Source organism: Ursus americanus, chromosome 8, assembly GCF_024610735.1.
Source record: "Ursus americanus isolate L20-20 chromosome 8, mUrsAme1.1.p, whole genome shotgun sequence".
In the NCBI taxonomy this organism is placed as follows: Eukaryota; Metazoa; Chordata; class Mammalia; order Carnivora; family Ursidae; genus Ursus; species Ursus americanus.
In genome coordinates, this window is record NC_142134.1 from 14,341,439 (window position 1) to 14,483,629 (window position 142,191).

General features: G+C 40.8%; 4 protein-coding genes across 5 annotated transcripts; 2 read left to right on the plus strand and 2 right to left on the minus strand.

The window, feature by feature from the left end:
- Window positions 1-5,437: 5,437 nt before the first annotated feature.
- Window positions 5,438-7,729, plus strand: PYURF (PIGY upstream open reading frame). Its single transcript, XM_045791728.2, has 2 exons — window positions 5,438-5,748; window positions 7,588-7,729. The coding sequence occupies exons 1-2, from the start codon at window positions 5,546-5,548 to the stop codon at window positions 7,727-7,729; spliced, it is 345 nt and encodes a 114-aa protein (XP_045647684.1). The 5' UTR covers window positions 5,438-5,545.
- Window positions 7,730-7,823: 94 nt separating this feature from the next.
- Window positions 7,824-8,628, plus strand: PIGY (phosphatidylinositol glycan anchor biosynthesis class Y). Its single transcript, XM_045791742.2, has one exon. It carries the CDS (start codon window positions 7,824-7,826, stop codon window positions 8,037-8,039), a length of 216 nt encoding a protein of 71 aa, XP_045647698.2. The 3' UTR covers window positions 8,040-8,628.
- Window positions 8,629-16,253: 7,625 nt separating this feature from the next.
- HERC5 (HECT and RLD domain containing E3 ubiquitin protein ligase 5) lies at window positions 16,254-57,215 on the minus strand. Its single transcript, XM_045791695.2, has 23 exons — window positions 56,802-57,215; window positions 54,137-54,257; window positions 53,388-53,464; window positions 50,713-50,934; window positions 49,402-49,493; window positions 48,745-48,875; window positions 46,521-46,666; window positions 45,342-45,418; window positions 44,533-44,636; window positions 43,092-43,151; window positions 40,844-40,937; window positions 37,629-37,818; window positions 36,055-36,209; window positions 30,400-30,513; window positions 29,205-29,315; window positions 27,565-27,735; window positions 24,801-24,944; window positions 23,818-23,984; window positions 20,366-20,432; window positions 19,375-19,445; window positions 17,751-17,934; window positions 17,564-17,666; window positions 16,254-16,522 (listed from the first exon to the last, which is right to left on the minus strand). Exons 1-23 carry the CDS (start codon window positions 57,082-57,084, stop codon window positions 16,317-16,319), a joined length of 3,090 nt encoding a protein of 1,029 aa, XP_045647651.2. The 5' UTR covers window positions 57,085-57,215; the 3' UTR covers window positions 16,254-16,316.
- A 3,601-nt stretch (window positions 57,216-60,816) lies between these two features.
- Window positions 60,817-113,734, minus strand: HERC6 (HECT and RLD domain containing E3 ubiquitin protein ligase family member 6). 2 transcript variants are annotated; one of them, XM_087863999.1, is made up of 23 exons: window positions 113,389-113,734; window positions 111,145-111,304; window positions 109,010-109,086; window positions 105,490-105,717; window positions 104,079-104,173; window positions 102,711-102,838; window positions 101,301-101,437; window positions 100,133-100,200; window positions 90,474-90,595; window positions 89,848-89,907; window positions 87,202-87,295; window positions 82,097-82,286; window positions 79,207-79,349; window positions 76,196-76,306; window positions 75,773-75,880; window positions 72,446-72,604; window positions 69,463-69,606; window positions 67,773-67,939; window positions 65,648-65,714; window positions 64,520-64,590; window positions 63,030-63,216; window positions 62,843-62,945; window positions 60,817-61,425 (listed from the first exon to the last, which is right to left on the minus strand). In XM_087863999.1, the coding sequence occupies exons 1-23, from the start codon at window positions 113,585-113,587 to the stop codon at window positions 61,214-61,216; spliced, it is 3,030 nt and encodes a 1,009-aa protein (XP_087720125.1). In that variant the 5' UTR covers window positions 113,588-113,734; the 3' UTR covers window positions 60,817-61,213. The 2 variants fall into 2 exon arrangements, with proteins under 2 accessions (XP_087720125.1, XP_045647665.2); XM_045791709.2 differs by having other exon boundaries at window positions 104,079-104,176.
- Window positions 113,735-142,191: the final 28,457 nt, after the last annotated feature.

Sequence of the window (142,191 nt, forward strand, 5' to 3'; positions counted from 1 at the left end):
CTGGTTCTCCCTCTCCCTCTGCTGCTACTCCTGCTTGTGCTCTCTCTCTCTCTCTCAAGTAAATAAATAAAATCTTTTTTAAAAACCTACTATGTGCCAGTCACTGTGCTAGATGCAGGAATAAGAAATAAAACATACATGGTATGTGACCTAAAGGATCTTACAGATTGGTAGGGGAGACAGACATATAAATGAATAATTGCAGTGAAATAGTTATAGGTGTTGTGGGGGGGGGTATACCATTGTACATGGTGGATGAATTGGCTAATACTCAGGGTACAGGGAAAAGGAAGGAGTTAGAAAAATCTTCAAATCTTCATAAGAGAGGTACTGTTAAAACTGGGTCTTATAAATGAGTAAGTGCTTTAGATAGACAAATGGAGAAAAGGGCATTTGGGGCACGTGTCATGGCATGAGCAAAGGACATGGAGCTATAAAACAACCTAGAGTATTAGGACAGCAAATAATTCAGAATGGCTGAAGACAAGATGGGAAATGGCCAGAGTGAGAGAAGATGCTGGAGAGGCATAAGTTAGTTTTCTGAGGCCCTTATAAGCCATTGTGCCAAGAAACTTTGCATAATCCAATGAAAGTGGGGTTGGGAGTTCTTGGCCATTTGTCTGTGTCTATGAATATCTAACTTGTTAAACTATCACATACAAAGCAAGATACATAGAAGTAGGTCACTCCATTCCCACAAGACGGTTTGTGTTAATTATACCAAGGGAATGAAACAGAGAATGGAATGTTCTACCATTTTTATATCTTACATTATGACATGAGAAATATTTGCATTCTTTGTACTTTGTAATATCGCTGTATGAGATTGGAGGAGACTTGACTTTCAATGTGCCAAATGAGAAAGGTCAAGCTGTAAATGAATGTTATCACTGTCGATTATCTTTCAGTCACCCCAGGGAGAGAAATAGTGGCTCAATTAGGACCACAATGCTTGACCGTGGGTGCCCCTCTTTTTTGCTTGCCTCTCATAAATTAGGGTTACATGGGGTCAAAAATCCATGCTCCTATTTTTGAAAGAGTTCAGCAGCAAAGGAGAGAAACCATGCAATCAGAAGTTTCAAGAATGTGTGGAGGAAATAGACACTGGTTAGTTAAGATTATCTTGAGTAAAAATAAAACATCCTCGGTGAAAAAATATTTCAGATTGATATCTGTCTCAGCATCCTGAAGTTTGATTTACTCTGGTATAATAAACACATCGAAAGAGAATGAAAAGACAAGCCACAGACTGGGAAAAATATTTCAAAAGACACATCTGATAAAGGACAGCTTTTCAAAATGTTCAAAGAATCCTTAAAGCTCAACAGTAAGAAAACGAACAATCCAATTTTTAAAATGTGCAAAAGGTTTGAATAGACACCTCACCAGAGATAATACACAGATAGCAAATAAACATACAAAAAGATGCTCAGCTTCCTACACCATTAGGGACTTGCAAGTTAAAATAAGGAGATAACTACAGCACACCTACTAGAATGGTGAAAGTCCAAAAGGCGGACAACACCAAGTGTTGGCGAGGATGTAGAACAACAGGAATTGTTCATTGCTGCTGGAAATACTAAATAGTACGGTCACTTTGGAAGACAGTTGGGCAGTTTCTTATAAAACTAAATAAACTCTTACCATATGATCTGCAATCTCATTCCTTGGTATTTACCCAAATGAGTTAAAAACGTATGTCCACATAAAAACCTGCATATGAATGTTTATAGCAGCTTTTTTCATAGTTGCCAAAACTTGGAAGCAACCCAGATGTCATTCAATAGGTAAATGGATAAATAAACTATGGTGTATCCAGAAAATAAAATATTATTCAACAGTAAAAAGAAATGAGCTATCAAATGAGCTATAGCAAAACCTTAAATGCATATTGTTAAGTTAAAGAAGCCAATCTGAAAAGGCTACTACGTACTGTATGATTCCAACTATATGACATTCAGGAAAAGGCAAAACCATGGCAATGGTAAAAATTTCTGTGGTTTCCAAGGGTTGGGGGAGAGGAAGGGACAAGCAAGTAAGCACAGGGCATTTCTAGTGAAATGATTCTGTATGATACCATAATGGTGGATACATGTCATCACACATTTGTCCCATCCCATAGAACACCAATGGGATGGTGAATTGTGGGACTTCTCAGCCTCCATAACCATATGAGCTGATTCCTCATAATAAACACATATATATATTTTTTTATTTATTTATTTTTATAGATAAAAAATGGAAACTTCTTTGATGTTGAAACTTGCATTGCTTCACTATTGATATTTTGTGTGTTTATTAATCAACTGCATTTTCTTCTTTGTGAACTTCATATTTTTTGTCCATTTACCTATTAGATCCTTTATTTCAATGAACTCATTATAATTGTAATTTATTAATAAAATTTTTGTGTTTTTTGTTCCTAAAATAGATGTCATCAAATAAAGGCAACCACTGGCAAAATAAAAGCAAATCTTTGTAATCACAGAAAGTATAAGCAGGGGGGTGCCTGGGTGGCACGGCGGTTAAGCGTCTGCCTTCGGCTCAGGGCGTGATCCTGGAGTTATGGGATCGAGCCCCACATCAGGCTCTTCCACTATGAGCCTGTTTCTTCCTCTCCCACTCCCCCTGCTTGTGTTCCCTCTCTCGCTGGCTGTCTCTACCTCTGTCGAATAAATAAATAAAATCTTTAAAAAAATAAAAAATAAAAAAAAGAAAAGTATAAGCAGGAATAAATATTAGTTCAATACTGGATGATGCCATCTAGTGGAAAATTGATTTTAACTTCTTTCTCTGAATCAGAGATTCCCAAATTTATGAGACTTCATTAAAATATATATTCTAGCCTCTAATCTGCCCCCGGGATTTCTAACTCATTTCATGTGTACGATAGCTAAAGAGCATTGTGTCAGTATTATCCACATTGGAAACCATAAAAATTCCATGTCTGTTAAAATGAAGGTGCCCAGTGATACACTGTGCATTCACTTTTTAACCAGAATTTTCAGCAACTTCACCACAGTAAGTCATTTTGCAGCTGCTAGCATTTTTCGGTGTGCCATCTGGGCCAGCCCCTGTGCTAACTGCTTCACTTGTATTATTTTACTTAATCCTCCCAACAACTCTAGTAAAGCAGGGACTATTATTATACTATCTCACAGATGACAAGATCGGGGCAGAGAGTTTAAGTAACCTCCCCAAGGTCACACAGCTATACAGTAGTACCTGAGCCCAAGGCCCATCACATTATTACAACGTGCACAGGGCTCTGCGATGGGAAAGATCGTAGTCATGCCAATAGCAAAAAAAGGGACTAATGACTTTACAATTCTATATTGTCATCTACATTTAGCTTAGTACACCGCATGCAGAAATGAGTTCTATTCCTTAATCACTAAGGGCTACTTAAGGACACTTTGTAACTTAATATTTACATGGTTTGGACTAATATATCACACACTCAGATGTTTCCAACTATTGGTTGTTGATTTTTGGTTTTATAAATTTGAAGATGTTTTCAATGCTTTGCTATTACTCTGCATTACCCCAAATACTAACATAAATGAAAGTAAACTGACCTGCTTGGAACCTTCTAGGTGGAGGCAAACTGGAACTAATTTATTTATAACTGGTTAGAAAACCCAGGTGATAGGGATCGGTCAGCCAGGCAAGCCAAACTAAGGCTAATGAACCTGGGCTCAAGCATAGGTGTCTGCCTCTATCCCACAAGGGCCAAGCCTAGGCCTACCCAGCCTGGCCTGGGTCCACTCAGTGCTGGCAGAAGTCAAGCTCTGCTTCACCATAGCTCCCCGAAACATAGTTAAGATATACCTTTCTTATAGTCCACTCCTTCTGTAGGGCCCAAAGTATCAACTAGCTACAACTGAAAAACTAATTCCTGCTACTGCCTTCATAGGAAATAATGTGAAAGTAAACATAGGAACTTTACAATAGTCCCTCCTGAGGCTACATCCCTGAAAACTGCCTGATGCTAAAGTCTTCTGAGCATTAGTGAACAAAGAGCATCAAATAATGGACTGGCTTTTTAAAAACAGAGTAAACTATAAAAATTTCTCAATTTAGGGGCTCCTGGGCGGCTCAGTTGTTAAGCATCTGCCTTCAGCTCAGGTCATGATCCCGGCATTCTGGAATCGAGCCCCACATCGGGCTCCCTGCTCAGCGGGAAGCCTGCTTCTCCTTCTCCCACTCCCCCTGCTTGTGTTCCCTCTCTCGCTGCCTCTCTCTCTGTCAAATAAATAAATAAATAAAATCTTAAAAAAAAAATTCTCAATTTATTTTCACATTACTGAGTGGAAATCTGCAAATATAATCTTGTATCTGTATCGCTGTGTCCCTCACTCCCACCCCTATCTCCCAAGAGCTCAAAGTGTAAAATGATAAAGTCCAATGAAACAAAAAAGATTCAAGTCCATATTCAGCAAAACAAAGGGGAAAAAACTGATGACTAACAAAGAATCTTCTAGCATGCTGTACTGGAAAGAACAGACGAAATAAAAATAACAATAGAGAACACGAATTGAGCATTAATTTGTCCCAAGCACTTTTCTAAATGTCCTTTGCAGGCATGATCCCATCGTAATCCCCACAAGGAGGAGATTTCATGAGGTGAGTGCTTTTATCTTATTATACAGGTAGGAAACTGAGGGTGAAGTCATTTGCTGGAGTCACAAAGCTAGTAAACCATGGCCCGGAAGCCAAGCTGCCAGGCCCCAGAGCCCAAATCTACCACACACACTGTAACAAAGAGATCAGACCTGTGATCACTTCCTTAGAGCGCCAGAGGCAAACCTGGGGCGAAAAATCCATTAAATGGATTTCCCATTCAACTAATGGACATCTGCCTGGTCACACAGTTATTTAGAGACCTTGCCGTCTGCAGGTCATTTATAAACTGGTTGTGCCTTATTATGCAATTGAATTCACAGTAAGTCCCACAGGCTAAGAATCTGGACATATTGGACGTTAAGAGGCCTATGGCATTCTTTTCAGGTTCCAAAGTTTTAATAAGAAAGGGCGGGGTCGGGGGGGGGGGACAAACAAGGTTACCGGAGCTATGGTAAAGATTTACGTAAAACAAATCAATGCTTTTAACATACCCAATACGACAATGTGTTTGAAACCTCCTTTTGGAGATAACCACGTAGGTGCAAGTTTAACACTGTGACTTTGAGGTCCGGCCACTGGCTTCCTGGAATCCCTGCGATAAGCCCTGGTGAAAACTCAAAATACCCCAATTTAAGCATTGGTTTTGTTTGTAATCTGTAAACGCGGTGAACAGTCTCTAGAGCCCTCCGGCTGCAGGCCGCGCCCATAACTACCGAGCGGTGCCTCGTGAAAAGCAGTGGGTCAGGAGCGCCCTCGGAACCAAAGCGCTGGCTCCTGCCGGCCCGGAGGCCCGGGGACTGCGTTTCCGCAGCACCGCGGGCGGGGTCTGGCAGGCGGTGGCGCTGGCTGCGCGGGGATCGGCTGAAGCGGCCCGGGCGGGCCGAGGGCTCTGTGCGGTGCGGTTGGGGCCTGCCGGACCATGCTGAGCGGAGCGTGCGGCTGGCTCGCCTCAGCGCTGCGGGGTCCCCACGTACCGCCGTTCGCGGTCGCCCGGAGGTGCCTGCACGCGGCGGGGTCACGGCGGTCCGCGGACAAGAGCGAGAGGACCGGGGACCCGGCCCGCGCCTTCGACCCGGCGCTGCTCGAGTTCCTGGTGTGCCCGCTTTCCAAGAAGCCGCTCAGGTGAGATTCGCCGGCTGCGATGCGGCGTTCGCGCCCTCCCGGGGCGGGGAGGGGGCGGGTGGACCGCGCGGCCGCCCACGAGCCACTGGGGGGCCCTTCAGGTCAGTGCGGGTATTTTCCGCTGCCATTTTCTGGCTCCGGGCCGGCCAGCTACCACGCACCTCCCACTGCGGCGGGAAGGGCGGGAGGAGGCCGGAGGGGAGCCCCAGGTCTCCCAAAGCCGACCGCCCGGCCGCAGGGATGGGTCCGAGCGTTTCCCGGTTCACCACTGGCTACGCAATCGAATCGCCGGGAGACTTTTTTAATGCCGATTCCGGGACACCACCCCAGGCCGATGCAGTCGGCCGGTCTGGGGGCGGGACCAGAGCAACATGTTTTCTTAAAAGGACCCTAAGTGGTTCCGATGTACCTCCAGGTTTATGAACTGTTGGGAGTCGGGACTGGTCCAAGGCATTCAGATTTTTAAGCGAAGATGATGAAAAATAACTATTCTTGTGAAAATGTACAGCTGATGCCTGACGATCTTAAACGTTTACGCAATGTGTACTGCCCCCTTGGCTCTTAGTTCTGGACTAGCTGGGTTTTGTAAAGGCTTCCTTGAACCCAGAGTCCTTAGGAAAAACAGCTCTGGGAGGGAAAAATAAGAGGAAATCAGAGAGGGAGACAAACCATAAGAGACTCTTAATCATTAGAAACTAACTTGAAGGTTGCTGGAGGGGAGGGATGGGGTAACTGGGTGATGGGCATTGAGAGCACGTGATGTAATGAGCGCTGGGTGTTATATGCAACTGATGAATCACTAAACTACCTCAGAAACTAGTAATACATTTTATGTTAATTGAATTTAAACTTAAAAAAAAAAAATCTCTACAGTTCCAGGCTACTAAAATTGAACGTTGACAACACTAGTATTGCAAATTGAATATACTAAACACCAAAATGTTATCAGTGGTTATTTTTGGGTGGTAGATTGCTAGTCATTTTTTATTTTCAATAATTTTGCATTTCTCTTAACTAAATTATTTGCCATAGTGAATACAGTCACTTCGTTTTCTTACACCCACCATTTGGTGTACCTTTTAGTTAACTGTGTAACTAGCTCACTGCAGACCTGTTGTTTTCTAAAGTTTCTTCATTTCTGCTGTCTCGTCTTCCTCAGACTTTTAATTTGTATATCTTGATTTTTCAGTAGTTTTCTTCTAATGGTTCAGTTATGTTCTATTAAACATGCATTTTAAAGTGGGGAAGTTGAATTTTTCTCCAGTGGCTGTTTCAGTAGTGAATTAACTGGGATGGTTTTGAGGTTGCCCAGAGTAAGGAAGAAATATTTGGATGAAAAGGGGAGATTTTTTCCGACTGGCTTTAAAAAATACATATTAAGGGGCGCCTGGGTAGCGCAGTCGTTAAAGCGTCTGCCTTCGGCTCAGGGCGTGATTCCGGCGTACAGGGATCGAGTCCCACATCGGGCTCCTCCGCTATGAGCCTGCTTCTTCCTCTCCCACTCCCCCTGCTGTGTTCCCTCTCTCACTGGCTGTCTCTCTGTTAAATAAATAAATAAAATCTTTAAAAAAAAAAAAAAATACATATTAGGGTATAGCTTGAGAATAAAGTGAAAAAGAAAATATGGGAGAAACTGACTAAAATGGTAACAGAGTTGTTTTCTAAGAGAAATGTTTCAATTGAGTAATACTGCTTTTAGAATTAGAAGCAGTTTAATTCTGCTTTTTTGGAATTAACACTCTGTCAAGAATTGGATAAATGGTGGTGTTTATTGAGCACCGAGCTCTTCCAAGCATTTTGTTTTCCACAATTCATTTTGTTTTCCTTTTCCCCCCTCAGATATGAAGCATCAACAAATGAATTGATTAATGAAGAGCTGGGAATAGCCTATCCAATTATTGATGGGATTCCTAATATGATACCGCAGGCAGCTAGGATGATACATCAAAATAAGAAGCAAGAAGAAATGGAGCAGCACTAGATCATAATTACAAACAGCAACACACAACTAAATTTTCTTAATACCACTTACCTTTTTAAAAGCCAGAGTGGCAGGTAATTAGTGGGGGAGAACAATGTTTCTGTCTCTTCCTACGTTGACTGTCCTTATTCCGTTGGTCTCTCTAGCAGGACTGTTCTACTCAGCCTCTGTGGAAGAAAACTTCCCACAGGGCTGCACTAGCACAACCAGCCTGTGCTTTTACAGTCTGCTCCTGCCCATTACCGTACCAGTTTATGTGTTCTTCCACCTTTGGACCTGGATGGGTATCAAACTCTTCCGGCATAATTAATACAACCAGAGCCAAGATGATATTTAACGATACGTCGTGAGTGTCTATCTCTGAAAGCTCAACGATATGAAAATACTGGAAACCCACTTAAGTTGCAGGAAAGGTGCTTTGCCTTGCTTCTCTCAGAGGTTTAGGACTATGGGAGGCTTAAGCTGCAGAAGTTTCTTTTATTGTATTTTTTGTTCTGCCCTTGTTTTTTGAAAATTCTAATTTATAACTACTATATCAGAAGAAACACTTCAACAGAGTTTCTTGTTGGAAATTAACAGTCCCAACCATCACCTGATGACTTTCTTACCCCATTCATCTAAAAATTAATAATTAAAATTTTATATGTTTATTTTAGATTCAAAGTATTTGGCAGAGTCACATGTTAAGGATGACTGAAATAATTCCAGAGGAGTTATGCTGGAGTAGTTGTAGAGAAATGTATCTGAGCTAGTGTGCTAGAAAACTACAATAAAATGGAAATTTTGTGTACTTGCATACATTCTGAGTTTGTAAAATTACCTTTGTTTCTTTGACACCAAATGCTTACATTAGTAATAATAAAATAAGATGACACCTTTCCATTAAAAAAAGAAAGTTGTGTTTTGTTTTGTTTTGTTTTGTTTGGTCACAAAAGTGTGGTTCCAAAAGAGGGGAAATGTGAAAATATTCTAACTTTAAAGTGTAGAAAATGTTTAGATAGGCACTTAATACCCCACATAGAATACTATTCCAGGAAAATATGCATCTTTGGGGATAGACGTAGTGTTGAAGACTTGTAAAGAGCTTTTGTGTCCTATTGAGCTTAGAGCTATGTTTTGAATCACATTTTAGTTTATTTTCCTGCCTTAAGAGACCTGGTCAGTACTGCACTGGTTCAGTGTATTCTGTAGTACAAATCATGTTTTAAAAATCACTCTATGGTACTCAACATCAAAAAAAAAACAGGACCTGAATAGACATTTTTCCAAAGAAGCCTACAGGTAGCCAACAGACACATGAAAAGATGCTCAGCATCACTAATCATCAGGGAATGACAATCAAAACCACAACAAGATATCACCTTACACCTGTCAGAATGGCTAGAATAGACAAGAAATAAGGGTTGGTAAGGATGTGTAGGAAAAGGAACCCTTGTGCACCATTGGTGGGAATGTAGATTGGTGCAGCCACTGTGGGACAGTATAGAGGTTCCTGAAAAATTAAAAATAGAAATACTATATGATCCAGTAATTCCAGTACTGGGTATTTACCCAAAGAAAACAAACACTAATTTAAAAAATATATGTACCCCTATGTTTACTGCAAAATTATTTACAATACCAAGATATGGAAGCAATCCAAATTCAATGGATGAAGAAGATGTGGCATATATATGAGGCTGGAGGGAAGAGGGCTTGGGAGACAAGTTGATCAAAATAAAGCCATTTTGCTTTTAGTCTGACCCTTAACCTAAAAGGTCATAAAAAGAGTCACAAGATCCAACTCATGGAAGACCACAAGACTCCACTCTCAATGGCAGTAAAAGCCACATAGGCTGGACATTCTGAAAATTGTCCCCTGTGGGTAATCCCACAATCCTAAAACAAAGGAAAAACTAATTGCCTAATGTGAATGAGAAACCCAAAGTTAAGGTGTAAGCCCTTACCTACATGGTTAGCTAATTAAAACTTATAGGGGTGCCTGGGTGGCTCAGTCAGTTGAGTGGCCAGCTCTTGATTTCAGTTCAGGGTCCTGGCATCAAGCCTTGCCTTGGGCTTCTCGACTGGCAGGGAGTCTGCTCAAGGATTCTTTCTCTCCCTCCCCCTTTCTCTCTGCCCCTCCCCCTGCTTTATCAAATGAATCTTTTATCTTTTATAAATTTTTTTTTTATAAAACCCTTAGAGGCAAAGGGGGATCCTCTTCCTTTCCTGGGAAAGGCTGTTAACTTTGTCTATGAAGTAGCTCCTTTCTTCTATACTTAATCTTTGTCCCTTTCTCTAAATGGCTTGCTCTTGAATTCTTCCTTGCACAAAGGCAAAAAAACCCATGGTCCATGGTGTGGGGCCTAAGCCCCTCTTTCTTTCTTTCTTTTTTTTTTTTAAGATTTTATTTATTCATTTGACAGAGAGAGACAGCCAGCGAGAGAGGGAACACAGCAGGGGAGAGGCAAAGGAAGAAGCAGGCTCCCAGCAGAAGAGCCCGACATGGGGCTCGATCCCAGATCTCCAGGATCACGCCCTGAGCCGAAGGCAGACGCCCAACGACTGGGCCACCCAGGCGCCCCCTAAGCCCCTCTTTCTTGGGGCCTCAGCCTGTCTGGCATCACATATACAGTGGAATATTACTCATATGTAAAAAAGAATGAGATCTTGCCATTTGTGACAACATGTGGGTGGAACTTGAGGGTATTAATGCTAAATGAAATATGTCAGACAAAGACAAATACCATATGATTTCACTTACATGTGGAATCTAAAAATCAAAAAGCAGAAATAGATGGAAATACAGAGAACAAACTGATGGTTGCCAGAGGGGAGGGGTAGGGGAACGGGCAAAAAGGTGAAGGGGAGTGAGAGGTACAGACTTCCAGTTACGGAATAAGTTATGGAAGTAAAAGGTCCATAGGGAAATGGCCAATGGTATCATAATAGCATTATACAGTGATAGATGGTAGCTACACTTGTGATGAGCTTAGCACTATGTAGAGAGTTGCCCAATCACTGTGTACAGCTGAAACCAATGTAACATTGTGTGCCAACTACAATTAAATAAAAAAAATCATCACATGGCAACATACAAATAACCTGGATGATTATAGAAGTTCCTATCATTTCCTGAAAGGGAGTTATTGCTGTTTAAAAATATTTTTTATTTATTTATTTTAGAGAGAGAGTGAGTGAGCAGGGGAAGGGCAGAGGGAGAGAGAATCTCAAGCAGAGTACCTGCTGAGTATGGAATCCAATGTCGGGATCGGGCTCCATCTCACCACCCCGAGACCGTGACCTGAGCCAAAACCAAGAGTCGGACGCTCAACCAAATGAGCCACCCAGGCTGCCCCTAAAGATTTTAGTTTATTAAGTAATCTATACACCCAACATGGGCCTCAAACTCACAACCCTGGGGTCAGAAGTCGCATGCTCCACCAACTGAGCCAGCCAGGTGCCCCTTGTTCTTTTTAATTTACCCTGAATCTCACTGTGGTCAGTGTAAATGAAATGATTTTGCTGATAAAACAAGCACTATACGCTAAAAAGTCAATTTCAACTTCTGCAAGCTAAGCATTTTATCATTTTTGAGGAAACTGATAAGCACACCCTGGGGGAGTTCAGCATTAACTCTATCCTTTCACAAATAGAATTTATTTGACAATCACTTGTGTACTGCAAACGGTACACTAGCTCCAGTTCTAAGCATACTACATATAATCTTTCTAACCTAAGAGGTCAGGTGGGCAATATTCCCCATTTTAAAGATGGGGAAACAAGCCCAGAGGGGTTGAAGGGATTTACCCAGGGCAACAGAGATAAGCGAACCGAAGCTGAAACTGTCTGCCACTGTGGCTTCCGTCTGCCTTCTTACCACTTCAAGAAAACTCATCCTTTCTATTTATAAGAAATACAGAATTAGGAATCAAAATGCTCAGATTCAAATTCTTGCTCAAGCCTGATGCCTTTCTTCTTGTTTCCTAAAGCACCATCTATTTTATCTCTATTTTAGCACTTGAACTTGTACCATAATTGCCTGTTTTCTGTCTCCTGTCTAGACAGTAAACTCTTCAACATTTTTAATTTGATGCTTAGCACGGAGCGGGCACGTACTTCCTGAAAGACCGAAAGCATGGTTCTGACAAGCTTTATAACTTTAGGCAAGTTACTGGTCTCTGAGCTTCATCTATAGCGTTAGAAATCCTTCCCCTGCTGCTCTCATAAAGTTGTGAGGGCAGGCCAAACTTGACACGTGAAAGCCCTTTGTCAAACAACCCTAACTGGTGAACAAAACAACCAGAGTCCCTGGAAATTGTCCCAAGGACATACCGCCACATGAGGAAACAGCCAAGAAAATCTACAACTCAGTAAGTGCTGCACATTGCAGGGTGTGGCCTTTGAAACACCACCCACATCTTTCTTCCTGCTCTCGGTGGAGTGATCCACTCCAGGAGCGTGCCACCAAGACTGGGAGCTCTCTTCTCCCAACTCCTACCTGAAGGTGATGGCATCTTCCCGGGAGGTGCAGGCCACCCGCAGAGTAAAGGTAATTATGCAACTATAAAAGACAGTGTAAATGCATATTTCCTCTCGGCTTAACAGATTTGCAGAGCAATTTGTAGAAAACAATATGTATAAATTGTATTTTGGGGTCTCTATCATATTTGCCATTAGCAGCACAAAGGAAGTAGAGGGGAGCGAAGCCGACCTGGGGTAAAGAAATGACACCAGATGGTGACTTGAATTCATAGGAACTAATGAAAAGAACCAGAAAAGGTAAACAAGGTTAATGTAACTAATACTACAAATACATCCTTGTTCTCCTTTCTTCTCTGTTCCTTGAAGAGGCATTAAATTATATACAGTAATAATTATAACCAAGTATTGTTGAGTTTGTAACATGTAGACATAATACCCATGACAATAATGGCACAAAAGGATTAGAGCTACCTAGATGTAATGTTTCTATACTTCACTAGCACTTTTTTTTTTTTTAAAGATTTATTTGAGAGAGAGTGAGAGAGAGCACTTGCGCACATGCGCAAGCAGGGGGAAGGACAGGGAGAGAAATCCTCGAGCAGACTCCCCAATGAGTGTGGAGCCTGACGTGGGGCTCAATCCCAGGATCCTGAGATCATGACCTGAGCCGAAATCAAGAGTCAGATGCTTAACTGAGTCACCTGACTAGTGCCCCTCACTAGCACTCTTAAGATCTGCTAAGTCAATTATAATTCAATTTAAAAAATACAGTAGCAATAAATAAATAAATAAATAAATAAATAAATAAATAAATAAATAAATAAAAATAGAGGACAGATCCGCAGATTTTAAATATTTCTCAGGCCCTCTTACGCTGCTGGTGAGAATATAAAATGATGCAGCTTCTTTGGAAAACAGCTGGCAGTCCCTCAAAATGTTAAACACAGAGTTACCATACAACCCAGCAGTTTCACAATGTTCATAGCAGCATCATTCATAATAGCCAAAAAGTGGAAAACAACACAACCGTCCGTCAACTGATGAATGGATATGTAGAATGTGGCATAAATATAATGAAAATTATTCAGCAATAAATACGGAATGGAGTATTGATACATGCTACAACATGGATGGACTTTGAAAACATGCTAAATGAAAGAAGCTGGTTTTTAAAAATAGTGTATTGTTTGATCTCATTTACATGAAATGTCCACAATAGACAAATCTATAGAAACAAAGTAGATTAGTGAGTGCATATGGCTGAGGACATTGTGGAGTTACAGCTAATGGGCCCAATGTTCAGGGTGTTCTAAAATTGTGGCAATGGTTGCACACTTCTGTAAATATACTAAATCCATTCAGTTGTACACTTCACTTGGCTGAATTGTATCCTATGTGAATAATACATCAATAAAGCTGTTATGAAATTTAACAATAAACAAGTAGTATCTAAATGTCTAATTACGGGGACTCTCCTTCACTAGCTTCCCATAACATAGTTCATGCTACATACATCATGGCATTGACCCCACCACCTCCAGCTGTAAGCCCACCACAAGAAATGCTATCTTATTGGGGCGCCTGGGTGGCTCAGTCAGTTAAGCATCTGCCTTTGGCTCGGGTCATGATCCCAGGGTCCTGGGATGGAGCCCCGCACTGGGCTCTCTGCTCAGCAGAGAGCCTGCTTCTCTCTCTCTCCCTCTGCTGCTCCCCCTGCTTATGTGCACTCCTCTCTCTCTCTCTGTCAAATAAATAAATAAAATCTTAGGAAAAAAAATACTATCTCATTCTTACACTAACTGGGACTCTTCCCCACTCCTCAGAAATTAGCTGACTTCACAATGACGGGATCTCTTGCCTCCTTAAAACCTCTTAAGATTATCTTCCTTAGTGTCATCTGCATCACGGACAAGGATCGCCTTTACCCCTCTTGTGAATAAGATCCTTCCCTCAGCTTTCAAAGTGAGAATTTCCCACTCTGAACAAAAATAGACCTGCCATGACCTCTCTCCCTCTTTTCTTCCAATCTGCAGAGTAGGGTAAGGAAGCCTCTCTGAACTTGACTCCAGATCTGTAAGATGAAAATGATGATACCTACTTCCAGATTTGGTGGTTGTTTTAAGGGAGGTAGGAAATATGAAATTACCTAGCACCCTCAAAAGCCATAGTAAGATTCTCACTACTGACTATAGCTGTGGGAAGAAAGGCCTGTCTTCTTCTCCAAGTTTTTCCCTTACTGAAATGCTCCATTTGGAGGTGATTGCTATCTTCCACATTTGCCACTAGGTGGCACTTGTGGCTAAGTCATATGAGGAACCACTGGCACCTAAGCCCTTGGAAGGAACCAGAATGAGGACTGTACCCAGAAAAGATGGCACTTGTGAAATGCTGGGCTAGGAAGCCATATTCCACAAAGATTTATTAGCGTGGCACCTACTAGGCAGCCACAGTAGATTAAGTGAACCCTGAGAAACAAGAAGGAAGAACCCCGAGTTGGAGGCAGAACTGAAAAGAGAGGAGCTGAGGAAGGGTGGGGGGATAGGGGTGACGAGAAGGTTCCAGGCAGAAGAAAATGCATGAATGAAAACACAGGAGAGACTGCGGCCTGTTCAGGAAATTGAGATGGTTACAGATGACTAGAATGCAGTACACTATGTATGCGGGGCACTGGTGGGAGCGCGGGCTGCGGCTGCACAGGGGGCATGCCTAGAAGGATCTGATGACTATGTTAATGAAATAGGACTTTACTGCTTGATTTTCAAATCATTTTGATTTGTGCCACTTTATCACACTGTGGATCCTCTTCCCAGAAAAAAAGCACATGGAAAACTATAGGGGTTTGTAGGTTTGGGACCTGTCAGTGCCAAGTGCTCCCTGCTATTGCACTTACGCAGTAGCCACCAATCACATGTAGATATTGAGCCCTTGAAATTTGGGTAGTGACTGAGAACTGAATCTTCATTTTATTTAATTCTATTTATTTTTACGATTTTATTTCAGAGACAGATCATGCATAGGGGGAGGGGCAGTGGGAGAGGCAGACTCCCCGCTGAGTGGGGTGTCCAACTTGGGGCTCCATCCCAGGACCCTGAGATCATGACCTGAGCCGAAGTCAGATGCTTAACCTACTGAGCCACCCAGGCGCCCCTATTTAATTTTAATTAAACAGCCACATACTGGGCAGCACAACTCCAGGCTGCTTTTCCCACCACTGACAATTAAAATTAAGTTTTCTCTCTTCACAATTCTTTAAAGACCAAACCTTATAGCGTAAGTCTACGTTATTGAACAGTGCAGTGCGGAGAGGGGGGTGTTGTTTCCAGTCTCACAGAAAGTTCTGTGGGGCAGTGTTCATCTAGACACAAGAATTGTCAGGACCTGATTGACTGAATGTGTGGAGTAAAGAGGAAGAAGGGAAGTCCTGGTGGAACCACCCTAAGCTGTGAAATACAGGAAAAGCCATCATTTTCTTCTTAGACGTGCCGAGATTAAGGAGCCAAGGTATGCAGGGAGACAGACTAGATAGAAAAATGGCTGGGGCTGGAATCTACCAGCTCCTGTAGGTCACACAGCGGGAAGATTGGGCAGGAGCGGAGCTATGGAGCTGACGAGGGGGGTGGTGTGCAGAGTGAGAACACAGAACACCAGCACCGGAGGTCGGGGGAGTGTAAGAAACACAAGCAAAGGAAATGGCAACGAATCCAAGAAAAAGAAAGCCACAGGTCTACCAGTTCATGACAGTTCTGAGGAGAAAGGAGTCGACGGTTTCAAATGCCATACAGAAGATTTAAGACAGAAATGGGCAGTTTCCATGCACATTTCCAACAAGAAAGGCATTTGTGACTTTCATTAGAACAGAGGGAGTAGGAGAAGCACCACTTTAGCCAAGACGTTTATGAGAGAAAAAGAAAATTCGGCCCTCTTCAATGCACTGTGTTTTGGGGTCACCTTGTTTTTAACAGCCCCGTCTAGATCATTATCAAAGCATCTCACATGCAAAACCACATTCTAAAAGAGCAGGTAAACACAATGAATAGTCAGCAGGACATTTACATTAATTTTTGAGTTCTTAATTTTATTTTTGAAAATATTTCCGAAGAGCGGTAAAGAACGTGAGGCCGGGTCAGCCAAAGCCTCTGCTGTTGTTGATGGCTACTTGAAGTGCTTCTTCCACCCTTTCCATTGTAGAATATTTGGGAAGGTAGAGGACACTAATACACGTCTGTGCTCTTATGGGATCTTTTTCATTCACATTTTCAGGACAGCAAAATGTTATTTTCATGTTCTTTAAACCTTTTACTTGAATTCTGTCAGTTCCTGTAAGAAACACTAAAAAGAAGAATAAAATTGAGTGATCTTCTCCCCAGAGACCAAGACTTACAGAGGAAAAAACATGTGTTTATTCAAAAACATTTACTGAGGGCCCCGAGGAGAGTGTGCACCAGACGGCATCAGGGACTGACACATTGTCCCTCAAGCAGCTTACAGTCTGGGTGGAAAGATTACATTTTTGTGCAGAAAAAGACAACTAGCAAGGGAAAAACAAAAGGGTGTATGACAGCCAGATAAGGCGCCACGGAATTACGTGCTTCCGAGTGAAAATGCTGTGTGGGGTTCACAGCAGGGAGAGAGAATCAGGCTGGGATGACTGGGGAGACTTTGGAGAGCTCAGAATTAAGCTGGACCTTTAAGAAAGGGAAGGTTTAGAGTGGCAACGTGGAGGAGGGTGAGGGTTTGAGGCAGGACAAGGAGCTTCAGAGAAAGCCTGGAGATGGGAGAGCAGAAGGTGAGCTCAAGAATGTACAGATGAGGGAACTGTTTGGCTGAAATAATTTCCTGTTAAGCTAAGACTGGAAAGTCAGGCTGGGCTTCTGGAGAGGTCCGAGTATCTTCCAACGTACGTGTTATCCACAAAAAGGAGAAGATAAGTGTTTCTCAAAAGTAAGTATGGAAATTTTGCAAGAAAATGAGAGAGACAGTCATTACGCAAAGTTGCAGGTAAACAACAGAATAAGCATGAAACTGAGATCAAAATGTGGAAAGGGAAGTACGAAGGACCGGAGACAATGACACTGTAAAATATGGCTAATCCCACAGTGCCCGAGTCACAAATACAGGAAGCAGACTAAACATCTAACTTGGATGAAGAACTGAGGGGACATCTGAAAGCAACAGGCAGGGCTGAAATCACAGGAAAGACCTACATTAACATTTGTTAGGTCCGCACAGCCTGGCATAGAGAACATCCAAACGGACCTGGAGTGGCTCTTACACTAGGATTTGTGGCAAATGGTGCCTATGACAAACAAGGTTTTCTTATCCCATAAAAAATACGTAAGATTCTAGATCTACTCCTGATAGAATACCTACCAAGGAACTTTTTCTTTTCCTCCAAAGTCAATTTGTGTAAAGCCTTCCAAAACATCACTATGGTGGGATGCGAATTATCATATCCTTCTTCATAATGTGCATTCTAGAGAAAAAAAAATACCCAAAAAAATATATTCAGAAAAAAAAAAAAGAAATTCAAATTCAAACTTCAGGCCTTTTGATATACCTTCTCAAATGTTTCCCAGTCATAATCTGTATTTCCAATAATCACATCCTTTAGTTCTTCCGGATGGAAAAATTCAATAATATCCTTGTCACAAACTTTGTAAAATCCTCTTTGGAATTCTTCATAAAGTGCCTTCACAGAGATGTTGAAGATGTAATTGACACACTTAGAAACATAGTCTCTCCTTTAATGAAACAAAAAATGATTTCAGCTTACTGCAGTACCCTGAAGGAAACTGGCAGCGGGGTGGGGAAGGTGGGAGAAGACCAAAAATAAAATGAAAACTAGAACACCTAACAACTCAGTGCTTCCCATGTGCATATGGCTATTTTGCATATATTATCTAATTTAGCCTTCATACAACTCCCAGGGCAGATTCTTACAACATTTTAGTAAAGAAACAGAAGTTTCTTGGTGAAGTTAATGTAATTCCTCAAGGTCATACAGTTAAGAGAAAGTACACAGATTAGAACAGAGAAAGTCTGGAAGAGTAAAACCTGACCTGCTGAGAGTGTTCTGGGGAATAAGCTTGGGAGATGGGGAAGGTTTCCTATTTTACTTTATGGTCTACCATACTGTCTGAATGTATGACAATAATTAATATTAGTCTCTGTGGCTAAGCACAAATACAGAAGGGATCTCTACTATGAGCTATGATGGGGTAGCTTCCCCCAAATACTCCCAGAGAGAAGAACTAGAAAAAGCCAGATAATCTACAAAAGCACTTCTAGCTCCAGGCTTCCAAATCTGAGTTAGATGCAAGAGGCCTCGGAACTACTAAGAGCTTAGAGAAGGGAAGCCCTGTGAAAGTGAGCCTGGAATTTTACTTGCAGTTTTTCCCCTTTGGGCCATTTGCCGATTCAGGGAAAGCGCCCAGGCTAAAAGTAATTGTTAAGAGGCAGAGAACTTCATTATGTCTATCAGAAATATTATAGATAAATTGGAGTATTCGTAAAATATACTAGTTAGAGCTGGAAATGTTCTATTTCTTGATCTGTATACTTATTTGTGTACTTTTCTGTATGTCAGACTTCAATACAAAGTTCTTTTTAAAAAAATAAAGATTAAAAGATGAAAGAAAAATAGCTGGCCTACAGCAGAATCCTCACTTGGTGGTGTCTCTCTGCCACTCTGACCAACTATCAATGGAATGTTCTCTCATCCCAAACTGTGGCTTTAAAATGGCATCCTATAAGGGGCTGAGAACTCAAGACACCACAGTAACATGTAATAATATTAACAAATACTAAGTGCCTGCCACAGACCCGGCACACTGGAGACTATTCTAGGTACCAGATGCACCATGATGAAGTAAAGAAGCAGATAAATCCTAAAGGTACATAATGTGTGATATAAACAGAAAAGGTAAAACAGGGTAAGGGGATAGAGAGGGAAGTTGGTGGTATAAACCTAGACAGGAGATCAGGGAAGGCCTCTCTGAGAAAGCTATTTCCTTCTCGACCCGAATATAAACTCCAGGAGACACACACATACACACGATATACACCAACTCTCTGCCTTATTTAAAAAAATGATTAATTGGTAAGAACTGTAAGACATTTTTAGAGCCCAGTGAAATAAACAGTATATAAACAAAACAAATATTTCACTTCTCTGTACCTACTTGTTCGTCTGGTCAACAATGATGCAACTTCCATTAGGAATTAAGTCAATATCATTTTTGTCCCAATGCACCTGTAATCACAAATAAATTCAGATAGTATCTCCAACATAATCTGAAACAACCTATTATCAACAAAAACACTTTGAAGCATACCTCTTTTCTCAAGACTTTGTAAAAGTACACGTTTTAGTGATAAAAACTAGCAAATAATGTGCAGATAAAATATCACCTTATCATGCAGAACGAAAAATGCATTTTTACAAAACTTGATTTATTTTATCATACTGAAAAAAATTTGGCAAACTGCACATCTCAGTAGTCACTTCATACAGTATAGACCTAGTATGGTAGATTTGCAAAAATGGCCACAAATTCTTCCCAGCCTGGTATTCAAGGCCCTTTGCAGTATGACTTTGCAATAGCTGCCTGCCCCCCCACCCCCACCCCCAATCAGGAGGAGGAATCCCGTTCTTCAGCCCTGGAATCTGGGTGTGACCATGTGAGGTACTCTGGCCAATGGGATCTGCCGAAAGTGAAAGCTCAAGCAGCAGCTTACGTGCTGAGGCCTGCCATCTCTCCCCACTCTTTGTAATCCTGAGACCATCCTATGAAGACACCTCAACTAGCCCACTGCAGCATAAGAGACCCCTAGGACAGAAAAACTGTTCCAGCCCACGCTATAAACCAGCCAATGACTGGGTATATGAGCGAGCCCAGTGTAAACCATCCAGCCCAGCCAAGTCGACCCAGTCCAGAAAGTCAATGAATTGTGTTTGTTTTAAGCCACTAAGTTTAGGCGTTCTTTGTTAACACAGTAAAATCTACCTCATATGCCCAGCTTAAAAAAAAAAAAAAAAAAAAGAGGAAAAAATACCCTTTCACGCTAATTTAGAAGTTTGTCCTTTTATTAAAGAGTAACGTGTCTAGATAAATATGTAAAGGATTAGTCACATTAAAACTGATCCGTAATCTGGTTCTTATCATTACTCACATTAAAATAGATATAAAATACTTCTCCAAAGTCATCGCCTTCATCATCCAGAAGCGTTTGCAAACTCCTAAGGAACAAATAATTGTATTTTTTTTAAAAGTCAATAATCATGATCACTAGATACATCATCTAAAATAAATGTCAGACGCGCGACTATTCTGAAGATGGGAGGTCAGGTCGTTAGTTAACAATGCCCATTTCTCTGTGTACGGATAGCCAGTCCTCAACTATAAGCGTGACGTTTATGAGTATTTGCAATTCTGCCACCTCTCTTCCCTTCATCCTACCTTCCCTTACCCAGTGATTGTAGGTTTCTACAGAAAAGGACTGATAATGCATTTACTGATACTGAAACTCATTCAAATTGGTGTTACCTTTATTTAAGCTTTTGAACTGTACCTACAGAACAAATAATCTCCTTTTAAGTATCAGGTATCACTTAGGAAATCTAAGGAATGAGAAGGTCAAGGGACCTTCTCTGTATCTACTGTCCCAATATCGTCAAGCTTAAGACAGATGTGAAATTCAACTACCTTCACTGTTTCAAGGCATCTGTGAGAATATAGGTTATACAGCACGGAGAGCAGCCAGTCTTTTTATATCTCCATCCTTCAGTCCTATGGTACTTCAGACATATTTTTTAAAGTCGTATGTCTCATGGTATTTGCTCATTCTCTCATGTATTCATTCAACGAATATCTAGTAAGCTCCCAGTGTGGCAGGCATTAAGAGATGTAAAGTTGAGACATTACTGTCAGTGAACCCTGAGACTTGTAGATAAGATATGCTGATGGAAGCCTCACCACAGTACGGTGAGCTATGTGCAGAAACTCTGTGAGCGTACAAGTACTGCCTTGGTTAACTCTTTCTGAAGGGATGTGTCACTGGGGACGCCTCCGGAAGAAGGTGGAATCCAAACTGACTATTCCCCCACTGGATTTTTTTTATTACAGAACTGTGATAAACAGACCATATTTTATTCATTGTAGGTTTTTGTGGGGGTGGGTGGGCGGGGAGGAGAGGGAGAGTGATGGGAACTCAGCTGACAAAACCGGATACACGATAATACTTGGTTCATGATACTCTTGTCATTATTTGTCCATGTATGGCTTATGTGCTTATTTATGGCTGTTTTTATGAAGAATACTTAGGAACCTTCCTCTTAAAACATTGCTAATATCTTATACCTACCTGTATGGATACCTCCCCTAGCCCATTTTTCTACCACCCCCAAAATATGTCACAAACACCAGTTTGAGGGGTTGTTTCCCTTTTGTTAAGGTAGCTCATGAAGAACAGATCAATTCTTTAATCTCACTGCAGTCAGACTATCAGTCTTTCCTTTAATGTTGGTACTTCTGATGTCTTGCTTAAGAATGCAAAGGTGAGAAGAATATTTGTCTGTATTTTCAGCATTTTTAATATTTAAGTCCTTCATCCACATGAAGTTGATTTTTATACATGGCATAAGCTATCAGCTTTCATTCTTTCCCCATATACATGAACTGACAGGATTCCTGTTCCCACTAATCCAGTATGCTACCTCTAGCAAGTTCCATAGGTGCCTGGATCAGCGTCTGAACTCTCACTTTTATTCCATTGAAAACCTGCACCCATACTGCACTGTTCTAAATTAATACAGCTTTCTAAAAATTCTTAAGACCTAAAAGTGTGAGGAACACTGATAGAGATTTAATGATCTTTACATTTACTAAGTTGATGTGTATTAAGGCTTCTGAGGCACAAGCATTATTTATTTAGGTCATTTTCATTGTTTTAGTAAAAAATAATAAATTTGTCTCCTCTCCAAATCCTGTGCTTTTGATACTTATCTTATTAGTATAATTAGTAATAATGATTAATAGTTGGATGGTGGAGCCACACCGTGTTCAATTCATGGTTCTATAACTATGGGGTCTGAGACAAGTTACCCAAATTGTCTGTGTTTATTTCCTCACCTGTGAAATGGGGATAATAATAATAGGATCAGAGCACCTGGGTGGTTCAGTCCATTAAGCATCTGACTCTTGATTTCAGCTCAGGTCATGATCTCAGGGTCATGAGACTGAGCTCTGCAGGAACCTGCTTGAGATTCTCTCCCTCTCCCTCTGCCCCCCCCCGCCCCAAACTCACGTGTTCTTTCAAAATAAAATAAAATAAAATAAAAATCTACATAGGATTTCACTGCATAAATAGACCAAAAATAAGTAATTCCCTTATTAAAGAACATTTAGGTATTCCATACATTATGAACTATGTAATACAAGATACATTAATATGGAAAAATCCCCGCATGGTTGTGTTATTTCTGAAACCAAATGTCTAGAGGCAGAACTGCTAGGCCAAAGGAGCAAATACATTTTTGATTCAGGTAAGTACTACCACACTGTTCTCTGAAAAGGAATCGCCAATTCCTATGTCCACTACTAATCCCTGAAATCAGAGCAAACCTTTTCCCAAACCCCGGTGAACACTATATAGCATGGGTATTTACAACCACTGTCAATCTGAAGCACAGAGGAGCCTCTGATTTTCATGCATTCCACGAGCACTGGGGAGATGAAGCCACTCTGTTACTTCTCTTGTGCGCTGCCTTCTCGTATACTTTGTCAATTTTTCTTTTGGATGTGCAGGAACACCTTACACAGCAGGAATATCACCCCTTTCTAGTACCAATATTCTTTGTGAGGTGGTGGCTTGGCTTTTTAACTTAGAAGTAAGTTTTCACTTTAAAGGTGAGGATATGAAACGAGATTTAGAATAAACACCACTTGCAGATTTCACACCAGGGTATAACCTGGGCTCTGCCCATGACTGTTTCTACACAAATAAAGTTCAAAGATTAATGCAAGTATTAACGACCAACCATAGGGAAAATCAATTTCTCTTAATTTGAAAAAGTTAAATTATTATCCAATAATTCTTCCCAAAATTATAATTAACTTCAAGTACCTAGAATGTTCCTATTGAACATGAAAATACTATGGGGGGGGGCTGTTACTGCAGGTTTGGTTCCAGACTACAATAGAACAATTATCCCAACAGAGACAACTCAAAAGAATTCCTTGGTTTCCCCATGCATATAAAAGTTATGTTCACACCACACTGTGGTAAGTGTGCAACAGCAGTATGTCTAAAAACATGTGCAGAGCTTAATTTAAAAATACTTTAATGCTCACCATCCCCTGAGCTCTCAGCGAGTTGTAATCGCTGATCACAGATCACCGTAACAAACAGAATAGTAATGGAAAAATTTGGAATACTGTGAGAATTACCAAAATGTGACACAGAGAAACAAAGTGAGCAAATGCTGTTGGAAAGATGGCTTGCTTGACACAGGCTGCCACAAACCTTCACTATTAATCTGTGAAGCAAAAGGTAATGAAACAAGTTATGCCTGTATCTAAATATATATTATATAGAGTTCCAGAAAAAGAACTATGTTTACTTACTTTCCCAAAACAGGACTAAGTTCTTTTAAGTCTTCCAGTGATGGAGTCTGGTTCAAAAGTTTCTTAAACAGGGCCAGTGGGAAAGGGATGTTGGCAACATTGAAATTGAATAGGGAAAGTCCACAAAGAACCCCAAAGAAGAAATATCTCTTCTTCTCAAATTTAGGCTGGAAAGAGAAAAAAAACTTGATGTGTTTTAATCTTTACAAGTAAAATGGAGTATTTGTATTAGGTAATCTTTTCTCCCTTTCACAAAGTCAAATCACAAATTAAAATAAAAAAGGTTGCAGGGCCCCTGGGTGGCTCAGTCAGTTAAGTGTCTGACTCTTGATTTTGCTCAGGTCATGATCTCAGGATCGTGAGATGGAGGCTCGTGAGATGGAGCCCGAGTCAGGCTCCACGCTCGGTGGAGGGTCTGCTTGAGATTCTCCATCCCCCCTCCCACTCTCCCTCCCCTCACTGGCGCACTGTCTCTCTCTCAATAAACAAATAAAATCTTGAAAGAAATAAGCTTGCAGTAATAATACTGAGGGTTTATGTGCAGTCATTGAGTCAGTTTAAATCTGCCACAGGGACACTAATAGAACCACATTAGGCTCAGCAAATCCTCATAAACCGAAGTCTCCAATTTCTTTTCACAGCCTTTCAAATGAAAATTTGAAAACGAATTTTCAAATTCATCAGGAAAAATAGAACTGAACCAAAAAAAAAAGGGTACCTGGGAAAGGAAGGGTTCCTTTTTATCCATACATTCTATAAATGGTCAACATACAGTGCTTAAATTTTCCTGTGTGGACAGAAATGGGAACGCAGGGAAAGGGGACTCCATTTTAAAGAAACTAATCAACTGAAGGTTATTTCCATAATTTTATGTATCAATAAGTCCTCTCCTAAAATGAAACTGTCTAGACAACCTAATTTCCAGTGGTATGTGACATGCCTTTTCTGTCATGACAACCAGAAACAAAGAGGAGAGGACTCACCCTGACGGGAAACCACATGTAGGAAGCCTCCTCAGGATACATGAACATCCCATATTCTGGCCGGGTCATCTCCTCAAACAGACAGTGGAAAAACTCTACCTTGACTCCTCCAGAGTCATGTCCAATTTCTCCACTAAATGAAACCTGAAGAAACAGAGCAAATAATATCTCACTTCCAGGGCTCTGTATTGTTATGTATTAATAAGGCTCATTTAATTATCTTAAAAGCAAACATTATTTGTGGACTCAAATATTTGGTAAGCACTATGGTAAGCATCTTACTCGTATTACCATATTTAATCTTCACATTAGTTCTATGAGGTGATGAACTTCAAGAATTTAAATATGAACTTCCCCACGGTCACACACAGCTAAGGGGTGCAGCCTAGATTTAATCCTATGTCTGTCTGTCAAGTCTCAGAGCCTGATGTCTTCAGCTACTAAGCTGACTTCAATTGGCATCATTATTATATAATAAGGAATGTTAAGTAAAATGAAAATAAACATAAAGAAATAAAAAATAGGTGGATTTTCAAAGGGTGAAAAACCAGAGCACAGATAAGTCATCTATTGGCGTGACTGTTTACTCCTTGCGAAGGTACCCGCTGACACCAACCCCCTCTTAGGATGGTTCTACCATAACCCATCTCTGCTCCTTCAAATACTTGCTCATTCCTGTCTTTTCTTCTTGGACTCCCCCACTTCGGTGTACAAATGTGTTAAGGTGTCCCTTATTCTTAAAAGAAGAAAAAAATCTCAACACCACTGTCTCCAATACAGGCAACACTGGCTTCTACTCGAGGTTGCCAAATACTGCAGAATCAGGTACACCAGCCTCCCAACCTATTTCCCTACTTACATGCTCTCTTCAAGAGGACCAAGAACCTGTGAACCCCCAATTCTGCCAAGGACTTGTTCTCATGTCTCCTCCCCTTGATTTCATGACCTCATTTTATACTTCTGATCACCTCTTCTTTCTTCACACTCTTTTCTCCCTTGTTTTCTCTTCTGAAGCATTAATTAGGTTTTCGTCTCTCTTCTTTTTCCTGCTGCTTTAATACCAGAAATTCCTACAGTTCTGTGCCGGCACTTCCATCCTTTCTCCTTTCCCTGGATGCTCGATTTCTCTTTAAACTTTACTTACCACCTGCAGGCATTTAACCTTCCCATCCACTCCACCTTCTCTCTGACACACACTCCTGTCCGAAGGCCTGCTCAACATTTCCGTCTGGATAGTCCGCTGGCACTTCCCCAAAAACTCCTTTTACTGGTTTAATTAGATGAATGCCTCTTCTATTTTCTACAGATTCAAGTTTCAACTCTCAATTATTCAAAATCTTTGTAAGACCAGGTGTCAGGGCACCTGGGTGGCTCAGTCGGGTAAGCGTCCAACTCTTGGATTTGGCTCAGGTCATGACCTCAGGGTCCTGGGATCGAGCCCCGTGTTGGGCTCCCTGCTCAGTGTGGAGTCTGCTTGAGATTCTTTCTCCCTCTCCCTTCCCCTCTGCCCTTTCTCTCTCTAAATAAATAAATATCCAAAAAAAAAAAAAGACCAGGTGTCAAATCGTACTCTGCTCCTTCCTATGGGCAAGCTCCTTCATCTCACAGAGCCTCCGTTTTCTCACGAGATTATCAGAAAGATTAAACAGAATAACACTCGCAAAATGCCTCACACAGTCTGGAAAATGCCGGCTGCTCATCAAATGTTACCTAAATGTTTAAAAGGGACGAATGAAATGTCAGAGTGGAACTAAAATAACTCAGTGGACTGGCTGGCCACCACAGGTAAGATTCACATCGTGAGTTTGTTAGATTTTTTAAAATTTTCTATGTGCAAAAAATATGTGGAAATACCACCTCTAACTGCAAACCCCAGCGCAACACACTTTTAAAACAGTGTCTTGAACTTCAGTCAAGTCATTCTTTAATCCGTGTAGGGTAAATGGGAACTCGGGTCTATCAAAAACACTCTAATAAATACCATCAAGGAAAATCTTTGTGTGATTAAGCAGAAAGTCTGGAGCCTAAGAGTTGGGTCCAAATCCTGGCTCTGATACTTGTTGTTGTATTGCCCTTGGATAAGTCACCTCATAGTTGTGTACTTCAGTTTCCCCATCAGCTAAATGAAGGAAAAACAGAACCTTACATGCAGTGTCACTGAAAGGGTTACACAAATACTTGTGAAGCATTCGATATTCTTGGCACAAGGAAAACGTTCACCAGATTTACTAGATATTATTATTATTATGTGTCAAATATCTACTAGTAAGACAAGTTATATAATAACTAAACCAGAGATCATTTATGTTCAGACCATGGGGATTTCGACAGTAATACCCTCAAAAAACTATAGAGTCAATAAAGAGGAAGTTCTCTTTTCCACAAAGCAATTTGGGCTCCTGCATGAGAGCAGAAACAAATCCCCAAATCCCCTCTGTGTCAACCTCATGAACCCTTCCCAGGGGGTGACTGGCCAGGCTCGGTCAGGCCTCAGGAAAGACTGGACCTCTTAAGGCTAGTTCTGGACTTTCCACCTGTCCAGGCTGGGGGAGGACAATCCTTTCACCCACTGCTCCTCAGCCCGAGAGCACCAAGTACCCGCAGCCGTTCCCGGCAATTCACAGCTAAGTGGGGAATCAGGGAAACTCCAAAACAGACAAGCTCTGCGGCAAAGGGAGATTCCTTCTTCTCTGGAAGACCCACTGTTACATCCTTTTATGTTTTCCTTCTCTCAGCAGCAAAAATATTGAGAATTATACTTTACCATTAACTCCCTCCTCAGATCTTCATTCTCAAACTGACTTAGGTGACTCAAAACATCCTCAATCAAGTGAGTCCTTCTGACTGACAGATTGAAAGTGGGCAGCAAAGCTAATTCGGACCCTCCTTGTTCCACAATTCCAGCCAACCGCATACAAGCTCTAAATTTTTTCTCCTAGAAAAACAGAAATGTTTCACTCATTTCACCATATGCTCCAAGTGGGAATTTATAAAGTGGAATAAATTGGTTCAATTTATTATGAGTGCTTGTCACAAACATTTATGAACAGAGCCTTATTTACATAAGCCACTGGAAAGAGGCTATACATTCAGCATTCACCCTCAGTGAGCCGAAGAAACATCTAAGGAATGAAAAGTTTTGTGGAGCCAACCAGTGTAAGCAGGAAGGTGACCAACTGTGGGCTCCGCTGGTCCACTTTATCCTGCAAACATGATTATTTATACCTCAGTTACCAAAGCTAATTACCATCATTAGGCTAAGAGAATGATCAGCAAACACTGAAGCAGTGTGCTGAACATAACCTCCTCATTTGGAAAAAAGTTCAGAAAGCAAGCATGCAGGCAACTTCAAGTATGAGAGACCTCTCTAAAGATATCCTGTTCTAGGAGGAAAACCCAACGAGAGACTTTAGGGCACAGATCATCTAAGAAGTTATATATGAGACAGAAAGACAGACAGACTCACATACACACAGATTGTCTACCTGACCAAATGGCAATTTGAGACCATTAAAGTCTAAGGCTCTCAGCATAATGAACAATAAAATACTGGGTCTATAAAGTTATTTCTGGAGGCCTGTTTAAAATTAGGAGAAAAGAGTTCTAAGAGTTGAAGGAAAATAAAGTTCTTGTTTCTTTTTTCCTTTCATTTTCCTTTGTTAAATATTTAATCAATGGTCATATTCATAAATCAATTTCCCATTTTGTTTTATAATGGTTAACTGTATTATGTAAAAGTATCCACTGTTATGACATATATTTGGATATTACTCATAGATATACATATCCAGATGCATATATAAAAGCGATAATAAGAGCTAACACTCTTGGGCACTTTCATTTCCAGAAGCATTTTCAACAGTCCAGTTTTAAGTTCAAAATCACTTTCTGGATATGACGACAAACAGAACCAATTCATCTGATAACAGTTCACTGAAAAGAGAATCCTTTTTATAAACCTTGATCATGGCACCATTAGACTACCAGCCATTTATGTGTGTCCACATTTCAAGAATCCTCTGTCAACTCTATTCCCACTGCTCTGTTTTTTAACCAGACTGGGCTCCTTAAATATTGGTTTGCTAATCCCAATCAAGCCCAAGTCTGCTATGCCTCTTCGAGTACCACACAGAAGACCTGTATAGAGGGCCCAACCTCAAGGTACAAGCCCTACAAACTCCATCAGCTGTCCATGCTGCTCTCTCCTCCACTACTGAGGCCCTAACACGCCTCAAGGGCAAGCCAATCCAGATTATGACAGTCTTGGCCACCTTCATTAGAGTTTAAGCTCCGTGAATGTTATAACCATTGGTTTCAATGGTATCAACCCCCAAAATATTGTAGATTTGAGAAGGTATTTATCATTCGATTTGTTAACGAAGACAAAGAAATAGGCATACATACCTGTATTTTTAGAAGTGAATCTGCATACAGTAGTTTGATTTTCGACAGAATATTAAAGATAAACGGAAAATGACTGAATATGACAGGATACTGAGTGTCTAATGAAGTGTCCTAAAAATGGAAATGACAAGAATTGTGACAAGTGGAAAGAACAGAGAAATCTTACACCTTAGCTCATAGCCTAAAATCCTTGATAGTTAAAGGTCTCAGTTCTTCCAGCCGACGCAATCCGAACTGCTGGTCAGTAGTACTTAGATACCTAAAATTCTAAGAACATGTTTTGGATGTATCAATGAAAGGTATGTAAACCTAGTATTTAAAAGAAAAAATTAAAGCTCGTATTTTTTAGTGCTCATTTAATTTAGCAATTATAAACTCCAGATGCTTTCCCAAAGAGTTTGCTCTGCCACAATGTATACTTCTGAAATGTCAATTAGTTCAGAAGCATTTAGTAAAGAGGGCTGAGCGCTGTAACATGGATAGCTGATGAGCTCATTCAAGGGTCGATGTGCTAGGACCAGAATTACAACCTTTACAGAGAAGGAAAAAAATCTCAGGTCAGCTGCTGAACTGGCAGCGACAGCCCTTTAGCTTTAATTTAAGAAAATAAAAAAAGGACACACCCAGAGCCACCCCCAAAGTTGCAGCCCCATTCTGCCTGCTCCTGTGAGTCCTGCTGCCCTGTATACCCACCCAAGAGAGCCCCACTTGCATCCATGTTGTCTCAGTACTACCAATCCTCTCGTTAGCGTGTGAACAGATTTCTACCCTTTTGTCTGGTGCGTTTTCATATTCTCATGGCACTCTCCACAAGCTGCTTGCCTGGTGGAGTCAAGTGATCTAAGGTAGTCACCACTTTTCTATTAGGGCTCTGGCTACAAAACCGCATTGGTTTTGAGGGGTCTGTATCACTTTTCCTATAAGCCCTGTTATTTCTACTGAGCAATTTTGCAGGGTGCGAGGCCATTTGGAAACCCATGCACGAAGTAATGGCACGAATACCTTTATTAACTCACCAATGATCAACTTCCCCCTTTGAACATACCATAACCGGGGCACCTGGCTGGCTTAGTCAGTGGAGCGTACAACACTTGATCTTGGGGGTTGTGAGTTGGAGCCCCACACTGGGTGTAGAGATTACTTTAAAAAAATAAAATCTTACAAAACAAATAAATAATAAACATGTCATACTTACGGAGTTAATGTTCCAAGCAGACCTTCTATAAGCATCCCCATAAAAATCAAGCCAGTGTGTAAGCTCGTTTATTTTGAAAATATTTTCAGGCAGTTGACACACAGCCTGGTTTACCTTTAATAAAATACGGCCCGTGAGAAAATGTTATATATAAAGACAATTCTGCTTTATGGCTATTAATTAGATTATCAGCATAAATAGCAAATTAAATACTCTTTCAATGACCAGAATAAAGGTCTATCCAATTCCTTTACTGGCAAAGCCCCAAATTTTCAGGAACATAGAATAGCTATGATTTAATAGCAGAAACTGATGATATGATGACAAACTCCTACTTACTTTTAATTCATAGAAAAGCTTTAAAGACTTTCAGGTCCAAAGAAAAATACAGTGCAAAATGAATCCAAAGTACTCTGGGGCCCAATACCTCCTGTCATATTCTTCAGAGCTTAAAAATACACCATTTACAGATGTCCCCCTCTCTGGTAAGGCATGTGTGGAACGTTTCCCCCCCAAACTGTGGGGGTGTTTTCCAGCCTTCCATCCCCCGATGACCAGGGTTACCATGGCATGCACACGGACACCGTGCAAAAGTGCTGTCAGTCAGCGAAGACACTGGTAACGACGCTGCATGCTTCAGACATGAGTGACCCTAAGTGCTTGACATGGATGGGCAGTCCTGGCCCGACTGACTCATTCTTAAGAGGTCCTCTAAAAGCCCCTCTTGGCTTCCATTCACCTGGAATATTCTTACTAACCCTGGCCCAGACCCCAAATGATCCAAATCTTCCAGTACCACCACCCAGAGCATCATGAAGCTGTTTCGACCCTGTGATACGGTCCTCTGGACCCTGCTGATCTCAGCCTTGCACATCCCCAGTTATGGAAAAAGTGGGTGTTTCATCCTTGCAGCCTCCTGTGGTCTCCCTTCTGAGGTTGGGGAGGGAGCTTGACAAATAATCTAATGCCACTCTTAGAGTGAAAGGATAAAACAGGATCCCTTCAGGACTTTTGTTGCTGCTTCAGTATTTCTCAGGTTCCTTTTTTTGTAAGTGGAAAAAGCTCATTAGAATATACTTTCCCCGAGCTCTTCAGTAAATCTCTCAATTTTTCAAAGCCCAAATTATTTTTTTAATTAATCTTTCTCTTTTGTATAAAACCTTTAAAAATAGCCAAAGATGGGCACTGCTTTTCAGCAGTATGGCAAAATTCTTTTTTTTAAAAACAGTATGGCAGATTAGGTATCTTGATTTGCTGAAAACAACCAGAAATACAGGATAAAGTGTAAACAAATATTTTTAATGCAACACCAATATTGTAAGTAGATATGAAATAATCACATCAAAAACGAGGTGAAGGTGGCATTTGCCTTGAGAGTATTTCCCAAACCTGGTGAACCTGAACTTCAGTTTGCAATGGCTGGGGTTTTGGGGAAGGAGACGAACCTTCTGTTCTGTTCAAATTATGGGTCTAATAACAGAACGCCACCTCACAAATCTGGGATCCGAAAGGGCTAAACCATCAGAGTGAGGGTAAACTAGAAATGAACAGCCCACCCCCGCACCTTGACCCCAAGCCCACTGCAGCTAGTTAAAATGGTGCCAAGGTGCAAGAAAAAATGTCACCTACAGAATCTGACATCACAAAAGCACTTTCCTGAAAATTCGCATGCCACATTCAGACCACAACCAGAGAACTAAAGAGCTTCAAGCAAAGAATTTAATTTAAAGTAGTACCTAACTGAGGTGGTGTCTCCGGGAACCTGGCAGAAGCAAATCCTCCCTAGAGAAACACAGCCCTCAAAGAATTCCAAAAGATAATGTTCCAAGGAAAATGTCACACACACACACACACACACACACACACACACGTCACAAAATATGGTAATGAAGGCACTATGAGGAAGATTCAGCAAAAGCAAGAGAGGGCAAAGCTGACCTGTAAATACTTCAGATACCAGAGGTATAATGCATATAGATTTAAATAAGCAAAAGGGAAGCCTGAATATAAAAGACAAAGATATCATAAATAATGACCAAGAAAAAGAAATTTCAAAGAAACAATGGGAAAGTGGAAAACATAATACTTGGAATAAAAACTCCAAGGGCAGTTTTATTAGCAGACAGAAATCACTAAGAGATTTCATGGACAGAAAGATATGGCTGAAGAAGTCGTTCAGAATGGGATGCAATCACACAGAGATGGAGAATATGACAGAAACCTGAAGAGACACGGAAGACAGGGTGAGAAAGTCACACATATAATTAACTGGAATTTCAACAGGAAAGGAGGGAGTCAATATTTGTGTGGATTTAAAATGTTTAACAATTTAGGAACTCCTTTACCTATATGGATTATTTTCAAAAACCCTACAGTAAACATTCTGTTTAATAGTGATATTCAAAAATTTCCTTTAAAATCACAAATAACTGAGGGTTGCTGGAGGGGACAGGGGTGGGAGGATGGGGTAACTGGGTGATGGGCATTAAGGAGGGCATGTGATGTAATGAGCACTGGGTGTTACAGAAGACTGATGAATCACTGAACTCTACCTCTGAAACTAATAATACACTATATGTTAACTGAATTTAAATAAAAATTAATTCATTAATTAAATTAAAAAAAATAAAATAACAAACAAGTGTCATCTGACTGGCTCAGTCTATGGAGCATGTGATTCTTGATCTTGCAGTTGAGAGTTCAAGCCCCACATTGGGTGCAGAGATTACTTCATAGTAAAATAACATCTTTAAAAATAAATAAATTGGAGTTCCTGGGTGGCTCAATTGGTTAAGCTTCTGCCTTTGGCTCAGGTCATGATCCCAGGGTCCTGGGATCAAGTCCCATGTCAGGCTCCCTGCTCAGCCTCTCCCTCTGCCACTCCCCCTGCTTGTGCTGTCAAATAAATAAATAAAAATCTAAAAGAAAGAAATAAAATCACAAATAAGATAAGGAACCTACTATCACCAACACTTTTTTTTTTAATAATGATTTTTTATTATATTATGTTAGTCACCATACAGTACATCCCCGGTTTTCGATGTAAGGCTCGATGATTCATTAGTTGTGTATAACACCCAGTGCACCATGCAATATGTATCACCAACACTTCTATTCAACATTGTAGAGGAAGGCTTAGCCAGTGCAACACGGAAAAGGAAAGTAATAAAATGTGTATGAATTAAAAAAAAAACCCAAACATTATTTTTTTAAAGATATGATTACCTGCCTAGAAAATGCAAAATAATGTACAGGTAAATTACTAGATATAATGTGAAAATTAATCAACACAGTCCTACAAATAAGAGATATAATTTTTAAAAGACACCATCTATAAAAATCTTTAAAAAGTTAAATGTGCTGGAATAGATTTAATTAAACATATCCTAGACTTCCATACTAAAATAACAAAATTTTATCTCAAGACTTTAAAGACTATCGAATAAATGGAAGAAACAGACACCATAAAGCCGCACAATAGTAAAGATGTCCGTTCTCCCCGAAGTGAAATACAGATTCAATGCAACTTCAAATTTCCAATAAGATTTTTTTTTTTTTGCATTGCCTATCAGGAGGGAAGGGAGAGAATTTCAATTAAGTGGTGCTAGGCAATTGTTTTCACATGGAAAATAATAAAAAATAAATTTCCAATTGGATTAAACACCGAATTGTAAAAGGTAAAGCTAAAATCAATACTCCCCTTAGACCTGGGTTAAGAGTAGCCTCTGCTCCAGGTCCAGGATTTATTTACACGTCCTTGCCCTGGCCTTCTCCAGCCAATCCTCTTCTCAAAAAAGTAAAAGTAAGGAGCCTGCAGGGCCAAGGGGACCTGAGCACATGTGCAGGCCTCTTCCCTGCGTGCTCCCTAGAGAGTGGACTGTATTGGAGGTGAGCACACCCCTAGGCTCTAGGGCTCCAGACACGGCTAAGGTGCGGCTGCTGTGGAGGCAGGGATGGAATACAGACACATATGGGCCGAGGTGTCCACATATGGGTGCATGACACCCCCAGCGTGGGACAAAACCAAGGTAGGAAAAAAGGCAGAAGACTTGGGAAGGCCTCTGTCTGAGTCTCCGCCTCTCAGTGCAGAGTCTGAGATTTCTAAATTAAACCTGGCCTCCCCTGTCATTAGGAAGGTTTATCTGCCAAGGTGGGTGGGTAGCGTGTATTTTACTTTAGAGTATATTGGTTCCACAGTTTATTAGCTAGATTTCTAACCTTTTGAATATTAGACATAGGCAGATGGGACTCTGTTTGTACTCTTCTTCGGGCCCCAGCTATCACCTGCTAGCGGACAATCTACACAGACCTCGGGCCGAAGCCTTGCTGGGACACAGGCCCGCCCATTCATTTTCGCACTGCCGCCAGGGGCTTTCACGCTCTGAGCTTATGCAGTGGTTGTGGCTCCAACGGAAACCCTGCTGCCTCCTGACTTAGGGTGAGAACTTAAAAACTTGAAGAAAAAACAAAGCTTAAAACAAGACCCAAAGAATAAGAACTATAAAGGATTAGATTGAGAACTTTATCCGTATTAAAACTAAGAATGTGGGCTCATCAAAACAAAACAAAATACCACAAAGTGAATAGACAAGCCACAAACTGGGATATGAGATCTGCAACACACACAACTGACAAAGGACTCATTTACAAAACAAAAAACGCCTATAATCAGTAAAAAAAAAAAAAAAAAGTCAAACGATACATTTACACTGAACAAAGGGCAGACAGACATTTTACAGAAAAGGAGACAAGTACTGCAGTTATAAATATGAAAACAGCTCTCACGCATTAGAACCAGGGAAACAGGGTGAAAATCATAATTTGGTATAATGTAATACTGAAAATATTTTCCATATTTTAAGTCAGACTTGGAGTAGCGGGTATTCTCGTCATCTGGAGAGGACTGAAATTAGTCCAACCATCGTGGAAGGTGGTTTATCACTACCAATGAAGATCCCACAGATACCCCACAACCTATCAACGCCGGAACTAGGTATGGAAACTAAAAGCCAATTCTTGACACATGAGGACCAAGAAATATGTACGAAAATATTTACAGCAGTGTGTTTTCTCAAGAACAGCTCCTCCCCAAAAGAATTACGAACAGCACATATACCCACATCACTACTGGAATGGATGATTAAGGTAAGATTCACGCTACGGACTACAACGTGGAAATGAAAGTGAATGAAATACAGTCATAAATACGAATCTGGATGAATCTATAAAACAAAATGTTACATAATAAGCATGTATTCCATTCATATATATTTCAAAACCAGCAAAATTAAATAACATGCTATCAAGAAAAATATATAATCCTAAAACAACAAAGGGAGTGATTAACCCCAAATCCAAGATCATGGCTATCTCCAGGTGAGGGGGTGTATCATACACAGGCATTTCTAAAGTACTAAAAATGGTTTCCTTGTCGACACGGGCAGTAGTTACACTACTGTTTCATTACTTTTCTTCAAACTGCACACAGATAAGTACATACACTCCTTGATATGCATGACTTAACCCACAGAAAACAAAAATTTAAAAATAGCAATATAAACGTTTCCTGAGTCTGCTAAAGATTCAGGCCAGTTGAAACCAAGGGATTTTTTTACTGCAAAATAAAAACCTATGCATGTCTGAAAGAACGCTTACCCTATGCAGCTTTTTCAGTATTTCTAGGAGAGCCTTAACGTGGTAGTTGTTCTCAGAGCTTTCAGTCCAGTAGTGTAGCTGAGCAGTGATGGCTCTTTTAAACATCTGGACCAGCCTGATGAATGCGGCGTCTTGCAGAGATGCCCAGTACTCCTCTGAGGGACACAAAGGTAAATAAGCATTGGCAAGTCATTTTTCTTGGATTCTTAAAGGTAAATGGCTAGAACACTGTCATATGTATCAGTTACAAAAACGCATTTGTAATAAACTTTTTAGTAAATACAACTGCAATGAACAAAGTTTACGAATTTAATGTCCTTGAGAAAAATCCCTTGACAGTAACAAAACCATGAACTTGATCTAATTAACTTGTGGGGGGGGGGGGAACCCGACAAGATGAGTCACATTTCCTTTTCCCCCAGATGAAATAGCATGCTGTTTTAAAAACCAGACTTAAGAATTAATCAGAATTGCACAACTTTATTTTCTCACTCCTAGCATGAGTTTTCACCTCTTAAAAAACACCTCTCAGGGCCCCTGGCTGACTCAGTTGGTAGAGCATGCAACTCCTAACCTCAGGGTTGTGAGTTCAAGCCCCACAGTGGGCATGGAGCCTACTTTAAAGAAAACACCCTGGGGGTGTCTGGCTGGATAGATATAGCACATGACTCTTATCTCATGAGTTCAAGCCCCATGTTGGTTCTAGAGCTTATTATAAAGAAAAAAAACAGGCACGCACCTCTCAGTATTGTAAAAAATCACAAATGCTTTACACCAGCTTTCCATCACTCACTTACCTAGATTTAATAAAACCTAAGAAAGAATGGACTTCCTTGGGATGAATACGCTGTTTGTCAAAAACCTCATTAAAATCTACTCAAGCCCCTAGACCTAACTTCCAGTGTCCTTGAAATACAGGCAAAGATGGAAATAATCAGACAAATTTAGGTGTAGGACGTTCAACAGGACAACTGACCTAGAATCTTAAAGAAAAAAAAAAAAGTGGTAAAAGACTTTTGGGACAAGTGCAGAAATTTGAATATGCCTAGATATTATGGAATTATGGTCTAATTTTATTAGGTGTGATACGGATGTTTTAATGTAGGATCCCATATTCGTAAGAGATGCACGCGGACATATTATGGGTGAAATGTCATGATGTTTCCAACTTACTTTCAAGTACTTGAGCAAAAATAAAGTGTCATCTGCACATAAAGAGAGGAGCGCACGTGGCAAGAGATGACCTGTTGCTGACTCTAAGGTAGGGGTGTATGGATAGTCACGTTCCATTCCTTCAACTTCTATGTATGAAATTTTTCATAATGAAAAGTTGGGGACAAAGGACCTCATGACCAAACCACACATGTACCATTACAAGGACTCTAAAAAGGTAGTAAAACAATCTATTTTGGATGACTATAATAATTACTACAGCATCTTTACAATATGCTAAAAATATGAATTAAAAAATATGAACATATTTACAATTATCTAAGTTTTGCTATAACTACCAAGCATGCGTTTCCACTGAGAGGATGGTTAAAGTATTTTCAGATGTAAATCATCAGTCTTACCCAGAACCCCTAAAGACTGGTCACTCATGGCACAAACAGCCTCTGCAAAGGGAACCACCAGACTCTCCCAGCTGCTATAATCATGCATCATGGGACATTCAGGGAGAAGGAAGAAAATCTCTAAAGCTTCTTGGTGTGGAGAATGAAATGGGAGATTTTTGAGCAGATTATCCTTGAGACATGTGGTTATCTGTGGTCAAAAAGGATCAGGGAAAAGACACTCAAAACACAGCAAGAACTGGTTGCAACTTGTAATAAAATAAAATCTAGAATCGGGAGTTTTGTTCCACCAAGAAACTGGAATAATCATTCAGTCCCCAAACCCATGTTTCCATCCAACCTCACGGAGCCTCCCAACTACCTAAGCTGCAGGTACGTGACAAGCGTTATCCCATTTAACTGCAATGAAGCATGAAGGAGGTGGAGAAAAAATTCTAAGAGTTATACTGGATGAACAAGGAATTCAGAACTAACAGGCAGCCCTCCCAAAAATAAATACATTCTACCCCCTCATTCCACTACCTCATTATCTTCAAAGGATGTGTAAGAACCCCAAAAAGCAACGTGAAATTGGTAACCCCACACAAACAAAAAGCAATAACCCCAGCAACAAAAACCAACGTGGTTTCCTCACAGGACCACCCGCCTCATCACAAACTCTGTCCACTACAAACTCAAGCTTTTAGTCCTTTCAATCTCCCTTTACCATTTCCCCAATTCAGAACACAAATGTTTGAGAAAAATTCAAATGCAATTCTGATTGTTTATGTTAGATGTGCCCAGATAACAGAAATAATTTATTTCAAAATCCACTGAGAAGTTATGCTTCTCTCAAAAGGAGAACTCATTTGTCAGATATTATGCTAAATTATTTGCATATGTTAATTAAGTCATTTAATCCTTGTAGTTCTTCGAGAACACAGATGGTATTAAAAACCCCATTTTAGGGATACCTGGGTGGCTCAGTTGGTTAAAGGTCTGCCTTCAGCTCCTGTCATGATCCGATCAAGTCGGCATCAGGTTCCTTACTCAGCAGGGAGCCTGCGTCTCCCTCTGCCTGCAGCTTCCCGCCCCCGCCCCACCCTTGTGCTTTCTCTCTCTGACAAATAAATAAATAAAATCTTTAAAAAAAAAAAAAAACCGTTTTATAGACAGGAACTCTGTATCTGCTCTAGGTCACAGAGCTAAGTGGGAACCTCTTCTGGAACTTTCTGACTCCAAAGCCCAAACTCTTAATCATTAAATTATGATGAGCTAAATGGTATCTCTAAAAGTACAAATTCTTTAATTGTCTACTATTTTTGTATCGAAACACTATGCCAGGCTCCTACTACATGGTTCAATCTTTGGAGTCACATACCTGACTACTCTAACACCTTTTGGTAACACACACCCCTCCTACCTCAGTGGCTCATCAGCTGCCACATCACCAAACCTCCCAACCTTCCGCAACCCTGCAGAACTACTGTGATCCTCTTGCGTCAGCCATCTTGTTCCACACACTTGTGCCTCAGTGTACTTTCCTGACTGCCAGGAATGCCCTTCCTGAGATAGGCACGTGATAAACGCCTACTTCCTCTGAGGACCTTGTTTCGAGTACTCTAAGTAGAGATGACCATCCACTGCCCTAGTGACAACTGAATTCATTCATCCGAAAATATTTATTATACATCTAACTAGGTTCTAAGTGAGGTATGAGGGAAGACAGTGGAGTGTAAAACACAGCCAGTCTTCCCACTAATACCTGCATGTTCATGTCTGTGTCCCTAAGCAAGCATTTTAAAGACAGGGAGCATGTCTCTTTCATGTTCACCAGGAATCCGCACCACAGTGCCCTACAGAGAGCAAGCATTCAAGTGTCTGCTGAGTAAGGAACGAACTGCAGAGGTCTGTCAATCTGTGTGACAGAAATCTCAAACTAGAAAGAAACGTTACAAGTCTTCTGATCCAACTATCTGCTCTGAAATAGGAAGACTATGATTATGTTGACTGTGTATCATACAGTATTGTTCTGGCACAACAAAGGTATAATTAGCTTTCGTGAAGAACTGGCCCAACCTCTTCCCTCCACAGATGCAGAAGTGGTGATCTTCCTACTAAATGCTTCAGAGCCTGATAAAGGTACGGAATTAAGGATCCATTTTATCTCAGACCCCTAATATAGGGCCACGGTTCTGCCAAGTGTAACAGAATTAAACTTTTCATCTTCCCTCAAGAGAAAGGAGTGTGTGTAAAGAGACCCTGCAGCTCAGATACAGAATGCTGGTTTTGAAGGATAGAACAGGAGAGCAGGTGAGGCAGGAGAGGAAGGAGGGAGAAATGACAGGGAGACAGAAAGAGAAAGAGAATGAGAGGTACAGAAACAGAGGCCAAGAGCAAATGAGAAGAAGGGGGGAGGACAGAAGAGAGAAGAGAGCAGAGGGGAGAGAACGGGAAGGGAAGGGAGAAGAGAGAGGAGAGGGGCCCAGAGAGAAAGAAGTGAAAGAGAGAGAGAGAAAAGGAACCAGGGTGAGACCAGGAAAGAGACTGAGAGAACAAAGAAAGTACTACCCCTAGATCAACCAATATAAGAGAACAGAGAAATAAATTAATAAAGGCTACATCAAGAAAGGCTGAACTAATAAAGGAAACAAGTTTGGAGCAACTGGCAAAGTGGGAAACCTAAAAACAATAGTAACAGTACTGAAACAAAGAAGCAACAATCCCCCAAGGAACATTCTAGAACCTATAGAAAGGAAGTGCAACAGAACAAAACACAGAAAAAAGAATCCAGGTAGTCCCCGGTAAGAGAGATGTTCACACCAAAAGTGTTCTCATTTCTACACTTATGTTTAAAATAATTGTAAAGAACATGCTGTTTCATATCCTAGTGTATCAATCTCAACCAATCCTTTAATCATCTTCCTTATAGCCGTGAGCTGACAAAATTCCCTCCAGCGAGCGTGTGCATCTATGTACAGGGGTGTGTCTGTATGTTTGCTGTTTGTGTGTACAGATGAACCTGGACTATTTGTCATCTATGTGACTACCAGAGCCACCATTTTGCCCCAAGGGGGCCAACTCCTGAATGCTGTCTGAATTTCACGTAATCTGGATGTGCTACGGGCTCTCAGAGACTCTCCTGAAACAAAGTATTTCTTCTCAAAGTCTGAATTCTTACAGAAGAATGCTTTAGTGTATTTTCTTTTTCTAAATAGGAATCTAAAGAATACCACCGTGTTAGCAATCCAGTCCTTCTGGGTTAACTCTTTAAAGGCATTTCTTGCTTTATTTAAGTCCAAGTGAATAAGCATCGTTTCTGCAGCTTTTCTATAGAAGGAAGATAAATTTAAAAGTAGATCTAAGTAAACGGAACAGGACACTTAAAAATTAAATTATCAGATTATTTATACAGATGAAGCATTTCTTATAAATCTTATTTCATTTCAATAAAATTACTTTTTCCCTCAACTTTACAATAAAGATAATTTGGCTAAATACAAATTCAATTGAAAATGTAATTGACCACTTATGATTATTTCTAAAAGGCTAAAAAATACCAAGACAATGTTAACAATATATATACTATCCAAGTTTAACTCAGATATTATTGTATCTTAAACATTTACTTAAAAAAAAAAGTCACACACAAAAAAGAGGTTTTTCCCCATTTCTGAAAAAAAAATGACAATTTCTCCCAGTTACATGAACTGAAAGTCAGGATCAAAAAAACGGGCTTCAGGGATGCGTGGGTGGCATAGTCAGTTAAGCAACTGACTCGATTTTGGCTCAGGTCATACATGATTTAGCCCACCTTGGGCTCCACACTAAGCATGGAACATGCTTAAGATTCTCTCTCCCGCTCCCTCTGCCCCCCCATCGCGTGCTCGATCTCCCTCTCTCAAATAAATAAATAAATAAATAAATCTTTCAAAAAGATGAAGGGGCTTCAGAGCAGTAAATTCTTAGGGTTGCAACAGAAAATTACTAATGAGGGGCGCCTGCGTGGCTCAGTCAGTTAAGCGTCTGCCTTTGGCTCAGGTCATGATCCCAGGGTCCTGGGATTGAGCCCCTGGTCTTGGGCTCCCTGCTCAGCGGGGAGCCTGCTTCTCCCTCTCCCCCTGCTCATGTCTTCTCTCTCTCTCAAATAAATAAATAAATAAAATCTTAAAAAAAAAAAAGAAAGAAAATCACTAATGAAGTGTTTAAGTATCTTCAGGTGAATTACATTTATTCTTAACATATTTATGTTCAATGTCTTAGAAATAGGACACATTCTTTGTAAAATAATGCAAATATTTAGTATCTCAAAATAGATAGCATTGTTAAGATAAATATTATATAAATATTTAGGAAAAGAGGTGCAACGTCATTCTTTCATATGTAAAAATTCAAAGAAATGTTAACACCTTGCAATAGGAAATGGTTAAATAAATTAATTCCCATGGAATACCATGCAGCCATTACAGTGACGTAAAAAAAACTACTGAATAATATAAACTGAATAAAATAGAAAATGGACAAATGCATAAAGTATAAAGTAATGTATAAAATAACATAATCACATTTTTAGTAAAACAATAAATTTGCACAAAAAAAGATATATACACGAAAGCTATTCCTCTTAAGTGATGGATTATGGGTGACTTTCATTTTTTTCAGTCACAGGTCTTTATTTTTGACATTTTCTACAGTGCGCATGTATTTGCTTTCATTAAAAAAAGTTAATTTATAGGGGTGCCTGGGTGGTTCAGTCAGTTAGGCATCCAACTCTTGATTTCTGCTGAAGTCATGATCTCAGGGTTGTGGGATCGAGTCCCATGTTGGGCTCCACACTCAGTGGAGATTCTCTCTCTCCCTTTCCCTCTTGCCTCCCACCCCGCACACATGTGCGCATGTGCTCTCTCTCTCGAGAACAAATAGAAATAAAAATTTTTTTAAAGTTAATTTTTAAAGAGACAGTGAACTATTTTACCCTCATGCCATTTTCTTACAGTCTTCCATTTTTTTATTGAAATACAATTGAGATATAACATATTAGTTTCAGGTGTGTACAACATAATGAATTGACATATGTATATATTGCAAAATAATTATCACATAAGGCTAACATCCATCACCACATATGGTTGCAAAATATTTTTTTTCCTTTTTTTATAAAGATTTTATTTATTCATTTGAGAGGGACTGAGAGAGAGCAAGAGCACAAGAGCAGGGAGAGGGAGAAGCAGACTCCCCGCTGAGCAGGGAGCCCAATGCAGGACTCCTTCGCAGGACGCTGGAATCATGACCTGAGCCAAAGGCAGACAATTAACCGACTGAGCCACCCAAGTACTCCCCAATTTTTTCAATAATGAATACGTTCAAGATCTACTCTCTTAGCAATTTTCAAATATACAATCCATTATTAACTACAGTCATTACGCTGTACACAGTATTTTTAACAGGATCTTAAACTTTATAAATATATTATATATAGATTACCTTTCCCTTAAAAAACTTCCAGTCAGACAAGCAGAAGATGAAAATATCTCTCTGATTTCCCTGTATTAGGAATAAGATGGTGGTTAAAACAAATCCTAGTGTATGCCTCCTTACAGCATGAGATATGATACATAAAACATCTCCTCAGCGTCCTTCGAACTCCTCTGTCTCTGATTTGTTTGCATTTTGCCTTGGGCATCGAAAAGTCTATTCCATTTTCCCAATCTCGAAATTTCAGTGGCAAGTACGAGTAATGAAAACGTATGTACTCAGAGAAACCACAGGGAAAGAGGGAAAGGATGGACGTAGGGTATTTCCTCGAATAAGTAAGACATTCCCAACCCACCCAAGCCCTATTTATTTCTGTTCCACTTAAGCGGAACAGAACAAAAATACCAGAAATTAAATGGGAGGATGGGGCTGAGGAGGGTAGGCTCAGTTCCATCTTGGAAATAATAGCACGAGTAGATTTTTTTAAATTATTGAAGTACAGTTGACGTAGAATGTCATCTCAGTTTCAGGAGTACGACACGGTGTTTTGACAATTCCACACATTACTCAGCGCTCAGCAAGGTAAGGACAGTCACCAGCACAGTTCTTGATCGTCTATGCAGGCTATGATGCAGCTGTTTTATACAACTACTTTTCAGAATTAGAAAACCACAGCTAAAAATATCTCTAAAAGGAAACGTTTGTAGAAGTATAATCTGTAAAGATGGTAGGAGTCGTATCATTTTGAGCAAGACTGCCCACACTGTTCAGTTGTGAAGAGGTCCACAGACAAGTGGTTCTTAGGTCAAAGAGGGCTGGGAAATGACATAGGGGTACCTCCTACTACGAACAGTCACAATATATGCAAACATATCGGAGATCCAGAGAAGTCCTCCAGTGAAGACAGCTGCCCTCGCGGAGCTTACATGTTAGCTGTGGTGTTTAATTTTAATGTGTCAACTTGGCTAGGCTATGGCACCCAAATATCTGGCCAAACACCAATACAGATATTGCCGTGAAGATATTTTTTAGAGGAGATTCACGTTCAAATCAACAGACTCTGAGTAAAGCAGGTCATCCTCCATAATGTGGGTGTGCCTCATCCAATCATCAAAGGCCTGAAGAGAAAAAGGTGGCAGGCATGGAGAATTCTGCCTCCAGAATGCCTTTGGACCCCAGCTGCAGTATTAACTCTTCCCTGGGTCTCCAGCCTGCTGGCCTGCATACCTACTTTCACCTGTCAGTTCCTACAACTGCATAAGCCAACTCCTTAAAAATAAATCTGTCTCCACCCACACACAAACACACACAATGGGTCGTTTCTCTGAAGATCTCTGCCTGAGGGACCATCGTGGACCACAAAACCTCCCGTCTCTGTATTGTGCAGAACCAGTCAGGGGAAAGGCTACTTTACAGAACTATATGAAGCAGAGAAACACAGGGGCTGTACCTTTTTGTGTTTTGCCACTGTTTAGTCCCCACATCGGCAATCCACCTCTTTACGGTCCCTTCGTTCAATGTAGGAATTTTCCTCCTCAGATTAACATAGGGATTCTGTACACAAACAAGCAAGTAAAACACAGCATTTAGACACCACAGAAACAAGTATCCAACTTTTAGGCACATTCTAAGGATACAGGGTAATACTAATTTTTAAATATGGATAATATAGCTGTGGGAAATCCTGAAGTAAGATTTTACCAGGAAATAATCTATCATTTGCCTGGTTGTCAACTTCTTGTCCAAGGGGCTTAAATCCAAGGTAAATTTTTCTGAGTGCTCAACACTCAGCACATCCTATAAATATAATCAGATTAAAGTGAACACCACACAGCCTCAAGGGAAGAACATTTGTGTAGGAATGGGAGGAACTTGGGTTTGCCTCAGCAAAGTATGGTGAGGAGGTTATGAAGTCACGATTCACAGGCCTATGAACCTCGGGTCTTTTTTAGTACTAGCCAGAAAAATCATTTTAGAATGTCAACCTGAAGGTTAGCTAGGATACCAACCGTGTACCACTGGCAGGGCAAAGGAAAGATCTAAGGAAATCTGATTTGACATTTACCAGAGAGAAATCTGCTGATTTCTGTGAGTCAATACTTACTGTGTAGTTTTGACAATAAAGGATCCATAATGTTTAGCTATTCCCTAAAGGTCAGTTTAGGAACTAGATGACTTTGGAATTCACCACACTGGGATCCTGAACCTTCAGTGTGCCTAAAATACCAAGTTATAAAACCTCTAGAGATCTACTTTTACCTTTTTTCCCATCCAGAGCAAAATGCTTTGATTCCCTCCAGCAATCATGACTAACTCCTTGTCTGAAGTACGGCTTTCTGAAAGGGAGACACAGAAAGTAAGAGGGCAGACAGTGACCGGCCCAAACATGCACACTCAATTTAAATCATTTCAGATTCTTCTTAAACTTCGTCCTTTTCTCTTTTTGATACACAAACACTCTACACATTTCCCACCCATGAAGCAGAAATATACATTTCCTTCAGAGTAAAGTCTAGTTGGCAAACACAGGTAATCTGCAAGGTTGACAGGTGACATCAGTTTGCCATACATAATTACTGTAAATGCTTATATATAAAATAGTCAAACCAGTATTCGATTAGTTCACTGATCCCTGGTTTAATTCAGCTCTCATTACCAAAAGCCATATTCTACAGCTCAAGATTTAACCAGTAACCACTGGCTGTAAAGAATGTAAGTACTTCAAAAGTCTAGATGGCTGGTAAGAAATATATGAACTGCTCAAAGAAATAATCCTACTGTTCATCTTCCCAGAAGAATTTAAGAGAATTCTGGTACCTTGGGTCACCACGAAGGTTTCAGAAGTAACCCAAGCACTCTGAGGCAGTTTCTATAGCAGCGTTTCGGAGCTCTGTGTGACTCAGGCCACAGTTCAAATCCAGCCAAACCACTACTGGCTAACCCTTCACCCTGCAAGTCTCTGTACCCTCAGGGAAAACGAGACTGAGAGCACACATCTCGCAGAACTGCTAAAGGACAGGTGAGATAATACATGTAAGGGGTTAGCACAGTTACAGTGCCTGGCATATGTCAGCTGCTCGTCATTCTCGGGGCTTTACATGATTGTGAGTCAGCTACCAGGTAAGAAAACCAATCGCCATGGAATTAATAGGTCTCCTGCAGCATATGCCTCTGAAGCCACAGAATCTACTTTATGTTCTATCATGTTAGGTCCACATTAATCTTAATGTGAAGGGGTAAGAGAAAACTAATGGTTATTTTGACTTCATTAATTACACTGAATATTTTAAGTTCTTTACAAGTAAAAAAAATGAAACCAATGTTTAGAAAAACTCCCTTCATAGTCATACATTTTTTTCCCTTGTCACATTACACACAGAAAAATCAGTTTCTTGACAGCAGTATTTATGCCAAATCCTGTGCTCCTACAAAATTTACCAAATTTGAGTTCTTCATTTGATGGCAATTTCATGGGAAGTGGTATCAGCTGATTATGTGTTCCACCGTTTCCCAGTTGTCCTTCTTTTCCAGAACCAAAAGAAAAGACTTTCCCCAAATCAGAAACATAGGCAAGTGTGTGCCGCCTATTAAATAAAAGCACATACGGTCAATTCTCAATTATCTACAAGGAAGACAGTATGCAGCAACATGGTAAACTGCTGAAATTAGGTTACCCAGTGAGTGAAACTAGTTAACCAACTCCCAGGGGATGAAATTAGCCATCTGGAAACTAAGATAACATTAATGTGTGGCTCAAATGATTTTGGAATCCCTCCATCCGCTCAAGGCCACGATGCTGGGCCTTGGCAAGAGGCATTCCCTCCGTCAGGAACAAGCAGCTCCCCTTGCTTGCTACTCCTTTTTCAAGCCTTGGCTTGAGAGTCGCCACCTCTTGGAAGCCATCTGAGTGCCCCCTCTCCCCATCCTAGAAGATTGGAATTAGATGATCCTTTCTGAGCTCCCTCTACTTCCCAAAGACCTTTACCATAATGCTTCCCTTACTAATTTGCTCCAGGGCCTCTCCCACTCTAGAATGTAAGAATTTGGCCTTTGTCCTCAGTTCCTGGGAGGTAACCTCTAAGCCCTTACAATTTCCCAGGTGATAGGAGAGTCTTTGTTATTCATGGCAAGATCCTGAGATCACCCATAACAGTTTACCCAGGTGCCTCAGGAAGGGCCCCTCTGGCTGCATGGAAGCCCAACCTACTGGGAGGGAGAGGTTGGAAGGCGAGGTTGGAAGTTGAGTGCACCGCCAGGGGCAATGATTCAGTCAATCATGACTAAGCAATGAAACCCCAATAACTCTGGACTTGGGTGAGCTTCCCTGGATGGCAATACTCTACACATTGTCCTGTATTGGGCTGGGAGGAGGTAATACCATTCTGTCCATGATTTCAAGGGGACTGGACAAGAGAAGCTCCTCGTTTGGACTCTTCCTGGACTCTGTCCTATACATCGCTTCCTTTGACTGGTTCTAATTTGTATACATTTTTTTAAATAAATGTGAATATGACTTTAACAGCTTTCAGTGAGTTCTGAGCATCTTTCCAGTGAATTCTCCTGTGTTGTTAGGGGAACTCCCCTGGTTTGTATTAAGGTATCTCTTACACGAGACTCCTCTTCTAATACGTAGCTACTTAAAGGAATGTGTGTTACGAAAAATCCAAAATGGTGATAATGTTCCCTTGAATGCAGAGAATCATGCCATCCCAATAATCTGGTCTACTTTCATAATATCCATTTACGTAATTTTACTCCAGGATCATAAAAGAATAGGTCTATAGACAAAGTACATATACGAGTTTTTTACACAAAAGATTTTGATAAACACATGAAGCCAATATTCAGACAGAACCTGAATTTACTTGTGTTTAATGAGAAAAATATTGCCCAAAAGAAGAGTAAGTGTATCTGATTGGAAAGATTTCTTAACCTCACCACAACCCAAAATCCCACTGGTGATAAAGTGGACTCAGTGATGTTCAAGGAATAACTAAGTAAGCCAAGGAGTTTGAGCAAGTTTTTCTACTTTCATTTAAAAAAGAAAAAAAAAAAAGCGTGACAGGCAAACTTATCAGAATATTCTAAACCACCACTGACTTTGTCTCATCTTCCACTTGGATCACTCTGAAAGAATTATAGTAACTTAGTATGTTGGCCTCTGAGAGGTTGTGAGAAAGTGATTACATCAATGAATAATTCTTTGTGATTCACATTTATTTTATCCCAAATAAATGACATATTTTTCTTAAAGATGAAAGTGTGCTTGAACAGTAAAAAAAAATATTTCGCTAAAGGGGCAACAGAAAATGAATAAATTTTCTCATTAAGGAAAAAAAAATCAAAGCAGAGCACCCCTGGCTTATTCAGTCTGAGACACATGTGGCTCTTGATCTTGGAGTTGTGAGTTCTAGCCCCACAATGGGTGTAGAGATTATCTGAATAAATATTTTTTTAAAAAATCAATGAAAATAAATACATACACTAAAATGAAGATTATTATCTAATAATGTAAATTAAGCATCTTCACCCACCCTTCAACCATGTGAAAATGTTTGATACTTTTATCTCAGTCAAAAAAACTGATGGAAGTTTTACTAAACTACCTATCTAAATTTATCATATGGATTTCATCAATTTTCATGGACACTTCACAACTTACCTTCCACATGCTATCTGGGTCACTCTATTCCCAGCGAGCTCAGTCACCAAACGGGGTCTTAACTCATTCTGTGTGGAATTGTGACCGAGTTGCCCATATTTTCCAGCTCCAAAAGTAAATACCAGCCCATCCTAAAGAAAGAAAACTTATCAGATTCTACAGAAATACAACAGTAAGTAATATTATTTAATAATTAATAAAATATTATTGAATTCAGTAATATTACTGAATAATTAATAAAAGGAATATTCACTGGTGAAAAGGCATTGGTGAATAATTAATAAAGGACTATCGGGGGGCCTGGGTGGCTCAGTTGGTTAAGTGTCTAACTCTTGATTTCGGCTCAGGTCATAATTTCAGGGTCATGAGATCAAGCCCCGCATTGGGTTCTATGCTCAATGGGGAGTCTGCTTCTCTCTCACTCTCTCTCCTGCCCCTCCCCCGGCTCATGTGCACATACTCTCTAAAATAAATAATCTTAAAAAAAAAAAAAGACTGTCAAAGCAAAGCCCGCAAATTATCAGGAGGAAAATCCTGCATGTAGGAAGTGACCCTTCTTCCCAGGGAAATACTAAGTACCCACACCAAGGTATTTTGTGCTTTCCCCACTACAAAGTTCTTCCAGAATTATCATCGGAGAGACAATGATACACGCACCGTTGTGAGCAGGGCAGTGTGAGAGCCACCACAAGCGAGAAATTCAACTTTCTGATCGTCCAGTGCTTCAATAAGGGAAGGAAAATCTTCACCTATGAGAGGAAAAGAACAGCTGATGATCAAAAGAGAACGTTGACTTGTGCGCTGGAATTCAGTGCTACTAGGAACATACCTGGACTGTCTCTCAGCTGGCAGCCACGGTTCGCAACACCTTCTGACAAGAAAGGCCTCTGTGTTGGTGTATTTATTTTGGCCTAAAACTGGGGGTGAGGCAGTGCTCAAAGGGCCACACATGGGAGAACTCATATGTGAAAGTGTCAAACCACTTCCCAGAACCCACTCTTCTCCTTTTAGCCTAACTTGATTAACTTTAATTGCAGCATATCTGGTAGTTCCAACTCCCAACTAAAATCACCCTTTTAATGAACATAAAGATTCTTTTTTTTTCTTTTAAATTCTCTACTACAGTATCCATGTCCCACACTACCTTTCCTTTCTTCTCATGATTTCCTTGTCAAAGCACTTAGAGGTTCAGCAAAAAGAGTTTAACTGCTCTTTATTCCTTTCCCTCCCTTGAATATTTTTCTAACATTGACTATGGTTTCTCCTGAGTGATTAGCAGTGGACCATGCTGGAGAAAGATGCAGTGTATGACCAGTAACCCAGGGGAAACAAGGGCGTTACCACAGCTGATAAAGCGGCAGTGTGCCACACCTGAAAACTCCAAGATGGTATTTGGGATCCTGAGAAAGTTTGCCATCTGCTTTGTGGAAGTAGTTCGATAACGGGAATTACAGTTTTTTCCCCATATCTGTGTGTACAGATACAAAGAATACCTTATAGACTAAGATTAGAATATGTGAGTTTCTAAAGACATCATTAGTATCCTTTAGTCTTAATATGGATATACTTATATTAACAGACACTTAAGTGCACAGGCTCTTCGGAGGTCATTTCATCCAAACGCATTACTTTATAGAAAAAGAAAATAAGGCCTAGAAAAGTTAGGTGATTCAGCAAGGCCCTGCCATTGATTAACTGCAGAGTGGGAAGCAGAACCCAGGTATTCCCATCAGTGCAATGCTCTTTCCCTTGGCCCACACAACCCTGACACATATCTCAATCACAGCAACACTCTCCACACTATGCACATCTCCTAGACTGCCTCCGCCCTGAAGACAGAGATAACCAGGAAGAACAGCACCAATGACAGTGAAACTCTGAACCATCTTTCACAGGGAGGCCTATGTTAAATTCATCTCTTACCTAACAAATACGTGTGATAATGCGAACTTGAAAATATTTCCATACCGTCAGTGTGGCCCAAGCCTAGTTGTCCCAAATCATTTCTTCCCCACGAGTAAACGTTTCCAGACATGGATAAGGCCATGCTGTGGGCTTTTCCCGCGGAAATCTGACCCAAGGGGACTCCTGAGAGGTGCTCCACAACCTGTGGTGTGGGGATTGAGGCAAACAGTCTTCCAACTCCAAGCTGGCCGTGTAAATTCTGTCCCCATGCAAAGAGCTCACCACCTTGACATAAACAAACAAAATGCTGCCTTATTAAGTTTAAAGTGCAGGAGACATTCCCTTAGAGCATTATGTATGTGACCCATACTATACTCTCAGCCTCTTACATTCAACTTCCTGTATGTCTGAGACAGAAAAACTAGAAATCTTCTCTTTAGCAAGAACAGTTATACTTCCTTACCTCCTGCCTCAAAGGGTACAGTTTGTGTCCTTGCTTCCCCGATCTTATCTTTCTAGAGGGTGATGTACCAGCAATAAATCCTGAACACCGCCCTTGGCCCCACATCACTAGATCGTAGGCTTCTTAATAGTCATGTCCCCTCCAAAAATACACATGTTGAAATCCTAAGCCTCAATGTGAAGGTATTAGGAGGTGGACCTTTGGGAGGTGATTAGGATTAGCTGAGATCATCAGGATGGAGCCCTCAAGAATGAGATTAGTGCCTTTATAAGAGAGATTCCAGAGAGTTCTCTTCCCCTCTCCGCCATGTAAGAAGATGGGCCCTCCACAGACACCAAATCTGACAGCACCCTGAATTGGACTTCCAGCCTCCAGAACTGGGAGAAAGAAATTTCTGCTGTTTAAGTCAGCCAATCTATGGGATTTTTGTTATAGCAGCCCAAACAAACACAAGTAGAATGAAGCTACCTGACCGTACTATAATCAAACTCAAGAAATGGGCCCACGAAAACCAGACACATTCTACATCTGGGAAAATAAAACCTAAAATTAATGTTTTCCTTCTGCCCACCCACTCTGTTCATGTGCCTGAAGATTCTAGATAATGTATACATTTGAAATTATAGCACAGTATCTTGAAAGAGTCTACATCTTCTTCTGTTAACTGAATACATGGAGGATATTTTTCAAGAAATGGTCTTAGGTGTTATCTAATGGAGTTGACAATATCAGAGTCTGAAAAAAACGTATCAGAGAATTAATGCTTACTGAGCACCTCTTTGCAAGATACTATGCAGATTCTGGTGGGAGGCAGAACCTTTCCCTCAAATGTAACTACCACGTGCCTACCAGCCACTAGGAATATAATGATGAAACGATCAGTTCTCTTTCTTGCTTCCCCAACTTTCGTTCTTCCTAGATTTTATGATTTACCAGTAATAAACTCTGAATATCTCTTTTGCCCCAGATCATTAGACTCTAGGCTTCTGGAAGACACAGTGTGTTTTACCTTTATAACCTGAACAGAGTAGATAATCATCATGAAGTGTGTGTTCATGAATGAAGTCAAACGACCAGGTCAATTTTTTCCAATGCAAGTACATACTCTCAAACTTCAACAGGGCCTTCAACGCAGGTGAAGTTCTGGATTATGTACTTCCCTTTTATCCCAGTTTCCCTTTATTTTATTTGTATGTCCTATGTATTAAAAAAATTTTTCTTCCTTGACCCTGAATTCCCATCTACCACCATCGTGTTATAATTATTCCTCCCTGGTCAAGTTTCTTTAGGAAATAATCTACATTCACTGCTTTCATTTCCCACCATTATGGTGTCTGATAAGAAGCAGGACATAATAAAGGCTGGGGAGGATCCCTGAATTCAAATGGTAATGTGGGAACACATCAAAGGCCTGCAAACTGGCCACAAGAGCAGACCCAAGGGATTCTAAGCTGTCAAGGGAGCTGAAAGAGTGCTAGGAAAAGTGAAGAAGGTTCTAGAAAAGCATAGCCTGGTCCTGTTTCCAGAATGATTCTGATTATTCAGAATATTTTCATTGTTTCTTATTTGAAAAATAAAAACATGGAACTGTTGAAATAAATCCCTAAGGTCCAGATGGAGCCCAGGGTGCCATGTCAGCAAACTGACTTACATGTTCTTTGAAACGTTCTGCTTGACCAGAAACAACATATATCCATCCAGTAATCCCCAAACATGAAGCTAACTCTGGGCTGTGTGCTTATTTCCTTGCTCCCTGATCTAAGTAAAGTTAGATATGCAATCCCAACCAACCATGCCCTACTTCTGCACTGTGACCTCTAACGTCTGTAAAACTTTCTCTTGCTCAAACTCCTCCCAGAAGAGTGCTCCACTGCTTGTGACGCACTGATTGTCTATCCTCAAACAAAGGGTATCAAATTCTTTACTAAACGGTTTTAGTCTTGTCATTTGACAGAGTATAATGTACGAACAGTAAATATGGGAACCTGAAGATTTTATACAACCAAAAATTTTCTTATTTTGTAGCAAGTGCCTTAGAGTGGCTGGCTGCTTAGTCGGTAGAGCATGTGACTCTTTATCGACTCTATCTCAGGGTCGGGAGTTCAAGCCCCATGTTGGGCCTAGAGCTTACGTTAAAGAAAAGAACAAGTACCCTGAATTATATCAAATTCAAAACCATTATTTTTGTCTGTTACAAGGTGAAGCATATACATTTTACTAGTTCTACAGATACATACATTTATTCCCTCTAAAAAACCATATTCCAGACAAGTACCTTTTGAGAGTGCAAGAGAATGATAATCTCCACATGCGATCTGAATTATACTTTTTTCTTGTAAAATGCATTGAAACCTGATGAAAGAAAATATATTTTATGTAAATCACCATAATGGAAGTCACAACATCAATGTTAAAATTATTAACTGTATTTAATTGGGATTGAAGCTCAAGGAAAAATTTAAATTTACTGCTTCATATTCAGTATATCTAAAATTACAAAAAATACTACGAGTGTTTTAACTGATGGTTTAAAAGGAAAATAATGTGCACTATATAACTGTAATCAAGATGATTGAAGTCTCTTTTGCAAACAATAATTGTATGATACAGAAATAATACAAGATGAAAATAAGCTCTAATTCACATGATGTACTAGGAAAAAGTCTCACAAATCATTCCATGATAATATATTTTTCTCCTATGTTGAAAACTTTTATCTCTGGTAATTAACTCACAGGATTATTATGAGGGGTAAATGAATTACTGAATGTGGAAGTCCAACTTGGGGTGAGGCAGACTAATGATCATTTCTTTTAAATGTCAAAGCAAGACACAATGTCTTTGGGACATAATTTGGTTGTAATTCACTGATGGAATTCACTGGTCATTTCAGAATTGTTTACTTAAGAGCCACTATGTAAAGCAAGGGGCAAGGATCATATAAAGTAACATTTTCCTACAAAAATTATGATTGCCTTTTGAGTAAATTTTAAATACTTTTTAATAAAAGAAAAAGTTCCCTACCTTGCATGTTCTATGCTATAGTTGTACTCAAATGGTTTTCCATCTGAGGATAGAATCAGCATGTGCTCTGCTCCTTGGTCCACGGAATGTATCTTCATTTTTTTTCCTAACTTAATGCACTCTGCAGAGCAAATCCAATGAGGAACTATCATCACTCTGGTTATAACCCACTGTTATTATTTCATTAAAATACACTTAAAACACCTGGAAAAAAATTTCAACTAGACAATGTTTGGCTTAACATGAACCTCTCTTTAAAGAAAAATTCAAGAAGAAAAGCAAATTAGCAATGACTACTGTTTTGACCACGGATTTTTTTCAACTTGGGAAAGCACTAATTCATACTTTGTTTTAAACTGAATATAGTTTGGGGGCACCTGGGTGGCTCAGTCGTTATGTGTCTCTCTTAATTTCAGCTCAGGTCATGATCTCAGGATTATGAAATGGAGGAGCGTAGAGACTGCTTACCTTTCTTTCCCTCCCCCCTCTAAAAAAAATAAAGTAAAACAAATTCAATATAGTTTTAAAATAACCAATTAAATATTTGCTTTTAGATTCCTGTTTAATAAATTGAGATAGAGAAACTAAATTTGAAGTGACAGAAATGAAAAAGTCTAGGGGCGCCTGGGTGGCTCAGTCGTTAAGCGTCTGCCTTTGGCTCAGGGCGTGATCCCAGCGTTCTGGGATCGAGCCCCACATCAGGCTCCTCTGCTGGGAGCCTGCTTCTTCCTCTCCCACTCCCCCTGCTTGTGTTCCCCCTCTCGCTGGCTGTCTCTCCCTCTCTGTCAAATAAATAAAATAAAATCTTAAAAAAAAAAATCTAAAAAAAAAAAAAAAGAAATGAAAAAGTGTAAGAAAATATAACAGTATCTGGATGACATAACTCATTTTAAAAGAAAATATATTGTGTATTTTGAGATATACTTTTTCCAAATACAAAACGAATAACAACAATAAAACTCTCCTAATTGCTCCATGTAGAAGCCAAGTTCTATATTTTTAAAAGGAAGAATTATGTTTGAGGAACTGTGTTCAGGAGGGATGCTGCTCAAAGAATTTTTATTGGCATTATTGCATATTTAGCCCTTCCTAAAAGTTAAGAGATTTAAAAATTGTCCCCAGTTACCATTTACTCTTATCTCATTTAATCTGTTCACAAACATTGGATGTGGGACTTTGTTTTACTTTTCGGTTCTAACCAAATAAGATTTATTCATATAAAAATCTTAAAGTACAAACCTTCATATCAGAAATGCTATGAGAACCAAAACAGTTTGGTAATAAAGAATAAATAGTTAAACAGACTAATATTTTTCAGAGGTCAGCATTTCCAATCATTTGGGAAAAAAAAAAAAGTTACTCAAGGGCCGGGTAGAAAAAAAAAAGGTTACTCAAAAAAGGTACTGGGACATCAGACGAGCCATTTGGAGAAACAAATAAATCTAGATTCCCCTACCTCCTTAAATCAAAATAATTTTCAAGTGCATCCAAAATTTTAACTTTAAAAATAAAAGCCTGGGTGTCTGGGTGGCTCAGCTGCTTAAGCCCCACCCACACTCTTGATTTAAACTCAGGTCTGGATCTCAGGGTCATGAGTTCAAACCCCCCCCCCCGCCCCCGCATTGGGCTCCACGAAGCCTACTTTAAAAAATAAGTAAAAGCTTAAAATTGCTATAAATATGAATAAATTAAAAAAAACTTGAATGTGGATAGCTTTGTAACACAAAATCTATAAGCCTTAACAGAAAAGACTGATGAAGGAGGCTATAAAATAACATCAGCTAAAGTTAAGTTGGGAAAAACATCACAACGTCTATACCGGACCAAGGCTATTCTTACGCCAATATTCAAATAACTTTCAAATAAATATGAAAAAGATTAACAACTCAATTTTTAAAAAGCCAATCTAAGATATGAAGAGGCAGTTCACCAAAAAGGGAATGCAAACGATCAATAGAAAAAAAGATGCTGGACTTCTTCCGAGTTAAAAGCGTAATGACCTGTAAAATACCATTTTCTTCACTCAACAACAGGCAAAATTTCCAAGATTAAGAATGTCGCCATTTGCTTTCCCCCACCTGTAAAATCGAACCACAGTTCCTGACCTCATCTACGGAGATGACCACCTCGGACAAGTGCAACTGAAAGCATTCTTGAAATCGTTTGCGTATGTAAGATATTATCGTTGAGAACAAGAGAACTATATTCTCCAAAGGCTCACAAAATCGGAGCTGGTGTGTTCTAGAAAGGAGTAAGTGAAAAGTAAACTTTAACAGAAACCAATGCTAAAGGCGGACTGGCTAAGAAGATGGGCCTGGACACGCGCTCCCTCTGCGCGGGCAACTAGCACAGTGCGCGACCCAGTTCTCGCCACCATCCTGCAAACTCCGCGCCAAATGGGAACGCGGATAAGGGGGAGCTCAGGCGCTCGCACGCGCGAAATTCAAAAGCCACTCGGCCCGGCGCGTTTCTGCAGCCACCGCAGGCCGCTGCAGCGTCGGGTCCCCTCCTGCGCGTCCCTTCTCGTTTAGAGAAGGACCGCCACACCGACCATTGGGCCGCTCCGCAGGCGCTGCACTTGGGGGCCCCGGCCCGCCCACCCCCACACCCCCACACCCCCAGCCCGAGACGGGAGGGCCGAGGGGACACTGCCCGCCGCACTCACTCGGCTTCTTGGCGCCGTCGCTCCCCGCCGTCAGCTGGTGGACTTCGACGCCGGCCCCGCCGCGCTCCAACACCACGAGGCGCCCGCGCGTGCAGCACATCTGACGCGTCGCCTCGATCCTCTGGGACAGCGCCCTACGGAGGCCCGCGGCGCTGGGGAAGAGCCAGAGCTGAGTATCCGGCGGCTCCGCGGCACGCCGCGGCGCTGCCGGTCGCGACGGGGGAACCGGCCCGGGCACCGGGCGCACTCCGCCCCGAGCTCTCCTTCGCGGCCTCTGCTCCATCGCCACTTTCCCGAGCTCCACGGCCGCGCCTCGGCTCTCCGGTCCTCGGAGGAGAGGGAGCCCCCGAAGGAGAGGGAGCCCCCGAGAAAACCGTCCACGGCGGAGCGGTGCGCAGCCGGAGCTAGCGGACAGCGCAGTGGCGTCGAGGAACCGCAGCCTCCCTACTCCGCCCCCGCTCAGACGCCAGGCTCGCAACGTGCTGTTTGGGGGCGGAGCCCGCAGTTCCGCTAGGAAACGAAACCGTTGTTCTTGTTAGGGGGCGGAATGGAAAAGGAAAGGGAAACTCGAGCGGGTCACGGAGGGCTTGGAAGACTGCCAGCGTAAACAGGGTGCTGACAGATGACGAGGTGGGTGGGCAGGGCTGAGGAGGTGTCCCCGGGCGAGCCGTGGCCACCTGAACGCCTGGACCTGGTGGCCTTGGAAGAAACACTGCAGTTCCACTAGGAGGAGCACTGACACAGGCGGACCTGCAGAATTTCCAGGAATTATTGTGGTAAGGAAAGCTGGTTTGTTCAGCGTTCGGTCTCGGGCTCCGCCGCAGGTCCGCGAGGAAACTGAAATCGAGAGCGACGCGGTCAGTCCCTCCGCCCACACCGCGGTGCCTGGCAAGCGCTGCTGTGCTTTCTGTCAGTACAGTTCGCCTTTTCGAGAATTCCTTACAAATGGAGTCCAACCTGTGCCGTCTTTGTGTCTGTTTTTTTCTCCGCGTAGCATAATGTTTTTGAGATTAATCCCGTGTCTCACCAGTAGTTGGTTAGTAGTTGTTGTTGAATGTTATTATGACGTATGGGTATAAAACGATTAGCTGTTCATCCATTCACCAATTCATGGACATTTCAGTTCTTAACAGTTCGGGGCTACAGTGAATAGAGGTGCTATGACTGTGAGCAAGTCTTGGGATGGATAACTGTTTTCATTTCTTGTGAGTAAATCACCTAAAAATGGAATTGCTGTATCATATGGTAAATAACATACGTGGCTATGATATAAGAAACTACCAGACCTTTCCAAAGTGCTATGCATTCTCCAGCAATTTATGGGAGTGCCAGTCCGTCTGTACCCTTGAGGACATTTGGTATTGTTAGTCTTTGTAATTATAGCAGTTGCACCACTGAATTGCCTTAGGGTCTTTGTCAAAACTCTGTTGCCTATGGGTAATTAGATTTATTTCTGGAATGGTTTTTACTGTGTCTCCTCGATCTATATATCTATTTTTACTCTAAGACCACACTGCCTTGATTACTGTAGATTATAATTAAATTTCAAAATAATTAGGTTCATTCAAAGGCTCCACGATTGTCCTTTCCTCGGTGTTGTTTTGGCTATTATATTTGTTTGTTTTGGCTATTTTAAGTCCTTCTCATTTACATATATATTTTAGGATAAGTTTATCAATATCTATAAAACAGACTGCAGGGATTTTGAGATTTCACTAAATTAAATCAGTTGGGGAAGATAATACTGATTCTTGGGTCCATGAGCATATCTCTACCCGTTAATTTCTTTTTTAAGATTGATTTATTTATTTGAGAGAGAGAGAATGTGCGTCCACTCACCCTGGTGGGGGGTGCGGTTGGCGGATAGAGAGTGTCAAGGAGGCTCCGGCTGAGCCCAGGGCCAGATGAGGGCCTCGGTCCCATGACGTGGACACCAGGACCAGAGCAGAAATCAAGAGTCCCAGGCTTAACCCAGGTACCCTTCCCCATTAATTTAAAGCTTCTTTAATGTCTTTCAGCAATATTTTCTAGTTTTCACTGTACAGTTTAACGTGTTTTGTTACATTTATCCTCAAATATTTATCTTTTGATATTATAAAATTTCAATTTATGATTATTATTAATACATATGCAGTTAATTTTTATATATTGACCTTGAATCCGGAGACTTTTCTATATTTACTTAACACTTCTAGTAGGTTTTGCTTTGGTTTAGTTTTGTTTTAGATCCCTTAGGATCCTCTGCAGATAACGATGTGGTCTATAAATAAGAGAGTTTTACGCCTTCCTTTCCAATCTTTAGGTCTTTTTTTTTTTTTTTTTTTTGCCCTCTTACACGGACTAGTACCTCTAGTACAATGTTGTACTAGAAGTGATGAGAGGCAACCTTGCCTTGTTACTAGTTTTAGTAGGAAAGCATTTAGTCTTTTACCATTAAGTAGAAGGTTAGCTTTTTGTAGGTTCTATTAGGTTGAGGAAGTTTCCTTCTAGTCCTGGTTTGCTAAGAATATCATACATGAGTGGCTATTGCAATTGTCAAATATTTTTTCTGCCTTTACTAAGGTAATTCTATGATTTTTCTTTGTCTTATTACAGTGAGATATAATAGATTTTTAAGTCCTTTTCTGGACTAAACTCCACTTGGCCACAAAGTATTATCCTTTTTATATTTTGTTGGGTATGTTTGATACGTTAAAATCTTGGAAAAGGTTTTTTGTGTTTTAGTTCATGAGAGATATTTGTAGTTTTCTTTTCCTGTAATATCTTTGTCTGGTTTTGACATTAGAGTAATGCCAACATCATACTTAACCGGGAAGTATGTTCCCTCTTCCTCTGTTTTCTTTGTTCCTTTTTTTTTTTTTTTTTTTTTTTTTAAGATTTTAAGTAATCTCTATACCCAACGTGGGGCTCAAACTCACAACCCCAAGTCAAGAGTTGCATGCTCTTCTGACTGAGCCAACCAGGCACCCCTCTTCCTCTGTTTTCTGGAAGAGTATGTAAAGAATTACTAGGCTAGGGTGCCTGGGTGGCTCAATCTGTTAGCGGCTGCCTTGCGCTCAGGTCATGACCCCAGCATCCTGGAATCGAGCCTACACAGGCTCCCTGCTCAGCAAGGACTCTGCTTCTCCGTCTCCCTCTGCCACTCTCCCTACTCATTCTCTCTCTCTCTCCTTGTCTCTCTCAAATAAATATATAAAATCTTTAAAAAAAAATTGCTATGCTCTCTTCCTTAAATGTTTAGAAGTTCATCCATTTGCATTAGAAAAATTTATGTTGGAGTTGAAAGGCCTGAAAAATACAACCTAAAAGTCAAGTGCCTAGGGATCCCTGAGATTTAGAGATTACCTTTTACCTTAAAATTCAGATAGAATACATCTGGGCCTCCGTTCCATTTATTATAGAAACCAGACGTGTCCAAAATAAATCTTAGGATTCACTGAGGCTTGTGCTCCTATGGACCCCCTCACATTCTAGTGTCTTTAGTGAATTCTCTATCTCTGTTCTGTCTATCCTCTGGTGATCCTGCCCTCTTTCCACATCACCACCCCGACATGAACTACACCCCATGGTCTTTCCTTTCCAAAAGTGCCACCGATATAAGGCTTCTCTGTATGGTTTGCCATAACAACAGGCATTTATAGAATAGCTTACAGTTTAAAATTTAATATAAGGTAGAACTGGTCTATAAAATTCATTGGCCACTTACAGCCATATTTCTCTCCCTTCTTTAATTCATTCCATAGCCATATTGCTAAGACATATTTCATGCTCTTCATTTTCTCCAACTACCAATAGACAGGAGTTCCTTGTTGGGCTCAGTGTTTAACCAAATGATGATATATGCATTTAGAATAATTCTAGGAACACAATATTGAGTATAAGTAATTACTCAAAGAATTAATGAACCCTTTAACATTTAGATTTTTCAAATAAATTACTCAGCAGTTGGCTAAAATCAAAATTCTAGAGACATTCTAGAATATAAAATATACATTTACATGCCTCAAAACCATGTTGAATTACTTTTATTTTTTCAAGCTTCAGCATATCTTTCACATTTGCAGACAATGTTTATTAGATATACAATATTTTTAAAAAGATCTGTTAGCTTTTAATATTCAGTTTATTTTTAAATGATAATTATTGTTCAGGAATAATTCAGTAAAAAGCAAACATTCTGATAACAAATTCAGGGATCAAGAAATGTTGATTCATTTTTAAAAATTACTTTTTTTTAATTACTCTTGATTCATCATTTTATTGTTTATCCCAACATTTGTCAACTAATTCTACCTAAAACCTATCAACCCCTTGTGCTACTTAGACCTAAGGAAGAACAGAAGAGTCGAAGGATGAGGGCCTGAAGCTCTGAGGCCTCACAGAAACTCTTGGGATCACTGTTGCTCTGTGACTTAGACAGAGACAAACCCTCTGTTGCTGTTGATGGCTACTTGAAGGGCTTCCTCCACTTTTTCCATTGTAGAATATTTAGGAAGGTCCAGAATATTGTAGCAGGTCAGTGCTCTAGGGTAATCTGTTTCACCGAAAGTTTCGGGACAGCGAAATAGGATTCCCATTTCTTCTTTGTCTCTTACATGCAGCCTGTCATTTCCCTTAAGAAAAACTAGAAAGGAATACATTTTGGTTAAGATATTTCATAGAAAGAGCAAAACATAAAATGAAAAGGAAGAAATGAATCACTTCATTCAATAAATATTACTGAGCACCCTTGTGTAGAGAGAACCACACAGAGCCATGTGAAACACAGAAAAATCATGAGATCTGGTCTTCGTCCTTGGTGAGTTCATGGTCTAACTGGGGAAAATCACATACATGAAAAGAGAAGAGCAAGATATGTGGACGTTTAATTTAGCTCAACTAGGAAGTTTGAGATGAAGAGGCTAACGAAGGCCCTGAGACTGATGCAGCACCTGGCTGGGGACGCCGGAATAGACTACAGGGGTCACATCTGGCAAGTTAGTTCTCCAGGAAAGGAGTTGGGTAAGCTTTCAAGGCAGAGGGGGAAAGCCAAGATAAAGCCAGAGGTAGGAAGATATAAGTAAACTCACTGAATGCACAGACAGTGGAATGAATGGGCTGAAGCAGAAGTTTCCCATTAAGAGAGAAGATTGGACAGGTAGTTTGGGCTTGTGGGGAAGCAGCTTAGGTTTGTGAAGTTGGAATTGTCCTCCAGTGTCCTCAGGAGGAACAAAAATAGCAAGAAGGCGTATATCTCCAGAATGACTGAAAAATGGGACGAGCGGTGGAGAGTAAGTCATTAAATCTGTCCTGGGGAAACCTTAGGGTTCCCACCAAGAGAAGGTCTTGTACCACAAGGCCACCGTTTAGTGGTTCAGAGCCTTGGCTTTGGATCAGCCTGTTGGGTTCAGAATCTGTTTCTCACACGCACCAGCTATCTGAATATAGGCAAGCTACTAAATGCATCAAGCCTCTTTCCCTCAGATCTGAAATGAGGAAAAAAATAAGTATCGTACCTCGAAACATGGCTATTAGGATAAAGGAAGGTAACAGATATGAAGTGGTCAGTACAATGCCCAACATAGAGTAAGCAAACCATAAAGGCTGTTAGTATTATCATCAGTGGCCATTGCTATTGGCATTATTTCTAAAATAGTATTAGAGAAATATACATGGTCCTAATTCCATAGGACTTAGATAAATAAAGATAGGAATGTGAGAGTAAAGGCTTGATTAGGAGGCAACTAGCAATATCTTTTTTATTATCATTTTTTTTTTAATGGGCAAGCAGACTTATATAGGAGAAAGAACATTGGTTTAGGAAGCCTGTCTTTGCTGTTAACCTGTGTGACCCACTATTAATAATGACTTCATGGTGGGGCACCTGACTGGCTCCGTGGAAAGAACGTGCTACTCTTGGTCTCGGGGTTGTGAGTTTAAGCCTTATGTTAGGTGTAGAGATTACTTAAATAAATAAACTGTAAAAAAGCATTTAATAATGACTTCATGGCAAATATTTATCTTTCAAAGAGATAAATAATTATAAATCCAGCTATACTTACAGAGGAATTTTCTCTTTTCCTCCAAAGTTAATTTGTGGAAAGCTTTCCAAAACATCAGTATAGTAGGATGTGATTTGTGGTATCCTTGATCATATCGTGAATTCTTGAGAAAGAGAGAAAAGTGGTTTTTAGGGGGAATATACAGAAGTTGTTTGGAAGAAGTGGGGGCACTTTGGTTATCACCAACCTCTTCAAACTGTTCCCAGTCATAATCAGTATTTCCAACCACTGCTGTCATTAGTTCTTCAGGCTGGAAAAGTTTGAAAAGTACTTCCTTGTCACAGACTTTATAAAATCCTCTCTGAAATTCCTCATAAACGGCCTTTACAGAGGTGTTGAAAATGTAATCAATGTATGCAGAAACATATTCTTTCCTTGAGGGAAGCAAAAAAAAAAAAAAAAGCCAAAAACATACTTTACCATTGACTAAAATATTCTCTACTTTGCCCTTTTTACCACTTCTACTGAGAAAGAAAAGTAAATTATTCAGAGGGAAGTAAAAACCTGTGGTCAGCGGAAGGAACCTTGAAGTATGTAGCAGGAGGACTAACTTTGTTTTGCTGCCCTTTTCCTCCAAGAGATACTTTCAAAGCAGTCATCTGAATACATAATTCTCCAGCTTAAAATCTTTAAAAGGCTTTCTTTCCATTGCCCTTAGGGTAAATTCCAAACTGATCTGACTCCTGTCTGACACTGCAGCCTCTTCCCACTTGGCATTTGATTCTTTGACCTTCAGCTCTGGGGGCTGCCTGTCTTTCTTACAGTTAGGTCACAACACCAGTGCTCCCTCTTTACCTGCTGACTTCTGCCCATCAGAGGTCCATAACAACATGACTTTCTCAGGGTTGGTTCTCTGATCCCCCCTCCCTCCTCTCTCTCAACATGTGTCACCGTGTGGAAATTATTTCTGCAGAAGTCTGTCTTTTCCCCCCATGATGAATTTCCTGACGGCAGGGTTGTTCATTGGAGGTATTTCACCAGACAGCCACCAGAAACATAGTCTCCCACCCTTTGAGCAGCTTTGTGGGCCGTCCCCTCTGACCCCCTTCTGCCATTCCCTAGAACCAGCGGTGTGCTGGTAAATGGTTAACAACCAGTTCTCTAAAGAGAAGAAGATGGAAGGGAACCCTCATTTGCAGCATTTGCCGGTTCTGTGGTGTAAATATTCCCACCGTTGCTGATTTCATGCTACTAATAGCTTAATAATAAACTCTCAACATTTTTGAAAATTTAACAATCAGCTCTCACAAGCGGATGCAGTCTGGCTCCAGTGTAACACTACTGTAAATCTCTTAATTAACTTTTGTCACAGTGCTCATCCTTATCTGACGTCACTTGACATAATTATTTATTTATATATGGTCCTTCTGCCCCACTGGAATTTAAGCTCCAGGTTTTGTCTGTCCGTTTCATGTCTGTATCTCTGGCACCCAGAACAGGATCTGGTACAGAGAAAGGGCTCAAAAATAATTGTTAAATGAATAATTAGTGAAAAGTTCTGCAAAGGGAATATTTAATCCTGATTCCTTTTCCCCCCTTCTCTTACCCTGTAACCTTTTTATCTTTCTCAGAGATAAAGAGCTAAAAAGATCATCTGAGAACCTAAAATACATGTATAAATTATAGTGATAACAAACATGTGTATTCATAGCAGATGTTCTAAGTCTCAAAACTTACTTGTTGGTTTGGTCCACAGGTACAGAGATCCCATTTGGAATTAAATTGACATCTTTTTTGTCCCAGGATATCTGTAACCAAAATGTATTCAGGTACCAAAAATGAAAAAAAGTCTGAATAATGCAACTGCAGGGGCCACGGGCAGGTTGCCCCATGATGGGCCACTCTTGCATGAAGATTATTTCTGAGTTGAAAGCAATCAAAAGCCAGCAGAATCAGAAAAAAAGAAAACAAAACTTTAAGACCCTCCAGCAGATTCAGGAAAAGCTCTTTACTTCCCCCTCAATTGTCTAAAAATAATTTAGATAGAGGACCTGCTCCAGGAAGAGAGCTATCACCACTGGAAACTACAGAATACTCTGAACTAGACATGGTGGACAGAGAGGAACCTAGCAAGGCCCATTTGATAAAGTCCTCTCTGTCCCATTGTTTCTGAGTGTCCCAGCGAACATTTGTTTACCAAACATTTGCTCTTTTTCATCTTCCTGTAACTTGCATTTCTTCCCTCTGAAGTCCCAGGCCCCTACCCCCTTTCTCCTTAGTTCAGAATGACAGACATACCTCATTTTGCCTGTCTTCGGAATTTCCATGTCTGTGTGGATTCTTTATACATACAAAATTAAATTTGATTTTCCCCTGTTAATCTTTGTCAGGTCAATCTGATTCTTAGTCCAACCAAAAGGACTTTGAAAGAATAAACTCTTCCTCCCCAACACAACCACAATACCATTATTGCAGTACATTCTTCCCTATAACTATAAATAACTGGGAACTAAATAATTATTTATGGAGTTCAGCCTTTTAAATACATATAAAAATTAAAAAGCCTACCCTAGCATATGTTGTATATAGTCTTAAGCATTTAGTGGTTTACATTGTTCACACTGATTGCATAATTGCTGTATTTTCACTTTCTTTGAGTATATAAACATAAGGTATCAAAGAAGGAGCAGGTGGGAGGAAAGTCATACAATACAGAAGTATTAATATGCTTCAGAAAAGGAATCCCAAGGGGTCAGGATGGAAAATATTTTTAAAAAGGAATCCCATATTTAAGGTAATATAATAAAAATTATTCTAAAGAACAGATGAAAGCTAAACTATAATCTGGCTTGCATTGGTACTCACAGAAAAATATATGTCAAGTTCTTCTCCAATGTCATCAGCTTCATTATTTAGAACTTCTTGCAAACTCCTGATGAAAATTTTCATTTAAAAAGTTATATTTAATTAAAATAATAAAAAGTTGTATTTCTTGATCTTCTAAAATTTCAAAAATAATAAATGTTCAGTGGAAAAAATCTTGGACAATATAGAAGTGTATAAAATGCCACGTAAATGTCCTTACCTTCCCACTCCATCTTCCTAGAGTTAACTTCTTTTTACAGTTTGGTTGGGCCACTGCTAATACATAGACACTGCTGTGTCTTGATGGAAATTACAGAAAGGAGCCCCTCCTGTAGACTGGTGATTTCCAATCAGGGATGATTTTGTCCCCTAGAGGACATTCGGCAAAACCTGGAGACATCTTTGGTTGTTACAGTTAGGGGGAAGGTCGCTACTGGCATCTAGTGGGTAGCAGCCCATTAGCTGTGAAACATCCTACAGTGCCCTGATCAGCCTTCCACAACAAAGAATTATCTAGCCCCAAATCTCAGTGTTGCCAAGGTTGAGAAACCCTGTTCTCTGGACTGCCAGGGCAACAGTGTAAATCTAGGCAGTTTATTCTCATACTAATAGTACCTGAGAAGAGAATCCTTTACCCCAGTCTGTTGCCAACTCTGTATTTTATGAAAAGCTTTTTAACATTTGTCAGTCTGGGGGTGCCTGGGTGGCTCAGCAGTTAAGCGTCTGCCTTTGGCCCAGAGCGTGATCCCAGGGTCCTGGCATCGAGCCCCACATCGGGCTCCCTGCTCTGCTGGGAGCCTGCTTCTTCCTCCCCCACTCCCCCAGCTTGTGTTCCCTCTCTCGCTGGCTGTCTCTCTCTGTCAAATAAATAAATAAAATCTTAAAAAAAAATTGTCAGTCTGTAAGCGGAAAAAGGACATCTCATTTTCATTTATATTTCCTCAAGTACTAGTAATGTTGAGCATATTTTCATTTTTTGATTAGCCATATATATATATACACACACACATACACACACACACACCCCCTCAGCCATATGTATATTTACACATCAGCCATACTAATCCTTTGTCTATCATATATGTTGCTAATATTTTCCTCACAGTATATAGTTTGCCTTTTAAGTTAGAACAAGTATTTTTCACTACTTAAAAAATAAAGTTGATGACATGCTGATATATTTAAATAAATTATATGAGGGGCACCTGGGTGGCTCAGTTGGTTAAGTATTGGCCTTTAGCTTGATTTCGGGGTCCTGGGATCAAACCCCACATCTGGCTTCCTACTCCACGGGGGGATCTGCTTCTTCCTCTCCCTCTGCCTGCTGCTCCCCCTGCTTGTGCTCTTTCCCTCTCCGTTTAAAAATTATTTAATTGGGGCACCTGGGTGGCTCAGTCGTTAAGCATCTGCTTTCAGCTCAGGTCGTGATCCCAGCATTCTGGGATGGAGCCCCACGTCAGGCTCCCTGCTCACCGGGAAGCCTGCTTCTCCCTCTCCCACTCCCCCTGCTTGCGTTCCTGCTCTCGCTGCCCCTCTCCCTCTGTCAAATAAATATTTTTTTTAATTATTTAATTAATTAAATGACTAAATATGATTTATTAAAATAAATATAGCATGCATGATTCTCATTAAAAATATTGTGCATTGTTTCCAGGGCACCTGGGTGGCTCAGTGGTTAAGCATCCTACTCTTAATTTCAGCTCAGGTCATGACCTCAGTGTCATGGGATTGAGCCCCACATTGGACTCTGGGCTGAGTGTGGAGTCTGCTTGGATTTCTCTTTCTCCCTCTCCCTCTGCCCCTCCACCTGTGCTCTCTGTCTCTCTCTCTAAATGAATAGATAAAATCTTTCAAAAAAAAAAATTGTGTACTGTTTCCATCTAGATGAATTCAAGATACTAGGCCAGAGCTCTGTTTGTTGTGGGTTGATAATTAGAAGAGCGTTTGGCTTTTCTTTATTTTTGAAGGCATACTTTATTATAAGTCAGGCTAAAATTCAAATTCATTAAGAGTATATACATTTATTGAAATTGAAGACCTTGTCTTTGTATGTATGTGTGTGATTAACATCATTTGTTCCTGAATAACTGAGACTTAACTGTAGTTCTGGAAAAACATTACTTACTTCCCCAGAAGAGGACTGAGTTCTTTTAAATCTTGCAATGATGGCTTTTGGTCCAGAAGCTTCTTAAACAGAGCCAGTGGAAAAGGAAGGTTGGCAACATTTGAGTTGTTTAGAGAGAGTCCACACAGTATCCCAAAAAGGAAATATCTCTTCTTCTCAAATTTAGGCTGGAAAAGGAGAAGAAAAAAATCCCTAATGTATTAGAAGTAATCAATAGTCCAAAAGGATAATTAGATTAGTAGAAATTGGTTTTGGGTCCCTTTTCTAAAAGTCACAAATTAGAAACTAAGTGGGCTTCAGGAAAATAAAGTTTGAGGTTCTTACGTAGGCTTTAATACAACTTAAATTTCTTCCATAAGTTAAAATACAAATTAACAGTTCAGAATATTAAATAAATGAATTTACTTTTTGTTACCGACAGCATATCTGGAATAAAACAAACAAACAAACTCAGATAGCCCTGTAAGCCAAGGTTAATTCTATAGTCTTTGCCTTCAAATTCATGTAGAAAAAAGCCACTGCAGAAGGAAGAGTACACTTTATCTGCACTTCCATTGTGCATGAGGCATGTCGTGTGTGTAGGATGAGTATGTCCCCTTCGGTAACACCGCCCTCAGCCTCGCTGTGCTGACAGGGACAAGCGTATGGGTCAGGGAAGGTGACTGATGTTGTTGACCGTGAAGGTGGGTGGAAGGAAGAAGGAAAGAGTCCTGATGAAACGGGCTTCACTCTTCTCTCTGCACTTTGTAGTCCCAGATGAGGGAAAACACTGGCCACATCTTGCCAGACCATCACTACAGTGCAGCCAAGAGACCACTAGCCTGAAAATCCTAAATACATTTTTAAAAAATATTTTATTTATTTATTTATTTATTTGTTTGTTTGTTTGTCAGAGAGAGAGAACACAAGCAGGGGGAGTGGCAGGCAAAAGGAGAAACAGGATCCCCGCTGACAGGGAACCCAATGCGGGACTCGGTCCCAGGACCCTGGGATCATGACCTGAGCCGAGGGTAGACACTAACCCAACTGAGCCACCCAGGCATCCCTCTAAATGCATTTTTAACATTTATCCTCACAATCGCTGTAAGTAAATAGGGCAAGTAGATTGAGGCTATTACCTAAGTGGCCCAAAGTCATTCACCTGCTGACAGCAAGGCTAGCCCTGGAATAGAAATCTTAGAATTGATAGAAAATTCTAGGAAATTCAAACTTCTCCATAATGACAGAAATCATATCAGTGGTCGGTGTGGGCATGGGGCAGGAAGTGGGTAAAGGGTGGGAATAGAACAGGGTATGAGGAACTTTGGGGGAATGATGAATATGTTCATTATTTTGATTGTGGTGATAGTTTCAATGGGTATATGTGTAATCACAACTTAACCAAATTGGACACCTGACGTGTAGGTCATCGTACTACACTTCATAAAAGCTGTTTAAAAATTTAACATGCAGAGAAGTACCTGCGGATCTTACAGAATACATGCTCTGATCTGGGGTGGGGCCTGAGATTCTGCTTTTCTCATAGCCCCCAAGTGCTGCCAGAGCTGCTGTTCTATTGTTCTGTGGACCTTACCTTGAGGGGCAAGGCTCTCTGTATGACCTGGTTTTACATTATTATTATGGTTTTCATGTTGCAGTATATGGTATACTTTTTCTGTTCTGAAAAACTGTAAGAAAATAAAAGACTTACACTGACAGGAAACCACATGTAGGAACCCTCTTCAGGATATATGAACATTCCATATTCTGTCTTGGTCATCTCTTCAAATATACAGTAGAAGAACTCGGATATTACCCCGTACCCCCCAGAATGAATTTCTTTAATAAATTCAGTCTGAGGAAAAAGAACACATTCACAGGCTCAGATTTAAAATACAATGCGTTGATCTTTGGGGAAAAGTTTCAAACCTCCCACAGTCATCAGGATTCCTGGAATCCCATACCCCTTCAATCCCACACCTCACTGCAATCTGTTCTCCCTCAGTTTCCTGCTGAGCAGTGGATGCCCCCCCTGCTCATTGTCAGCTTGGTGTGTGTGAGTGAGTCCTTTCCACTGCCACACGAACCAAGTGAAGAGGGATTCTAGCAAGACTCAGCATTCACCAATTATGTTGACCAGAGTCTTGAACCACATTTTGATGTGCTTCAGGTCCTTGGTTCTTCTGTCTTACTATCTATCTTCATCTCATCATTCAGACTTTACAACTTTGGCTCCAGTCAACAGCTATTTGGCTTCTCCTGCCTCTTCCCTCATTAGAACTTCTGATAAACTACCCTCCCAGTCCCCCTGGCTTTAGCACCTCTGAAGGAACCATCAGAGCAGACTGCCCATAGCTCTTGTGTGGGAAGTCATTATGAACTGTCCTTTTCTTTTTCTTTCTTCAGTTCTACTATTATTTACTTTTTAATTTAATTTTATTTTTTTAAAGATTTTAGTTTTAAGGAATCTGTACACCCAACATGGGGCTCAAACTCACAACCCTGAGATCAAGAGTTGCATGCTCTACCAACTGACTGAGCCAGCCAGGAGCCCCTTATTTATTTTTTTAAAATATTTTTGAAAAAAATTATTATTTTTTTTACAATATTTCCAAGTTAAACACTATTCACACTGAACATGTATGGTAGCTTAACCAACCCAAGTATGAAGTTTGAGAAGCCAAAACTGTTCTAGATTTGTTAAAAGTTATACTGCAGGAACTGTCCTTCTCTAAAATCTACCGTGGGTCTTTGTGGCCAGTACTATCCCAGTTTTCCTCCTACCTCTCTAACTACTTTCTACTTCCTTTCCTGGCCAATTTCTTTTTATCTTTTTATTTACTTATTTTTAAAGATTTTGTTTTTATTCATTATTTTTTAGAGAGAGAGAGAGCACAGGGGGGGAAGGGCAGAGGGAGAGGAGAAAGAGTCCTAAGCAGACTCCCTGCTTAGTGTGGAGCCCAATGCGGGGCTTGTTCCCATGACCCTGAGATCACAACTGAGCCAAAATGAAGAGTTGGATGCATAACCAGCTTTTTATTTATTTTTTTTAATATAAGCATCACTAAGCCCCACTAAGCATTCTCTTTCCCCTTTGCCTGGAAGATCTTATCTCTGCCACCGATCACCTGACTCCTTGGCCATAGACCATCATCTCATCTCCAAGGGCCCATCTTTACATTCCATCTTGATATCCCAATAACAAATTAGTTTACTTCCACTTTTCCAATTTCTGCTCACTTAAACCAGCAAGTCTGCCTTCACTGTGGTCAGGACCCACACATAATTTGCTTTGACAACCTTGCCTTGTTCAGAGTCTATATTTTGATTGGATCTACCTTGAAGTTCACCTTCCTATCTCTTTGTCATCTCCTGTGGGCAGAATAATTTTCTATTGATTTCCTCATAATCAAGATTTAAAAGAAAGTAGATACAGAAGGAAATATACAACTACAAATTCTGGCTTATAAAATAGTTTGTTTTCCATTTAGTCCCAGGGTGGGAAATATCCCTCTTTTGCCTGAGCCCAACCTCTAGGTTCTGGTTTCTTATCTGAGAACCTTGGCTTATAAAATAGTTTGTTTTCCATTTAGTCCCAGGGTGGGAAATATCCCTCTTTTGCCTGAGCCCAACCTCTAGGTTCTGGTTTCTTATCTGAGAACCTAAGTCTCCCTCTCATGGCTGTTGTCAGGAAAATCCTCTCCCTTCTGGACAGAGTCCAGCTTTTACCTAAAGAGTTACTCATTATTCTATGGCCTCAATAGGGCAAATGACCTGAGATAAACATAGTAAACACCCTACAGGTACCCACAAAAGATAAAGTGAAAGATGACTAGGATTAGAACTAATATAGGGGATACTCTATGACTAAAACTAGAGCTAAAATGTAGGAACACTATCTTCTACCTGCTGCTTGTTGATTGCATTAATAGCCCAAATGCTTTACCCTCCTTGATCCATGTCTGTTGCGTGTGACTTTGTAGTTGCTCTCATTAAAGAGGCTGAGTATATTTCATCATCCCTTGACTTGGGTTCAGCCACGCAACTTGCTTTGACTAAAGCCATGTTAGTTGTGTGATTGGACTTGCTATCTTATACCTTTGGCGCTGCAGTGAGAAGAACATGCTTGCCGGTCCCAGGAAGATGAAAAGCACAGGAAGCAGAGCCAAACTGCCCCAGCCAAGCTTAATCTAGCCTAGATCAGCCAGTTCCTAGCCAACTCCCAAACATGTAAACGAGTGCAGACAAAAAACTACAAATCCACCCAAGTGAATTCAATCTAAATTAGCAGATCCTTGGCTGAATTTCAGATCTCTATAGTAATTTATTGTCATTTTAAGTCATTAAGCTTTGGGATGGTTCATTATGCAGCAGTTTTGTAGCCATAGGTAATGAATAGTTTACACATAATCCCAATACTCAATTAAACATCCCATAGCTTTTCTCTAAAGGGTAAGCAAGGAATTATTATTTTTTACTTATTAAGTAATCTCTTTGCCCAGTGTGAGGCTCGATCCCACAACCTCAAGATCAAGAGTCACGTGCTCTACCAACTAAGCCAGCCAGGCACCCTAGAATTCTTGAAACCATACAGCTGATAACTATAGTTGTGAAAGCAGGCTCTTCCTTTGCTATATTGTATAAATGTTTCCCTTTCACATTAGTAAAAATGTCCAAAGAGACTTTTACTTTACCACTAAGCTTTTACAGAGGTCGGTGTCTTTAACTTGGCTTAACTGACGCAGAGCATCTTCAATTAGGTGACTTCGTCTGACTCTAAGTGTAAATAGAGGGGATTCATTGTATTGCAGAATCACTTGCCCCGAATCCAGGTATACTTTCTGTTTTAAGTCCTAAAAAAAGAAATAGTTTAGGAATCTCATAGGAACCCTGGGAAGTGTTTACTATTTCAAATAAATGTAGTCTGCATAGCATACGCTTAAGCCTACTATTGCTATATATACTCAGATTGTAATTATTTGAGCAAAAAGGGCATCATATCTATACTGCACTATGGAAGATAAGGAGATCACAGAATCTGTGAAACCATGCCATCTAGTTATTATATACAGGGGACTAGTCACCATGGAGGTACAGCTAAGTAATTACAAGCTATCTCACTTGTAGTAAAAATGATCGTTAAAGGCAATAGTGGTATTCAATACACTGAGACATTCATCCACCATCAGTCTTAAGGTGCAGAGTTTTAGCACATTAAGCCTCAAGAATATAAGGGTAGTTTAGGAGCTCAAGGATGATGTTAAACGTAGGAAAAAGATCAGAGGAAAGACTTGCTCAGAGAAGATCCACTGTTGTTCAAATAAGTGTGATCCATCTACCTGATTTGAGGGGAGCGCCCTAAAAATATGCCACTGGCGGCCTCACTTTTCACTTTGCTCTCAGTCACCCTACACATACTTCCATTTAGCTTTTCTGACTTTTCAACATTTCCTTACACTCTAGTCCGGATCTCATTTCTGCTGAACCCCCTCAGATTAGAAATCCAGTGTTGGACTTGCTAGCCTTGCTTTGAACTTTAACACTTCTCCAGGGTTTCTGCTATATCCTAACAACAAAAAGGAGTATTAGGACTCATAAACCAAAATAGCTCTCTTTGGGACCTGTCCCACAAATAGTGACAACAAGACAGGTGGATAATAGCTATTCTGTTCCAGGTTTCCAGGGTGGGTGTGGTTGCCCATAGAGCACTCTACAAGCATCTCAGAGAAGCGTGCATGTGACTCTGGGCTTGGGAAAGCCTGTCCTGGATCTCTGCCACTACTATATCCTGAGAAATTATATGTGATTCCACTAGATTCTTGTTTTTCCCGAAGATGTTAATTGTAAAGAAGTTCCAGGTTTGTAGGGAGATGGAACAGGTGCCATTTTTGGTCCTTCCTGATTATAGTTCATCTCCTCTGGTGGCCCAGGAGTCTACAACTCTGGGACACTTCAGCAATACTGACTGCTGAGCAACATGACCCGGGGCTCAGAGTGACAGGGAGTGGCCAGCAACATCTTCCACTGACAATAGCAGGGAGAGCTACATGTGGCCTGCTGTAGCCCCAACCTAGAATTAGGCAGGAAACCTGCATTTTATCTTATTTTCCAGTTCCTCTACTCTGATTCTCCATGTATTTGTTTCTCCTTTCTACATTTATGCATGTGAATTGAGAATATAGTTTGGAGTTTACAGTTTTGACTATGCCCATCATCTCTCCTTTGGAGGTCAGGATTGTGGAGTCTCCTTTCCAGTTTCACCCATGACAGCTACAACTGAGAGTTTTCCTCTACTCAAACCTTTCCCGATCTATCATGATATGCAGTCTGCCTGGTTCCACCTTACACACAGCCCTCACTAACCCCTCACTAAGAGTATATCTGCTACACAGAACATTGCTGTAGAAGAAATACCACAGAGGGAAGGACTTGTTTAAAGGAAACATAATTTCTCCTGTTACCAGGGATGTTAGGAAAACTTAAAAGGAGGTGGCTGGGAAACAAAAGAAGAGATGACCCATTCAAATCTTGTAAACATGTCGATGACAGACACTAATAATAGTAACAAGAGGGAGAGTCTTTATCTATGGAATGCTTTTAGGAGGATGTACTTTGTCCATCTAGGTTGCTTAATATAAATAAAGCTGGAATTTATGGATTTATGGGGCATGAATCATTGGGAAATGTCACATAAGCTGCATAATTAATAGAGTATCAAGGAAATGTTTTATAATTGAAGTGGCTCCTTTTCTGCATGTGATGTCCCAAATTTTTCCATGTTTCACCTAGATGGCCTGTATCCTTTAAATTATTAAGAAAAATAATGGGTATGATGACTTCTGATTCCCATGAGTTTTTAAAGTATAAATAGATAATAGGAACCTTTTCTGAGGAATAACCTAGACAGGCTTCAGCAATTAAAACATGTTTAGAAAATCTTTAGCATAATGTCTGGGAGTGGGGTGAGCGCTCAAATACGTAACTGAGAACTAACGTTGATGGTGGCAAGAGAGATGAAATAGCATGTAAATGTTATGTGGGAATAATACGACTACCTGAAAAGAAGCAGAAGGAAAAGAGTAAATGGAAAACAGAATAAACTCACCGACTGACTCATAGGCATTATCTGAGAATAAAAAAAAATCCAATGGAGCTTACATATCTAGCTCCAAGCTCTTAAGCAGATACAAAATCCAAACACTAAGATCACTATAGTAACTAAAACTCGATAGAGGAGGAGAGGGATGGGAGAGAGAGAAAGCAGTTACTAGATCATTTCAGTATTTGCTCATAGAAGGAAAACAATGGATATTATCTAAAGAAAGTGAGAACTCAGACATTATATAATAACGAGAAAAGCAAATTAAAATTAAGACAAAATATCATGATTAACCTGTTGAATTGGAAAAGAGCAGAAAGCTTGGTAACACTGCATTGATTATAGTGTGTACATTGCTGGTAGTAACGTAAATTAGTACAACGTCTATGTACAGTGATTTAGCAACATTTAATAATTAAAGAGAAAGGATTAAGCATCATTCTACTTTCCTATATGAATGTAACCAAATGGCCCTGGTTGATGAGGAAAAGTTCTTTACAGAATTCAGTTAATAACTTTGGAAGGAATGATAAGATTAGAAATAACGCCATTTTGCAAACCTCAACCAAAACAATGGATAGAATTATTAAATACAACGTTGATGGGAAGCATTACAACAGAAGAATCATATGATCACCACCCAAACCCACTGATGAATCTCAGCATGAATAAGAGTGAAACAACCAGAAACAACGCATTGAAGTATAGAGAGGTGAAAGGAAATTGGGCCTGGAATTTGCTTTAAAATACTTCAGCTAAAATAGTACTAACCATAAAACCAACAAAAGTGATCAATGGGGAAATTGTGGCAAAATGTTGATTTTGACTGGAACTTTGTGATGGGGCTCATTACACCATTATCTCTATTTTGGGTATGTTTGTGACTTTGCATAATAAAAAAAAAAAAGTAGAGCATACATACCAGCATTTTCAAACGGGACTCAGCTTGTAATAATAGAATTTTGGATAGCAAATTAAAAATAAATGGAAAATCACTGAAAGTAAAGGGACTGGGCTTTTCTGCAGGTATCTAAAAAGTAACAAGAGATAATAGTTTTAATAATCCAAAGGAAAAAAACTTCATTCCTTTACCTCATTACTTTAAATTGTTTCCCTCTATACTTTTTGCAGTCTGTTTTTAAGAATTCAAATTACCTAGAAAAACTTTCTAAGGAAATACATTTGTGAGTGAAAATGTTTTTAGTTTTCAGTGATCATCTAATTTAGCAATTCAGCATTGCAATGAAGAAATGTTTAAATCTTGATTTATCAATGAGATACCTAGCTACTAATGTGTCCTCCTATAAAGTATGGAAATTTTCAGAAATAAAAATGTTACTCTTACCAGGTTGTTATCCCTGAAGAACAATCTTGGCCATTCATAGGGGTGCAACAAATTGGAGAATTCATTTATGTTGAAAGTATTTTCTGGTAGTCGACAGTTAGCTGTGTTTACCTTAAAGAAAACATGACTTGTGAATTTTATTTTCTATTAATAAATGATTCAATCTATTATATATGTGGCTTATTATATAGATAATTAGAAAAGAGCTCTATAAACCCAATGCATTTGTCATTGATAAAATAGAGTTCTATAAAGCTTCCATTTTTTGATCTATAATTTATCCAAGTTTCATAAATACTGTAAAAGATAATAGATGTTGGCAGTGGAGATTAGTAAACCAGTTCTTAGGGCACAGATTTACTGGAGACAATTTCTAGATCTTGGAAATAAAAGCACCATAAAAATCCAAGGTACTTTTGACAAATTTAGCCCCTTCTCCATTAATTAATGAATATTAATTTAGCACATACTATGTCAGGTGTGGAATAAAACATAAGCTATAAATTCTCCTTGCTGACACACAGGTTACTGTCTAGTATAGTAATTGGCAAACTCTTTCTTAAATCCGAACAGTAAATATTTGTGCTTGGGACCATACAGTCTCTGGTGCAACTATTCAGCCCTGCCATTTTGAAGCAGAAAACAGCCTTTCACAATATGTAAACAAGGGAGTGTGGATGTGTTCCAATAAAACTTTAATAACAAAAACATGAGGCTGCCCATGAGCATAGATTACCAGCCCATGACTCAGGACCTAATAGGTAAAAACAAGTAATCAGGCATCAAGGATATAGTTTCTGATTGGAGAAGGACTTGAGGGGTTCAAGAAGGTTTCCCAGAGGAAGAAATTCTGGAAAGTCAATGATCTATATAAGCCTCTATCGAAGAGCCATATGCACCCCAATGTTCATAGCAGCAATGTCCACAATAGCTAAATCGTGGAAGGAGCCGAGATGCCCTTCAACAGATGACTGGATTAAGAAGTTGTGGTCCATATATACAATGGAATATTACTCAGCTATCAGAAAGAACGAGTTCTCAACATTTGCTACAACATGGACGGCACTGGAGGAGATAATGCTAAGTGAAATAAGTCAAGCAGAGAAAGACAACTATCATATGATGTCTCTCATCTATGGAACATAAGAACTAGGATGATCGGTAGGGGAAGAAAGGGATAAAGAAGGGGGGGTAATCAGAAGGGGGAATGAAACATGAGAGACTATGGACTATGAGAAACAAACTGAGGGCCTCAGAGGGGAGGGGGGTGGGGGAATGGGATAGACCGGTGATGGGTAGTAAGGAGGGCACGTATTGCATGGTGCACTGGGTGTTATACACAACTAATGAATCATCGAGCCTTACATCGGAAACCGGGGATGTACTGTATGGTGACTAACATAATATAATAAAAAATCATTTAAAAAAAATAAATAAAATAAATAAATAAGCCTCTATCAAATCAAATTAATCCAAAAGACACAAGGCAGGAAATAAAGAATCTAAGAATATAAATTAAGAAAGTAAAATGAAAACACAACCTATGAAATGGGGGGAAATATTTGCAAATTATACACTTGATAAGGAATTACTATCTAAAATATATATAGAACACATGCCACTGAGCAAACAAAATAAAAACATCTGATTTAAAAATGGGCAGAGAAACTGGATAGATGTTTTTCCAGAGAAGACATACAGATAGCCAACAGGTACATGAAAAGATGCTCAACATCCCTAATCATCAGGGAAATGCAACCCAAAGCTACACAATGAGATATCACCTCATACTTGTTAGAATATCATCAGAAAGACAAGAGATAAGTGTTGGCAAGGATATAGAGAAAAGGGAGCCCTTGTACACTCGGGGGTGTTAATTGGTGCAGCCACTATGAAAAACAGTATGGAGGTTCCTCAAGAAATTAAAAATAGAACCAGCATATGATCCAGCAATCCCACTTCTGGGTATATTCAAAAAAATATTCATCTGAATAAATATATTCATTTCAATGGAAATGAAGTCACTGTCTCAAAGAGATATCTGCACCCCCATGTTCAATGCAGCATTTTGTACAAAAGCCAAGACAGGGAAACAACTTAAGCATCCTGGATAAAGAAGATGCATATATACCCTAAATATTATTCGGCCTTGAGACAGAAGGAAATCTTGCTATTTGTGACAACATGGGTGGAATGTACTTGAAGGACATTATTCTAAGTGAAATAAGTCAGACAGAGAAAGAAAAATATGTATGCATGAGCTGAACTCAGAAACACAAAAGTAGAATGGTGGTTTTCAGAGGCTGGGGGATGGGGGATTCGGGAGATATTGGTGAAAGAGTACAGATTTCCAGTTATAAAATGAGTCAGTGTACCAAGTAAGTATAAGTGTATCAAAGCAATGTGTTGCACACCTTAAACTCACACAATGTTATATGACAATTATATCTGAATAAAGCTAGGTAAAAAGAAATATACAACTTTAGAAATATCAGTGCATTAACATTTCTGAAAAGCACTAACTTTTGTACATAGTATTTTCTCTTACTGGAATTGATATTTTGTGGTGAAATTGCTTTTGGTTGCATTTAGCAATTTATAAAATCATCTTATCTTAGCTAATTACTTTTAATTGAACAATACTAATTTAATTCTGCTCTTTTATTTAAAACGCTCTGGCTCCTCCCTCTCCCCCAACAATCATTAGGTTTATTGGTATGCTAACTTTAAATTACTTCTAGATTATGTCGTGTACTCTACTGAAAATGCTGACTCATTCTCATTTTTGAGTATTTGTGGATCTAATATATATTATATAAAATATGTAATACATATAAAACGTGTAGTCAATGACTAGAGTCTAGCCAGTCAGCAAAACAAGCAAAAATTTGATTTACTAAGGACTGAATGAAACATTTTCTTTCTGTTTTAGAAACAAAAGACTCCAATTGGCAAAAACCTAAGAGATTTTGAGTAAAATGGTGTATATATCCCCTCAGAGGAACCCTTACCTTATGTACTTCTTTCATCATTCTTAGAAGAGTTTTAAGATGGCTGTTTTCAATCCCGTGATACAACTGAGAGATAATGGCAGTTTTAAGCATCTGGACCAGTTTGTTGAGAGAAGATTCTTGCAAAGATGCCCAACACTGCTCTGAGGGGTATAAAATCAGCCATGAGAAATATGCACCCTCCAAAAAAAATCCCCGTTTCTACTGGGTTCTTTAATGTATGAAACAGATAATAGTTTCCATTTCTGATGACAAAACCTATAAAATATCTTGTCTCACGATATCATCCTAGACATTTATTACTCACAAATGTGAAAAAAATGTTTTTCCCTGATTAAGTATCATTGGAATTAAAAGCTCAAATTTAAGATTCTGAAGAAATTTGCTGATAGCTCCTATTAATACCTGACTACTTGACTGAGTTCATGATTTTCAAACTGAAAATTCCATAGAGTATCTAAAAGTCTGAAAACATACATAAGAACACACACAAACACACACATACACACATACAATGTCATCAAGGACATTTTCTTTCTTTCTTTCTTTTTTTTTTAAGATTTTATTTATTTGACAGAGAGTGAAAGAGAGCCAGAGAGCACAAGCAGGGGAAGCAGCAGAGGGAGCAGGAGAAGCAGGCTCCCCACTGAGCAGGGAGCCCGCTGCAGGGCTCAATCCAGGACCCTAAGATCATGGGCCGATGCTGTCATATTTGTTGATGAAGTATAAACTGGTACATCCTTTATCAGGGCTGTCCTGTTGCACTGCATGCGATTTACTTAGACTACAATGTGAATGGTGACCACTTAAAGTTCTGTGGAGGGTCATTGGGCAACATGTCTCAAAATTTTAAATGCACATACAATTTGATCCACTAATTTTGCTTTCTGGAATTTTCCCTGTGTAAATTTATATACATATAAAGAAATGCATGTTAGCGCTATTATAATAGCAAAAACTTAGAAACAGCTATTTGTAGTATATCCTCCCAATAGAATACTAATAAGCCATTAAATAGAACCAGGCAGTTCCTGTAACAGAACAAACATATCTTTGCAATATACTGTTGAGTGGGAAAAAGGAAGTTGCCAAAAAATGTGAAGGGTGTGCTACCACTAAAAAAAGAAAAAAAGAAAGACAGTATGTCTCTATTTTTTTTAAATACATATCTTTCAAAGTTTACACAAAAAACCATGATATCTGATGGTTTGAAAACCAAACTCTGATATCAAAGCCATTCTGTAACTGCTTTCTGGGAAGGGAACTATATTTCATTATATATATGCTTTGTACCTTTAAAGCTTTGGACCTTGAACATTAGCTTAAAACTGTAAAAGGAGGGGCACCTGGGTGGCACAGCGGTTAAGCGTCTGCTTTCGGCTCGGGGCGTGATCCCGGCGTTCTGGGATCGAGCCCCACATCGGGCTCCTCTGCTATGAGCCTGCTTCTTCCTCTCCCTCTCCCCCTGCTTGTGTTCCCTCTCTCGCTGGCTGTCTCTATCTCTGTCGAATAAATAAATAAAATAAAATCTTTAAAAAAAAAAAAAACTGTAAAAGGAAATTCCATAGTATTGAATAAAATAAATAAGAACAGAAAGTTTAACATTTTTTTTGTTTTTTTTTTAAGATTTTATTTATTTATTTGACAGACAGAGACAGCCAGCAAGAGAGGGAACACAAGCAGGGGGAGTGGGAGAGGAAGAAGAAGGCTCCCAGTGGAGGAGCCCGATGCAGGGCTCGATCCCAAGACCCTGGGATCACGCCCTGAGTTGAGGGCAGACACTTAACGACTGACCCACCCAGGCGCCCCTAACATTTGTTTTTTATCACTGATCTGTTGCGGAGGAACTACCCTTCAAGTTTCTTTTGGCTGGTCTAAGAATTAAATTGATATGAGACAGATTAACAGAAAATCAAATTTAATTTTGTATGTATAAGGGCTCTAGAAGAATATGAGGCCCAGAGGCAGTCAGGCAATTGAGGCTTACGCTTATATGCCATGCAGAGTTAAGGAGAAGAGGGTCGGAGTCTGAGTCTTCAAAAGGAAGGAAGACAATTCACAGGAAGATGAAAAAGAGTAAATGTTTGGTAAACAAATGTTTGCTGGGCCATTCGGAAACAGTGGAATACAGAGAGGAATTTTAACAGACTTTGCTAAGCTCCTCCCTGTCTACCACACCTAATAATTCATATTTTACCGTAGTTACCTATGGTGATAGCTCCCTTCCTGGAGCAGGTCTTATATCGTAATTCTTTTAGGCAGTTAGGGGGAAGGTCAAAGGTTCTTTCTGAGCCTACTGTTTCTAAAAATAGTCTAGAATAATCCACATGCTAAAGAGACACATTTTGGGTGGCAGATTTTGCTCCCCTGCAGGTTAAAATGTCTCAAGGTTTGTTTGGGTTTTTTTTAAGATTTTATTTATTTATTTGACAGAGAGACAGCCAGTGAGAGAGGGAACACAAGCAGGGGGAGTGGGAGAGGAAGAAGCAGGCTCCCAGGGGAGGAGCCCGATGTGGGGCTTGATCCCAGAACGCCGGGATCACGCCCTGAGCCGAAGGCAGACGCTTAACGCCTGAGCCACCCAGGTGCCCCAAAATGTCTCAAGTTTTAAAACATGAACAAAAAGTTTTAAAGTGTGGATTTATCTTGACTGGGTCCTCTATGGTTATTAAACTCTGATATCAAAGCCATGTCCAAGTCTAAGAGTTACACATGCTTTGTATAATAATAACAATTGTAATAATATTAGGTTAATCTTTTCAAACATTCACATACCATATACCCAACATATAAGTATTTTTAAATCCTCTCTCCAAAATTTGCTTCAACTTTTACTTTTATGACTCTCTACCGAGAGTACAGATAAAGTGACAAAAGTAATCAAACTTACTCAGGACTCGTGAAGATCGGTCACTCATCTTACAAACAGCTTCTGCAAATGGAACCACCAGGCTCCTCCAGTTCCCAGAATCCTGCATCACAGGACATTCTGGGAGCAGAAGGAAAACTGATAATGCTTCTCGGTGTGGAGAACGACACGGAAGAGCTCTGAGCAGATTATCCCTGAGACATGTAGTTATCTGTGGTTGAAAGGATCAGGGAGGGCGCAGCATACATTAGATACAAAGTATAGTGAAAAATAAGCTATGGGACTAGGGGTTTGTTCCACCATTTTCCAGTGGAAAAATCATTCCTCAAACCTGTTCAAACTCCATCATTCCTTGCATCCCAAATACCCCTCAAGTGTTATGTGAGAGTCATCCCCCCTGTTTTATATTGGGTTGCATGAGGAAAATAAAGTGAAATCACATGTACATGTACAAACAGTGTGAATCATGGACATCACTCAATTAGAGATTGACAGATCAAGGATCCATACCCACAACTATCTGACTTAAAATCTAGCATGGCAGAGATAATGCCATATATTCACCTCACTAATTCTGTTTCATTTTCCTCCTGGGCTCATGGGAAGATGGCATTTCCAGTCTCCCTGCAGTTATGTGGGGCCATATGATTGAGTTCTGGCTAACAGGATATGAGTGAAGGCGATGTATGTCACTTCCAGGCATGACCCCTAAAACCTCTCATGGAACCTTCCATACTCTCTTTCCTTATCTACCAACCAAATACAAAAGATCTGGAGGATTTCATGGCCCCATGGCCTAGGACTCCAGAAAGAAGGAGCCCAGATCACTCCTCAATGAACCTGTGCAGAGGTGCGAAAGCTAACAGAATATGCCACTCAGAAATATGCCAGCCTGGCAGAAGGATTATTTTGAGCTGAAGACAAGTGAGAAAAAGCAGGTACAAAACAAGATCTCTGGCTTCCCTCTATCTACTTGAAAACAGAATATAAATTACCCTTGTGAAGGTGTCCTCTTGCCTCTAACTTCCTATACCAGGAGAAGGGTAACAACCTTAATCAGTGGACATGAGCAGGCACTGAGAAAGAGTCTACACAAACAAACTTACAGGCTAGACCTTACCTATTATCAGTATCCCCAGATATTTGCCTTCCCGCAATTTGGCGCCCTTAGAAGCTCAAAGTTCCGGGGCGCCTGGGTGGCACAGCGGTTAAGCGCCTGCCTTCCGCTCAGGGCGTGATCCCGGCGTTGTGGGATCGGAGCCCCACGTCAGGCTTCTCCGCTGTGAGCCTGCTTCTTCCTCTCCCACTCCCCCTGCTTGTTCCCTCTCTCGCTGGCTGTCTCTATCTCTGTCGAATAAATAAATAAAATCTTAAAAAAAAAAAAAAAGCTCAAAGTCCTTTTCCTTTGTGTTGTCTCTACAAAATTATTGTTGTTTGCTAAGATGCAATATAAGCAAGTTCTAACCACCCCTGTAGTTACTCATCACTGAGTATATATGCAGCATGCATACATTAATAAACTTCTGTTGAGGGGCGCCTGGGTGGCGCAGTCGTTAAGCGTCTGCCTTTGGCTCAGGGCGTGATCCCGGCGTTATGGGATCGAGCCCCACATCAGGCTCCTCCGCTGGGAGCCTGCTTCTTCCTCTCCCACTCCCCCTGCTTGTGTTCCCTCTCTCACTGGCTGTCTCTCTGTCACATAAATAAATAAAATCTAAAAAAAAACCCAAAAACTTCTGTTTATTTTTCTCCTATTAATCTTTCCTCAGTCTAATTTGCAGGGCCCCAGCCAATGAAACTAAGATGGGTGGAGGGAAAATATTTATTTTTCCTCCCCTGCATGTGCTTCCGTCTCCAACTCTCATTGGACTATGATGTGGAAAGAAGTCTTCATTGTGTCAAGCCACTGAGATTTGAAAGTTGTTTGTTGCAACAGCTGGCATCACTTATTCGATTTAATAGAGCTTAGGTACTCTTAAGGACAGTGTCTATCTCTACATGTCATAAGGATTAAGTAAAGTCAATAATATGCAATAATAAAAGTACTATATATTATTATTACATTAATGTTCTTACAAGTTGTTTTCTCAGATGTCCAGAAGAACATGATTTCTATGGAGTGCTAGTAGACATAGATGGGAAAATAATGTCACAGATTCAGATAACTTTGAGAAAAACAGCTAAAACAGCTAGATTTCTTTTGGTGTGTGACATCATAGAACCTGTGATTTGCTAATGTACGTCATGACTCCCTAATAGTGCGCAGCATTCCCAACGCTGTTTCATTTAGAACTTGTTTTCAGGGAGTATTCTGTGAAACCAGTGTTCCTTGGAACTCACACTGGGAACGGCACCCCAAGTTAACTCCCATATAACCTAAATAGATTTATTTTAAAAATATATTCAATAACATCTATTCTTCTTCATCTTGAAAATAAAAATATCATGTCTACTACATATTAAAAAACACTCTCCCCCTTTCTCTTCCAAACGTAGGGACCCAAAATGGTATAAAGATGACTTTAACCCGAAAGCATGTGTGATACAGCTGATGCAGAAAGAAGCCTTCAGATCTTCCCCTATCTGACTAAAGACAGGGCCTTCCCGGAGTGAGGCAGCCATGGATACCCTTGGAGGGCAAGCTTCACTGCCAAGGAAAGACCAGCCACTTGCACTTGGGTAAAAAACTGCATAAACAAATATTATCACAACGTGTCTTATCTTCCATTTGGCCCCCTAAAGCCTATTTGTCTCCCTGAAAAGTCCATTTGTTTTCTCATAGAAGCCTCTTCTCCCCCACTCCCTTTTCCCTATTAATTGGTATATAAGTCCTCATCCCTAGCTCTCTGGGGAGTCTCTTCATCTGAATGCTCCCTGCAAGCATGGGAATAAAACTTGTTTTCTTCTGTTAGTCTGTTGTCAGTTTGCAAGCACATGAACCTGAGTTGGTAGAGTGAAAGTTTTCCAACACAGCCCAGAATCACAAAATACTAAACTGGAATAGACCTTAAAGAGGAACTCCATAAGTAAGGAGCCCAATAAAAAAGGTAAAGAAAATGTGACCCAAATAGCATAAGGGGTGAATCAGTAGCAGATTCATCTCAACTAGATTTGACATCGATTGCAAAAAAGAGAATCGGCTTTTTGTTCCCCCAGTCCAGGTGAAGCTTCTCTTGCTTCCCAAACTGGTGCTATTTTCATGTATCTGCTAATGGTTATTTACCTGTCAAGCTTTGTTTTTTCATATCAAAACTAAAAATACTGTATTTACTGTGCATTTAAACATGTGCTTTAAAAAGTGCCAGCATCTGAAAGAGGGAACAGAATTCAGAGAAGGGGTTGTGACCACGGAAGCAGAAGTCAATGATATGGGACCATGGGCCAAAGAATGCAGGCAGCCTCTAGAATCAAGAAAAGGCAAAGAAACAGATTTTCCCCTAAAGGCTTTAGCCCTATTTTCTATTATTACTATAACAATTACTATACTATGTATTATTATTACTATACTAACTAACCATACTAACAATTACTATAACCACAAATTAGTGGTTTAAAGAAACATGAATTTGTCATCTTACAGTTCTAGAGGTCAGAAGTCCAAAATGAGGGGCGCCTGGGTGGCTCAGTTGGTTCAGCGTCTGCCTTTGGCTCAGGTTGAAGCCCCACGTCGGGCTCCCTGCTCAGCAGTGAGTGTGTCTCCCTCTTCCTGTGCCCCTCTGCCTGCTTGTGCGCTCTCTCTCTCAAATAAATTAAAAAATTTTTAAAAACTCCAAAATGGGTCTTGCAGGACTAAAATCAAGATATTGACACGGTTGCATCCCTTCTGGAAGCTCGAAGGGAGACTCTGTTCTCTGGCTAGTGGTTTCTTACAGGGATAATCCCATCTCTTTCATTTCTCTAGTTTCTAGAGACTGTTAGCATTCCCTTGCTATTGGCCTTTCTCGGTTCTCAAATCCAGAAACACAACATGTTCAAATCTCTCTAACTCTGACATTCCCGCTTTCTCTTATAGATACTCTTGTGATTACATTGGGCCCATCCAGATAATCCAGAATAATCTCCCCATCTCAAGACTGTTAACTTAATGACCTATGCAAAATTCCTTTTGCCATGTAAGGTAACACATCCACAGACTTTGAGTATTGAGATATGGACATCTTGGGAGGCCATTATTCAACTACCACATTTCCTGTTATACACCCAATGCAAACATTAATCTATTTTCTATTTCTATGGATCTCTCTCCGAACATTTCATGTAAGTGGAATCAAACAATATGTGATCTTTATGTTTGGCTACTTTCACTTACATAATGTTTTGAGGGTCACCTATGAGAGATGTTAAGCTCTCTTTTTTATTGCTGAATAGTATTCCATTGTATGGATTCACCACATTTTGTTTACCCACACCCTGGTTGATAAATACTTGGGCTGTTTCCACATTTTGACTATCATGAACATGCTGCTGTAATCATTACATAGAAGCCTTTGTGTGGACATATGTTTTCATTTGGGTTGGATAAGCACCTAGCAGTAGAACTGTTGGGTCATATGGTAAATCTATGTCTAACTTTTTTGAGAAGCTGCCAAATTGTTTTCTAAAGAGACTACACCATTTTACATGTCTACCAGCCATGAATGAGGCTTCCAGGTTCTCTGTATCCTCACCAACACTTGTTATTGTCTGTCTTTATGATGATGGTCATCGTTGTGGATGTGAAGTGATACCTCATTGTGGTTTTAATTTGCATTTCCGTAATGATTAATTGTACTAAGCATCCTTCCAGGTGCTTATCCATAAATCTTCTCTGGTAAAATATTCATTCAAATCTTTTGATCATTTTTAAATTTGGGTCATTTCTCTTCTTACTGAGTTACAAAAATCATTTATTTATTTTGGATATGAGTCATTTGCCAAATATATGATTTATAAATTAAAAAAATAAAAATAAAAAAGTGCCAGCATCTAATACAGTGTCTGGAATATAGTAACCTTATCATGAACACTCGCCCCCTCCCCTATCACACACAGTCCCTCTGACTCACCTCCCAACAAAATTAAACTCCGATCATATGGTTCCTGTAAAGAAAATCTGTTGCTCTATTTCTCAAGTAAATATTGGCCATTACCATGTAAGAAATCCATTCTGTTTTTGTTAACTTCTCGAAGGTATCTCTTGCCTTTTGTAAGTCCACATCAATGGAGATCGTTTCTACAGATTCTCTTTGGATACAAGAAATGTAAAAAAACAAACAACAACAAAAAAACCCCACATAAACAGATGGAAAATATTTCTAAACTTCATACATATTTATTGTTTTATTAGTTAGCAGATATAAATTTTTTTCTTACAGCTTGCCTCCTTTCAAAATAATTAATTTACTTGGCACAAAAAAAATTGTATAAAATTTATATTCTATTCTCCTAAAAGAGAGTAGGTAACAATTTTATCTCTAAAGTGGCTACAAGTGTGGGCTGCAATAATAGCAAAATTTGACATGCTGCATCTGAGAACTGAAGCCCTTTACCACCACACTCAGCCCGTACACTGAGAACTGAACCTACCCACCCCCCCCACACACACCTTACCATCTACATCTACATTACTTTAGGACTCCACTGTTTCATTAGCATGACTTCACTATTCCAAGATACCCTAGACCCAGGCAAGTGGTTTGATTGTGCATTATAGGAACTTCCTGAAAAGACCCATTAACTCCTCAATGGAAAGCATTAATTTATGCCCTAAGATTCTTTGAATCTCTTGCCTCAAAGTCAATGCCTTGCTGTTTCCAACCATCCTGGATCATTGAATCTTTTCCCAGTCCTAATCAAGCCCCCAGCCTCCCCCTCCCAAACTGAAAGACCTGCCCTAAACCAAACTGCCAATTCTTGATAAATGCCAACCTGGCCTTCCCCTCAGTAACACTACGAAAGCTTTGTCTAGGTGTTGTGCTTTCCTGGGTTGTGCTGGTGACATCTGAAGACACTGCATCGGTCAAATGACTTGTTTTATAATCTTCTATCAAGAAACATTTTATGCTTGCTGAATTAATGGATCAACAGTAATACCAGGGCTAAAATATTAATGCAAGTACTCAAGGTATTATAAATCTCCCCTTAAAATATATTGACCTCTGCAGGCTTTGGCATCTTAAAACCAGACCTTGAGGTTTGTCACTCCTGGGAGGATACTTGTCCACTTTACAAAGATAATATTCTTCATGTGGAAAATATTCTATTTGCTGTAAGGATTTAGCCTGAGACTAGAGAAGGGAAGAAAGAGGAAACATTGACTGGCAGAGTCCCTGTCCCTCACTTCTCTCCAGGAAGGATGACAAGAAGAAAGCAAATGGGAGAGGAAGAAGGTAGAGGAAGCAGTGTCTGATTTCTCTTCTCTCACCCTTGACCAGGATGTGTGGGGATGAATCGGGATGCATTTTGGACTCTAGAAAGACACTGCCTTATGGGCTGCCAGTGGGAAGCCATGGCATTTAGCTTCCCTGGGTTTCTCTGGTTCCGAGGTGAGGTTTTTGGGCTCAACAGTTCCTCCGGTCCCCTTAAGGAGTGACTGAGAGCGCACAGCTTGGTTGAAAACCAGTGAGACAACTGGGGGTTGCGCAGAGCCCAGGAATACCTGCGACACGGGTTGAGTGCCACCTCCTGGCCAGGAGGGGGGGCACAAGATGTGAGGCAGAATCTGTGAGGCGGCTTGGGGCCTACTCAGCAGGGAAGGATGAGACCAGACCTAGTGGGGGAGGACTGGACTGAGTTATATCTGCTGCACACACACCAGCAGAGCATCGGCTTCCAGAGGAGGCAGAGGGCAGCCCAAGTGCTCCTTCTCCCTTAAATACTGTTAAATTAAACAAGGAGGCCATTACACTGGGGTGGCTCGCCCCACTGGGGTGGCCCCCTATGGGGGCCTACGTAAGCAAAACAAAATCTGAGCCTGTAAATACCTCAGTTATGAAATCGAAACCTAAGGACAACCAGTCACAAACAGCCAACTACGCTTTGAGCTATAACCGATCAATTAATTTCTTTTCTTTGCTTCTGCACCTTCTCTACGTAAGTCCTTCCTCTAGCTCCTGTTGGTGGAGCGCTCCTAACCACTTCAGTTTGGTGCTGCCCCATTTGAATTTATTAGCTTAAATAAATCTTGAAATGTTTAATATTCCTCAGTTTATCTGTTAACAGTTCCCAGGCACAGTAGTGTAGAGCGTAAAGGGAAGGGAAGAAATACAAGACCAGATGTTGAGCACGTCACAAGAGAGTTGTTTACACGACTGGATCAGACACCAAAAAGAGAAATTAGATTCTCCTCTGTAGTGGTGAACCTAGTTCAAGATAAAATAAATAGAATCTATTTTCCCTACTGATCTATTCCCCTATTGATCCCACCACAAAAAGAGCTGCAAAGTGCTGCCTTGGCCTCTGAGTACTAAAGCAACATTAGAATGATCACTCATGGACACAAAGATCCTGGAAAAAACACCATTCCTTTTAGTCAGGTAACAGAGGAAGGCAGGGCAGAGAAGGTGAACAGTGTGAATTAGGAATTACAACTTACTGTGGTCTCGCAGAAAATTACTTTACAAAATGGGAGAATTCTGTAACAACCTTTGGAGTTTTCTACGTTGGACTTTTTGTTCATAGATAACATAATTTACAAATTAAAATGACTGACTTGAAACATTTCATTTTAAATATTTCTCAATGTGTTGTTTTCCCCCCAGTGTTTTAAATGAAGGTAAATCTCATGTACAAATTACCTTTTCTTTAAAAAACTTGCAGTCAGACAAGCAGGAGAGGAAAATATCACCATAATTTCACTGTAAAAGTAACAATACAAGTGTTAAGTCGTACCGTACTATAAAACATGCCTCCTCTTACGTCCAATTATACAGCTGGTGACCTGGAATCATTAAGGAAAACAACTACGCTCCTGCGAGTCTTCCAAATTCTGGATACACTTTGTGCTGATAAATCTCACGAAAACCCTTCATAGTTGATTTTACCACGTCATGGATTTAAATAAAATCCATCCTTCTGGAAACAGAAATTTATGGAGCCCCAGAGTATAAACTATGAAGATACAAAAGAGTCCACTTCAGTGAAGGCTTTGCGAGACACCAATGTTTCTGATTCACTCCTGCGTCTCTGGTGCCTATCAAGGTGCCTGGGAACTGTATGTCCTCAGTATAGTTGTGTTAAGTAAATGACGAATGAATGAGATCATCAGGGACTTCTTCACACTTCGAGGTGGTACAAGAGAATCATGGTTAAAATGCACATGCCTTCACAGCAAAGCCAAACCCTCTGTCTTATGTTTAGGATAAAATGACCCCATGCTTCAAAACCAAACACAAGTGAATTATAACTTATCAGACGGAGCTACCTCTTAGCCACTTCATGTTCAGCGCTTCCTTTTGCCACTGCTATCCATTTTTCTGTCAGGGACTCGGTAATTTGGCTTATTTCTGGCAGGATTTTCCTGGAAACATCTGTGGAACTGGTATCCTTCATGGAAGAAAAAAAAATGATCAGGAAAACATACCCACATGCTGAGGAATAAATAACACCGCAAAGCTTGTGGCACAGGGGGCAGGTAGGCCCCGCCCTCTCTGATGTGGGGTTTGGTGAGAGGAGTTATGTCCTCACACTGGCCGGGCTGTTCCAGTTCCCAGCCTTGGCCACTGTGCTTGGTCTGAGCCTTAGTTTTGTCATTTAAAAATGGAATGACACAAAATAATTGAAAACAGGGACTCAACCAGATACTTTTACACCAATATTCACTGCAGCATTATTCACAATAGCCAAAAAGGTGGAAACAGCTGGTGTCCAGTGACAGCATCAACAGATAAACGTGGGGCACACATGCAGGAGAATATTCAGCCATAAAAAGGGAAGAGATTCTGATACACGCTGAAACATGGATGAATTTTGAAGACATTATGCTAAGTGAAATAAGCCAGATACAAAAGGACAAATATTTTATGATTCCACTTAAATGAAATTGGCAACTTCGTAGAAAGTAGATTAGAGATTACCCAGGACCGGGGAGTTCATGGAATAGAGACTTATTATTTAATGGTTACAGAGTTTCTGTATGGGGTGATAAGTTTTGGAGATGGAAAGTGGTGATGGTTGCACAATATTGTGAATGCAATTAATGCCACTAAATTGTATACTTAAGAATAGTTAAAATAGAAAATTTTACTATATATATAAATACATATATATTTAACTACAATTGAAAAATGAGATAATATTACCTACTTCTCTGGGCTCTTGTTAAAATTAAATGATATTAGGTATACAAAGCCTTTGGATTATAGTTTGATATTCATTTTTTTTAAAGATTTTATTTATTTATTTGAGAGAGAGAGAGTGAGCATGAGTTGGGTGGGGGGAGGAGCAGAGGGAAAGGGAGAAGCAGACTCCCCACTGAGCAGGGAGCCTGACTCGGGGCTTGATTCGGGGCTTGATTTGGGGACTCTAGATCATGACCTGAGCCAAAGGCAGATACTTAACCAACTGAGCCACCCAGGCGCCCCTATAGTTGGTATTCGGTAAATACTAGTTTCTTTCTCCCTTCTAATCACCCATAGATTTTTTACTTTTAGATCAGTGGTTTTCAAACTTTAGCATACAACACAATTACCTGGTGATCTTGCTAAAGCATAGACCGCTGAGCCCATCCCCACAGTTTCTGATTTAGGGGTGGAGCTCAAGAATTTGCATCTAGCAAATTCCCAGGTGATGCTGCTGCTCTGGTGTAGGGACCACACTTTGAGAACCATGGTTCTGTACAGTACTTGAAACCAAATGGCTCAGTGAGAGGTGTCAGAAATCACTGTATGGAAAGAAAAACCTATCTTTTAATATAGCCTTCCAAAGACATTAGTGCTCTGCTCCATGTTATACCTCTGCTTCCAACGAACTTGTAATAAGTCAGGAAATTCTTTTTTTTTTTTCCCTTAAGTAACCTCTATCTATGCCCAACGTGGGGCTTGAACTCAAGACCCCGAGATCGAGTCATATACTCTATGAACTGAGCCAGCCAGGCACCCCATGAGTCAGGAAACTTTTCATCATTTTTGTTTAATGCTTAAATAAAGACCTCCGGAAAAAGATGTGTAACCATGACTTCTGAAGTTCCCTTCAGCTTCTTGATCTGAGCCCTGGGTGTCCCCTCTAGTTCAATCACGAGAAAGCTTTTATTCTCCCCACATGGCTGGAAACTTAGGACAATGAAGTGCCCCTATTGGTACTTACATACCATTTCTTCTACTCTCTTCAAAATCCCAGCTCCTCTGATGTAATCGTCTCCCAGTGTCCTTCAACACTGAGAACTCTAGTACCTTGCTGTCTCCTCGGCACTGCCATGCTTGCCATCAGTCTTCCTGTAATTCTTGGCAACTACAGAACTCATAAACATGATTTATTTCCTACTTTGATCTCTCAAGTCTTCATCTCATCTCCACACTTCTCCTCTGCTCTGCCTCAACTACCCATGTCCTGGATCAGGGTTTCAAGAGGGATGCTATTGACATTTTGGGTCAGATCATTCTTGTCGTGAGGGTCTTGTGCATTGTAGGATGTTAGCAGCAGCCCTGGCCTCTACCCATCAGATGCTGCCGACAGCACCCCAACACACCTGCCCCTTTCCAGTTACTACAACCTAAAATGTCTCCAGCAATTGCCAAATGTTTCCTGGGGCAAAATCATTCCTAGTTGAAAATCACTGCCCTAGATCTAGGTAATACTCTATGCTTTCTAATCATCAATAACTGTTTTACCTTCTAAAATTTCTATTAGAAACATTCTCAGGGGTGCCTGGGTGGCTCAGTTGGTTAAGTGTCTGCCTTTGCGTAAGGTCACGATCTCAGGGTCCTGGGATCAAGGCCCACATCAGGCTCCCTGCTCAGCTGGGAGTCTGCTTCTCCCTCTCCCTCTGCTCCTCCTCCCCCCACCTCCACTCATACTCTTTCTCACCTCCCCCCCTCTCAAATAAATAAATAAAATCTAAAAAAGGAAAAGAAAAGAAACATTCTCTTCTCTGGTCATCATACATCTTTTTCTGATTCCCTTACTTTAAAGTGAAACTCTCAATCTAACATTCTTTGGTGCTGGAATGAGTAAAGACTTTGGGGGCTGTTGGAACAGAATGAATGTATTTTGCATGCAAGAAGGACTTGAATTTTGGGGGGGGGGAATGTTATGGACTGAATGTATTCCCCCAAAATCCATATGTTGAAATTCTAACCCCCAGTGCAATGGCATTAAGAGATGGGGCCTTCAGGAGGTGACTAGGTCTCATGAATGGGATTAGTGCCTTTATAAGAGATCCCCAGAGAGCTCTTTGCCCCTTCTGCCATGTGAGGACACAGCAAGAAGACAACCATCTATAAACAAGGAAGCATGTCCTCACCAAACACTGAGTATGCTGGCCCCTTGATCCTGGACCTCCCAGACTCCAAACTGTGAGAAGTACATTTCTGCTGTTCATAAGCCACCTAGTCTATAGTGTTTTGTTAGCAGGCAGAGCACTAAGACACTTACTTTAGAGTGGAACCCACTCCAACATTCTTTGAGACCATTAGGATCTCCAATCCATTGACCCTATTGTTTGTTCATTATTCATCACCTCCTCATTCTTACCCAGCTTAGAGTCCATGGTCAGCGCTATAGTAAGTCTTTCTACTCTGTCACTTTCCTGTTGTACTTACCTAGCAAAATTCCATCTGCGGTTAAAATCAACTCTGGATTACTCCAAATTTGAACCCAAGCAAAACTGAATCTAATCCATTCACTGGAGAAAATCGTACAACTGTACTGACTGATTTCACTCTCAGTCCTACTACCCTAAATGGGCACCCAACACTGTTTAGTAATTTCCCATAACATTTGCTTTCTCACTCTCTGAGACAACTACTATACACTTTCCTTTTATTCCTAAACCTGTAACACTCCTTCTCTCTCACTCAATCCCAGATGAGGACCTTGCCCTGTGTGTCAGTGAAAACTGAAGCCATCAGGCACCTTTCCACCATCGCCCCACCCTCACCTCCACTGTTCCTTATTAGAATAAAAGAAATACTTCTGCTCAAGCCCCTACATTCTACACAGATGGGATGCTGCCTCACCTCTCCTACTGTGGGACATTGCTTCCGCAAATATTCATTCTTTCTCATGTACCATCGTTTTCTCCATCTGAATGGGATCACTGTCAAAAATCATCTCTGTGCTCGTCTTACTTGACCCCTCAGCAGTATGTGACAGGATTAGCCACTTCCTCCTTCTGGAAATACGTTCTGCTCTTATCTTGATGAACCACCTTCTCCTGGTTTTCCCCTACCTCAGAAACTGGCCCTTCTCAGTTTTTCTTCTGGCCCCTCCTCACTGCTGGACCTCTAAATGGAGAAGTCTTTCATGACTGGATTCTGTCCCCCTTCTCTTCTCATTTTTACCCTCTCTCAAGGTGACCTTTCATCCAGACCCTGACTTTAAGTACTGTCTGTACTTTCACGACTACCATGCCTATATTCCAGTGCTGACATCCTCCCTGAGCTCTAGACTTGGACATCCAGCTAAGGCTCCGGATCTCCTTCCCAAGGACTACTCACACTGACCCCATCTCACCTACTAGCCTCCATTTCATGTAACTCTTCACCCTTTCCTACTATGCTCTGCCCTTCTGGCCCTCTCTGTCCCTCACACATGCTAAACTTATCCTTGCCACAGGGCCTCTCTATATGTGGTTCCCTCTACCTAAACACTCTTTCTTTCTTTCTTTTTTTTTTCTTTTAAGATTTATTCATGGGGCGCCTGGGTGTCTCAGTTGTTAAGCATCTGCCTTTGGCTCAGGTCATGATCCCAGGGTCCTGGGATTGAGCTCCACATCAAGCTCCCTGCTCAGTGGGAAGCCTGCTTCTCCCTCTCCCTCTCCCCCTGCTTCTGTTCCCTCTCATGCGGTCTCTCTCTGTCAAATAAATAAACAAAATCTTTAGGGGCGCCTGGGTGGCACAGCGGTTAATCGTCTGCCTTCGGCTCAGGGCGTGATCCCGGCATTACGGGATCGAGTCCCACATCAGGCTCTTCCGCTATGAGCCTGCTTCTTCCTCTCCCACTCCCCCTGCTTGTGTTCCCTCTCTCGCTGGCTGTCTCTCTCTGTCGAATAAATAAATAAAATCTTTAAAAAAAAAAATAAATAAAAAAATAAACAAAATCTTTAAAAAATAAAAATAAATAAAGATTTATTTATCTTAGACAGTGCGAGCAGGGGGAGGGGCAGAGGGAGAGAGAGGAGAGAAGCAGATGCCCTACTGAGTGTAGAGGCTGTGGAGGGGCTCGATCTCACAACCCTGAGATCATGACCTGAGCTGAAATCAAGAGTCGGATGCTCAAACAACTGAGACACCCAGGCGACCATGGAACGCTCTTTCTTTGGATCTAAGCATGGCTCAGGTCTCTGTTTCACTGTCCCAGCCTGAGAGGTCTTCCCTGACTGACATTTTTTTTTTTAAGTTATTCATTTATCTTAGAGAAAGAGAGAACGTGTGAGTAGGGGGAGGGACAGAAGGAGAGAATCTTCAAGCAGACTCCACACTGAGAGGGGAGCCCGACACCAAGAGACCATGACCTGAGCCAAAACCAAGAGTCAGATGCTTAACTGACTGAGCCACTCAGGTGCCCTGCTGACTGACATTTCTAAAGAAGCCCACTTCTTCAGTCTCACATGTCTCACTTTGTTTGCTTCAGAGAACTTACCGCTCTTTAATACAATCTAATTATTTTGCATTTACATATTTATCGCCTGTCCTTCCCTGAAGAATCCAAATGCCAAGAATGAGACCAGCCTTGTCTGTATTACTCACTTTTATCCCCAGCACCAAGAGCAGAGCCTGAGACACAGGAGGTACCTGCCAACTAGATGGCTGTGACAGAGCAACCAAGTACAATCTCCTCACTCTCCCCAGCAGCACAGAAACCTCTGCCTCTGACCATTTTCTGTCCCAGAGAATATGGCAAGAGTCTATATGGATATCAAGTTTAAAACATTCCTGAAAATAGAAAAAAGTACAAATTCGGGGCACCCGGGTGGCTCAGTCGGTTTAGCATCTGACTCTTGATTTCGGCTCAGGTCATGATCTCAGGGTCATGAGATGGAGCCCTGCATCGGCCTCCATGCTCAGTGGGGAGTCTGCTTGAGATTCTCTCTCTCCCTCTCCCTCTGCCCCCTCCCCAACTTATGTGTACTGTCTCTCTCTCTAAAAGAAGGAAGGAAGGCAGGAAGGCAGGAAGGCAGGAAGGCAGGAAGGCAGGAAGGCAGGAAGGAAGGAAGGAAGGAAGGAAGGAAGGAAGGAAGGAGGGAAAGTACAAATTAGGAAGTAACTGTGTACAGGCAGACCTCAGAGATATTGAGGGTCTGGTTCCAAACCACCACAATAAAGTGAATATTGCAATAAAGTGAGTCAAATGAATTTTTTGGTTTCCTGGTGCTTATAAGTTATGTTTACACAATACCGTAGTCTATCAAGTGTGCAACAGCATCATCTCTAAACAAACAATGTATGTATCTTGATTTTAAAAATACTTTATTGCTAAAAACTGCTAGTCTAAGCTCTCAGTGAGTGTGAGAGTCTGAATATTTCTGCTGATTACAGTTGTCATCTTGTCTTGAAGATGTTGGTCAGGGTGATGGTTGCTGAAGGTTGGGGTGGCTGTGGCAATTTCTGAAAATAAGATAACATTAAAGTTTGCCACATCAATGGACACTTCCTTTCACAATTTCTCTGTACCATGTAGTGCTGTTTGAAAACACTTTACCCATAGTAGAACTTCTTTCAAAATTGGAGTCAGTCCTCTCAAACCCTGCTGCTGCTTTATCAACTAAGTTTATATAATATTCTAGGTCCTTTGTTGTCATTTCAACAGTCTTCACAGCACCTTCACCAGTAGATTCCATCTCAAGAAGGTACTTTCTTTGTTCATCCATAAGAAGCAAGTCCTCATCTAGTCATGTTTTATCATGAGATGGCAGCAATCCAGTCACATCTTCAGGCTCCACTTCTGATTCTGGTTCTCCTACAGTTTCTACCACATCTGCCATTACTTCCTCCACGGAGGTCTTGAACTCCTCACAGTCATCCGTGGGGGCTGGAATCAACTTCTTCCAAACTCCTGTTCATGTTGTCACTTAAACCTCTTCCCATGGGTCACAAATGTTCTTAATGGCATCTAGAATGGTGAATCCTTTCCAGAAGGTTTTCAACTGACTTTGCCCAGAGCCATTAGAGGAATGACTATCTATGGCAGCTATAGCCTTATGAAATGTATTTCTTAAATAATAAAACTTGCAAGTCAAAATGACTCCTTGACCAAATGGCTGCAGAATGGATATTGTGTCAACAGACATGAAAACAACACTCATCTCATTATACATCTCCATCAGAGCTCTCGGGTGACCAGCTACATGGTTAATGAGCAGTATTTTGAATGGAAACTTTTTTTAAGAAGATCTCAGCAAGGGTCTAAAATATTCTGTAAACCATGTTATAAGCAGGTGCTGTCATCCAGGCTTTCTTTTTACATTTATAGAGCACAAACAGAGTAGATTTAGCATAATTCTTAAGGACCCTAGTATTTTCAGGATGGTCAGTGGACGCTGGCTTCAGCTTAAAGTCATTAGCTGCATTAGTCCCTAACAAGATAGTCAGACTGTCATTTGAAGCACTGAAACAAGGCACTGACTTCTCTCTAGCTAGGAAAGTCCTAGATGGCATCTTTTTCCAATAGAAGGCTGTTTTATCTACATTAAAAATTTCTTGTTTAGGGTAGCCACCTTCATCAATCATTTTAGCTAGATCTTTTTTTTTTTCTCTTAAAGATGTTATTTGTTTATTAGAGAGGGAGAAAGAGAGAGAGAGGGAGGGAGGGAGGGCATGCAAGTGGGGGAAGGGGCAAAGGGAGAGAGAGAATCTTAAGCAGACTCAATGGTGAGCTTGATCTCAAACCCCGAGATCATGACCTGAGCTGAAATCAGGAGTTGAATGCTTGCCCGACTGCGCTGCCCAGGTGCCCCCATCTTAGCCAGATCTTGCGGAGAACCCGCTGCGGCATCTACAACAGCACCTGCTGCTTCACCTTGCACTTCGGTGTTACGGAGTCGGCTTCTTTCCTTAAACCTCACGAACCTACCTCGGCTAGCTTCCAACTTCTCTTCTGCAGCTTCCTCGCCGCTCTCAGACTTCATAGAATTGAAGAGAATTAGGGCCTTGCCTTGGATCAGACTTTGGTTTTAAGGGAATGTCTGATCTTCTGTCTAAATCACTAAAACTTTCTCCATACCAGCAATAAGGCTGTTTTGGTTTCTCATCATTTGTGTGCTCACTGGAGGAGCACTTTTTATTTCCTTCAAGAACTTTTCCTCTGCATTTACAATTTGGCAGTTTGATGCATTTTCAGCCTCTCAGCTTTCGATGTGCCTCCGTCACTAAGTTTATTATTTCTAGCCTTTGATTTAAAATGAGAGACATGTGACTCTTCCTTTCCTTGAAATATTCAGAGGCCTCTGTAGGGTTATTAATTGGCCTAATTAGATATTGTTTTGTCTCGGAGAATAAATAGGGAGGCGCGAGGAGGAAAGACCCAGGGGAATAGCCAGTTGGTGGAGCAGTCAGAACACACACATTTATCGATTAGGTTCACCATCCAATATGGGCATGGTTCATGGTGTCCCAAAACAATTCCAACAGTAACGTCAAAGATCACTGGCCACAGATCACCATAACAAATATAGTAATAATGGAAAAGTTTGAAACATTGCAAGAACTACCAGAATGTGACACAGAGACAAGAAGTAAGCAAATGCTGTTGGAAAAATGGTGCCTATAAATTTGTTCAATGTAGGGTTGCCACAAACCTTCAATTTGTAAAAAATGCACTAAATCATAGCCCAATGTAATGAGGTATGCCTGTATACTTCTGTCTCCCTACAAGCATTTCAGAACTCACCCAGAAAAAGGATAATAAAATCCTCTCTGTCAACAATTAGGACGGTACTACCGTATGGTGGATGATGGTATAAGCTTTAGAGCTGGGTTGCCTGGGTTTGAATCCAGCTCTGCCACTTCTTAGCAGTGCAACTTTGGGTAAGTCTACTTCTCTGAGACTCAGTTTTTTTCATCTGTAAAATGGGGGAAATAATGCCAATTGGAGTTGACACGAGGATTAAATGTGTCAATTGACTTGGAGTATTTTAATTGGTACCTAACTCATGATGACTACAATTAATATTAATCACTGCTGTTATTATCATCATTAATATTACTTAATGATAAACAGTGTAAAAGCAATGCATTTAGGTTTGAGGGTCTCATCTCTTAGAAGGAAGTGAAAATTACAGGATATTTTTTTTAAGAGATTATACCTTATTTTTTAAAAAAGATTTATTTACTCATTTCAGAGAGAAAGAATGTGTGTGAGGAAGTGGGGGGAGGGGTGGAGGAAGGGAATCTTTTAAGCAGACTCCCCACTGAGCATGGAGCCTCTTGACACAGGGCCATCCCACAACCTATGAGATCAAGACCCAAACCTAAACCAAGAGTCGAATACCCAACCTACCGAGCCACTCAGACACCCCTAAAATTACAGAATATTTTTTAAGAAGCATTCTAACAGAGGATCTTCTTATTTTTTTTTTTAAACTTTTTATTTATTTATTTGACAGAGATAGAGACAGCCAGCGAGAGAGGGAACACAAGCAGGGGGAGTGGGAGAGGAAGAAGCAGGCTCATAGCAGAGGAGCCTGATGTGGGGCTCGATCCCCTAATGCCGGGATCACGCCCTGAGCCGAAGGCAGACGCTTAACCGCTGTGCCACCCAGGCGCCCCTAACAGAGGATCTTCTTATGTTAGTAAAAAATTTGAATACATATAAATGATACAATGTTTGAAACACTGCTCTGAAATCTAGACAGAAAAAAATGATTATTTGTTTTGTTTGTGTTTTTTAAAGAATATTTTTAAAAGAAACAGAAAGTATAATAGATACCTGATAAGTTGTCACATAATTGGCATGCGTTCCAGCAAAAATATGTTTGACTTGAAAATCTGCAAGGTCTTAAAGAAAGTATAAATTCATGCTTATTGTATTTAGAAGTAAAAAAAGAAATCTTTTGTTATAAACCTAAAATGCTCTAAAAAAATAGTCTTTAAAAAAACCTGATATATTGGGGTGCCTGGGTGGCTCAGTCGGTTAAGCATCTGACTCTTGATTTTAGCTCAGGTCATGATCTCAGGGTGCTGGGACTGAGCCCCATGTTGGGCTCTGTGTTTAGCATGGAGTCTGCTGTCTCTCTCCCTCTGCTTCCCACCCCCCAACCCCCCCATGCTCTTGTGCATGCTCTCTTTCTCTAAAATAAATAAAATCTTTAAAATAAAATCTGATATAGTACCAAGCTAAATTTGCTTATTTATTGGCAATTTATATTCTTCTAGATGAATTTTTTTTTTAAGATTTTATTTATTTATTAGACAGAGACAGCAAGAGAGGGAACACGAGCAAGGGGAGTGTGAGAGGGAGAACCAGGCTCCCTACCGAGCAGGGAGCCCGATGCAGGGCTAGATCCCAGGACCCTGGGATCATGACCTGAGCCGAAGGCAGATGCTTAACGGCTGAGCCACCCAGGCGCCCCATCTTCTAGATGAATTTTGACTACAAGTACCATAAAAGATTAACTTTGATCAGGTTACATGTTGTATATTCTTAAAATTTTAAGTTTTCATGCACTTGCATAATGAAACCAGGGTGATGTGCTTTAGAAGAGGGTTTTTTTGTTTGTTTGTTTGTTTTTTATTTGGTTTTAAGTAATCTCTACACCCAACATGGGGCTCAAACTCAGAGCCCTGAGATCAAGCATCACATGCTCCACCGACTGATCCAGACAGATGCCCCTAGAAGAAGTTTGATTAAATATATAAAGCTGAATCTTTCTGATAGTTCATTGACTTGGGATCTTTTTCATATTACCCTAATCTTTAGAAAAAATTACTAAATTCTCCAGGAATCATCGCATAAGAAAAGATGCATATTGTAGAGATTTAAAATAACCGTACAAAAAGAACCACAGTCTATGTACTCTTGTGAAAAGAAGAGAAATAATATTTCTCCTCCAGTGGCATCACTTAAAAAAATCATAGATTAGTGGGACCACTCATACCATTAGCAGAAATCGGGCAGGTGAAGTCAACGTCCTCTGTCAGAGCCTCCGGATGAGTTGGGCTGCTTTTGCAACTTGGTCCGCGACCAAAAGACATTACCTTTCCAGTGGTGTAGACATATGCAAGGGTATGGTAACTGCAAGAGACAGAATATAATGAAGACCAAGGTACTCGCTTTTTGAGAAAGATGATGTCTCCTGACACAAAATAACAGATTTATCTTATACAAAGTACCCAGATGCCTTATCATAATGTCAAGGTGAGATGGTACCAAACGATGTGACTAAACAAATGGTAGGTGAATATTAACTTATTACCAACCTTAAAAGTAGAATATTATCGATGGGTCTTTTCTACCATTTGTGTTTTTTTGTTTTGTTTATTTTATTTATTTGTCAGAGAGTGATAGACAGCACAAGCAAGGAGAGACAGCACAAGGAAGTCGGCAGAAGGGAGAAGCAGGCTCCCTGCTCAGCAAGGAGCCCGATGTGGGAATCAATCCCAGGACCCTATGACTATGACCCCAGCCAAAGGCAGATGCTTAAGGGACTGAGCCACCCCCGTATCCCATACCATTTGTATTTTAAATGTAAGCTTTGTTTTTTATGAATTGGGTAGATAATATTCAGTGTCCTCATAATTGGATTATGCAAAACTCTGAATGCATATGCAAATACGTATTCTCTTCTATTTGCATGAGAATACTTTAAATTTTGTCTTATCAACACAAATAGGCAAACACCATTATTTTTATTTTATTTTATTTTAAATTTATGTATTTAAGAGAGAGAGTGAGCTTGCGTGTGTGCAGGAGCAGGGGGCAGGGCAGAGGGGGAAGGCGAGGAGAGAGAATCTCGGGCAAACTCTGTACTGAGTGCAGAACCCAATGCAGGGTTCAGTGCCACGACCGTGAGATCAGGTCAAGGGTCAGGCACTTACCAACCGAGCCACCCAGGTGCCCCACCACCATTTTTATCTTAAACCCTCCTCCCAACCCCCAGCACCTAGTAAGGTGGTCTATACACAGTAGACTTACAATAAATTCTTACTAAATAAATGAAATGTCTAGAATAAATTAGAAAAAATAGAAAACTTAAACTGTATTTGAAAGAAGTAAATTCAGAAAGGAAAATGATCTATAAAAAGAGTAGACGCATATTTTGGGCTTAGAGGTTTGAGAACATTACTGAGGAGTTTTGTTTTGCTTTGTTTTGTTTTTTTGATGAGCAGCAAAGTTTACTGAACCATACATAGTACAAAGCGCCCGAAAAAGGAGAGGACCTGGGAGGGCTGTCCTGAGGAGTCATTTCTAAGTAATAAAATATATTTTATTTATTTTTTTATTTATTTATAAGTATATTTCTACTCACACTAAAAACAAACAAACAAACAAAAAACTAGCCCATTACCTTCCACAATCTATCTGTGAAACTAGGCCATCAATTCCTTCCACGAGTTGTGGACCTTCCTTCTCAGCCGTGGGGCTGTGTCCCAGCTGTCCATAGCTATTGCCTCCAAATGTGAACACTTTCCCAGTCTGTTTGAAAAAGAAGGAATCAGACCGATTTCAGATTTTAAAAAGTAACTAAAAACTTGAAGATTAAGTATCATCAGAGAACTGTATGAGAGCACTATGTGAAATATAAGCTTTATATGAAGGGGAGGGGTCTTATATTTACTCTTTCTAGTAGTAAACGTAAGTTAACTCGTTAAATGTGAAAAACCGTTGGCATTCATTATAGAATGAATGGATAGACAAATTAATTGGTTCAAGAGTAACACTAACATTTAAGTAGAGGGTTGCTTTATTTCTTTGAGCATTTCTCTGAAAATAATCTTTTTTCAAAAGATTTATTTTTTAGAGAGCGATAGAGTGCATGTGGTGGGGGGAGAAGGGGAGGTGACCTTGGGGTTCTCTCTCTCTCCCTCTCCCGCTGCCCCTGCCCTCCACCCCCTCACCCATGTGCATGCATACTCTCTCTCTAATAAAAAATAATTAAGTAAATAATACAAATTACTTTTGATATTTAGTTTTTATTTTTTTAGCTTATATGAATTTTTTAAATTCAATTAATTAACATACAAGGTATTATTCATTTCAGAGCTAAAGGTCAGTGATTCATTTAGTGTTTAAATAAACATTTCCCACACAAATAGTTTTCAAGTCTGTTCCTTTTGGCTATGGAGAGAATCCATCCCATTGGAATATACTATTTGGCCAGTACAAGAGGAGGCAAACATTTACAAGGCAGGCTCGTAATTGTGCCAAGCAAGAAATGGAACAAAGTAGGTTCTAGTCTTTAATTTGGGTTATTGAAACCTGTAAAAATTACTTTGTTGCTTCTACAGTAATTTTCATCTGTAGAACTACATTATGAATGAATAATTGCTAAAAGGATTAGCTCCTCTATTAATCGTTTTTTAAATCATTTTTAAGATTTTATTTTTACGCAATCTCTACACCCAACGTGGGGCTTGAATTTACAACCCCAAGATCAAGAGTTGCATGCTCTACCAACTGAGCCAAACAGGCACCCCATTAATCTAATTTAGTGGGTATTTAAAAATATTTCCTACAGCTGAAATTAGCTTCTGTTTTAGGATCTTGAAAATGTCATGGTTTATATTTGGTTCATTTCTCCTCTTTAGATATTTGTACATTGAATGGATATATTGAGATATTGATACACGTATTGCCTTCAACAACAGTCAGTACATGTACCTTGTGGTACCATTTCTCAGGAATTAAAAAAAAATAGCAAAGCATTTTAGATTACCTGGGTAAGCACTGCGGTATGCTCATAACCACAGCTGATATAAATCACGCCTAGATTCTTCAGCGCACCAACTGAACGAGGCTTGTGGCTTTGTACTACTGAAAGAAAGCAGAATCTCTACAGTGTAAGACTCAGATTTCATGAGCTTTTACATCTTTTAATATTTTTATCATCTTATAATTCGTTAACATAATTTTTAAAATCAACACTCAGAAGTATTATAAAACAGAGGGGGAAGGCCCTGCTTTGGAAAAGAAAGAAAAACAGTCCCTTAGCATCGATTTCTGAAAACTATTTAATCTTCTGGAACGCCTAAGGCTATTCTCCTAGGAAGGTAAGTTTTAAGACCTTTATTCCCAATAATACTGCCATTATGTTATATTCATTTCTGTCACATAGTAGGTGTTCTGCAAACATGCAATAATAATTGAGACAATTAGAGGACGTCATGTTGACAGAGTTAAGTGAAAGGAGATGTAAGTGCTGACTAAGTGTATGTTAGTTGAATGTAAAGAAGTGAACAGAAGAGGGATAGGGTGCATGGGGAAGACTTCGCAGTGAGTTTGTTTAAGGGTTATCGGACGGACTGGTTGTTTCTCCCGTTAGCGTCTTCTAATCCAGTGGTTCGCAAGCTTGGCTGCACATTGGAATAAACTGTGGAATCTTTCATAATGACCGATGCCTGGCTTCCATCCCCAGACATTCTGATACTGGGTATGGGGTCTAACTTGGGCGCTGGGATTTTTAAATGCTCTTAAGGTAGACAAAATAAGGGGCTTCAAAGACGTCTGTGTCCTTCCCCAGAGGCTGTGGATATGTTAGGTTACAGGGCAAAGAGGAGTTAATGAGGCAAATGGAATTAAAGTTGCTAATCTGTTGACCTGAAAATAAGGAGGTTAACCTGGATTATCTGGGTGGGCGCGATGTAATTACAAGGGTCCTTTAACTGAGGAGGAGGGAGGCAGAAGAATCACTGTCAGAGTAACGTGACCTGAGGAAGACTTCGCCAGCCAGTGCTGACTCTGAAGAGGGGCCCGTGAGTCAAGGAATGCAGGTGGACTCCAGAAGGGGGAAAAGACAATGGTGCAGTGCCCACCCCACCCCCTACTCGGCTGTCCCGAAGCCTCCAGAAAGGAACACAGCCCTGCTGACACCTTGATTTTAGCCCACTGAGACCTGCATCAAACTTCTGACCACCAGAACTATAAGATAAGAAATTTGTGTTGTTTGAAGCCATAAGTTTGTGGTAATATATTACAGTGGCAGTTAAAAATTAAGATGGCTCCCAAGGTGATTCTAATGTATCACAAAGTTTGGGAATCACTGCTCTTATTGTTGAGAGTCCCCTTTGCAGAGCTGGTCTTTCAACTGGAAAGAATGATTTACTGCAAGAAGAAGGCTATCTCATTACCTGGGACATTATTCTGGCGGAGGGCCAGCTGCCCTGCATTGTTGCTTCCCCAGCCAAATGAAGCTCCAGAGAGAGACAGGGCGAAGCTGTGGGCCCCGCCTGCAGCCACCTGAGTGAGGGGGATGCCATCCAGGGACCTCACCCTCTGCGGGCTGGCTTGGGAGGGGCACTCCTTCCCCAGGCCCAGCTGCCCATGGCTGTTACTTCCCCATGAAAACACTTGGCCACCTACAAAAATAAAGCAGAGAAATTCAGAATTGCAAGCACACTGGAATACCAAATTCAAGTAGAAACTACCACCCTCACTCTAAAAGTCTTAAATAACTAAAATAGGGATAAAAGAGGTTAGAGTATTCTGACTAAAAGCAAGGAGGATGGTCAGGAACACCTTCAAAAGTCCCTTCCAACAACATCCGCTCCTCTTCTCCCTCCAGTTAAGGGCAACTCTGGTCTTTCAGCTGCTCAGACCAGAAATCTTGGAGTCATCCTTGACTCCCTTCTTCCTTTTCCATCCATCAGCCTAGCAAATCCTAAAGTCGCTATCTTTAAAATGTGTCAGGAATCTGACCACCTCTCACCTCTCCAGGGTTACCACCTTAGCGTCCAAGCCACTGTCACTTTTCTCCTGGACATTTACAACAGCCCCTCACTGGGCTCCCAGAGTTCATCTTTGTCTGTTTTCCAAAGAGCAGCCGGGGTGCTCTCTTAAAAAAAATAAGTCAGACTGAACCCTCTAGGAATTTGCTGTCTTACTCAATAAAAGGCCAATTCTCACCACAGCTCACAAGCCCCAGGTCACCAGTATTCCCCATGACACATCTCAGACGTTTCCAGAGAGCCTGCTGTTCCTGAGCATACCGCTGAGCACGCCGCTACCTCACTGCCTTTGCACGTGGATCATACCTCTGGCCTTAGCGTTACGTCTCCGTCCCTCCCTTCTTTTGGTCTCTGCTCACCAAGTTTCCCTAACACCTTTCTTAGAAGAGAAGGATTCCTTTCCTCCACTCAAGTACTTGCTCCCCTCCCCTTACCTGGCCTCACTTTCCTTCATACCCTTACCTCTGTTACATGACATAATTATTTGTCTGTGTGTTTAAGGCTTACTTCCCCTACACACCCCCCAGAATATAAGCTCCAGGAAAGCAAAGTATTGGGTTTGTTCACTGCTATATCCTCTTTGCTGGAAACATAGGCACTAAAAAAATATTTGTGGAATGACTCCATGGGAGAAAAAGACCATCAACATTGTATGTTGAATTTGACCAGAGATGGATAATTTACATGAGATCAAAAATCAAGATCTTTAATGCTTCATTGTTTACCCAGAAAAATGCTAACATAGCTCAGATTTTTACGTTATTATATTTAATTTTTCTTTTTTAACTCTTCTAAAGTTATTTCTACCATTGAAAACTATTTCTGGGGCGCCAGGGTGGCTCAGATACTTAAGCGTCTGCCTTCAGCTGAGGTCATGATCCCAGGGTCTTGGGATAGAGCCCCGCATCGGGCTCCCTGCTCGGTGGGGAGCCTGCTTCTCCCTCTCCTAATGCTCCCCCTGCTTGTGCTCTCTCGCTCTGTCAAATAAATAAATAAAATCTTAAAAAAAAAAATATCTCTGAGGGCCCACTGCACAATGTCAAACTCATTTGAAGGTCTATGAGAGCTCACAGTTCACCATAGCAAATGTACTGGGTACCTGGGCTCCACACAACCTTCAGTCCAGACCAATATAAAGACAAATCAATACCCCGGGGGAATAATTCAAGCTATTTCAATAATTAAGAAGAAGGAAAGGAAGGAAGGAAGAAAGACTAATATTTCTTCTACCGCTGCTATCTGCTATGGACTGTACAGGATATATTGTGTTCGTTCTTTCACTGAATCTTCTAACCACCCCATAAGGTAGGCATCAGTACTCCTACAGATGAGAAGGAGTAGATCAAATCTCTGGAAATGGTAGGAAAGAATTCTACAATAGCCACAGGATTACGCTATGGTCTCATGGCCCGAGTGGTACAGCGGTTAAGTGCTTAGGGTTGGGATGTAAACAAGTGTAGGTTCAAATCTCACTTCTGTTTCTTAGTGTGCGACCTTGGGCAAATCACGGAAAGTCTCTGAGCCCAAATTTCCTCATTTCCAAATAATGCGTGGCTTCTGTGTTAGTTAAGTGATTTCATGAGATTACAGGCGAAAAGCACCTCATATAGTGGATGGCGCACAGAAGCCAACCAGGAAATGTCCGGAGCCCCTGTGGTGCGGCTGCAGTGAGCATATGATATCACCTGGGGGACATGCAAATGTTACGTGTCTCTGGACGGCATTCACAGTATGCCACCCCAAAATATGCCACTCTGGCATAAGGATTATTTTGAGCTGAAGGCAACTGAGAATCCACACATGTGGGAAAAGTTCTCTGCCCTCCTCTTATCCACCCAAAAGCAAGGTATATATTTCCCTTTGTGAAGGTGTCCTCTTCTCCTGCACCTGGGATGGGGCAGTGACTCATCCCCATAGATGGAGAGTCTGCCGCAACATGAGTCTTCGCAAATAACCCTTAATAAAATAACTCTTATCTTCCCTTAGTTTCTCCCGTGTATTTCCAAGTCTCATGTATTTCCCTACGATCGATCATCCTGCAAAGCCCAAATCTTTCCCTCATTAAAATGGTTCATAAGCTCCCAAGTCTAAACACTTCTTGAGTTTCACTTCTTTTCTGTAAACTTCTGTGCATGAAAATATTAATAACAGTGGTGTGCCTTGTCTCTTATCAATCTGTCTTTTGTTACTTAAATTTGCGGACTCTCAGGTACTGAACCAAAGAGGATAAGAAAAAGGTTTTCTTCTGCAACACTTTGCACTGAAACATTTTGACTGATGCTGGACAAAGGATGGGGATGTTAGTAGAAAAAATGTAAAGTCATAATTTTCATATCTTGACTTTTTTCTTTGATCTTGGTAAAAAAGACAAATAGAGGGGCGCCTGGGTGGCTCAGTCATTGAGCGTTTGCCTTCAGCTCAGGTCGTGGTCTCGGAGTCCTGTGATCGAGCCCTGCATCAGGCTCCCTGCTTGGCGGGAGGCCTGCTTCTCCCCCTGCTTCTCCCTCTCCCCTGCCTGTTGCTCCCCTCTGTCAAATAAATAAAATCTTAAAAAAAAAAAAAAAAGAAAAGACAAACAGACCTTCGTCTGAGTTTCCTGGTATATACAACCATTCAGCATAAAGGGCAAAGTTCTGGATAAAACCACTACTAAATTCTGAGAGAGTTAGAGCAGGTCATGCGAACAGAGATGACCCTTTATGGCACTGATATGAATTAAGCACTACTTAGAGTATAATAAGAACAGAGAAAATAGAAAAAAAAAAAAAGAAGAACAATACAGCTTATGAAATCTAAAGCATTAAAAAAAACTTCTAAATGCCTTAAAATGAGCCCCAGTACATTAAAAATCAACAGGCATCATTCATATGCAAAAAAATTACTTTGAAATGACACTTGAAAGATTCCAAAACCCTTATTTTACCTTCTGATAATGCCAGGGAGTGGTAGTGTCCACAGGAAACTTGTATAATTTTTATACCAGTCAGAGTTTTTATCTTCCTGTAATACAAATGATACAAAATCTATTAATCCTTCTTTGGAGTGGCTCACCACGTGAACTACAGATATTAGAACCATCCCAGGTAATACATTTGGTTTAGGGAAATAACGTTCTCTTCCTTTCTTTCCTTTTTTCTTTTCTTTTTAAACTGGGCTGTTTTAATGTTTTTTACCATAGAATAAATAGTTCTCTGGATGACTGCAGATACGTAAGGCTGTTTGGTAGTATTCAGAAGCACCACAGTAATGGTGATTTTCCTGATTGGCATGTCATCTTCAGTAATTTTAGGGAGTTACTTGTCTGAAACTGCTGTCAAACCAACAAGTCTGCATTTACGCATCCATCATTTTCAGGATTGTTGGTAACCTGGGCATATTTCCCCCAGAAATAACTTTATTTTCTTATTTTTCTGTAGTACCCTTATTCCAAAGCCCTCAAACTATTTTTTTTTTAAAGAGTTTATTTATTTATTTGACAGAGATAGATACAGCCAGCGAGAGAGGGAACACAAGCAGGGGGAGTGGGAGAGGAAGAAGCAGGCTCATAGTGGAGGAGCCTGATGTGGGGCTCGATCCCAGAACGCCGGGATCACGCCCTGAGCCGAAGGCAGACGCTTAACCGCTGTGCCACCCAGGCGCCCCATAAAGCCCTCAAACTATTTTTAACATGACCTCAACATGTGTAAAGGTACAGAGCAGAATCCAAACACTTATAATACAAAAGTGATTTTTATTAGTCTTTTAACGCAGTATATAATGTACTAACTTTTGCTCTATACTTATTGGCTTAAAAGAAAAATTTCTTCATGCACATATGACACAGGACTTTAGAATTTATACAACACTGCTATTTATATCACCTGATTTAAGCCCTATGTGATAAAGAAATCATTAGGTTGAATCCTATTAAATCACCATTTTTGTGGATCAAAAACCTAACTATCAGCACTTTCAAATGGTTGAACCCAGTAGAACTCAGAGTTCTGGTTTGCTCTAGGGAATCACGCTGTAGGTATCATGTTATAGAACTAGACTCAAACCTTCGTCTTTTCATTCCAAGTTCAACGTTTGTCCCCCAAAAGCCACAGCACTCTCTTACACAATTAAAAACCAGAAGAGGTAACAAAAAGTAACTTCCAAGTATTAAAAATCATGCTTTTAAAAATTCTTAAACATGTAATTCATGAACACACAATTCAGACTGCTTGTCATACCATTTGTCCTAGGAAGCTGTTTGTGAGAAAATGATTCTCGCCCTATCTTACTACATAAAATATTAGGATCCAGTGGCTTAAGACAGACCAAAAGGTTGTGTGGAGAGGAAAACTTCCTCTTCCAGTTTGGATCCTGTCAATATGGGACGAGCAAATTAACTGACAATAGACAAATTAACAGGAGAAAAAACAAGGCTTATTTACATGTACAGAGGGGAGCTCCCAGTAATGGAAAATTTGTGGAATCACCTTAAATATATCAACTTAGCAAAAGGAGAGGATTTAGGACTTCAATAGAAGTGTATGGAAAATTCCATAAGGTTTTTTGATGTTGATTGGGCGGTCTGTCTTCACAGCAACTCAATTCAAAAGAAACTCCCTCCAAGCTGTTAATGGCAGCTGTTTTTTCAAGGAGATTTTGCTTTAGTCAGAAAGGAAGTTCAAATAAGATTTCTTTCTGTATCTTCTATTTAATGTTTTTACTTTAAAATAATATTTATTTTATTTGTATTGATATTTTATGTTTATTTTATATTTTATATATATTTTATAGTGATTTATTTACCGAGTGGGCCCCCACAGTTATTTCCAATACATAAGACTTAGATCAAAGGGTCACATGTTCTCATTTCAAATGCCCTGCCCTTCTCCTTCACAGGACTCTAATTAAGTAATAACTGGTGTTAGAAGTTTTTTCCTGCCTCATTCTCTCACTACACTACAATCGTTGAGGCTGGGGACCGTGTTTGCCATAATCATCTTTGTACTCTGACATCTTGCATAGTGCCTAGCACATGAAACTGAAAAACACTGGATGAATGAATGAATGTATGGAAATACTTACGTAGGTATAAGATTTATTTCCTTGAATTCTCCAACTCCCAGTTGCCCTTCAGAACCAGCCCCCCATGCAAAGACCCTTCCTTTGTAACAGACAGCAAGAGAGTGTTCCTTTCCACAGCTCACGAGATCAACACGTAGGTTGTCCAATATCCGAATTCGTTCTTCAGGAACAAAAACAAAACAAAACACCTCAGAAGATTATTAATTTAACAGCAAGTTTAAGACAACAAGTTTACTTTCTTCAAAAAGAAGGGTCACTTGGACTTCTCATCTTTCCCAATGGACTTTTAAATCAGGGCCTGACATCCACACTAAAGGTGTGAAGGAAAGAAGCTCAATGCGTGTTACGCTGTCTGTATGGGAATATGGTTGCTATTCAAAGGATGAGTTTCATGGAGGAGGGGAACTTGTAGGAACTATGATACTTGCCCTAACATTTCTCTATGATGATGGTAGCAAAACAAAAGGAGACAGAGAGGAGATGGAACAGCCTCCACTCTACTCTTCTGACTTCCCAGCCCTGAGCAGTGAGAATAGTTAATCCCTTGCTCAGGAGGAAAGGGGCAGGGAGCCTTCCCCATGAATGTGAGAGGCAGAAGCCAGATCCTCTCACAAAGAATCCAGTAATATGCCTCTAATGAGCCAAAGGTACCCACAAATGAAAACCTGATCATTATAGCATGATCCCTATAAGTGAATCTGAACTATTTTCCCAAAGTGTTTGTGTCTGAATTATTAGAGGGTTTGAGTTAAATATATCACTACTAGTAAAGTTTTTGCTAACACTTGTGTTTTCTTTTTTTAAACCTTTGTGATCTTAGCCTTTTCAATGATTTATTTTCAAACTATGGAATAAGAAAAAATGTCCCAAAGATTCATACACTCATGAAGGTAGAGACTGGTACCACATTCCTAGAGAACAGTTTGGCATCAAGTATCATGTTGCCCCTCATCTCCACCTAAAGGGGATCAGGATATGCCACCCCAAAATATGCCACTTTGGCAGAAGGATTATTTTGAGCTGAAGGCAAATGAAAACCAACAGATGTAGGAAGAGTTCTCTGCCTTCCCCTCATTCACCTAAAAGTAGGGCATGAATTTCCCTTGTAAAAGTATCACTGGAGTTGGCACTGAGATGAGTCTGCATAGACAACTCTTACCAAAATAATCCTTATCTTCCATTAGTCTCCCCCATATATTTGCATGTCACTTTCCCACAACTGATCATCCTTCAAAGCCCAAACTCCCTTTTCTTTCCTAAAATGCAGTATAAGTCCCCAAATCTACCCAAGGTTGAGTTTCCCTTTTTTCCTGCAAACTTCTGTGCACATTAAATATTAATAAAATTGTATAATTTTTCCTCTTGTCAATCTTTGTCTGCTTAGTCTGCAGGCCTTCAGAACAAGAACTAAGAGGGTAGAGGAGAAGTTTTCCCTCCCAGACACAACTCTTAGGATTTTTTCAAGTAAGTAATCAGAAATTTGGTCAAATAATGGCAATCATCAGAAATTTGGTCAAATAATGGCAATCACAGTATTATTTATAAAAGTCCCTAATGAGGAAAAAACCTAATTTCCACCAAAGAAGAATAATTAAATCGTACTGTCAAAGCCTGGAATGTTTTGCAACAATTTAAAATGTATCTAAAAAAAATACATAATAAAAAGACAATATTTTCACGATATTAAGTTTCGTTAAGAGCGTAATTTATAGAGTTGTAGAAATACTGTGTATATAAAACTATATAATGACATGCTTTTATTAAAATAAATGTATAATAGAAATAAAACAAAAAATAAATACATCAAAATAGTAGTAGTCTTTGGGTATTGGAATTATAGCCAATTTCTTTACTGTGTTTCTGTAATAATCAGTAATGGTAATAATAGTATACTTTTTTTTAATTTTAAGAAAAAAAGATGCTCTGGGGTATTTATGAGAGAGTTAGAGATGTCCCACCCATGAACCACGCTTGGAAGGTCGCTCTGTTCCAGATAGACAGCACAGGTAGGGGCTGGTCTAGAAAGACTTAGGGGGAGGGACCACGTCTCTTCAAAGGAGCGCTGTCCAGTTAGGTTCCGCTCTCAGTTTCGCTTTTAAGATGAACTGGAAATCGAAACAAACTGCGCTTCTGGAAAACGAAACTGACCAACTCGCGCGCACGGAGCGCGGATCATCGTTTCGCAGTATCCTGGGGCCCAGCGGTCCGGGCGCCCCCTGCCCCGCACCTTAGTCCCGCACTCACTCGGGTGCTCATCGCGCTGCACGCCCTTCCGCCCCAGCTGGCCCTGGCTGTTGTCCCCGCACGAGTGCAGCTCTCCGTTGCTCAGCAGCAGCAGCGAATGGCGCTCCCCGGAGGCCGCCTGTAGCAGCTCGGCGTCGGCCCGGCCGGCCTGCCTCCGGCGCAGAGGTCCCCGAGGGCTGGTGCCCCAGCACAGGTACATCCCGCTCCCGCGCCCCGCCGCCTGCGCCTGGTGTGTCCGCGCTGCCGGACCGGCGCTCAGAGGCTAGTGGCAGCTGTGTGCTGATGCGCAGAAACCGGGAAGCCAGGTGGACCATCCCGGCTCTGATCTCACTTGGAGGCCAACGCCCCCCGCCCCACCCGCAGCAGCGCCGCCCTGGCACCCTTAGTCATCCTGACGCCCCGGCCAATGGCTTTTGGAGCTCAAACGTGAGCAGCCAGTGCTGAGGAGTAGAGGGGGGCTCAAGAGGAAGAGCTCCTGGATTTACTGACATACTAGCTAAGCAGCTTATGAGCTGTGTGACTTTGGGCAAGTTATTTGACGAAGCTGTGCCTCAGCTACCATGTCAATGAAATGTGGACAGTAATGCAGCAAATCTAACGTTAGGGTAATTTAACAGATAATGCATGATGCTAGAATAATGCCTGGAGTGCTTAGGGTGCTTAATAAAAGCGTCTGAGTGCCTACCCTTTTTCTCTAGGCTCTTTTGGCAGTGGAAATGCAAAATGCTCATGGGACTAACATTCTATTTGTAAAGAGGTAACTACTTAGTATAATGTCAAGTGGCAACACGAAGAAAAATAACACAGTAAAGTAATAGAGGGTGAGGGTATAGGAACTTTTTAAAAAAAGATTTTATTTATTTGAGGGAGTGAAAGAGAGAGACAACACAATCAGGGGACAAGGGCAGAGGGAGAGAGGGAAGCAGGCTCCCCGAGGAGCAGGGAGCCCCACGTGGGGCTGGATCCCAGGACCCTGGGATCATGACCTGAGTGGAAGGCAGACGCTTAACTGACTGAGCCACCCAGGCGACCCAGGAACTTGTGTTTTTTAAATAAGATTTCAGGGAACACTTCTTAGATGAAGTGACATTTGAGCAGAGAGCCCAGGGGACATGGAAAATGAGAGAATGTGTCATGCGCATGTCTAAAGGGTGAAGGAGAGCAGTCGGAAACTTTTGAACAGAGAAGTGACATAATCTGACTTGAGTTTTAAATGATTCATTCTTGGCTTCGATGTAGGATATAATAGAACAAAAATGGGGGTGCCTGGGTGGCTCAGTCATTAGGCATCTGCCTTCAGCTCAGTTTGTGATCCCCGGTCCTGGGGTAAGCCCCGCATCAGGGGAGCCTGCTTCTCCCTCTCCCTCTGCCTGCTGCTCCCCCTACTTGTGCTCACTCCAGAGCGCTGTTTCTCTGTCAAATCAATCAATCAATCAATCAATCAATCAATCTTTCCAAAAAAAGAACAAAAATGGAAGTAGAAAAGCCAATTAGGAGAAGCTGCTGTAGGAGGCCAGGTCTGAAGGATGATCTTGGGACTAGGGCAACACCCTAGAAGGGAGGAGAACAAATGATCACATTGAAGCTGTTTTGAAGGAGTCCACAGATTTGCTGATAGGTTAGAAATAGGAGAAAACAAAGAAAGGGATTAAGATTATTCCAAGGTTGGCCTGAGCAACGGGGTGAACAGTGGTTCCATTTCCTGGGATGCGGAACCCTGAGGGAGGCTCCATGTTGGGGCTGGTGGATCAGGAACCCAGTCTGGTAATAACTGTAAGATGCTTGTTATATAAGGAGGCAATAAGATCAACCATTTTGGAGTTGTGCAGAGAAGTCAAGGGGGAGTCATAAAATTGGGAATCCTCAGTGTAGAAATGAGAAATCAGTCATGACATGGCTGGATGAGATCACTGGGTGGGAGGTAAATATGGCTAGCATGTAACAGAGAACCGATGCTGGGAGAAAACCAGGAAGGGTGGTGTGTAGTAAGCAGGTGAAGAACAAGGAAATGATCTTTTTTTCTTTTTTCTTTTTTTTTTCAAGAGAAGTAGAGGGGGAAGAGAGGGAGAGGGAGAGAGAGAGAAAATCTTTTTTTTCTTTTTAAAGTTTTATTTATTTGAGAGAGAGAGCATGCACACGTGTGAGTGGGGGACAGGCAGAGGGAGAGGAAGAAAGAGAATCCCAAGCAGACTCCTCCTGAGTGCAGAGTCTGATGTGGGACTCTATCCCACGACCCATGAGATCGTGACCTGAGCCCAAATCACAAGTCGGACTCTTAACTGAGTGAGCCACCCAGGTGCCCCATATTAAATATTTCTTTAAAACAAATCAACTGGAGAGCTAACATGTAAACTGTGTCGCCACCACCTAGTACAGCGTCTGACACGTAAAAAGAACTCAATAGGGAGCCTGAGTGGCTCAGTCGGTTGGATGGCTGACTCTTGATTTCGGGTAGGGTCATGGTCTCCGGGTCCTGGAACTAAGCCACCCGTCAGGCTCTGTGCTCAGTGGGGAGTCTGCTTCAGGATTTGCTCTGTCCCTCTGTCCCTCCCTCTGCTGGCACACACACTCTCTCTCTAGAACAAATAAATCTTTAAAAAAGGTAAAAAATAAAAAAAAGAACTCAATAAATTGTTAGTGAGGTAAGTGAATAAAATGCAAATTAAAGAAGCTGATGATAATTTTATTGCTTGAGAAAGATTAGTTCTCAGTTCTGTGTTCATGCACTTGAAAATGGTAGCTCCATTTATTGAATGCTTACCATGTGTTGGCTATTTTATATAAAACATCTAATTTAGGGGCTCCTGGGAGGCTCAGTCAGTTAAGCAATGGATTCTTGGTTTCGGCTGGGGTCGTGATCTCATGGGTCGTGGGACTGAGCCCCACGTTGGGCTCCCCACTCAGTGGGGCAGCTGCTTGCAGGTTCTCTCCCTCGGTCCCTCCTCCCACTCTTGCGCAAGTGGTCTCTCTCTCTCTCTCAAATAAATAAATCTTTTAAAAAATATCTAATTTAGTTCTTTCCTCACTTAGCCCAGTTAAGATTCTTTTGGTTGCAAGTGACAGAAAATATGACCTAAGCTCATTTAAGCAAAAGGGAAATTTACTGTAGATTGCACTACTATTATTAAGAAACATTTGAGTTGCCTCTCTGCCCTATGGCATCAAGCTTACGCACGAGATTTTGTTTTGACCAATGGTATGCAAGCAGAGGGTTTAAGGGGCAATTCTTATTTTTCCTACTCTCTTTTTCCTCTATTACAACAACTGGTGATTTTCCAGATAGTGACTGCTCCATCATCCTGGGTCCCAGATTAGAACCAACAGCCTAGTAGAGTTGCAGCTAATTTATGTAATGTAAGTGAGAAATCAGTCTTTGTTAAGTCCCTGAGCTTTGGAGACGTGTTATTGCACAGACAGCATAACTTAGCTTCTTCCGACAGTCACGTAACTAGAAAGTCCATCGGTATGGCTGACTTAGGGATTGCTGTCAACTAGGACTTAATGTCAGGGCGCCTGGCTGGCGTATGACTCTCAATCTCGGGGTGGTGAGTTTGAGTCCCACATTGGCTGTAGAGATTACTTAAAAATCAAATCTTATAAAGAAAACAAGGACTCAATGTCCTAATGACTCCATGTCTCTGTATCTCTAGCTCTGAGGGCTTCCTCTTCTAGCTCCACACAGTGTACTCCAGAGTCGGAATCTCCTTAGCGGCAGCAAGAGAGTTAGGACAGCTCTAAGCTGTATACCCAGCTCGCAGCTTCACAGTCTTGGAGAATCTGGTGTTTAGTCGTGATGCTCTCACATGTACACCGCATGTGCAGCCCTGGGCCCATCACTGTGGACGCCAGGAGATGGAGTCAGTCACCTGACGGATGTGTCCACAAGGTGGGGATGGAACCTCACCCAAGCACTTATTCTGAGTGAGGAGTAGGCAGATTCCAAAATGAAAGCTGGCCATGTTGCTGGAAGAAGTGGGGAACGGATGCTAAGGAGGTAAGCAAGAGATATTTTCTGTATCATGTATCAATCATGTAAAATAAATATTATTATTCCCATTTTGTGGGTAAGGAACCAATGCTCAGAGAATTTGGGTAGCTTGCTTGAAGTTACATGGCATGTAAGTGGCAAGGTAATAACTTGTCAATTTGACTAGAAAGCCTATTTTTATTTATTTATTTTTAAAGATTTTCTTTATTCATTTGAGAGAGAGAGAGGGAACACAAGCAGGGGGAGCAGCAGAGGGAGAGGGAGAAGCAGACTCCCCGCTGAGCAAGGAGCCCTATGCAGGGCTCGATCCCAGGACTCCGAGATCATGACCTGAGCCAAAGGCAGACGCTTAACTGACTGAGCCACCAGGTGCCTCCTATTTTTCTTTTTTACTAATTTTTCCCTCACAGTGATTTCTGGAAGACAGGAGAATGAGAAAGGGGAAGAAAATAACATTTCCTAACAACCTACCACATGCCAGTTTCTCTCACAATAGATTTCCCCATGAAAGCTTTGCAACCGCCCTGTAGGGTCCACATGTGTCCTACTGTACAGATGGGAATAACTCAAGCCTCAGGACATCTTAGTGACCTGCTCAAGGTAAATAGTAAGATAGATGGGAAAGCCCAGATTTAAATCACACCTTTCTCTATGCCCTTTCTACCAAACAACACTGACTCAAAGTGAAGAGAGAAGGATGTTACAAAGAATGAGAGAATATGAACCTCAGAAGGTCATCACAGAGCAAACAGGGCCGAGGAAAGACAATGAACCAGTCAGGAGGGGTGAAAATAGGCCTGAAGTCAATCCCTGATGACCAGCAGGAAGGACATGTGAGAAGAGGTAGGGACGTTGCAATTGCATTGCTTTCCTCTGCCATCCTCTTCTCAGGCTCACTTCTGCTTTAGCCTCCAGGTTTCTGAGTTCACTGTCCATCCTCTATGCTACTTGGCTGAGACAGCTCCTAGACTGGACAAATGGAAAACAGAACACGCTCCATAGATTAGCTCAGTTTGTGATTACATCCCAACTGCCATCTCAATTACTGACAGGTACCTCCCTGGCCAATGTCAAGTGGTTCTTCACAAATGGACAAGACAGTTAGAATAGCCGGTATAAGTCAGTTGGAGAAAAAACTGACCTACCTGTCAGAATGCCTACAATTAACAAGGAACAAGGTGTTGGCAAAGACAAGGAACAAGGTGTTGGCAAAGATGTGGAGAAAGAGGAACCCTTTTGCACTGTTGGTGGGAATGCAAGCTGGTGCAGCCGCTATGGAAAAGAGTATGGAGGTTCCTCAAGATGTTAAAAATAGAACTACCCTATGATCCAGCAATTGTACTACTAGGTATTTACCCAAAGAACACTAAGTCAAAGGGACACATGCACCCCGATGTTTATAGCAGCATTGTCAACAATAGCCAAATTATGGAAGCAGCCCAAGTGTCCACTGACTGACAAATGGATAAGGAAGATGTACACACACACACACACTGGAATATTACTCAGCCATAAAACAGAATGAAATCTTGACATTTCCACAACATGGATGGAGCCAGAGAGTATTATGCTAAGTGAAATTGTCAAAGAAAGACAAATGCCATATGATTTCACTTATATTTGGAATTTAAGAAACAAAACAAACAAGCAAAGGGAAAAAGAGAGAGAGAGAGAGGCAAACCAAGAAACAGATTCTTTTTTTTTTCATAATAATATTTTTATTTTGTTATTCACCATACAGTACATCCCTGGTTTTTGATGTAAAGTTCGATGATTCATTAGTTGCGTATAACACCCAGTGCACCATGCAATACGTGCCGTCCTTACTACCCATCACCGGTCTATCCCATTCCCCCACCCCCCTCCCCTGTGAAGCCCTCAGTTTGTTTTTCAGAGTCCATAGTCTCTCATGCTTCATTCCCCTTCTGATCACCCCCCCCTTTCTTTATCCCTTTCTTCCCCTACCGATCTTCCCAGTTCTTATGTTCCATAGATCAGAGAAATCATATGATACTTGTCTTTCTCTGCTTGACTTATTTCACTTAGTATTATCTCCTCCAGTGCCGTCCATGTTGCAGCAAATGTTGAGAACTCGTTCTTTCTGATAGCTGAGTAATATTCCATTGTATATATGGACCACATCTTCTTAATCCAGTCATCCGTTGAAGGGCATCTCGGTTCCTTCCATGATTTAGCTTTGTGGACAATGCTGCTATGAACATTGGGGTGCATATGGCCCTTCTCTTCACTACGTCTGTATCTTTGGGGTAAATACCCAGTAGTGCAATGGCTGAGTCATAGGGTAGCTCAATTTTTAACTTTTTAAGGGACCTCCACACTGTATTCCAGAGTGGCTGTACCAACTTGCATTCCCACCAACAGTGTAGGAGGGATCCCCTTTCTCCACATCCTCTCCAACAATTGTTGTTTCTTGCCTTGTCAATTTTTGCCATTCTAACTGGCATAAGGTGGTATCTTAGTGTGGTTTTGATATGAATTTCCCTGATGGCTAATGATTTTGAACATTTTTTCATGTGTCTGTTAGCCATTTGTATGTCCAAGAAACAGATTCTTAACTACAGAGGACAAACTGCTGGTTACCAGAGGGGAGGGGGAATGTGTTAAATAGGTGATGGGGATTAAGGAGCGCACTTGCTGTGATGAGCACTGGGTGTTGTATGGAAGTGCGGAATCACTATATTGTACACCTGAAACTAATATTACACTGTATGTTAACTAACTGGAATTTAAATAAAAATTTAACCCCCCCCCCGAAAAAAACAAAAAAGCTGACCTACCCAAACCCTGATGTTTCAGTTTCCCTATAGATAAGAAGTGGTAGTTTTGATTTTTAACTCTAGATGGCAGTATTAGTAAACTTGATCTCTTTTCTTTAATGGTAGCAACCATTTTTCATGGTTGGCTGACTTATGGTTGACATCTCTTCTCTATAGGTAGTCCTACAAGTATTCATAAGGATTTTAATGATTTTCTTTCTCATGCTCATTGAAAGATATTGGTACTTAACTTACTCAGAAAAAAAAAGGTATACTCACATGTTATCCTATTATTACTATAATTGTCATTCTAACACATTGCATTGTAACACTAGCAATCTCAGAGCACCACAACATAGCCCTGAACTGGGAAAAAAGAGGAAAAGTGCCTCTAATCCTAGAAGTGGTTGCCACTCAAGCCAGGGGCTTCAAAACATGTAACTCAGTAACACATAGAGGGTTGCCCAAGAATTGTATTTGGTTTTGTTTTTGTTTTTTTTTAATTTTATTTATTTATTTTGGGGGGGGGAGCAGGAAAGGGGGAAGGAACAGAAGGAGAGAGAGAAGCAGACTCCCCACTGAGCAGAGAGCCTGACATGGGGTTTAATCCCAGGACCCCCAGATCATGACCCGAGAAGGCAGACACTTAAATGACTGAGCCACCCAGACGCCCCACCAAGAATTGTATTTGAAACACAGTTTAACTTAATTTGTTAACCTATGTGAACTAGTCCAGCTTTACCTATAAATTAGGATTAGTTTCATCTGCATATAATAAAGCGGCCAAATAGTAATGGTTTAAATACAGAGTAATGGTTAAAATACAAAGTATTTCTCTCACACACAAAAAGCCCTGAAGTGAGCAGTCAGGGGCTTCCATGGCAGCTCCATTATTTTTCAGGAACTCAGGCACCTTCTATCTGCTTCCTTAGAGAACTGAATTTCTACCTCATGTTCCAAGATGACTGCTGGAGTTCTAACTGTCACAGCTGTTTTCTATGCAGCTTGGAAGGAGAAATGAGGTTGCTTCCCTAAATCCCATACGACATTTCTGCATGCATCTGATTAACCAAAACTTCTTTAGACGGCTATAGTAGTGGCAGAAGCTGCTGGAAAATGTAGTTTTTAGCCGAGTACCTTATAACCTCAGATAAAAATGGGATTCTGTTACCAAGGAAGAAGGAGAGAAGATAATTGGTAGCAACAGTCTCTCCACAAGTACCAAGAAATTTGAGACTTTGGTGCAAACATACATGGCAGACAGAACACACTTGGGTGTGTGGCCAGTGACGTCGGCCACTCAGGGCTCAGCTCTCAGAAGGCCCTGAGCTTAGTTTAATGCTCTGCTGTCATTATCTAGAAATTCTTAACAGCTTTATGTTTGAATTTGTGTTTCATGAGTGAAATCTGGTGGAACAGGGAGCGTGCAAGTGAGCAGAGATGTGTGCAGTAGGTGTGCTATTTCTTGCCGCCCTATTTGCGTATAGTGTTTGAGATGCACCATGAACACAGACTTCCATTGTGTTCACCATGTGTGGGAGATCGATGAGACCCAAAGCTAGTACAAGGTAAGCAGGTTGCATATACAAACGAGTAAACAAGGACACTCCTTGTGGCCACACTTGCTGTCGGGACCAGAATTTGGGCTTCCAACACAGAAAGAAGGTAACCACATTCTAAGAAACACAAGCAAGCAAGAAACCCTCTCACACCCTTTCTTACTCCTCTTACTTCTCAGTATTAGCCAACCACTTATGCTGAAATTAAAGACACAGAAAGAATAGGAAAGACAGGGCAATCCATAATTTCTTTTCTTTTCAGTCCTTCCTTATCGTTAGGCCGAAATTAGAGACTGGTAGAATATATAGGTACCGAGAAGTGGAATAAAATGATTGAGCTAGTTTTTTTCAGTGTTTCCTCAGTTCTGATAAAGATGAAATACGCATGCATACAAGAGCTATAAAATATGAACTGCATAATTTTGATGATTTTGCGTTCAAATTAAATGCTAACATTTGCAGGGTGCCTGGCCGTCTCAGTCGGGGCATGCACCTCTTGAACCTGGTGTTGTGAGTTCCAGCCCCACATTGGAAGTACAGATTATGTAGAAATAAAATCTTTTAAAAAATGTTGACATTTGCATTTAAAACTGGCATTGCACAACGTAAAGATTAATGGTAAAATTCATGCTAATAATTTAAAATTCTGATTTCCTTTTCTTTTTTTAAAAGCTTTTTATTTTTTTAAAGTAATCTGTACACCCAGTGCGGGACTTGGATTCACAACCCTGAGATCAAGAGTTGCCTGCTCTGGGGCGCCTGGGTGGCACAGTGGTTAAGCGTCTGCCTTCGGCTCAGGGCGTGGTCCCGGCGATCTGGGATCGAGCCCCACATCAGGCTCTTCTGCTATGAGCCTGCTTCTTCCTCTCCCACTCCCCCTGCTTGTGTTCCCTCTCTCGCTGGCTGTCTCTATCTCTGTCGAATAAATAAATAAAATCTTAAAAAAAAAAAAAAAAAAAAGAGTTGCCTGCTCTACCTACTGAGCCAGCCAGGTGCCCCTAAAATACTAATTTTTTTTTACTTAGAACAACGTTAAATAGCAAATTAAAACAAACAAACCAACTATGACAAATTGAAAGATTGTGAAAGAAAAGAGGCTTTATATTTTGTTAACTTTAATTGTACTTTTTTCCTACTTTTTGAACAAGGGGCTCTGCATTTTCATTTTGTACTTGGGCCCCACACATTATGAAGCCAGCACTGGTGGCAGGGTTTAAAAATCCAGTCAGACTGTACAAAAACATTCATTTCTACAACTCATCTGAACTTTACTCAAACCTCCATGCTCGTCAGTAGGCAATGATCTGAAACTAGTTTGACTATCTCTTCTCTTCCTGTTTGAACTCTTTTGTTTTTCAGGTGAATACTCCATTTTCCAGACATATTCTTCCTTCCCATGGCTCCCATCAACCCCCACACACCCCCCAGTTCTGCATCAATATGGAAACTACCACGAAAGCCTGGAAGGAAAGGTGAAGCAGTTCACTCAAGTCAAAATGGAAGGCTGTTCCCCTTACAGTGTTCACCAGGAAAGTTCATCACTATGTCATGAAGTTTTATGAGAATTTTCTTCACACTTGTGCCCTTAACCATCATTAGTTTATAATATGTAGGAAAAGTTGAATGGAAATATAGAAATTCACCTAGTTAAATTATAGAAAATTATTGAAGGGATATAATAAACTGCCTTCTGTTGAAGTCTTGGAACTCCAAACCATGACACATCTTGCTTCTGCCTACTAGTTAATATTTATTAAATGATTTCTAAGTGACAGGCACTGTTGTTAGAGATCCACACGAATTGTTTTGTTGAATCATAACAAAACATTGTGAGTAGATATTATCCCTATTTCACGTAAGATGGAACTGAGATATTAAGGAATAAAGTAACTTGCCCAAAGTCACACAAATGAGAAATGGTATGTCATCCCAGACAGTCTGATTCCAGAGCCTTCACTCCTGATACATATCCTAATTTTCTCAAGGAAATACAAGAATTTATTTATAATTAAATTAAACTTATGGAACTTATTCCTTAGTGAATTGCCTGAGTGCAATGGAATCTTAAAGACTTGCAGAGGCATTTAAAGCATTAATGCTTTTTATATAGTGAGTTAATTAAATAAAACATTATTAAAATTAATTTAAAATGTGGATACTTCAGTGTTTAAAAGGACATATATGGGGGTTCCTGGGTGGCTCAGTTGGTGAAGCATCTGACTCTTGATCTCAGCTCAGGTCTTGATCTCAGGGTTGTGAGTTCAAGCCCTGCACTGGGAGTTCAAGCCACCTCCCAGCATGGAACCCACTTAAAAATAAATGAATAAATGGGGTGCCTGGGTGGCTCAGTCGGTTAAATGGTCTGCCTTTGGCTCAGATTGTGATCCCAGGGTCCTGGGATTGAGCCCTGCATTGGGCTCCCTGTTTGGCAGGGAGCCTGTTTCTCTCTCTCCTGCTCCCCCGCTTCTGCTTTCTCTCTCTCTGTCAAACAAATAAATAAAATCTTTATTTAAAAAAAAAAATCCTTTCTTTAAAAGGGGGAGGGGGCTACTTATATTAATATGTTTTTGTATTCATTTTCCATTCATCCACTTAATTCCCATTTACTGAGTGTCCCACTTATACAAGACCCCACTAGAGGAACTTCATGGAATTTCTGCCTCTAGATGATTAAATCTACTGACCAGATGAGATATGTACACTAATAATTATAGTAAAGGCTATATATTGTTAAAAGAAAAAAAAAAAAACCCACATGCCCCAAATGGCATCACTTAGGCCAAGTCACCAACCTGGGGCTTAATATCTAACCTAATTACACTTTCAACCTCCCCCAGAAATGTTGCCTTAACTAGTCAGTCAGGAATATTCTGGTCAGCACCAAGAAAGTAATCTGTCACATGGGCAGTCTCTCAATGGAGATCAAGACCCAAAGAAGGTGACCTCACCCCAAATACTCCTTTTTACTGTTTATAACTTCCTTGTCCTGCCTTTAAAAACTTTTCCTTTTTACCTTTCAGAGCTCCCCTCTATTTGTTAGATGGGAGGCTGCTGGATTCATAAATTGATTAATAAGGCCAATTAGATCTTTAAAGTGTAATCAGTTAAATTTCTGTTATTTAACAATTTGAAGAGTATCAAGTAACAAAAGTATATAGGCACTCAGAGATGGGAAGGGTCATTTTTGGCCAAGGAGGACAAGGTAAGTTTCATGGGTTAATGTGGCTCCTTCAAAGTACCTTAAAGAATGTGGGGGATTTCAACTGACGGATGCGAAGGACTCCAAAAAGGAGAAATGGCACAAAGACACACAGGTGAGTAATGGAGAATGGTTTCCTAAATCATATCCAAGTCCTAAAGTCAAAGAACCAAAGATCTTTAAACCCTCTGTCCGAGGAGGTTGGCTAGGCCAGCTTGCCTGGGGTCTGGAATAGACATAGAAGTGAAGGTGACCTGCTGGAAAGATAGGAGGCCATGGTGGGTTTGGAAGCCCACGCCCTTAACTCTGTTAAGCAATGGGGAGTCCTTTTAAGGAGTAGAACACAGGAGCATCAGGATTCAGCCAAATGTGGGACCTGATTATTTTATATTTAAATCGAGAGAAATCACTCAAATGCCAAATTAGGTCAACAGGAATTGGCGGAGCATCTACCGCAAATACTGGGTCGTAGGTTATGTGCCCTGGAGCTCAGACAGTTAAATGTTTGCCTTTCTGACTTGCTACCTTCAATGTAATTTGATAAATCATAATATGAATTACAATTTAGGTGTGGATTTAAAGAGCCGTTCAATTTTAAAGAGGTATGTAGAGGTAGGGTATGGAAATAAGAAAGATTGGGAGGAAGAAAGTGTCACACTTTCAGAGCGAGCGTCGAGCGTCGTGTCTCAGACTCTGTGCTGTGAGCTACATGTTACCTTACCATGCGTCAGGAATGTTAGGGAGTTTGGTAATGGTGAGAGTGGCCAGGGGGGACACAGGGAGAAGGGGCGAGTGCAGGGAGAGAGCTGATTCCCTCGGGCCTCGTGGTGATGTTAAACCATTCAAATCCCTTTAGGGTTACCTCTGCGTGTTTCATTTCATTCCCACTACTTAGGCTCAGATGAGTTATTGAACTTTTCTGAACCTCAGATGAGTTATTGAACTTTTCTGAACCTCGATCCCCTCATCTAAAACACAGGAATAACTTGCCTATCTTTCGTAAAGTTCCTAGCAGCCAGCTGGCCCCCTAGGCACGTGTTTAATAAGTGACTATTCCTTTTTCCTCTTCTCTTAACTGAAAGTGATCCAAGAGGTCTCTGTTTAACCTAAGGGTTTCATTTAGTAAATTGGAGAATCAGGAAATACATCAGAAGGCAGTGAGATCAAGGGACGCCTGGGTGGCTCAATGGGTTAAGTGTCTGCCTTCGGCTCAGGTCATGATCTCAGGTTCCTGGGATAGAGCCCCTTATTGGGCTCCCTGCTCAGCGGGGAGCTTGTTTCTCCCCCTCCTTCTGCTGCTCCCCCTGCTTGTGCACTCTCTCTCTCTGTTAAATAAGTCAATAAAAATCTCTAAAAAAAATAAATAAATAAAAGAAGCAGCAGCAGCAGTGAGATCACAAGCTAGAAATCACGTGGCACAAAAATGCCACTAATTCTGTATATCCAGTCAAAATAACCCTTCCCCAAATTCAGAGGGCATGTCCTAAAAATGTCATCAGTCCTATTTGAACCTTTGAAGATTGATTTTAAGAGAAGATATAATAACCCTAGGCCGAGTTCATCGGTTCATGAGTATCAGGCTTCTACCAGGTACTCAGCGGTGGCTGAGGCATTCTGAAGGGTTTACAGAGGATAACAAATCACATCTGAAACATATTATGTTACGTATATAAAACAGAGGAAAACAAGGATATGTTAGGATTAAGATCTAAATGAGGGCATTTCAGTCAACTGCAGTAGTTCAGAGAAAAAGAGGCCACTAGTGGCGGGTGGAGTCAGAAAAGGGATGCTGGAGAGAGAAGGAAGGGCAGCTCCCAGACAGAGAAAGCAACAGGATCAAAAGCAGGTAGCAAGCAATGAACCTGGTTTGTGTAGAGGACAGTAGGGAGACTGTTCTGATGGGGGAGCAGAGGAAGACAAGTTTCAGTGGAAAGCATGGGTCAAACACAGAGGCTCTGAAAGTTTGCCCTTGGTGTGGTGAACTGCAGGTCCCTGAGCAACTACAGGAAGAGAGAGAAAAAGCCCTTTCGAAAGAAACTTCAATTCAGATGAAGCCTTCCCAATCTGGACTGCCGTCCTGTTGTATGGCCCATGAGTTAAGAACGATTTTTACATTTTAAATGATCGGGGGGGGGGGTTGTATTTTGTGATACATGAAAATTATGTTAACTTCAAATTTCCATATCGATTCATAAAAGTTTTACTGTGCTGATCCTCAACCTCAGAAGTTCCTTGGGGGAGATCTGAAATGGATCCCGTCCAAGGCGGGCAGGGAGACGGAAGAAAGAGGCAGACTGCTTCAGATTGGTAGGTGGTAGGTTTCATAAGCAAAGGAACTTACGTAAGAGACTTCTCCGGGTTGGCTACAAGATGAGTAGATGTCCGTACCTGTCCACCAGTATCTTAGAAGTTTATATGGAGAACTTAACTGGGTTCAATCACATATGCTGTCCAGGTACTCTCCGCAACACATCACTCTCTCAAGGCTGTATCCTTGGAAACAATCCCCACTGTGGGAATGGGGGGCAGAGCATATGTTCCAAGGGCAGAGTAGGTAGTGAGGAGTCTCCAACTGCCTGGTTCCAGCTCTTAGGTCAAGTGGAGGTCTTGTCTTCGCCACAACCTCCTCCAACCCCCTACAGCACAGCTACCCTCACTTGTTTGCTTACTACCGATGGCTGCTTTTCTGCTCCAATGGCAAAAATGGCCTGAAAAGCCTAAAATATTTCCTATCTGGCCTTTACAGAAATTGTTTACAGACCCTTGGTTTAGACTGACCCTGTGGAAACAGGGAGAAGAGAGAGCACAGGAGCAGGGACGAGGGTGAGGCGAATGAAGCACACACCTTGGACACAATATTTAAGAGAAACAATGCCAAAAAGCCTAAGTAATCAAATAACACTTAATGCAATATTTCTGAATATCAAAACTAACGCCAAAATTCCATGATGAAGAAAATATCAAAGTTGAAATGAAGATAGGATCAATCACAGTGCTGTGCTGTGCCGTTTCAGAGACTAAGGCATAAGGGAAATTAACTATGGAGATTTTTGGCACCCGTTTAACTTTTGCACGGGAGGCAAGTGCTTCATTCAGTGCTCCCTGGCCGTGGTTTTACAGAGATATTCTGGAGTCCGTGAGGATGGAGGAATAGGGAAAAAACGGGGTGGCAGAAGATATGGAGATTTAGGAGTGGATTTCAGATCTTGGATCTTGGATGGCCACTTTTTTTTTAAGATTAAAAAAATTTTTTTTCTAAGTAATCTCTACACCCAACATGGGGTTCAGAGTCACAACCCCAAGATGAAGAGTCGCATGCTCTTCCAATTGAGCCAGCCAGGTGCCCCTTCGATTCCCACTTTTTTTTTTTAAGATTTTATTTATTTATTTATCGGAGAGAGAGAGCACAAGCAGGGGGAGCGGCAGGCAGAGGAAGAAGCAGACTCCCTGCTGAGCAAGGAGACCGATGGCTGGACTTAATGCCAGGATCCTGGGATGCTGACCTAAGCCCAAGGCAGATGCTTAACCGGCTGAGCCACCCAGGCATCCCGGATCTCCACTTTTAAAGGGAAAATTTCACTCATTTCACCCAAAGTAAAAGCCAAAGTACATGTCGGTTGTGCAAACCAGCCACCAGCCCTTCAGGTCTCCAACCCCATTCCTAAGTATTCTCCTCCTTGTTTGCTTCCCTTTAACCAGCTGGACCCCTTACAGTCCCTCACAACGCCAGCAGTGCTTCCTCGCCCACTCTCACACCCTCGGTCTGTCCTCCCGGAGTCCCTGACATGCCTGGGGCTCATGAGGCCTCCCAGAGGCCTCTCCTGACCTCACTCTTTATGATTACACCTATTCTTATTATTCAGCCATCAGAAAGAATGAATCTTGCCATTTGCAGCCACGTGGGTGGAAATAGAGTATATCATGCTAAGTGAAATAAATCAGAGAAAGACTAATACCATATGATTTCACTCATATGAGGAATTTAAGAAACAAAACAGATGAGCATGGGGGAAGGGAAGGAAAAATAAGATGAAAATTGAGGGGGAGGCCAACCATAAGAGATGCTGAACTCTAGGAAACAAACTGAGGGTTGCTGGAGGGCACGTGGATGGGAGGATGGGGTAACTGGGTGATGGGCATTAAGGCAGGAACATGATGTAATGAGCACGAGGTATTATATGCAACTGATGAATCACTAAATTCTACCTCCGAAACTTAAAAAAAAAAGAGCTAAAAAAATAAAAGATTAGACCTATTCCTTCACCCCCATCCCCTCCCTGCTTTCTTTTTCCATTGCATCTATCAAGCTCTAAATATTATAGAAGGTACTGATTTACTGTGCTTATGGCTCCTCTTTCCTTGTCTGATTGCATGTTCTGTGGAGGCAGGATTTCTGTCTACTTTGCCACCACGGAATGCCCAGTGCCTAGACAAGAACCACCACCCCATCGATACTTGAGGACTGACTGAACAGATCCATTAGAATACAAAGGCAAAAGGAGAGATCATTCTCTTTTAGGGTTTAGGACATTACTTCTAACAGAACAAATAAGCTTCTTGCTTAAAAATGACAGAGTTCGAAATGTGAAAATTCTCACACAGCCCCCTCTGACTTGTTGACTGGTCTTCCTGTACACTCATTTTTCCTGCCTCTTGGAATTCCTAATTCTCTGTAAATTCCTAAGCTAATTGCTTCCTTTTTCCAAGGCCAGCTTTAATCACAACAGCCATTTCTAGGAACACTACTCCAGGAAAGGGAAATTAGTTATTTCTCTGTGTTTAACTCTAAAAAATATGTCTTTTTTTCCATTGGCCTTTTCCTTGACTCCATTATCACACACGCTTTTCTGCCCAGGGCTGAGGTAATGTATCTGCAATCCAGTATCCTCTTGCTGATTCTGCCAAGAATTAGTCATAAGTTAGTCAGCTTGCTCACGTAACGCTTATCCACTGCTTCTTCTCACATTTGGTCCTTGCTTATTTTAGCAGATGTGCAAAGTAGCTGCTGGTTGCCTGGCCATCCCTAGACAGCTAAAAGGCACTGTGAGTAGACATGATGAAGGAAGGAATAAGCTGCACTTGACAGTTAAAGAAATGAAGGTCCTATATCCAACCTGCAACCTGTCCAGAGAATGTATCTTCCCGTCACCCCAGATAATATACTTATGCTGATAATTATTGAAATCTGAATACCAAAATCGTTTTTATACAGAGGCATAATCAATATATGTACTGTTCTTTTTTTTAAGAATTTATTTATTTATTTGAGAGAGAGAGACAGAGATAGTGAGGGGGAGCACAAGCAGGGAGGAGAGGGAGAAGTAGACTCCCTGCTGAGCAGGAAGGCTGACCCAGGACCCTGGGATCATGACCTGAGTTGAAGCCAGTAGGGTCGACTTAACTGACTGAACCACCCAGATGCCCCAATAAATGTACTTTTCTAATGCGACTTTAAATACTCCTTCAATTTCTTAGCTATTTTTTCCCCCTCATACCCAAAATAAATATATTTTTAAATAGTTACCCATCCATTTAATAGCAATAAGAGAAGTACATCAATCGCCTAGGTCAGGGGTCAGCAAACTTTTGTTTACTGAAGGGCCAGATAGCAAATATTTTGGGCTTTGCAGTCCAAATATTCTTGTGACAATTATTCAGGTCTAACATGGTAGCATGAAAGTAGCACAGACAATACATAAATAAATGCATATGGCTGTGACCCAGTGAAACATTATTTATACTGAAACTTGAATTTTATATAATTCTCATGTGTCACAAAATATTGTTCTTTTTAAATTTTCTCAACCATTAAAATATATAAAATCCATCCTGAGTTCATAGACCATACAAAAATGGAGGGGAAGGGGCAGACCAGATTCGACTCATGGGCCATAGTTTGCTCGCCAGCCCCCGGCCTAGGTTTAGAACTCACATAAGACAATAACCTCAGGAAATTTAGTCCATAAAGGAAGGACATATTTGTAAATAAGGATATTTGTATAAGAATGTTATTTACAACATTCTTGATTGGCAGGAGAAAGAAGAAAGAAAACTAAATGAAATTTCCTTAAATAGGGGAGTATTGAAGACATTGTGGCAAATTCAATGGAATATTAAGGAGTCATCAAAAAGAGTGAGTGAGATCTATACTAGTAGTCTTGAGGAATTTTCATGATTTATTTTTAAGCTAAAAGAACACATTGGAGAGAAGTCATTTCACTTTTTTCTTTTTATAAAATAAATTATCCCATTTTTGTAAAATAAATAATGAACCTCCTGTCTATTTCTATGTATAACATTTGTTGGAGTGGGAGTTTGGGAATGAAGAAAAGAGGGAGAGACGTAAGATTCCACTTATGTAAAATTATACATGGTATACATAAAAAAGACACAAAACTGTGACCAGCAAAATGTTAATGGTGGCTATTACAGGATAGTAGAATTGCAGATGGTATTTGCTTTCTCCCTTACGATTTCATGTGTTCCTTGATTTTTAATAGTAAGCATGTATTACTTATGTACTCTAGAGAAAAGATGATGCTATTTTTACTTCAAAGAAAAGATTTAACTGTAATGTTCATCAAACTGCCATTTCTTTTTTTTTTTTTAAGATTTTATTTTTTTAAGTAACCTCTACACCAAACGTGGGGCAAGCACTTATAATCCCAAGACCAAGAGTCACATGCTCTACTGACTGAGCCAGCCAGGTGCCCCCAAACTGACATTTCTAATATTAAGAGGTTGGAAATCACCTAAAAATCCAATAGTAGGGAAGACACCACTAAGTCTTTTGGTACAGCTGTACAATAGAAAGCTAATTGGCCTTTTAAAAAGATGCTGTCGGGGTACCTGGGTGGCACAGTCGGCTAAGACAGACTCTTGATTTTGGCTCAGGTCATGATCATGGCATTGGGGGATCCAGCCCAGTCCCCACTGCTCACAAGCATGCTCTCCCTCCCTCCCTCTCTCTCTCAAAATAAATAAATCTTTAAAAAAAGAAAAAGAAAAAAATAAAAAGATGTTGTCAGTGGTAGAAATGGCTGGCTTTGCAAGTGGATAGACCTCGATGTAAATCCAGATTCGTAAATACCAGCTAAGGATCTTAAGAAAGTCTTTTCATACCCTGGTGAAATTTCTTCATCTGTAAAATTGGAATAGTAATGTAATTTGTTAACTCAGCAATTAACATATGGTATGAGCTCTTTATTCATTTTTATTATTAGTACAGGCTCTTTAAATATCATCTAGTGTAATAGTTATTCTGACAGTTTATATGGAATCTAAGAAATTATATGCAAGGAATATGTATTTTTTATTTTTTATTTTATTTTTTAAAAGATTTTATTTATTTGACAGAGAGAGAGACAGCCAGCGAGAGAGGGAACACAAGCAGGGGGAGTGGGAGAGGAAGAAGCAGGCTCCAGTGGAGGAGCCCGATGTGGGGCTCGATCCCAGAATGCCAGGATCACGCTCTGGGCTGAAGGCAGACGCTTAACGACTGAGCCACCCAGGTGCCCCTGGAATATGTATTTTTTAATAAAAGAGAAAAGGACTACTTTTGATTATGATGAGAGAGTTTACCTCAGAGAGAAATAGTTTCTGAAACTCAGTCAGTTTGGAATTGATGGCGAGGTACCTCTCACAGTACAGTGTAGGTTGGGCTTGGGAGAGAAAGTCTTGCTGGGTGTTAACAGTGACAGGTAACAATTACAGTAGGAGTAATGGGTGAAACTCACCTGCCTGTATGGCGCATCACAGAGAGAAACATTGCACAGGCCTGACTATGAAAGGAGAGAAGACAGAAGGGATGCCAGGCTGCATGGTCATCAGAAAAAAACGAGTCCATCCTCCATTAAGGCAAAGGTAGGACACACTGTAGCTTGGCCAACAATAGTTGTACAATGGATAGATGGATGGTTGTCAAAGTTGTGCATTTATGTTCAGATTGTTTGGACCACAGAGAATGAATTAAGAAAGAAATCCTTCACTCTGTATTTTTGGAGAGAACACTGAATTATGGAGAAATTATATGGGAAAATATTCATAACCCAATTATAGGGTATATGATGGTGTGATTGGTATGATCCATTTAGTCATTCAATAAGTATTTATTGAGCACCTACATCCTTCCAGCAGCACTCATCATATACCAACCTCAGATCAAGATGTGTTGTTTTGAATCTGGATAATTTTGCTGTCTGATCCCAAGGTGAATGATGTCTGTGTTCACAACATGCACGTTTGGAAGTTTATGGAGACAATTTGAGTAGTCTTTGTAGCTTATCCAACTGGATGAGAAGCTAATGAGTTAGGATCACTAGCTGTGCGTAGGCTCTGTGGTTCAGCACATAAAGGTTTGGGCTGTGGCATCAGACTACCAGGGTTCAAAATCTGGCTCCACTGACTCTATAATATTAGGTTAATTTCTTCATCTCTTTTTTTTTTTTAAGATTTTATTTATTTATTTATGTGACAGAGAGACAGCCAGCGAGAGAGGGAACACAGCAGGGGCGTGGGAGAGGAAGAAGCAGGCTCCCAGCGGAGGAGCCCGATTGGGGGACTCGATCCTGGAATGCCGGGATCACGCCCTGAGCCAAAGGCAGAAGCTTAAGGACTGCGCTACCCAGGCGCCCAATTTCTTCATCTCTTTGAACCTCCATGTTCTCAGCTGTAAAATGAGGGTAGTAATGATGTGGGAAACAAAAGCAGAAGGAAATGTAGATGAAATTAAATGTCCCTATAACCTGAAGCCCACTGACAAATAAGTACTTGAGGCAGGAATCTCCTAACTGTCTTAATGTTAATGTCTTGCTAGAGGGAAAAACAACCTTGCTTTGACAATAGCAAGGCCTCCGCATCCTGTGAATCTTCTTTAGCATCTGAAAATCCTTTTGGAACTTCCCTTATCTTCACTTCCCCCAACCCCAAAGTGTATAATCTGTTGCCCCTCACAATCCCAGAGCAGCAGCTCCTGCCCAGGGGTCCTGCCCCACGCTTTAATAAAACCACCATTTTGCACCAAAGACATCTTAAGAATTCTTTTTTGGCCATTGGCTCTGGACCCCACCAACCTCACCAAAACATTCCAAAAACTACATCAATAATAGCATTTACCTGAGAGGATTTTTTTCCTCTAATTAAGAATTAGTGGAATAATATATAGTTAATCCTTGAATAATGCAGGGGTGAGGAGCACTTGAAAGAGGACCCCAGCTGCTCCATTTTGACCTCAAACTTTCTAGCTGTGTTCTTTTCAGCTAGTCTCTTGGCTCAGGTGGAAGACCTTGAGGGCAAAGTATCCCCTGACGGGAACCAAAACTACCCCTCAAGCAATAGATGATGTGGGAAACAAAGGCAGATGAGAAATTATTAAATTTCCTTACTACCTACAGCCCTTTGGCAAGTCTTTGAAACAGGCAGAGTGACCTTCCTCCAGGGACTCAACTGCTTCAATGTTGATACTTTGCTAAAGGCAAGAGGCAATCTTAGCCCCACCCCCAGGATCCTGTAAGTCTACTTTAACATATAAAAATTCCTTTGGAAACTTCCTTTATCTCTACCCCCCAAGATACATGTTGGCAATCATCCCCCAAGCATATGACCCACTGATATGTATCTGAAGGGTCTTATGACTGAGTTTCTACTAAACAGTAATAAATAACTTTTCCTAACAATAGCAGGGCCCCTCAGGGTCCTGGAAAACTTGTTTCCAAAATACCTGGGAGGCTTACACTATCCCTAACCCCCCGCCAAACCTGAAAGTATATGATGGGTCACTCTTCATGACCCCAGTGCAGCTCTTTCTGCCCACAGGTCCTGTTCCCATGCTTTAATAAAATCATCTTTTTGCACCAAAGATGTCTCAAAGATGTCTCAAGAATTCTTTCTTGGCCGTGGGCTTCGAACCCTAACATCTTTCCTACATCAATAGGGACTGCTCTGAGCCAGAAAGAACCCACCCATGATTGACTCCAAGACAATGATTGATTTGACCTTCACTGCCTACCTGCACCTACCCGCCCACCTTTGCCCCACATTCTCCTTATATAAACCTGGAAGTATTTGTGGCCCTTTGGAGACAGTCTTTGGTACACTACTTCACTGTCTGCCAGTGTTGGTCTTACTGAACTAAATCCATTTCTTGTTTCACCACTACTCTCTCTCTGCCTTTGGATTTTGTCAGTGGTGAGCAGCCAAACCTGGTCTGTTTGGGACCCCCAAAGCCAGGTGCTCTGTACACAAACTACACACTGACCCCTATCATAGTTGAAAATCTATGCAAAACTTTTGCTTCCCCCAAAACTTAACTACTAATAGCCTACTGTGGACTAGAAGCCTTACCAAAGACATGACTGAGTAACATGTATTTGTATATGTTTTATATACTGTAGTCTTAACAATAACATAAGCTAGAGAAAAGAAAATGATATTAAGAAAATCATAAGGAGGAGGAAATACATTTATAGTACTGTACTGCATTTAAAAAAAAAGTCCACATCGGGCATCTGGGTGGCTCAGTAGGTTAAGTGTCTGCCTTCAGCTCAGGTCATGATCCCAGGGTCCTGCGATCGAGCCCCACGTTGGGCTCCCTGCTTAGCAGGGAGTCTGTTTCTCCCTCTCCCTCTGCTCCTCCTGCTTGTGTGCTCTCTCTTTCTCTGTGTCAAATAAATAAATAAAATCTTTAAAAAAAAAATCCACATATAAGTGGACCTGTGTTGTTCAAACCTGTGTTGTTCAAACCTGTGTTGTTCCAGGGTCAGCAGTACAGGGAATGACTAGTATGATGCTTGGTGATAGCAAACAACACCACTTAGTACATGTGAACTATTATTATTATTATTATTATTATTATTATTATTATTATTATTTCATCCTTGTGTAGCACTATAAAGAAGGGGCAAGTTAAAATGCAGCAAACCAGAACCAGACCTGAGAAGAAAATCAAAGTTGCTAGGAAACCACTTGTCTGACATCTCCTGGTTAAGAGAGAACTTTAATAGCGAAACTCTCCTGTGAAGGTTTTTTAAGGGGTGTTATTGTTTTGTATGTTTAGGTTGGGCCTTATCAAGGGACATGGTTTTGGTACTGTATGTCTAGTAGAAAGTAGTCCTCTAAGGGGTGACCTACGCATAGAGAAGGAGATAACCATCAATAGCCCGGAGAAATTTAATAGGGTGTCCATGGTCAAGTAGAGCTTCCTTGAGAAACACCCATTCTAACTCACTCACACAAATGCTGCTCTCTGTTCATGGGAAAGGGAAGGCGCACACCATGTTAACGCCCCATTGCCTTGAAGCTCTTGTCAGTGTATAATAAAATTCATTTTCATTCATTCAACTTATGTTTATTGAATACTTATTCCGTGTCAGATGCTAGGGGCCTGAGAATACTTCACTAAGAGGGAAAAATGATCCAGTCAGCCCCACTGTGCCTTCATGGACTTTAGCAGAGAGAAAGAGGGAGACATTAGTCATGTGATCACCAAAATAAATGCAAAAATATAATAAATGCTATGAAAGAAAGGTATATATTGCTATGATATCACATAATAGAAGGACTTATCTAGTTAATGAGATCATAAAAGCTTCCTGAAGGAAATGATGCCATTTGACAATGGGAGGGATCAGTGCTCTAAACAGAGTGAAGACATTGTGCAAAGATAACTGTGGTAGAAAGAAGTATGGCACCTTTGAAGAAAAACCGTCAGTGTGATTGAGGGAGCTAAGACATGCTAATAAGAACTAACATTTTTTGCGTACTTACTAAGTTCTAAGCACTTTACACTAATTCTCACAACAATCCTAGGAGGAAGATAGGATTATTATTCCCATTTTTACAGATGAAGAAACAGAAACTCAGAGAAGTTAAGTAACTTATTCAAGGTTATACAATTAGTGGGTGATAGAGTATAAACAAGATGTTTGGAGAAGTAGAACAGGACCAAAACATGCAGAAATTCATAAGCCCTGTTAAAATTTTTGATTTTCATAAAAAAGGAAAAAGGAATTTACTGAAGTATTAATGAAGAAGGAAAGCTCTGTGTGTGTATGTGAGTGCATGCATATTAATATGAACATATTTGCATTTCAAAACAGTCACGTGAGCTGTAGCAGGAGAACTAGTTGCAAGAATGAGAAGAGTGGCTATTGAGAAAGCAGTTAGGTGGTGACTGCTATTCTCTGGACAAGAGCAAGAGGTGGTGGCAGCAGGACTAGGGAGTTGGCCCCGGAGAAGGACAGAGTGGATGTGTTTGAGATATATTTTGGAGAGAAGGTGGATGAGGAGTGATGAGGATGAGGGGATGTGTCCAGGGTGATCCTCAGGCATCTGGTTTGTGTAACTGAATGGACGATGGTGTCACTTTATGACGCAGAGAATACAGAAAGGGGAGCACACTTGGGCATGGGAAAGAAGGTCATGACTTCCAGGTATTTCTTGAGACACCTCCACTTGGCAACATCAAGAAGACAGTTGTTTGGGGGCGCCTGGGTGGCACAGCGGTTAAGCGTCTGCCTTCGGCTCAGGGCGTGAGCGTTATGGGATCGAGCCCCACATCAGGCTCCTCCTCTGGGAGCCTGCTTCTTCCTCTCCCACTCTCCCTGCTTGTGTTCCCTCTCTCGCTAGCTGTCTCTATCTCTGTCAAATGAATAAATAAAATCTTTTTAAAAAAAAAAAGAAGACGACAGTTGTTTGTGTGGGGCTGGAGCTCAGAAAGGTCTGGGTTAAAGATTCAATTAGGGAGTCATCTGTGACAGTGATGAGGGAGCCGAAGGTTGAGGTGAGTACAAAGCACAAGCTGACACCCCACAACCAACACCACTCCCCACTCCCACCTCCCAGGTAGGATCTGTGTGACATTCCTCAGGCACTCCTGGCTGCCCTAAAGCTAAGGGGAGGAAAAAGAAACGGTCAATTTATAGAGATTACAGTCCAGCAGGAGAGGAGTCTCCCTCAGTTGACGAGTGTTTTAATGATTTATAAGAAAGAAAGCATTCTTATCAATGAGCTAACTTCCAGAAGGAAACTCCCACCTGTCTTAACATTAATGCTTTGCTAGAGTGAAAAACAACCTTAACTTGACAATGGCAAGGCCTCCAGGATCTTGTAGGTCCTCTTTAGCATATGAAAGTTCTTTTGAATATCTCCCTTTTTCCATACCCCCAACTCCCAAGCATATAATTAGCCATTCCTCACTACCCGGGTGCCCCAGCTCTTTCTGCCCAGGGGTCAGTCCCCTGTGCTTTCAGAAAATCACCTATTTGTCTCAAGAATTCTTTCTTGGCCATTGGCCCCAGACCTCACCAACATTCAAAAATTACATGAACGGTGGTAACTGCAGACACCGAATGGATGAGAGCAGTTGGGAGACTGAGGTGTGCCAAGACAGGATTGCTCAATACGTAGTGAGGAAGCCGAGTTTTTCTTGGCCTTGATTCAGCCTTCACGTCTTTTTTTACTTCCTGATCCACACCCTCTCCTCTGTCAGAGCAAAACACGTCCAACTGGAAGTCAGAAGGAGAAACATCAAAAAAATGATGGAATGGTTTGAGTTAACCCTTGGTCACCTTCACTTGTTTCTTTTTACCAAGTTTGAAGCATTCCTTCTGCAAGGAAATAATTAACCTAACAATTCTGTCTTAACTCGGTTAGTATCTCCTTAATACTCAAAAAGCAACTTCTCTAGGAAATGGAAACTTAGACAAAGCACAGCCAGAGAGTTAACTTGCCAAGTAATGCTTCCAAAGGCCTGGAAGCATTAATTCAGTTTCTACATGAGCTTGTCTTACAGGTATGGAAAACCTTGAGCGCTCAGAAAGGTTGACTCTTTATTTTACCAGAATTCTTATTTCATCCATAGCCTGCCAGGTATTGAGAAGCCACCAAGGGAAAATACACACTGAGTTCTTAAACCATCTATTCATGCCATTATTCTTTTTTAATAGAGAATTTTTTGAAAGATTTTATTTCTAAGTAATCTCTACACGCAGGGTGGGGCTTGAACTCACAACCCTGAGATCAAAAGTTGCATGCTTTGCTGACTGAGCCAGCCAGGTACCCCCATTCGTGCTATTGTTTAAATAGCTCTGTGGGCACCTGAATGGCTCCGTCAGTTGAGCGTCCTCTTCCTGATTTCGCTCAGGTCATGATCTCATGGTGGTGAGATAGAGCCCTGCGTCGGGCAATAGGGAGTCCGTGGAGATTCTCTCTCTCCCTCTGCCCCCACCCCCGCCCCCGCCGCTTGCCTGGCTCTCTCTCTCTCTTGCTCTCTCAAATAAAAATAAAATAAAATAACATAACTCTGGCACAGATATATCTAACATGAGAGTTTTCATGAGATAAAAACCTGAAACCTCAGGGGCTCGGTCAGTTAAACATCTGCCTTCGGCTCAGGTCATGATCCAGGGGTCCTGGGATCCAGCCCTGTGTGGGGCCAACTTCTCTCTCTCCCTGTCCTTCCCTCACTGTTCATGTTTACTCTCTCTATTTCTCTCTCAAATAAATAAGTAAAATCTTTAAAAAAAAAAACTTTAAAAAAATCTGAACTTTAAAGGAAAGCATAACATAACTCTTTTAGCTCAGAAGCCATCGAAGATGAGCTGTATCACCAAAAAGTTCAGGAGTGAAGTTTCTTTCTCCTTCTGACGGAGATCGTGAAGAATCTGAGCAAGGCGTTGTTGAGTACCAGAGGTGAGCAGGGGGAGCCGTGCCAGTATTTTCTGGACCATTTAATCATCAGTATCAACAAAGCAAACGGTTACGACTCCAGTTTTGTGATGGTCTGGGTTGTGTTTGTTGAGTGTATACAGAATGAATCAGACATCCAGCAGGAAACAGATGGCACATTCAAACAAAAATAGTCCAAATAACTTGATTAAATGGACCATTTTCAAAAGTGTGGGAAGGTAGAGGAAAGCAACCAGGACAGAGCAGTATACCAGGGCTGTTATCGCTAGGCCTGAAGGGACACAGGGAGGCATTGTTAACAAAACCCAGACAGAGTAATTCAAAAACCTTTCATGGACAGGGTCACTTTGAGAGGAGCTGTGATCTTGGAGGGAAAGGGGCAACCTGCTTTAAGTAAGCTGGCGGGGAGTAAATACACTCACTTCCCTCTCCTTCCTCCTTGTTGGGGCCTATCAGCTAAGCACCGACTAGTCTGTTCAGGTCAGCCTCCTTGAGTCAGACCGCAGAGTGGAGAGGGTGGGGAGGAACTAGAGGAAGAAACAGAAGAGAGTGAGCACAAACAGGAAGACTGGCAAATAAATAACTAAAATCAGTAAATAGAAGGTGCTAGAGTGGGGGTGGGGTGGTGACAAGGGTTTCATATCAGGAAGCTGGAGAGGGTGGCTCAAAAAATTTTACATCAGTTTTTTGTTTTGTTTTTTTGTTTTTAAAGATTTTATTCATTTATTTGACAGAGAGACAGCCAGTGAGAGGGGGAACATAAGCAGGGGGAGTGGGAGAGGAAGAAGCAGGCTCCCAGCGGAGGAGCCTGATGTGGGGCTCGTTCCCAGGATGCTGGGATCACGCCCTGAGCCAAAGGCAGACGCTTAATACTGAGCCACCCAGGCGCCCCTTTACATCAGTTTTATGTCTCCATAAGGAATACAGCAATAGCAATTCTAAATCCAGGGGGTAAGTGATCATACTAAAGTAGAATTACTATCTCATGGAAATTTTACAGAAATCAGGCAGAACTGAGTTACTTCCAAGGTCCCTTTCAGACTCGTGCACTTTAATCCTACATTTGTTGAAGAGAAAGTGAAGTAAAGTTAACGTCTTAGCCAAGGTGCTGAAATAAAACTGTGTTTTCTTTCTTTTTAGTAAAATGGAACATTGAAAGCCATTACCAAACTGAAAAATCTGTATACTCAAAAATATTCATCACAGCAAAGAGCAAATGCTGGAACAAACTTTATTTCTAACAGTTGGGGAATAGTTAAGAAAATTATAGTATGTTTCTCAATGCAATGTTATGTGGAAGCAAATAATTATAAGTACAAAGAATTATGAAACAATATGGAAAATGCATATGACATGATGACAGGTAAAAAAAAAAGTGGGATTTAAAATTTTATATATACTTTGCCTGTAATTTTTTTTAAAGATTTTATTTACTCATTTGACAGACAATGAGCCCAAGCAGGGGGAGAGGGAGGAGCAGACTCCCTGCTGAGCAGGGAGGGCAACGCAGGCTCTATCTCAGGACCCTGGGATCATGACCTGAGCTGAAGGCAGATGCTTAACAGACTGAGCCACCCGGGTGCCCTGTAATTTCTTTTTAAAGATTATTTATTTATTTATTTATTTGAGAGAGAGAGAGAGCTCAAACGGGGAGGGACAGAGGGAGAGGGAGAAGCAGACTCCCCACTAAGTGGGGCTCCATCCCAGGACCCCGAGATCATGACACTTAACTGACTGAGCCACCCAGGTGCCCCCCGCCTCTTGCCAATTTTCTGATATCCTTGTTTTTAACTGTTGTGGGTAGCTGAGTTAAAGCAGCTGAATTTGATACAAGTTCAGTGTTGTGAAAAAAGACTTGAATCTGTTTAAAAAAAATTCCACTGAGTTAATTCGAAGATCTAATGGGTTTACTAAATGATTCATGAATTTGTCAGCATCCCATCTAGCAAGTAGAGGGGAGCTCCTCTGAACTAAACAAGAAATGTTTTTAAAGGCAGAGAAAGGGTACACATAAAAAAGAAGAAAGGAATTAATTAGCAAGGAATAAATTGTTTAGGCAAGGTTGCCCTCCCAAGGGAACCAGAAGGACTACATCAGTACGTTTCCTAGTATTGATCAGGAAGTGCTATGCTCACTGGTTAAATAAAGGGTACGTTCCTGTGGGACGGAGGCTGCAGGTAGGTTAGGTATTAAGTCTTCGTTTACTGACTTTCGGCCTTACCCTAAGCGATTCCATTTTGGGCTTGTGGTTTTCTTTTTAACAAATGAAATTATCAGAAATCAAAGTAGCTTCATTCAGGTGGTAAAACAGTGGATGAGTATTTTCTTCTCTCTCTCTCTTTTTTTTAAACATTTTATTTTTAAGTAATCTCTACACTCAACGTGGGGCTCAAACTCACAATCCCAAGATCAACAGTTGCACACCCCACTGACTGAGCTAGCCAGATGCCCCTTCTCTTCTCATCTGGGAAGTAGAAGGGAGCTCTAATGGGCTACAGAAAAGGAAGGGTTGTTAGAGTTAGAGAGGGAGTGGAAAAAAGGAAGTTATTAGCAAAAAAAAAAAAAAAAAGTCCATTGTTTTAGGCAAGGTCGCCC

What these genes read in the sequence shown, in the direction of transcription:
- PYURF (XM_045791728.2), top strand. Translation starts at nt 5,546, where the DNA reads ATGCTGAGCGGAGCGTGCGGCTGGCTCGCCTCAGCGCTGCGGGGTCCC. An exon ending in CTTTCCAAGAAGCCGCTCAG is followed by an intron (nt 5,749 to 7,587) that starts GTGAGATTCGCC and finishes TTCCCCCCTCAG; the next exon opens with ATATGAAGCATCAACAAATG.
- PIGY (XM_045791742.2), top strand. Translation starts at nt 7,824, where the DNA reads ATGTTTCTGTCTCTTCCTACGTTGACTGTCCTTATTCCGTTGGTCTCT.
- HERC6 (XM_045791709.2), bottom strand. Translation starts at nt 113,587, where the DNA reads ATGTACCTGTGCTGGGGCACCAGCCCTCGGGGACCTCTGCGCCGGAGG. An exon ending in CTCCCTGGCATTATCAGAAG is followed by an intron (nt 105,718 to 109,009) that starts GTAAAATAAGGG and finishes TTATTTTTGTAG; the next exon opens with GTGGCCAAGTGTTTTCATGG. An exon ending in GCAAGTTTTTTAAAGAAAAG is followed by an intron (nt 87,296 to 89,847) that starts GTAATTTGTACA and finishes TTGTATCCAAAG; the next exon opens with AGAATCTGTAGAAACGATCT.
- HERC5 (XM_045791695.2), bottom strand. Translation starts at nt 57,084, where the DNA reads ATGGAGCAGAGGCCGCGAAGGAGAGCTCGGGGCGGAGTGCGCCCGGTG. An exon ending in CGACGGCGCCAAGAAGCCGA is followed by an intron (nt 54,258 to 56,801) that starts GTGAGTGCGGCG and finishes TTTGCTCTGCAG; the next exon opens with AGTGCATTAAGTTAGGAAAA. An exon ending in ACATGTGGTTTCCCGTCAGG is followed by an intron (nt 23,985 to 24,800) that starts GTGAGTCCTCTC and finishes TTCTCTTTCCAG; the next exon opens with CCTAAATTTGAGAAGAAGAG.